Source organism: Canis lupus, chromosome 1, assembly GCF_003254725.2.
Source record: "Canis lupus dingo isolate Sandy chromosome 1, ASM325472v2, whole genome shotgun sequence".
In the NCBI taxonomy this organism is placed as follows: Eukaryota; Metazoa; Chordata; class Mammalia; order Carnivora; family Canidae; genus Canis; species Canis lupus.
In genome coordinates this window covers 32,527,961-32,672,139 of record NC_064243.1, presented here as the reverse complement: position 1 = coordinate 32,672,139, position 144,179 = coordinate 32,527,961, and the positions used below count along the sequence as shown (strand labels likewise).

Sequence of the window (144,179 nt, the reverse complement as noted above, 5' to 3'; positions counted from 1 at the left end):
TAAGTAGAAAGATATATCATGATTCTATCTAAAAAGCTAAAATACTGTGATATTCAATAATTGAATTCATAGATTAATTCAATCCTAATTATTAGCCTATTGAGGCTCCCTTGGTACTCAGTAATATGATTTTTTAAAAATTTTTATTTATTTATTTATTCATGAGAGACACATGCAGAGAGAGAGAGAGGTAGAGACACAGGCGGAGGGGGAAGCAGGCTCCACAGGGGGCCAGATGTGGGACTCGGATCCTGCTACTCCAGGATCATGCCTTGGGCCAAAGGCAGGCGCTAAACCGCTGAGCCACCCAGGGATCCCAATAATATGATTCTTAACAGATTTTTGAATTTCCTTTTTTTTTTTTTTTTTTTAGATTGTATTTATTTATTCGAGAGACAGCACAAGAAAGAGAAAGGACAATCAGGGGAAGGGGCAGAGGGAGAAAGAGAAGCAGACTCCCCGCTGAGCAGGGAGCCTGAAGTGGGGCCTGATCCCAAGACCCTGAAATCAAGATCTGAGCCATAGGCAGACGCTTAACTAAGCTACCTAGGCATCCCTGATTCTTAACATTTAATTGTTATTCTTGATAGAAGCAACAGAGAGAGATAGTGAAAAATAACGATATATTTTAATAGAATATTATAAGATATATCTCATTTGCATCCTCACTATACTGAAGGATATAATTCAGGGCACTCTTCCCATTTTGGTTAGAAAACTCAACTATTAAGCTTTCTAACAGCTGGATGCTTGGCAAGCTACATGTTATGGACTAAATGTTGGAATCCCTCCAAAATTAATATGTTGACACTAACCTTCACTGTGATGGTATTTGTAGGTGGACCCTCTGAGAGATAGTTAAGTGTAGATGAAGTCTTGAGGGCGGAGCCCTCAGGTTGGGAGTAGTGCCCTTAATATAAGAAGAGAACTAGACATGAGAGCTCTCTGTCTCTCCAAGCACACAACAAGGAAAGTCCGTATGAGTATACAGTGAGAAGTATACAAGTCAGGACATAGCCTGTCACTAGGCACTAAATCTGTCAATACCTGGGTCTTAACCTTTCTAGTCTCCAGGACCGTGAGAAATAAAATTTCTGTTGTTTAAGGCACTCATTCTCTGGTATTTTGTTGCAGAAAGCTGGGCTGTCTAAGACACTATAGTTTGTAAAATTTCTCAGAACCTCATTTGAAAGCTATGTTCCTAGCCTCTGTAGGTCAGCTCTTTTAGTTACAATGTTTAACCAGTGTGTCTAAATTTTCTTAAATGATAGAATATAGGAAGCATAGGACCTCTGCAGGACACTTCCTACAGATACCAGGACTCTTCTCATCTTTTCATTATGTTTCATTTTGGATGCTTGATTGCTCTACCATGAGGGCCTCTTAGGTCATTTTGATAGATCATAGGATTGTAGCTGTGCAAAGCATCAAGAGAAGAATGGAAGAATGCTTTGCCGTCTCAAAAGAGCACATTCACCTAAAGCAGTATGAGCAGCCCAGGTTTCCCAAGTAGGAGAGACCCAAAGTTCCTGAGTTAGTGAGAATTAGGAGAGTAAATAGCTTCTCCTTAACATCTCTTAAATTATGAGACAACATCATGGACCATGATCCAGACCCCAAATCTACTAGAAATCATATTTGCATTTTAGCCAGATCTCTCTAATGGGAGGGTGCAAACAACTCAGCAAGTTTAAACTAATAAAATGTTCCTGCTTTCAATAATAATTACATCATAACTGAAACTCATTTAAAGCTAAAAAAAAAAAATCATAGTAAATGATTTAAAGTAAACATTAACAAAGGTTTGTTTGTAGAGGTTTTCATGTCGAGAACATTCTTTAAGCCAGGGTGGCAAACTAGCACCCTCAGGCCAAATCTACTCCACTTGTTTTTGTAAATAAAGATTTATTGGAATACAACCTCACAAATTGTGCTATGTACTGTTGTCTATGGCAGCTTTAATGCTGCAACAAAGGAGTTACTCAATTGCTACGGGGACCACATGGCTGGCAACACCAAAAATACATGCTATTAGACCCTTTGTAGAAAAAAAGAAAAGCACGCTGATTCCTGATCTAAATAATATCTGATATTGAATTCAATGATTTTTAGAGGAGATGATATAACAGCATCCATATATTTATTTAGAATAAAATACAATGGAGCAGATGAACACTCCATATGTTTGTCAAATTGTATTTGTTAAAACAATCTTATGTTTCTACTGTTTTTGGTAAAAAGCAGAGTTGTCATTAAACATGCAGCATGGAAATACCGTATCGACAGCCTGTTGCCATTTTGTTAATGTATTTCAGACATATATTAGGCGACAAAATAACTTTACATAATTATCTCTTATTTCATTTTTAAATTGTTTGGAAAGAAAAATTCTTTAATGTTCAAGCAATCTTCAAATACCAAAAATATTGATGTTTAAAAACCCCAAATCTTTTAAATTTCCTTAAAATTTTAAATAAGATGAATGAAGCCAAATGTTGGTATAAAAAAGAATACTGTTGGGTGCATAGATGAGACTGAGTTTCAATAAAACATTTATAAGGCAGAGATAGTTCTAGAAGATTTTAGTTGAAACATCCAAAATAGTGAGTTATCATTATGTATTTAATGTTCTTTTAGTTTATTGCTTGTAATGGTTTGCAGAAAAATAAGTTTTTTTATTTCTTAGTTCATCTGTTTCTACTAAAGTCCTATTTGTATGATTATGATACCCCAACTGGTTACTGTGGAAATTATAATGATATTAGAAACTGATTATGACTTCCGAGTGAGACAAGCTGCAGGACTAGGCTAAATATATAAGCAATGAAAAGAATGTGTTTTCATGTGAAGTCTTGAGTATTATTAAAAAAAAAAAAAACAAAGGAAAGAGAAACAAGGAAATGGGAAGATACAAATAAAAATAATAAGCAATTATATTCTGCCTACCAAAGTTCCCCTGCAGTTTCAATCAGCGCTCTGCTTCTGCTTTCTGTTCTCAATAATTGTGCTAGTTCTGGTAAATATAACCAGCATGATCCGAAACAGCTGTGACTGCTGCCCTGTGATTAATTAATTAAGTCATACTCTTTTTTAGTTTACTACTTTATGTATTTTTTAAGCACTCTACATTAGCATTTACTTCTGATCTAGTCTTGCAATAGATGAGAAGTCCCATTTCTTAACACTCCAAAGAGGAGGGTCTATACACTTTGTTACACTTGCATGATCTTAAGGAGGTCTCTAAAACTCATTCTACTCTCTGTGAAATGGGCATACAAATATCATCCACTCCATGAGTCCTGGGAGATTGTATGAGATAGCATATGTGTATAAGGTGGTTATGACAGGGTCACCTGGGCAGCTCAGTGCTTGAGCGTTTGCCTTCTGCTCAGGTTGTGATCCGGAGTCTTGGAATCGAGTCCCCGCCATCAGGCTCCGTGCAAGGAGCCTGATTCTCCCTCTGCCTATGTCTCTGCCTCTCTCTCTGTGTTTCTCCTGAATAAATAAATTAAAAATCTTAAAAAAAATACTAAAGTGGTTAGGGCAGTGTACAGCGTTGTGAGCAGTGCTCAGCAAATGTTAGCTATTATCGTAGTGGACTTGGAAGCTGCCTGATTATTCAATGAGCAACCACAAAAGCATTTGGGTAACTTCTTGCCTAGATTATTTATAGAAGTAGGAACAACTGTTCACTCACAAGTTGTTGCTTAAAAGTACCATCGACTATTATGTTCTTTTAATCCCCCCTTTTCTCTACATGGTTGATGCTGAGTTGCTATTGGCTATTGGCAGAAATAAAATCCCTATTGGAAGAGAGTTGCTTGCCACAAACACCAGAATCCTCAAGGTGGGCCCCTGTTGTGGCAGTGGTAAGGCCAGATCTTCAAAGAAATCAGATTTAGCGGGTGGCCTGGAGAGGAGTTGAGACAAGAACTGGCCCTCAGTTGATGGCAGGTACAAAGAAACCTCCCTGTCATAAATGGGTGAGTCAAGACCTTGTGTTATATGGATCTTCATTGAAAGGAGCCATTGGAATGAAGTCTCCTAAAGATAATCTCACCTTATTTGAACACCCAAGTTTTATGAATCCCAGCAAATGTGAGGTACACGGGTGAAATATTCCTAACTAAAACTGATTTGCCTTCAATTTGCTCACCTATGAATGAGCTACAAGCATGACCCTGGATTAGTATGGCAGCTTTAGAGGTTGCTAACCACAGACCCATGCAGCTATCCTCTCTCTTCTAAATACAAAATCTAGCTAAGCCACCTCCATACTCAAAACCTGTTGGTGTTTTTCACATGCAACATAAAAAGCTCAATTTATAAGGCTGAATCATCATAGCATCCATACAAGGTTATATTCATCCTTGGCCTTGCCATCCTCCTAGCCTCATTTCTCACGCCTCCCTTGAACCTCCCGTTCTAAAAGGCTTTTCCTCTAAGAATCCTGTAACATGGAACAGGGAGCCAAAGTTATCTGATATGTCCCCAGTTATATCAGATTTATTTTCGTTTCAAGGCAGACAGTTGGTCTCCTTATTAAGTTACATTCAATAAACATTTATTCTATAAATGCATTTCCGTTTTCTTATTATTCCCATAGTCAGGCAGTATTTTCTAAAGATTTGTCTAAATCTTTCTTTAAAAATTCAAATGCTTTTCCTGCAACCTTAAGGAAATGTAGAATTAAATCAAGAGACATTGCACATGTCCCTCATACATTGAGAATTGCTGCAGAGCAAGAATTTATTTTTCTTTCTTTTTTTCTTTTCTGAAACAGTCATAGCATCAATCATGGAAATTTGCATATTAGTAAGTGTTTAATAAGTTTTTGAATAGTAAGGGTAGATGTAGACTCCCTTTGGACAGTTTTTCTAGACTGATATAAGAAAGCCTTTACTGCCCTCTATTAAAATGGGCAGTAATCATCACTTTGTAAGAAGCAAGCAAAAACTACAAAGTATTTGAAAGAGTATTCACATATATTTCTGCGTGTCAAAACAAGACTCCTAAAAACAAGTATAGAAAGCTTAATAAATATTTCAATTTATACTCTTAAGAGTTTGGGCATCCTTGAGCTATTATGTCTCAATAGAGCAATAGTAAAAAGGGCATCTGCTGCTCACATAGGATACATATAACAGCTTTCCTACAACTATGATGCAAGTTCCTACATAATTGGATTTTTGGATGAGGTGACAATTACTTCCAAGTTTTCTGTCAGTTATTCTCTAAAGTGTTATTCAAAACACTGTGTATAATAACTGGTACAATCATGCCAACCAATCAGAGTACACATGTACCCATTTAGAACAGACACCGCTCATAAACAACCAGCACAGCAATGTGGATTGAATCAGCCCTGCCTATGCTGGAATTCTCATTAGAGGGAGAAACCAGTTACTTTTAGAGCACTAGGCCATGGCTTCAAAAAATACCTTTTTAAACATCAAGGGAAAAAAATCAACCCTAGACTTTCTTTTTTTAAATTATCTTGTTTCTTCGAGCATGATAATCTGTGAAAAACCATTCTCAACTGGGGAGATTATAAGACAAAGTTGAAATGAGACTGGAAAAGTAGTTGGACATGCTCCTTTTTGAGCCCGTAAAATTTTAATAGTGTATGTAAAAATAGTGCATGTAAAATGTTTAATGCTGCTGGCCTTCTAAGGAATATGATCATTTGGCTAGTAAACTTCTATTTAAAAAAAATAATGCCTTCTTTGGGAAAATGTAGGCTCATTCTCTCGATTCTGTGAGGTTCCTCTTATATGCCCACCTGTTTCTGTAAGTTGAAATAACACATGAGATTTCCATGCACTTTCAAAAATACATAGTAAATACTCTAAAAATTCTATTAGTGCTATTATTGTTGTTTTTTGTGTTTTTGTTATTGACACCAGAGTGTCAGGGACAGGGTGAGCTCAAGAGGGGGTCACACAGGAAGGGAATGGCATTTCAGGAGCTAAGCATTCCCTTTCTGCCCTAGGTACTTCCAGCCCTTGCCCCTCCCCCATGACAGCCAGCATCTGGGTAATAATTTACACTCCTGGTGTTGCCCTTTCTTCTCTTCTCTATGCGCTAATAATATGTATCCATCTCTTTTTCAAGACTCTGCTCATGACTGAGAAGAAAATCATTTGAAGTTCTTTTAAAGGACAATGATGATTTGCAGTGTTCCTATTTCCTTTCCCCCCAGATGTGATGGGATTTTCAGGAGCATCTCATGAAGTCATATTGGGAACCTTATTTCAAAGAAACCCTGACAATCTTAGGTCTGGTGGCAAGGTATAAAAAAAGGCAGATATTCAGACATCCACTCCCCCTCATGTTTCAGAAGGCCCACTTAAGCCTTTGTTTTTTTGTAAAGAGGAAACAGACTTATAGCTTATTATATATTCTTATGCATATGATACTTACTCAATTATAGCTCCTATTAATGGGGACACGAAACTTTGGGTCAGGGACAGGTCAGTTTCTTTTGAATCTTTCCATTGTGCTTTCATAGGAGGTTTCTAAGAATAACTGAAGATTATAATCTATGGAAACAGCTCTACACAATTTAGTTGAACATTTCCAGTTTTATTCATAAAGTTTTTTTTTCTTTTTTTGGTTCAGAATAGCAACTGTAAGGTTGGACCCATTAAGTTTATTTTATCACTTTTAATGCAAAGATTATTACTGTAATTTACATTTCTTAGTAAGAGCCAAAAGCTTCCTGCTGTGGCTTTTTCCACCAATGTGCTACAAATTAACAACCTAGCTACATTAAAGCAAATGAAAAAAAAAGAAGTTAATTCTTTTCCATATAAGGAAAATTATCTGTACATGAGACTATATAATTCTCTCAATAAGATTTCCAGAAATAAGAAAACAAAAATTTTGTATAAGCTACATTAATATTTTAGTCTCATGTGATACGGTAGCAAAAATCTTAAGAAAATTTAATAAAATCAAAATTGATGAAGCATTACATTTGAAGCTGAGAACCATGCTAAAGTCATAAGAAAAAGAAAAGTGCATCAACAATATTTTTGAGAATCACTGAGGCCTTGATCACGTGGAATTACTGAAATCAGTATGAATTTTCTTCCTTATTTCCCATTGTTATAAAAGCATCAGCTTTTGGTCAACAGCTAGTCTGAAGGTTTAAGGAGTTCCAATAAGGAAATAGTACATCTGGAAATTAGGCTAAGATGTCATTACACAAAGTATACATGTGAAATAATGAACACTTTCTATGCCTTATATCTATCTTGTTGGGGTTCCCTAAGTGACCCTTCTGCCAACACCACTCGTAGACTTTACCATGATGCTGGAAAAATAACTTTAAGAGGCTATCAACATTGACCAGTTTCCCAATGATCTTCATTTACTTCAGATACTGTTTATACCCATCAACTTTTTTCTTATAGCTTCACTATTTGTCTAAAGTCAGTGCACACCGTCCCACAAATTTCACTTTCATCTTCATCCTTTTGAAGCCAAAGTCACTTAGATAATTTTAGGACATAAGATATGAGGCAGTCAATAAGTTGACTAGTGACTAGTGACATAAATGAGAGAATGTGCAGTGATTGAAAAAATATAATGTTCCCACCAACAGTGTAAGAGGGTTCCCTTTTCTCCACATCCTCTCCAACATTTGTTGTTTCCTGTCTTGTTAACTTTCCCGATTCTCACTGGTGTGAGGTGGTATCTCATTGTGGTTTTGATGTGTATTTCCCTGATGGTCAGTGATGCAGAGCATTTTCTCATGTGCATGTTAGCCATATCTGTCTTCCTCTGTGAGATTTCTCTTCATGTCTTTTGCCCATTTCATGATTGGATTGATTGTTTCTTTGGTGTTGAGTTTAATAAGTTCTTTATAGATCTTGGAAACTAGCCTTTTATCTGATAGGTCATTTGCAAATATTTTCTCCCATTCTGTAGGTTGTCTTTGAGTTTTGTTGAATGTATCCTTTGCTGTGCAAAAGCTTCTTATCTTGATGAAGTCCCAATAGGTCATTTTTGCTTTTGTTTCTTTTGCCTTCGTGGATGTATCTTGCAAGAGGTTACTGTAGCTGAGGTCAAAAAGGGTGTTGCCTGTGTACTCCTATAGGATTTTGATGGAATCTTGTCTCACATTTAGATCTTTCATCCATTTTGAGTTTATCTTTGTGTCTGGTGAAAGAGAGTGGTCTAGTTTCATTCTTCTGCATGTGGATGTCCAATTTTCCCAGCACCATTTATTGAAGAGACTGTCTTTCTTCCAATGGATAGTCTTTCCTCCTTTATCGAATATTAGTTGACCATAAAGTTGAGGGTCCACTTCTGGGTTCTCTATTCTGTTCCATTGATCTATGTGCCTGTTTTTGTGCCAGACCCACACTGTCTTGATGACCACAGCTTGGTAGTACAACCTGAAATCTGACATTTTGATGCCCCCAGCTATGGTTTTCTTTTTTAAAATTCCCCTGGCTATTCGGGGTCTTTTCTGATTCCACACAAATCTTAAAATAATTTGTTCTAACTCTCTGAAGAAAGTCCATGGTATTTTGATAGGGATTGCGTTAAACGTGTAAATTGCCCTGGGTAACATTGATATTTTCACAATATTAATTCTGCCAATCCATGAGCATGGAATATTTTTCCATCTCTTTGTGTCTTCCTCAATTTCTTTCAGAAGTGTTCTATAGTTTTTAGGGTATAGGTCCTTTACCTCTTTGGTTAGTTTTATTCCTAGGTATCTTATGCTTTTGGGTGCGATTGTAAATGGGATTGACTCCTTAATTTCTCTTTCTTCAGTCTCATTGCTAGTGTATAGAAATGCCACTGATTTCTGGGCATTGATTTTGTATCCTGCCACGCTACCAAATTGCTGTATGAGTTCTAGCAATCTTGGGGTGGAGACTTTTGGTTTTTCTATGTAGAGTGTCATGTCATCGGCAAAGAGGGAGAGTTTGACTTCTTCTTTGCCAATTTGAAATGGTGCAGCCACTCTGGAAAACTGTGTGGAGGTTCCTCAAAGAGTTAAAAATAGCCCTGCCCTACGACCCAGCAATTGCACTGTTGGGGATTTACCCCAAAGATTCAGATGCAATGAAACGCCAGGACACCTGCACCCCGATGTTTAGAGCAGCAATGTCCACAATAGCCAAATGTGGAAGGAGCCTCAGTGTCCATCGAAATATGAGTGGAGAAAGAAGATGTGGTTTATGTATACAATGGAATATTACTCAGCCATTAGAAATGACAAATACCCACCATTTGCTTCAACGTGGATGGAACTGGAGGGTATTATGCTGAGTGAAATAAGTCAATCGGAGAAGGACAAACATTATTTGTTCTCATTCATTTGGGGAATATAAATAATAGTGAAAGGGAATATAAGGGAAGGGAGAAGAAATGTGTGGGAAATATCAGAAAGGGAGACAGAACATAAAGACTCCTAACTCTGGGAAACAAACTCGGGGTGGCGGAAGGGGAGGAGGTGGGGGGTGGGGTGAATGGGTGACGGGCTGAGGGGGGCACTTGACGGGATGAGCACTGGGTGTTATTCTGTATGTTGGCAAATTGAACACCAATAAAAAATAAGTTTATTATTTAAAAAAGAGAGAAGTTGCAATAAATTTAAAAAAAGAAAAAATATAATGTAACTAATATTTGAACGACTTTTATCTTCAAATATTCTCTAAGAGTCATTTGTTAGGAAACCATACTTTTAATTCTTCTGTTTTTAAAAAATTGTAGGAACATAATATTTAAAGTTGGATATAAATTCACAGATATTCAGGTGCTCTACATAGATAAATAGGCTATCCAAAAAATATAAGATATATTGCCTCCAGATAGAGATCAACAATTATTTTTAGAGTGCCTACTGTTGTTCAGGTACTAAGCTAGGCCTTGGGGAATAAAGACAAAATATATCTTTCCCTTAAGGATTTCAGTTACCCTCATGAGAAACCATTTTAGTGCATTCATATTCCTTTTATATAAAGAGATATTAATTACATATTTGTAGGACGTGCTTTAAGAATATCTGTATTGTGATTACAGTTGACCCTTGAACAGCAACAGGATTGAACTGCATGGGTCTACTTACATGAAGATTTTTTGAAAAATCTAGTACAATACTGTAAATGTATTGTCTTTGTGATTTTTTTTTAACTTTTTTTTTTTAATTTTTATTTATTTATGATAGTCACAGAGAGAGAGAGGCGCAGAGACACAGGCAGAGAGAGAAGCAGGCTCCATGCAGGGAGACATAAAGGACTGGATCCTGGGACTCCAGGATTATGCCCTGGGCCGAAGGCAGATGCTCAACCGCTGAGCCACTCAGGTGTCCCACTCTTTGTGATTTTCTTAATAGCATTTTCTTTTCTCTAGCTTATTTTATTTCAAGGATACAGCATATAATATATATGACATGTAAAATATGTGTTAAACAACTGTTCAATTATGAGGCTTTTGGTCCACAGTAGAGTGTTAGTAGTTTTATTTGGGGGGAATCAAAAGTTATATATGGTTTTCTGACTGTGCAGGGGGTCAGTGTGCTTAACTCCCACATTGTTCAAGGGTCAACTATACTATTTATAAAAACAGATCAGAGTGTAAAATCTCAAACAACATAGAAGTGTGTAAAACAAAGAGTAAAACGACCCAATTTCCTATAGTCTTTCCCTTGGACTTTCTTAAGGTAAGTATGATTTTTCCCTCTATGTATCCCTCTTCTTAAGACTATGGAATCAAATTATATAAACTTGCTAAAATTTCCTAGTATTTTGTTGTACAGATAAATCACAGTGCATTTAACCTATATTATTTAAACTTTGTATATGTAATTCAATATACTTAAATAAAAACACATAGAAAAAGTCAACAAAATTAATTAAATTAACTGATTGAAAGTTACTAGGGCCAGTTAAATTTATAATTAAATTAAAAACCATCAACTGCACACATTATATACTTGATATTTATTATATACATACTACATAATATACCTCATAAATATCATAGTACATTAATTAAGTGTAATTTATTTTATTATTTTTTTAAGTAGGCTCCATGCTTAGCATAGAGCCCAATGTGGGACTGACTCACAACCCTGAGATCAAGACCTGAGCTGAAATCAAGAGTTGGATGCTTAACTGACTAAACACCCAGACATCCCCTAAGTTAAATGTAATTTAAACATGAGAAAAACTATTCTTCTAAAATAGATTTTGGAGAATAATGTAGAAATTGGAGAAGCATTTATGTAGAGAAAATAAAGCATAGGAACATGATGTCTAATTCTTTACTGATCATAACTGATCATAAAAAAAAGAATATATGCCAAAATGATTGGGGATATATCATTATATATATATATATATATATATATATATATATATATATATATACACACACATATATCATACCTGGGGAATGATTTTTAAAGAATATATTATTAAATTCTCTTCAGCAACTTTAAAAGCTTTATTTTATGTCTTTTATTATATTTATTCCCAGCAGTTTGTGTATGTGTGTGTGAATCCACCAGCTCATTCTAAAATTCATATGGGGATGCAAAGTACCTACATTATTTGAGGTGATCTGAATAAGAGTAAAGCTTAGGAATCAAATTGCCCAGCTATTAGTAATTATTATAAAGTTTCAGTAATTAAGCCATTGTACTATTGCACACAGCAAATTGACCTATAGAAGGGATTACATAATCTGGAAAAAAACACTCATATATGGACATATAATTTATTTATATAGGGCCAGTGGAATTCAGAGAGCATAAGGATGGACTTTTCAATGAATAATGCTGGGTCAGTTAGAAAGCCACATAGGAAAAAAACACCAAACTTGACATTTCACACATTTACAAGAATCAATTCAAGGTGGAGTCATAGCCTCTCATGAAAATAAAACAATGAAGTTTCTAGAAGAAACATAGAAAAATATCTTCCTAACCTTGAAGTAGGCAATGATTAGTATCTAGGGCACACAAACACACAGTAACGGCTGATCAATTAGATCTCATAATTTAACTTAGTACTTTTGTTCATCAAAGCAAATCCTTGAAAGAGTGAGAGGCAAGCAAGACTGACAGGGAATATTTGCAATACTATAGCAAAAAAAACCCAAAAGTCTTCTATCCAAAAGTCAGCAATACACAAACAATATAAAAGTAGGGAACCATTTTTAAAGTTAGCAAAGGACCTGAACAGGTGCTTATCAGCAGAGGATATATTTATGGCTGATAAACATGTAAAAGTTTTCATCATTATTAGTCATCTGAGAAATGCGAATTTAAACCACTATATGCTATTAATATGTAATCACAATACTGGCTAAATTTATAATTGCAAGTGTGGTTAAAGATGTTGCGCAATCTGGAACTCTGATACATGGATGGTGGGAATGCTCGTTGGTATACCACTTTAGAAAACTATTTGGTAGTAGTTCCTAAAGCTAAACAAATGCCTGCTTTATGATCTTGGAATTAGAATCCTCGGGAGAAGGACAACTTGGGGGGCTCAGCAGTTAAGCGCCTGCCTTTCACCCAAGGAGTGATCCTGGAGTTCTGGGATCTAGTCCCACATCGGGCTCCCTGTGTCAAGCCTGCTTCTCCCTCTGCCTATGTCTCTGCCTCTCTCTGTGTGGTCTCTCAGGAATAAATAAATAAAACCTTAAAAAAAAAAAAAAAGCCTAGGGAGAAACAGAGAAAAAGTATTGAATGTGTACAAAAACAAAATGACTACGTACAGATATATTCCTAGTTATTATTTCTAATAGCCCAAACTAAAATAATAAATAAATAAATGAATAATAAATAAATATCTCACAATATAAGATAAATATATAAGTTGTGGTATATTGATGCACTGAAATACAGGTATTTCCTGCTTTTGAAAGTGGGGGAACATTTCACTGCTTCACTTTTCTGAAAGATGTACAACGGACCTGTTTTCAGTAACTTGAAGAAATCTGAAGAGGATTTTCACTTTTATGAGAAAAGGTGGAAAGTGAAAATAGCTTTTAGTGTTTTATAGCAGGTTGCAGAGTATAAGTCCACACTGAACAGGGAGATCCGCCCCACCCAGCTCCTTTGTCCTGGAGCTATGCTCAGCATCTCAGTATCAGAGTGCCATAGCTTTGCACTGTGTCTGTGAGCCTCTGTACTTTATCTAGATCTACTCTGTGCATCTGTTAACCGATCAGAAAAGCTTAAGAGAGGAGGCTTTTGGGGAGAGGAAGGTAGTCAGCGATAGCTTAAAATTTTTTCCGTATTAAATTAATGGTAATTGCTTCTTTGCTTTATGCCATTTCAGCTTACAGATTTTCATAGGATCACTTTACTTGTGGATAGCAGGAGAATCCTGTGTTAGACAGCAGTACAAATTAAAAAAAGTAATTCTATTTACAACACGGATTCATCTAAGAGACACAATTTTGAATGAAAGCAGCTAGACGTGAAATAATACAAATTGTGTGATTCCAGTCATATGAGTTTAAAAGCAGGCAAAACCAATATATGGTAATAGATAACAGAATATTGGTTACTTTTGGGAATTGGGGGTGGGGCTTCTGGGGTTTTGGAAGCTATTTACTATATTGTAAATTCCAGGTGCCAATCAGATGTGTACTTTACTCAATTTAAGTTATTCATTATTATGAACATTTTAAACAAGGCAATGCTTACTCTTCTAAGGGATGAATTTCTTGACTTTTACTCTTAATCTTTAAACAATGTACAATTAAGGTATCAGTTTATATCCAAACTATGTATACAATTTTGTACAGAATTGACCTAGAAACATAAGCAAAGGGAGATTTCACTACTTATTGTTGAATTTGTACCATTTCAGGATGGACGTAGAGTGTTTTTTTTTTTTAATCAGGAAAATAGATTTCTTTGATTCTTTATATGTCTCAAATGAACCTCGAGGATCCTCTGAAAATTTGATATATACGTAGTGATAATAATGTTGTTACTAACCAATTTAATTCATACTGTGATGAATCCTTGTTAAGAGTAATGGAGAAAGGGATGCCTGGGTGGCTCGGGGGTTGAGCGTCTGCCTTCAGTTCAGGGCATGATCCTGGAGTCCCGGGATCGAATTCCACATTGGGCTCCTTGCAGGGAGCCTGCTTCTCCCTCTGCCTGTGTCTCTGCCTCTCTCTCTCACTCATGAATAAATACATAAAATATTAAAAAAAAGAGAGAGAGAATAGAACTGAGCCTTTGTTACTCATGGCATAACACTCTACTAGCCAAACACACACAGGTGCATGCACTCATATACATGTCCAGGATCCAGCCCTACGAACCCACCTTAATAAATAACATTTACAAAGAAAGAAAGAAAGAAAGAAAGAAAGAAAGAAAGAAAGAAAGAAAGAAAGAAAGGAAGGAAGGAAGGAAGGAAGGAAGGAAGGAAGGAAGGAAGGAAGGAAGGAAGGAAGGAAAAGTTAGTTGGCCTATTGCACTTTCCTCAGAAATCATCAGTCTTGCAAACAGGATATTATTACAACATTTATGGCAATTTACATTAAGATTTCAAAAGATGTGATTGCATGGAAAACAGCTCCAGATATTAACTGCAAAGCCATAGTTTCACATTTATCTCAAACCCCACCTCATCTGCTCACTCAAGTTTTCACCGGATGAACCAAATGTGGAATTTTATTATATCTTTTTGCATACATGTTCTCTAGCCACAAATACATTACACTGAGTTATATTTGTGCTTAAAATATTGGCCACATACATTAGTTAAAACAATAAAGTACTACTGTGCTAGTTATGGGGGGGGATGGTGGTGGGAAAAGTAAAACAAAAAGAAGTAAAATACACGTTATTTACTGTTGTGGATGAATGTTTGTGTCCTCCCCAGATTCATATGTTGAAGCTCTAACTCAGTGTGCTTGTATTTAAAGGTGGGGCCTTTGTGAGGTAATCAGTTCTAAATGAAGTTACAAGGGTGGACACCATGATTGGATTAGTGACATTGCCTGAAGAGAAAGAAACGAGAGCTCTCTCAATCTCTGTCATGTGAGGATAGGAAGAGAAGGCAGCCATATATGCCAGCCAAGGAAAGGACTCTCACCAGGAACAGAATCGAATCGTCTAGCACGTTGATTTTGGACTCCGCAGCCTCCAGACTGTGAGAAATAAATGTCTGTCATTTAAGCCAACCAGTCTATGGTATTTTGTTCTGGCTGCCTGAGCTGACTAAGATATTTACTAGAAACTTAATCTATGGTAAGCAGACACAAGCCGATGACTTAATTTTTTATAATCTCCTTTAAAGTTTAAAACAAACTGATACAGTCAGTGCTGCTATCATTGCCATTTTACAGATGAAGAAACTGAAACTGAGATTAAATAATTTCCCCAATGTTAGACAGAGAGTCAATGGAAGAAAATCTGTCTGACCTTCAAACTATTCAATCAATCATATAACATGCTACTATCCCATGAATTTGTGTTACGCTGCTTTTCAATTAAGATTAGAAGCCATTTCTGGGATACCTAGGTGGATCAGTGTTGAGCATCTGCCTTCTGCTCAGTGCCTGATCCTGGAGTCCCGGGATGGAGTCCCACATCAGGCTCCTTGCATGAAGCCTGCTTCTCCTCACTCTTCCTGTGTCTCTGGCTTTCTCTATGACTCTCGTGAATAAATAAATAAAATCATTAAAAAAATCAGAAGTTATTTCTTTTCTTTTTTAAGGTTTTATTTATTTATTCACGAGAGACAGAGAGAGAGAGGCAGAGACACAAGCAGAAGGAGAAGCAGGCTCCATGCAGGGAGCCTGATGTGGGACTCGATTCCAGGAACCCAGGATCACGACCTGAGCTGAAGGCAGATGCTCAATCACGGAGCCACCCAGGCGTCCCAAGAAGTCATTTCTAATAAATAACTTCCACAATTCAGAATTATACATCCCCAGCAGCCTGGGTGGCTCAGCAGTTAGCGCTGCCTTCAGCCCAAGGCCTGATCCTGGAGATCTGGGATCTAGTCCCACGTTGGGCTCCCTGCATGGAGCCTGCTTCTCCCTTTGCCTGTGTCTCTGCCTCTCTCTCTCTCTCTCTCCCTCTCTGTGTCTCTCATTAATAAATAAATAAAATCTTAAAAAAAAAGAATTATACATCCCAATGCAGCAGTAAATGAAGAATATATATGGTAGATTTTATTGTTAAATAAATAGCCCTATTTTAGAAAGCAAGAAACAATTTTATGTTATCATGGAATTAAAATCTTTTATGTGATGAATGCCCTGTTATAAATGTGTATAATAAAAACAGGTTTATATTAATGTATTATTTCATTTATTCAAAATAATGTAAATAAAATATGTAAATAAGAGACATATATTCTTATACTTAAGAAGTTCAGTAATTGAACAGGAATGCAGGTTTTTTTTAGACAACATTTATGTGCTGATGGAGATAGAACAAGGCAATGGTGTAGAATAAGAGAAAAAATTGGTAAGTCTGAGAAGTCAATTATTTCCAGGAAGACATGACATTTAAATTGACTTTGAACAATGAGGATCCTTTTGCAATCAGGTGATGTCGTAACTTGAAAATGTAGGAACTATTCAGGTTGCCAGCTGATAGATCGTTAAAAATAATTTTTGCTGACTCTTCACTATATGACTTTTCTAACATAATCCAAAAAGGAAGTTATAGCTGTGACACTGCTAAAGCGCACGCACACACACACACACACACACACATTAGACTTCTCAGTGCTTACACCCATAATATTTAAAAAATAATATTATACATAGTGTGGATTATTCGTTATTTAAAGAATGAGTAAACCTCATCAATGAAAGCATGGATGGATTATAACCAAACACAGTCCCATCTACAATCATCAAAAATTATAATATGCTAATGATGCTTTGATCTATTGTAGACTAATTCTGATTACAATGATAACTAATCAAGAACAAAAATTAGAACCCTTAGAGGCTTACAGTCATAAAAAATTAATATCTTTAAGGCTTATACTTAAACTGCATGCTTGGATAATCAATTATATATTTTAAATGATATGCTATATTATATTTGCATAAAATTAGTGAGAGAATTTGAAATGGAAAAATAAGAAGAAAAGGTACAATGCAAATACCCTAGCTAGCAAAGAGTTCATTTATGTATGTGTGAAAATGGATAATAGTAGCTAACAAAATACTTTGGTATTCAGATTTAATTGGCTCCACTTTAAAAAGTAACATTAATAGTTTCGTTTGAAGATATTTTCAATACGCTGGAAATTGCATTTTTGCATCTGTTGAAACATACAAAGGAAGATTTTAAATGGAAACTAAGTATACTCAAAGGGGTATATAGTTTTAAAAATTTTTTATTAAAAATACAAATAAAATGATTTGTTACTTATCTGAGAACTAAGGGATGATATATGAGATAAAATCAAGCTAAAATATGGCAATTAAGACATAATGAAAGGGGATATATCAAGTTGAGAGTATAAACCAAAAGAGAGCAAGAACAAGTTTTTTGAGTACAATTCTTTAATTATCACTATACGGTGTCCATTTTTCTGAAACGAGATAAAGTGAGGCATAGTTAGATTTGATGCAACTGTTTGAACACTGAGTTGTAATTGTCTTACCTGCATTCATACATTTAATTATGACCATTAGGTATATTTTTTTAAGCTTTTTCTCCATTATAGCTTACCTTGGTAAATGTCAGTAAGATCTAGATTTCAATACATGTGGATATAGAGAACATGAATGCTAAAGTTGTCTTCTGAGCATACATTGTGTATCATTCAGGCTAATAGACTGCAGAAATTCTGTGTCACTGTAGGTTGGAGTTGATGCATGAACTGTGTTAGACAGCAAGACAGAATTGTTTTCAATGTAATCCTCAGGGAGTCCTTCAGAAAAGGGAAAACAATGATTTTGAAGGTTCATTTCAGTGCCAGCTGGCAGAGATCTTAAAGGTTATTCTGTTTTACCCATACTACATAGTTATTTAAATGTCTCTGTGTACAACATATGAAGGGAGTGTGGATTTAGAAACACTGGAATTTTAAAAATGTGTTTACAATGGCAAAAGAAGTGAAAAGCAGGAAACTATGTGCTAAATACCTCTTCTGGTTCTATTACGTTAGTATTCTGGTTTTATAAATATTTCTTCTATTTTCATTAAAAGACTTCGTATCACTCCTGAGACATTTAGCTCTATCCTAACTGGATGCCAAAGACCTACCTGGGCATCTTCTATTTGTTTCCATTTTCTGTCAAATTAAATATTTATTATTGGAGCAGTATTCTACAAACCTAGATTTATTTGGTTAGTATGGTTTGGAGGTCAGTAAAATGAGGTTGAAAAGATGGGGAATTCACTTAAAAATAAGCAATCAGTTGAAGAAATCAATTGTCATAAGTGAATTTATTCAAAAGTATTTCAAAATACTCGACTTTATTCTCTAAAATTAATACAACATCAGGATGACATTATATAACTGCAGACTTACTTTTGTTTAATATTTTCAAATTTCAAATAACCATAAAAAAGCATATAAGTTCATTCTTTTTTTTTCTTTTTTAAATTTTTTTTAAATAGTTCATTCTTAAATGAGAAGTCTTCATTTTCTTTTTTTTTTAAATTTTGTCAAACAATATTTTGGCTATTTACTAAGTAAAATTCATATGAATATTCCCTTGGCAGAGACAATTTTATGGACATGCAACTTAGTGAGAGCTCATAGAGTTCCATGTTTGGTTTAATGCTTTGTTACCATCACTTATAAAATAAATAAATAAATAAATAAATAAATAAATAAATAAATAAATAAATAAATAAATAAAAGATGAGCCTGCATGGCTCAGTGGTTACGTGTCTGACTCTTGATTTGGCTTAGGTCATGCTTTCAGGGTCTGTGCTGGGGTTCTGTGCTGGGCGTGGAGCCTGCTTGAATTTTCTCTTTCCCTCTTTTTCTGCCTTCACATGCTTTTTCTCTCCCTTTCTTTAAAAAATAAAAATAAAAATAAAAAAAAAAGAATATATTTAAGAAAACTCTTGCTTTTATGAATCAAGTCTTGAAAGTTAGAATGCAGTGAAAATAGAGCACTGCCCTTTAAGAATGCTTAAAAATAGAGAAAATAATTCAACAGAATATTTGAGAGATATTCCAATAATAAGCTACAAACAAATATAATTGAGAATATTGTAATGAAATGGGATGAGTGCAAGAAATTGAGCATTGGATGTACGGGATCTTGGGGAGGTAATGAAATGCAGCACAACTAGCCTTCTGTGGAGCTTTCTTAAAGAAGAATATTGTCAAATCAATTTCAAATGCCTACCAAAGAGAACTGACTTAGATACAGAACATCCAGAATCTGGCTTGTCTTCTAACTCCATGATTCTCATGTTTTCATGCATACAACAGTGTTCTTGGTAGCTGTTTTAAATGTAGCCACTCTGATTTATGAGATCTAGGAAAAGGCCACAGAACAATCATTTTTAACAAACACCCTCAGGTGGTTCTGAATGAAGTTCATCCATGGATCAAACTTTGAAAAATACAGATCTATCATAGTATCCAATTGGTTTGAAGTTGACAGTTTCTTTTCCACCCATTAAATAGCCCAGTCATTAGGGGTTTTGTTTGTGTTTGTTTATTTATTTTATTAAAGACCTGGCTGCACTATCTACACAATAAAGGTTTTTAAAGAAATCAATATTTTTTTTAGCTGTGAGCTATACATTAGGTTTTATTAAAAACTTCCCTTCCATGAGTGGGAAACACAAAAAGCTTAAGTGAAAGAACTAGGTAGGTAATGTAATGGGAGAGATATAGTTAAGTCTAACAGAAATACCCAGAGAATGGATATCTCTTGGACAAAATTAGCCCCTGAATTTACAAATGACATCTTTTAAGACAAACAGTATATGGACTAAAATAAGAAAATGAATACTATTGTAGTGGGAAGAAAGCTCAGTCATACTGCTAAGTAATTTTTTCCATTGTCTAAAAATAAGGCTGGCTTAATTTAATATGCAATATCAAAAAGTGTGCTTAATACTTTGCATTTGTGAAGAAAGTCACATTACTCAGATCATCATGAATATGAAGACTCATTTGGCTTTTTATTTGTTAAGTGATTAACAGTTTTATTTTGCAATCAACCAAAACTGCTATAGAACCAGAAAATATTCACATGTGTGTGTGTCTTTTTCCTTCCTCAGCATCTAATTTTAACCAACTGGGTTATTTTAAGTTATTCAACATTTGAAATGAAAAATTTGCTTTTTAATGGAGAATCTGCATTCATCATAAAGATAAAACAAAAAGTCCTTGGCAGAGGTTTTCTCCACAGAAGCAGGCTATTTTTGTACTGTATATATAGCAAATTGTAAAAATACAAATTCCAGAAATTGTATCTCAAAAATTTAAAAACGAAAAGAGCATACATATAAGAATCTATCTTTAGTTCTTTTTATTACCATTAAGTAATAAAAGTTTCAGGGATGACATTGTAATTGTTGAAGTCAACAATTTGTGAAGATTTATTTTAAAGAGAAGTTAGGAAGATAGTAAACAACAAATGGTATCAATGAAATGAGACAGACGTTCACTATTTGTTTATTTGGGAAAAATAAATAAAGGAGATTGTGACCTGTATCAGGTAGATCTTCAGATAATGTAGTAAGGGAAAGAGAATATTTGACTTGTAATTTTAAAGTTGATATCAATGTTATTGATAATATTATTTCCTAAACACATAAGTAGCCATGTTGATGAGGTAATGGAACAGAGAGTTTATATTGAATTATATTAGTCAGAACTTGAGTATAGTTTGTTGGCTCAGTAACATTAGCATTTTGCACTTCATATAAGGAAATGTCTTTTCAATAATAAAGCAATAAACTGTGAAAAACACACATTTTAATGAAAAATTATACGTACATTCAATTGACAACAAATTGAATGTGAATAAAAAATTTTTGGTATTTTATTATTCTGATTTAAAGTGGAATCAAACCAAGTATGAATGTGATTACATGTTTTGATTCTGGTTGTGGAATTGGTGACATTAGAAATAATACTTCTCTAGTAAAATTATTAGCTTGAGCTCCATCATTACAAGTCAGAAATGTATATTCAGTGTCACTGCAATTACAAAATATAAAATAAATACTTATAAACTGACTACTTCATTCTACAGAGGTCTATCAAAAATTTTAACTAGGCTCTATGAAATAAATATTTAGCTTTGATTCTTCAAAGCTGATGTAATTTCAATTCTTCCTTCGCTACATCTCACATTTCCACCTAATGAGAATAGAACATATAAGAACTCAAATAAAAAGCTATGTCTTTAATTTGTTAACACCAAGTAGTTCATTGGCACATCAGTACTGCTTTGGTTCTACTTATGTTTTTGTTCTCCATAGCAGACAAGTAGTTATCTACTAGACAGACAGAGGAATGCCTTTGTTAATATTAATATTCGTATTAATTATCAACTAAACTCCAGGTATGAATAGGATTTCATCAGTTTTGCCACTAAAGGGATCCCCTTCCTATGTTCCAATCCAAGGTAACAATAGATTGTTTCTAAAACTGCATAAATCCTAAAAACGGTGTCCTTTCTTTTGTACTCTTTTCTCCCACTTCATTTATCCAAGTGTTTTTCTTGGATTCAACTGTAGTCAACATGTTCTGAAGTGTTATCCTCCCAAGAAACCATCACACCTTTGATAGAGCACAGCAAATTATCCACAATTTCTATCTTCAGACTCTATTTCCACCTTCAAAACTGTGCTTTTATGTGTGTTACAAGGTCCTTCTTTATAAATATCATGTCTCTTTTTCAGTAATGTTCTTTTCTCACAGCTTGGAATCTTACACATCCATTTATTTGCAAATCTTTTTTTAGGAAACTGTAACCTCTAAACTGAATTTTAAGCTGCATATTTCCAACGTCTGGCCTGAAAATTTCATCTTGCATTTTCCATCAGTATTTAAACTCAAATTCTTCAATCAGTTTTCCTTCTGTTAATACTAACCTCTTATTTATGTCAATGGATTAATTTCTCCAAATTCAAACTTAAAAACTACAGATTTTAGCTTTTAATCTTCCTCTTATTCACTCACCTCAAACTTCCATTAAAAATGTGTCTTGTAAATCTTTATATTTCTATTGACCCCATTAACTCATGAGTTATCATTTTATTGCCAGATACTTTTAAAAACCTCCCAACCTGCCTCTCTTCACCAAAGCATTCTTCCATGGCTCTACAGTCACTAGAATACTTTTCCACAAATCTTATTTTTCAGATTGTTCCTCTATTCAAAATATTGAAGGATTTTCCCTTATTTTTGGGGAACAAAATCTCAACCTTTAATACTGGCACCTAACTGCTCCCTGTCCCTAGACTCCGACTTCAATTTGTTGTATCAGTACTGTCCAGCTGCATTCATTATTCTACTCCATTTTGTGTATGCATATATATATATATATATACACACACATATATATGTATATGTATATGTATATGTATATGTATATATGCACATACACACACACACACACACGGCATCAAGATCTATGCTTGTGAGAGATTATTTTCTGAATTGAGGGGTTAAGGACATCAGTGAAACTGTTTTCCCAAAAAAGCAATGAAACTACTGAGAAAACAATTTTTAAAAAGTATTTTGGAATTCTGGAAATTAACCAAATTCATGGAATAAATGGAAAGCATCTCTCATGAAACACTGGTGGACATTAGTAAAAACAGCATGACTATCATTTTGACTTACAGCTATTCCTATTCTCCCTCACTCTCCAGCTCACTAGCATGGTAGGCATGAAAGCCAGTAGACTTACAGTCAATAGAGATGACTGATGTCTTTTGAAGCTCTTTTGAAACTCCATCACAGAACATAGTCTATAGTCTGAAAAAAAAAAAAAACTTTCTGGAAAATCTCTATTTCCTGAGCTATCTGAAATCTTTATAGCTGTCTGATTCAACTTGGGACTCAGCTCTCAAAACAAACAAAACTTGAAAACAAAAACAAAAACCCTATTCCTAGAAAATACTGCAAACAATAGGATTTTACTGATAACATCACCACAGTTGGGATTGACAAAAGCCTGACCAAAGATGTAAAAGAAACCATTAAATTGTTTATCTTCTCTACAGTTTTGCCTTCTCCAAAATGTGATATGAGTTGAATCCTATACCACATAGCCTTTTCAAAAGATCTTCTTTCATTTGGAAGTTATAAGCATTTAAGATTTATCCATGTTTTTACATGTCTTGATAACTCTTTCCTTACTATCACTGGATAGTATTTCAGTATTTCATCATTTGTCATTTTGCTTGTTTTAATTTAACTATTGAAGGATGCCTTGGTTATTTCCAGGCTGGGCAATTATGAAAAAGCTGGTATAAAAACCCACATGTAGGTTTTTGTATGCACATACATTTTCAAATAAGTTGAGTAAATATCTGAGTGTAACTGCTATGATAAGACTATATTTAGCTTGAGATTGTCCTCAAAATAGCTCTACTATTTTGCAGCCCACCAGCAGTACATCAGAGTTCCTGTCACTATACATCGTCACCAGCAATTGGTATTGTCAGTTTTTTGTTTTTTTTTTTTAATTTCAGCCATTCAAACAGGTGGGAAGTAGTATCTTATTGTTGCTTTTATTTGCACTTCTTTAATACAAATAATGTTGAGGATATTCTCATATGTTTATGATATATGTTACATATACTATATATATATATATATATATATATATATATATATATGTTTATATCTGGATATCTTTCTTTTAGTAAAGTGTCTAACCAAATCCTTTGCCCTTTTCTAACTGGATTTTGTGATAAAAAGAATAAGGCCTCCCCAACCCTGAAATATGTCAACATCCGAATCCCTGGAACAATATTACACTCAATGGAAAAAAGGATTTTATAGATGTGATTAAAGTAAGAATCTTGAGATGGAAAGATTAACCTGGGTTATCTGGATATGCTCATTGTAATGCTCACTGTAATTTTGCTCACAAAGGGGAAACAGGAGATTCAGAGTCAGAGAAAGAGTTGTGATGGTGGAAGAAAAGGTTGGAGTGTTTGGGACCAGTATCAGCCTTTAGAAAGTGGACAAGGCAAGAGAGAGTTTCCACCACACATCTTCCCAAGGAGTGAATACTTGCAATTTTTTTTAAACTTTTGACTTGCAGAATTTAAGATAATAAATTTGTGTAGTTTTAAGCCATGAAATTTGTGGCAATTTGTTACAATAAAAACAAGAAACCAATGCAGGTTCTTTATTTTCTCACTGTTGGATTATGATTTCTTTGTATCTTCATTAAGCATGGATTTTGTAAATATTTTTCCTAATCAGTGCTTTTTTTTCTATTCATTTCATTAAAGTGAATTTTTATTTTTATTTATTTTTAAAGATTTTATTTATTTATTCATGAGAGACACAGAGAGTGAGAGAAAGACAGAGACACAGGCAGAGAGAGAAGCAGGCTCCATGCAGGAAGCCTGATGTGGGACTTCATCCTGGGACTCCAGGATCATGCCCTGGGTTGGAGGCAGGTGCTAAACTGCTGAGCCATCCAGGGATTCCCCAAAGTGATTTTTTTTAATTTTAATGAAGTATAGCCTGATTATTTTTTTTGTGGATCCTGATATTGGTGTCATGTCTAAAAACTCATTACCAAACCAAATCACATGGGTTTTTTTTCCAATTCTTTTTCTTCTACAAAGTCTATATTTTTCCATTTATTCTAGTTCTGTAATAAATTTTGACATAATATTTGTGTAATATGCAGGGTATAAGCCTAAAATCAATTTTTGCATGTGGAAATCCAATTGTTTTCCATCATTTGGTGAAAAGATTTTCCTTTCTCCTTTATTGATTTTGTGCTTTCATCAAAAATCAGTTAACTGTATTTCTGGGCCCTCTATTCTGTTCCATTGATCTATGTATCTGTTCTTTCACCAACATGATGCTGTCTTACCATTACCATAACTTTATAATAAATATTGAAATATGGTCATGTGAGTCCTCCAGCTTTGGTCTTCTCAGGACTGAGTTGGCTATGCAAAGTCCTTTACTGTGTAGCTTTGAGAATTTGTCAGTATCAACAAAATAGCTGAGATTGTAATAAGAATTGTGGTGAATTTGTATATCAAGTTGAGAAAAATTGACATATTAACAATATTGATTATGAACACAGAATATCTTTCCATATGTTTAGGTCTTTGATTTCTTTAATCTATTCTTTAGTTTAGTGCACATAGACCTTGGTTGGTATTTTGCTAAATTTTTACTGAAATATATTCATTTGGTAGATGTTATTATAAATGGTTCTTTTTTTTTTTTTTTTAATGGTTCTTTTTAATTAAAAATTCAGTAGTTTTTTTTTACTGATATGTAAGAAAGCTATTTATCTTTTAATATTTGTATTTATCTTGTATCTTTCAATCTTGTGATGTTTGTTTATTAATTCTAGGAGGTTTTATGTAGATTCTTTGGTGTTATCTACATAATCATGTCATCTGCATATAAAGAGTTTTATTTTTTCTTTGCAATTCATATATACTTTGTTTTTCTTATTCTTTCTAGATTTCTAGTATAATGTTAAATTGGAATGGTGACAGAGGACATCCTTCCCTTGTTCCTGATCTCAGGAGGAAAAATGTCTAGTTTCTCACCATTATGTATAATATAAGCTTTAGATTGTTTGTGGATGTTCATTATTAAGTCAGGAAAGTTCCCCTCTATTATTAGTTAGCTAGAATTTTTATCCTGAAAGGAAGTTGGATTTTGTCAAATCTTTTGTGAGTCAATTGAAATGATCATATAGATATGATTTATTACACTTACTGATTTTTTAAATGTGATTTGGGCTTGCATACTTGGCATAAATGTCAGTTGGTCATGTAATACATCGTGGAATAAAACCTAAAAATATGAGATTAGTCAGAATTACTCCTCTTTCTTTATAATATTTGTAGTTTATGTCTTTTTCTTGCTTGCTTAACATGTCTGAATGTTTTCCAATTTTACTGATTTTTTTCAAATAACCAGCTTTTAGTTTGTTAGTGTTCTCTATTATTTTCTTCTTTTGGCTCTAATTTTTATTATTTCCTTCTTTCTTCATGTTTGAATTAATCTTCTTTTCTTTCTGTATATTTCTAAGTTGGAAGTTTAGGTTACTGATTTTAGATCTTTCTATCTAAGATACTCATTAATACTATTCATTTCCCTCTGAGCATTTCTTTTGCTGCATCCCACAATTTTTGATAGCATGTCTTTTTATTTTATTAAAATCAAAACATCTAAAAAATTTCTCTTGAGATTTCTTTTTGGTCCTTGTGCTACTGAGAAGTGTATTTTTTTTAATTTCCAAATATTTAGGGATATTTCAGCTGTCTTTATGCTATTAATCTCTACCTTAATTCCATTGTGATCTGAGAATATAATTTGTGGGATTTCAACTTTTTAAAAATTTGTTAAAGTGGATCATCCATCCCAAAATGTGGCCTACATTGCCAAATGTTCCAAGTGACCTTGAGAAAAATGTGTTTTCTTCTGTTGCTGGATGGAGTATCCATAAATGTCAATTGCATAAAGTTGATTGATTTGTGCAGTTCAGTTCATTTTCATCTTTATTGATTTCCTGCCTGCTTTACCTATCAATTACTGACAGAGAAGTGTTAATGTTTCTAATTATTATAGCAGATTAGTTTATTTCTCCTTGCAGTTCTATCAGTTTTCTTCTCGTGTATTTTGTTGTTAACTGCATAGCCATTAAGATTTGTTATGATTTCTTGGGTAATAGATTTTTTTATCAACATATAGTGCCCCTTTATCCATGAAAATGTTCCTTATTTTTAAGTCTGTTTTCCATAAAATTAAGATATGTTACTCCAGCTTTCTTTTGATTGGTGCTGTCTCTCAAATTTTAACCATCTGTGCCTTAATATTTAAAGTGAATTACACAAAGACTACGTATAGCTGTGTTTTGATCTCAAAATGCTCAGTAAAATAAAATTATACACACAAAACTTACAGAAAGTATGGCAACTATGTGTCACCAAAGAAAGAATGTCACAAAAAGATAGAAATAATAAGAATAACAATAATTATTCAGATCATAACAATTTCATTATAATAAAAATAAAGCAAAAAATAGAATTTCTGAACCTGAATAGTATTATAGCTGAGATGAAAAATTTACTAGAGGGATATGCCAATTGATTTGAGCTGGAAGAAAAACATAACTAATGAACTTGAACATAGATTGAGGGATATAATCCAAATTGAGTTCAACAACAAAAAGACAAAAGAAAAAAGAATAGAAAATAAAGATTAGAGGGACAACATCAAGCATGCATGTATGAATAAAGGAGGAACCAAAAATGTATAGTGGCAAATCAACAGGAAACGATATTTGAAGAAATAATGGATGAAATATTCCCAAATTTAATAAAAAATATTTTAGCTAATATATGAGGGGCTCAACAAACTCCAAGTAGAATAACCTCAAAGAGATCCTCACCTAGATACTTCTTAGTCAACCTAATGAAACTCCCTAAAGATGAAGAGAAAAGATTGAAGGTATAAAGAGAAAAAATTATCATGTAGAAGGATTTTTTTATATGATTTGCAGCTGATCCATGTGAAATCATGAAATCATGGAGGCCACAGGGCAGTAGGAATTTATATTCTAGTTTTAATAGAAAAAGACTGTCAACCAAGAATTCTATATCTTATAAAACTATCCTTCATAAATAAAGGAGTAATTAAGACATCCTTGATTGAGTAGAGACTGGTAGAAGTGACTTCATACATATTCTCTCATTCTATTTTTATATATCTATAAGTATTCTATTATAGATATGATAATAGTCCAAATGTAAAAAATAAAATACTATTCAGAAAAGAAAGGGACAAACTAGGGATATATGCTATCCCATGAATGAATCTCAAAAATATTTTAGTGAAAAAAAGCCCAAACATGTTCAGTGAAAAAGTGCAAACACAAGGGTCCACATACTTTATTATTTAATTTATATGAAATCCACAGAAAAAAATGAAGTTATAAAGACAGCAGATAGATTATTGGTTACCCAGAGAGTGGGGAGGGAGGAAGAAGGATAAACAATGCATAATCATAAACAGTACATGTTCATTTTGGGGGGGATAAAATGTTCTACAATGGATTTATTGTGATGGTTCACAATAATTAATGCATTTACAAAAAAAAATCACTGAATTGTACATTTAAAAGAGTGAATTATATGGTAGGCAAATATGCCTCAGAAGGCTTATTAAAATAAGCGAAGGGGGAGGAAGAAGGAACTATGAAAAAAGTGATCAGGGAATCCCTGGGTGGCTCAGAGTTAGCCCCTGCCTTTGGCTCAGGCCATGATCCTGGAGACCCAGGAGTCCCACATCAGGCTCCGTGCATGGAGTCTGCTTCTCCCTCTGCCTGTGTCTCTGCCTCTCTCTCTCCCTCTCTGTGTCTCTCATGAATAAATAAATAAAATATTTTTTAAAAGTGATCATACAAAGATGAGTAGAGCAGGATCACCACCTTTATTAGCTCCCAGCTTAGAGAATCTAGTGAGAGAGACAAGATAGCCACAAAACACTGCCCACTACCACTAAAAACAGAAAAGAAAAAAAAAAATCCACCAATGGATTCCGGTACAATTTTCTGTTTCAGAAATATAGTTAGTATTAGGGTTGCAGATAGTCATGTTTGAGGAACTGAAAGTTCCTCTTTTTTTCCTGTTGAAAATGATAGTATGATGAGGGGGTAGTGAGAAGTGAAAGTCAGTTGACAACTTTGAAACAGAAATCTTTTCTGCAATGTGTACAGATCAAGACTGAAAACTTGCATTAATGTATATAAGAAATGACAATTGATTGAACTAAAATAATGGCAGGGATGATCTTAAACAGCAGTAAGAAACCAGTGATATTTAAGAGATATACTTGCTAAGATTTAGCATAATGCAATTTGATAATTTCCTAAGAGTGCATTTAAGAAATTCTATCATGTTCAAACATCTAAAGCAAAATGATTCTGGACAAAACTACATTTGCAATTCTTTTTATTTTCAGATTATTATTCAAGGATGAAAGATTATACAAAAAAAATGAAAGTATGTTATTTAGATTCAACTTTGCAGTGGAGACTACAGTACCTTCTAAGTTACAGCAATGATTGATACTGCTTAAAAGTGGAGCAGTGTGTATGGACACTGCATCTTCCACAGAAAAACTTCTACCAATCATCACTTAACTATGAGGGACATGAAGTTAGAGACTTTCATCTATTTTATTTACTTTTGTATCTGCAACACTGAGAACATTGCCCATACATAGTAGACACAAATTATATTTTTGTTGAGTAAGTGGATATGCGCAGTGAATAAGGGGAAAACTTCTTAAGAAGGATTTTTGTAACCAAAGATACCAAGGTTGAAAGGAATTGTTTAAACTGAGATATCACAAAATGAAAATACATTTCCCAGAATTTGTAATAGAGCTAACCAGAAGGGGTCAGTACCATTCTACCTTGGACCCAAGCATAATAAACTAGAACTCAACAAATAGCACTTTACACTCCCTTCAAGAAGAAACAAAGAGGAATTTAAGCATCCAATTAGATGAAATTTCTCATATCATTTACAGAAACTCAGTGACTCCTATGATTGTAGTAGTGGTGAATGCAATAAATTTAGTGAGACTTTGTGAAATAATGCATAGGGCCTATGAATAAAGCACTTGGGGCAGCAACCTTGTCATTGCCTGAAGGCAACCAACTCATTTGAAATTGTAGGAGAGGGTGTGTGAAGGTTTTAAAAATCTAACCTTTCTATGCTTATCAACATGTTTTATTATCACAGTTCTATGCTTATCAACATATTTTATTATCACATGATGATTTGTTGAGATTTGCTATGGGCCAGGAACTATCTTAATTGCTCTCCACCATTATCTAGCATAATGCCAGTGACAAGCTGTAAGGTTTTTATATAAATGAGGAAATTGAGGATTTAACAGATATTAAGTAGAAAGATGTAAGTTCCCGGATGGCAGAGATTTTCTGTATTTCATTCAGTATTGTATTCTCAGTGTTACATTAAGGTTAATGTTATAGTCTGACTTATGCTACCCACCAACTTGTATGTTGAAGCTCTAACCCCTAGTATCTCAGAATGTAACTCTACTCGGAGATAGAGCCCTTAAACCAGTGATAGGTTAAAAATGAGGCCATTAGGGTGGGCCCTAGTCCAATTTGATTGGTGTAGTTCCAAAAGAAAAAATGTGGACACATAGAGAGACACATTTCCGCACAGAGGAAGACACCAGAATGCATACATACATCCAGAGCAAAGACCATGTGGGGATTACAACAGCAAGATGGCCATCTGAAAGTCAAGGAGAGACCTCAGAAGAAACTAACCCTGTTAATACTTTGATATTGGACTTCTGGTCTCCAGAACTGTGAGAAATACATTTCAGTTGCTTATGCCGTCCACTGTGTGGTACTTTGTCATGGCAGCCCTAATAAAATAAGACAGTACTCACAAATATCTGCTGTATAAATGTAATAGTTTCTCCAATTTCACAAAATCTATAGTGTGTCTATAATAGTCTGCAGTTAGATTCCAAGTTGTTATACTTACCACTAGACCCTTCTGCCGTTTATGTTACTGCAGCAGACAGATTCTTTAAGAGAATTAAAAATTAGGCACCTTCAATTTCAAATTTCTTTCACCATAGAGATTTTTCAACAGTTTTTAAAAAGCTCATATTTTTTTTTTTGTAGTCTAGATGTTTGAAAGCACCTTTTCATGATGCTAAGAACTTGATCATAGGGCCAATTGCAAGACATATGTTCAAGCACATGTAGCATTGATTCTTCAGGGTTCCCCAAAACTATGGAATATTCCCTATAATCTAAGAATTCAGCTGGCAAAGTATAGATAAAATTAAACTAAGTTCAATATAGATAAATCCATTGAAACTAAAAGATAAATTTCTATATGGCAGCAATACAAATGAAATGTTGAGACACTTTCTAAACCACAAAAACATATGCATTTTAAAATACTCAGGGATATAAAATGTTAGAATCCTTCTCACTTTCTTCATGAATGCAACTCTGAAAGACCAAAAGGTTTGGTGGGTCAGACCTCAAATCTGACTCTGCAGAGATCTTATGGTTTAACTGCAGATCTGCTTCATCTATGTCACAAAATTACCTTGATTCCCTGGGAATATGGAAATTTATTGGATAACCCAACTAAAGAATGCAAGGAAAAAAAAACAGCTAAATTTATATGGGCAGAGACCCAGCATAGTTGAACAAGCTACACAGGTAGGCTGGGTGGCAGAAACAATCAAAATAAATGAAATAAAATAACTGAAATAAAGTACACAGTGACATTGCCTGAATTTATTCCTAAAGTAGCAGACTTTATTTTTTTCCACATGAAGAATTAAAGCTCAACTCATATATTCTTTAGGAGATGGCTGCAGGCCATAGTCATTATTTATTTCCAGTTGTGAACAGCAATCTTACTTTTGATACTGCATTCAGTTCACATTAGGGATTTCTTAATGGGGAAGTATTTAATAATAATGGGTAGGTCCTTGTAAATATAAATATCTTCTTAAATGTTACCACTGAATAGTACTTAAGTTGAAGTAGGTAACAAAGGTCTCTTCCTAAACATTGTGCTCTCTTGCTTTAGGAGCTTATAATGCAGTATACTCAAGAAGTTTATGAAAGTAAAATACTTCACACATGAAAGAATCTGTGTGTATGGGGGGATTGCGTGTGTAGCGTATGCGCAGATGCATGTATGTATGTGTGTGTCTTAGATTCTGTTAGCAGACTACTTGTTCTGAGAGGCTGGAACAGCCTTGTGATTCCTATAAATAGCCAGCTTGCCAAAACTTCAGTTTCTATTATTAGCAATTAGATAGATAAGAACTAATCAGGATTCACTATTCTAATTGCACTGCATCTGTGTTCTTCAAAGTCCCCTGCAATTTTGTCTTTTAAGAGTGAAAAATGGGAAACACAAAATCTACCACTCTTATTTTGTACAATTTTGTCAAAATTATGATTTAATAGCAATAGAATTTTCAACAGCTAGGCAATTTCCCCTGTTTTTATCCCAAAGTCACATCAAGTGAACCTGAGTCCATGATGAATGTCTACATTAAAGCTATCATTGCTAATAGTATTCCATATCATTTGTCTTTGGTTCCGTGGGACCAAATTACAATCACCACATGACTGTAGCTTATCTTGTGATTAATGATGGTTTTACTAAGTCACTGACAGTGAAGCTTCTGGGAGGAAAATGGTAATATGGTTTGAAATTTTAAATTGCACATTTAAAAAATCATTACCTGGTTTTCAAAGAGATGGTTAATTTGTGCATGATAGGGGGTAAAAATCTAGTCCTTTTAGCCACTGGAAAGAATGTCTCAAGACAATTATTCCAATGTTTAAAGGCCATAAAATGCTATAAATAACAAAATGTTCCAAAGGAAATACAAACATCTCTTATAAAGGATGCTGAATTTTTCAGATGGATAAAATTTTAATATCCAAAAATGTGCAAAGACTAAAACACACCCCAATAGGAAATAAGATTGGGTGATATATTGAGGAGCATTCTGTATGATATATTGTAAGTTCAGAAAACTGCTCTGCACCATTTCCCTGAGAGTCATCAGTGCACATCTAAGTCATTAGTGAAGGAATATTATCAGCATCCATTGGACTTTTGATATTTTCTTTTAAATTACCTCAGTCTCGAAACTCATATGAACTTACATTATTACTACTGGGACTAATTGGCATTGATTCAGTTTAGCAAAGAGAGATTTTTAAATTCATTTTGCTTCAGGAAATAGATAACCAATATCAAGAAAAGTTGTTTTGATTGCAACTTTATTTCTTTTTCTACATGAAATTCAAAACCTTTTTTGCAATTGTAACCTCAGTTAAGTTCCATGATAATAGACAATTTGCAACTCAAATGCCCATAAAATAACCTCAAAACACTGAAGATAAGTCATAAATGGTTTTGTCCTTCTTTAGTTTGGTAAAAATAGAACAGAGGAATCTGAAACTCCATTTCTAGCCTTTCTACAAGTCAATTGACCGTATCTTCTATGATTGAAATAGTCAAAATATGTCCATCTTTCAAAACTCCATAATCATCCAAGTGACTGCAACCCTAACAATGGCAGCACAGATTGTTATTTTATTTCTCTGTTTTTCATGCTATGTTAGCTCCAGAAAAATACTTTTTTCTAGTAGCGTGTTGATCTTCCATGTGTACTTGGGCTGAAATATTTCATCTATTGCTTGATATGATACTGTCTGAAAGAATGAGTGTCCAAGGATTGATATTCTCTTGACATTATTGTTTTCTATATAAAAGGGCATATGATGATGGCTTCTGTTTTTAGTGAGAGTCATCAAATGTTGGAGGCTGCATTGTTTAATCTGGGCAAGTGATCAATCCTACTTGTGCTCACTCTGCTATTTAGAAGACTAATTATTGTAGCAATTTTAGATGATTTTAATGTTCTAAGAGAGCTTAATGAAGACCGTTAAACATTTATTAGAAACATATTTGCCTCTATGAACCTCTAAAACAAGAACATTACTGCAGTTTAACCATTTATTTCTTAGTGCTGGTATTAACATTAATTGTTGGTGCTTATAAAACTATTTACTTTTCTTGATTAATATAATAATTTAATGGGTTTTTACAAGTAGAGAATATGGAATTAATGATGTAGTCTGTATGAGTGATGACAAACCAGTCTTATGCTCCATTTTGTAGAATACCAAGTTAAAGAGACATTTGAAGATTGAAGATTACTCACCAAAATAAAGCTATTCAAAACAGGTAAACTAAAAAAAGGAAAAGTGATCTATTAAAGAACAATTACTGGCATAACAGCATGATGAGGTCTGTGGACTCACTTACCAGTGGAATAAGTGAAAAATTACACATACACATATACATACACATAACAAAACAAGACAACAACCATTAAAATATCTGGAAGTGGTGTTTAAGTTATATAGCTAACACAGAAATATTTATTCAAGAAAACAAATGAAAAATTCAGTAATTCAGTAACTTAAACAAAAGGAATTTAGGCAATAGAAATTAGTGCAGCCAAGAACTCAGGACTCCCTCTACACTGATCTTCTAGTTGGAGGTCTACTTTCCCAGATGGTCAGAATGTCAGTATTTTTCATCCTGCCCTACAAATAACTTAGTCAAATATCCAGGCAAGAGGTGATAACTCTCTTTTATTTAGGCCTAGCCCACACTGATGGAAGGAAGTTTTGTCTTGAGCTTGGGGCCCCAGTTACCCTTTTGTAGGTCCATAAAACAATGGTTCCATATTGGAGAGGCAAGCTGAGAACACTTCATGCTACTCTTCCTTCCACCGGGCACTCAGTTCCTAAACCGGGATGTCACTAAGAGAGAAATGCACATTGTTTCTACCCCAAGATCCACAGATGTGGCTTAAATAATTTTTGTGAGGGTGAAGGGAGAGAAAATCATAAAACACCTCTGTGTCTCTTCCAAAAATGACACACTACATTTGCAATAGGGTGTGGTGAAATTGAAGCTAAGTGTGCTGTCACTAACAGAAAAGAATGTAGTGGAAAGAAATAGGGAGGAGATTTATAAATCCATTAAAGATTTAGGCTAAATTTGGCTGGCTCATTTTCCAGAGAGAATTAGGAGAAAAGTGCTAGAAGATGCCTTCCTGGGGTCAGAATAAATCTCAAAAGCTGATATTTGTAACCATGCCTTCAAATAAACTTGAGTTTAAAAGAAAAAGAAAAGATAAAGCAATGAGCTAGCAAGTGGTGGATTTCAACCATGAGAATCTCAATTACTAGATTTCAACAGCAATTAATGGATCTCAACATAGTCCAAAGGAAGATATGGTAAAAGGAAGCTCTGCAAAAACAATTATTATTTACAAGATGACTTAGGGTACTCCTAAGGTATAAAATCAAATGCTTAATACTAAGGGAGTGAAATAGACTTTACTAAAATAATACAACCAGACCCTAAACCAAAAAAAACAAACAAAAATAATAAGCCTGAAGTCAGGGAGTACCTAGAATTGTTACTCTACTATACATTATTTAGAATATCCAATTTCCAACAAATTTCTGAAATCCAAAGAAATAAGAAAGTGACTCATATACCAGAAAAAACAAATAAATGTGCAACAGAAACTATGAGTGTATGCAAATGCAGCATTTAATAACATCAACAAAAATGCTGAAGTATACATTATAAAATATTCAAGGAAATAAAGGAAATATGATTACAGAATAATTGTGATGATAATAAAGAGATTATTATAAAATAATCAAATGGAAATTCTGCAATTGAAAAGTACAATGACTATTATGAAAACTGCATAAGAGGGGCTCAACAGTAGATTTGAACTAGCAGGAGAAAAAAATCAGTGAAATTGAAAATAGGTTAATAGAGATCATGCAAGCTGAAAAAGAGATAGAAAAATAAAAAGATAACTTCATAGAAACATGAGCACCACTAAACACAGCAACAAAAGAAGTAAAAAAAAAAATGTTCAAAGAAATGACTGAAAACTTTCAAAATTTATTGCCATCAATAATCTACACATCTAAGAAGCTTGATGACCTCCAATCAAGATGAATGCAGAAAGATCCACAGACAGATATAAAAATACTAAAAACCAAAGATGAGAAAATATGGAATACAGTAAAAGAAAAAATGACTCCTCACTTACAAGAGAACCCCAACAAAATTAACAAGAGTCCTTATCAGAAAACGTGAAGACTAGAAAACAGTGGGTTAACATATTCAAAGTGCTCATAGAACAACAGCAACAAAAAAACCCAAGATCTGTTACTAGCTGGCGCACTTTAAAATAAATACTAAAGGAAATTCTTCAGGCTAAAGGGGACTGACCCCCAGATAGTATTTTGAATCCACAAAGAAAAACAAATAGCATCGAAAAAGGTAATTATGGAACCATAAAATAGAGTACAAGTGCATATATTTTGCATTTCTTCTCTTAAATTGATTTAGAAAGCAATTAAATAGGACAATATGTGTATAATGTTTTGTTGAGTGTGTATTGGGAAGAAATGTAATATATTTGCCAATAACATCACAAAGATGGTATTTGCAAGTAAGTATTGAGCTAAGGAAATGATTCCAGATAGTAACTTGAATCCACAGGCCAAATGAAGCAAAAAAGAAATGGTAAATAAGAAGGTTACTATAACAAAAGCTACATTTAAAAAAAGAAGAAGCTATTCTTCCTTGAAGTTTTTTGCTGATTTCACATATTCATAGAATATATAATAAAACTTCTTCTTGGTTTCATTTGCAACATAGATATTGCTTTGGTAACAATGTGGGTTAAATTAGCCCAAATTAATGAAACTTAAATACATTATTTATTCTCTTAAATATCAAACAATTCACTAAAAATGCTATTTTGTATGTTGACTAAACAAAATTCTTTTTTTATATTAGAATAATCACTACATTAAAAAAATAAAACAAAGCTTTAGGGGTGTCTGGGTGGCTCAATAGGTTAAAAGTATCTGCTTTGGGCTCAGGTCATAATCCTAGGGTCCTGAGATCTAGCTCTGCATCTGGCTCCATGCTCAGTGGGGAAATCTGCTTCTCCCTTTTCCTTTGCCCCTCCCCCCACTCATGCTCACCTTTTTTCTTTCTCTTTCTCACTCTCCCTCAAATAAATAAATAAAATCTTAAAACAAAAACTTTAAATTGCAAATTTGAAGATCCACAACTGGAATAAGGCCCCCTAGTGATTTTGAGTACCAAAATATATAATATGTAAACTAAGAGTAGTATGTAATTAGTTTATCTTTGCAAATCCTATGGATTTTAGCAGTTTAACTCTGGTTTGAAGCTTATGTAAAACTTTCAGATATATGCCATTATCAGTACTTACTGATTTAAACATTAAATGAATAGTGGCAAGAATTTCTCTTTCACATAGGCAGAACTGACATTGTAACTAAGAGTGAGAAAGTTTGGGTATTATCATGGAGTTATCTATCTCATTGTTCCGCTCCTAACCAGAGTTATTAAAGCATCTCATGAATATGGAAATATGTAATATTTTAAACCACAACCGGGTAAGTAGAGTTCCCAGGAAATACTTCCAAATATGCAACCATTATTAACATGAGAAATAAGTTTAATATGACCTAAATAAGTCTATCATTGACATATTTTTAGTTCATGTAGAAAAGATTTGTCAATGCATCTGTTCATTGCTTTTCAAAGCAATTTCTCCAAGAAAATTCTTTTAAAATATTAAAGAATGAAAGGTCAGAATCTCAAGGTCTCGATTTTATTTGTAGATGTTAAAATTACTGAAATACTTTTGTAGCCTATCAGTATGACATTCAAAGCAAAAAAGCAATAGAAGGTAGAACAGAATCTTGAGAGAGACTGCTCATCATTCAATGTGTCTTCCTAAATCAACAGTGGTAATTTCAAGTTGAACTACATCTCCAATATGGAGTGCCTTACACATTTTGTAGATGTTTAGTATGTAATGAGGAGGAAGATATCTCACTTCCACATGTTGGAAGCAATGAATAAAGCAGAGGATGCAGCATGACCAAAATTGATTTAAAACTCATGCCTACTAATATTTGTGTAGGGAGAACGTCCTTCACCTGCTTTCAATTGAAATGCCAATGAGATTTCATTGTTCCTTTCCTCTGGCTTCATCTAAATGCTATCTTTAAAAGAAGCCACTCATGAGAGTATGAAGAAGCCTGGATCACAAGAAAGAACCAATATGAGGTCATCCCTAAGAGAGAAATAGTTTAACTCTCTTCTCCCTATATTCCCTTAAAACTTTTTTTCTGTTTTTCCTTTCATTATGACTTTGATATATTTTTCTATCACCTGCCTTCTTTTCCTAAATGTTTCACTGATTACACTCCACAGAGAAATGTCCCTGTAACATATAAATATGAAGGAAATAGGTATACATATGTTGGACACTCAATCCAGCTGCCTTCCTTCTGCCAGTATTTTTTTTTTTTTTTTGGTAAAACCTTCAGAATGGGACACTACCTATCTGCTGCCAGCTCTTGAAAGCGGTCTTTTCACAGGAAAGAGACGGCTACCACATTGTAACCATCTTTAACTGCATTATTTATTCATTTTTTTAAAAATCAAGTTCTTATCACTCTGAAACCAGGGATTATGGATATTCACTCCTTTTTAAAGCTCTATTTTTTAATCTAAAATGAGTCATTTTTTTAAAAAAAAAGGAGAGAGAAGCTTTATTATATTGAGATAGAATCAGAGAGAGGCATTATTAACAAAAAAAAGAAATAAAAAAATTTAGATAACACTTTGTTATGGAGACTATTAGTACCAAGTATCATGGGAATTACAAATAAAAGTTATTTCCTTAAAGAAAAAAATGGAAAAAAAATAACTTTCAGTGATATCTGGTGTCATCTTCAACACATAATCAAGTTGAGGAGGAGTTTGTACTAGTCTATTCATGAAGGTGTTTTGATTATATAATAAAATTAGTAATATGGAGATATGAAAAGCTATGTAAAGATTGCATGCTATATGGTCCTCATGGACAGATTAGAACTTGGATAGGTTTGTAATAACTAAGGTGAACTTTAGAGATATTTTTGTCTCATAGGTTTAGAGAAACCAACTGGAAAGTAAAAAAGAGACTGGATAATATGTAAATAATGATCATGCTAACTGAAAAAGCAAAAACTAAAGAGGCAGTAAACTAAATTATGGAAATGGTATGAATTTGCACCTATACACTGAGGTGAGCAAAGGCTAAATCCCAATAGTGGTGAGGTTGGGTACTATCAGCAAGTGAGGAAAGTCAGACATTGAACTTCAGTTTCTCCGAATCACAAATGTGTATCCTTAATTGTGCCCTCAACTACCTCTCTGCTGTCTATCCCATAAAAAATAGCTTTAAAAAACAGATTGTGAAATGTTAGAAATAAGAAGTGGAATATAGGTAACAAAGATTTTTTTTTTAACAAAGATATTTTTTAAAAGAAGAAGGTACTTTTTTGTTTGCTTATAAAATAAGGAAGGCATAAAGAAATAGCTAATTGTCTAGAAGATATAAATTTAAAAAATATTTGTAAAGGAGGAAAATATATCTATTAGAGAAAATTGAAGAATACAAAAAGCCAACTACTTCAACAGGGTTACCTAAACACTATGCTTTCCCCCGTGATTTTTTTCAGACTTTCAAGAAAGAAATCATTTATTATATTCCTTTTATAGCATGAGAAAAGAGAGTCTCCTAATTTATGTATTTTTAACAATTTATTCAAGTATAATTTACCTTCAAGAATGTGACTCATCTGAAGTGTACAGTTTAGTGAATACTGGCAAATAATTGAGCTCAAAGTAATCTCCACCATTAACATATATATTATTTGCATCACCTAAAGTGTTCTCTTATGCCTCTTCACATTTAATTCTTAAGCTCTATATATGGCCCCAAAATTGATCAATAAGTTTTCTGTTACTAGAAGTTAGTTTCTTCCTCTATCAATTTCATATAGATGGAATTATATAGTAGGTGCCATTTTATGTCTTGCATATTTCACTCAATATATAACTTTTGATGTTCATCTATGTTGTATATGTAAGTAATTTGGTTTTTCATGCTAAGGGGTATTACCCTTATTAGACATATAATATTTTTGTGATTCATTCATTAATTACTGAATATTTGGGTAGTTTCTACATTGGGGCTATTATGAATAAAGTTGCCATGAACATTTGTGTGCAAGTCTTTGTGTAGACTTATTTTAAAAAGCCTATTGGGCAAGTATTTAGAGGTGGAAGGATTGAATGTATAGTATATGCATGTGTAATCTTACAAGAAAATGACAATATGTTTTCCAAATGGTCACATAGTCTCATCCTTTTGCCAGCAACTTTCAAAAATTTCAGTTGCTCCATATACTTGTTAAGTCTGTTAAATTTTATTTTGTTTAAAAGTGGTGTGTTATACCTCATTTAGTTTTACTTTATACATCCCAATTACATATGCAGATTGACTATTCATTATCTTTCTTCATAAGCTGTTCACTATTTTGCTTATTTTTAAAATAAATGGTTTGTTTTTGTAATATTAAGTTCTAAATATTCTTTATATATATTTCAATATAAGACTTGTTAGATATATATTTATATGAAATAATAGTCTCTGACTTGCCATTTTATTATGTTCTCCAGAGAACAGAAATATTTAATTTTAGTTAAATCCAATTTATCAATTTATTCTTTATGGTTTGTACTCTCAAAGTCCCCTTTAAGAAAGAGACCTCAAGGAAGTTTACCTCAAAATTTACTTCTGTTCTATTTAGAATCTTTAATTTTTATATTTTGAGTTAATTTGGGGGTATGTTATCTTTTAACGATCAAGTTTCATTCTTTCACCAAATAACATTCCAATAACAAATAGAAATCCAGTTCTTCTCTCACTATTTGTTGAAAAGCCAGCCAGCCCTTCTCCAATGACTCATTTCAGCACTTGCTTTTAAAAATCAATTGACCATTATGAGTGGGCATATTTCTGAATTCTTTACTCTATTGCATTGATCTATTTATCTATCCTCATGTCCTACTGTATTGACTAATACCAACTTTATAATAAATATTACAATCATTATTAAAATTTCACTAAATTTGTACATCTTTTTTTTTTTTTTTCAAAATTGAATCATTTAAAGTCCTAGACTGCTAATCCCATTGTCTCTCACATTTCTGAGATTTATTTTCTCCTGTTTATTGGTCATATTTTCCTGCTCCTTTGGATGTTTAGTTATTTTTTGGTTAGATACTAAACCAAACAATCCTGATGCTTACATTGTTTACTATCTGGATTCTGAGGTTTATTTAGGCAAGTGGCAGTTGAATTACTTAAGAATCAGCTTGGTCCTTTCAAGGTTTGTTTTTTGAGTTTTGTAATGGTGAGTCTAGAGTAACCATTACTTGATAGATTTAACCCTGTTAGGTTTTTCCTTCTAGGTCCTTTACTGGAAGCCGTGAATGTTCAACAAGATATTTCCCCATTGGCGGTGGTATCTCAAATATCTCTCAGCCATATTATCTTTAGGAACTGCTCAGTTTACAGATCCCTAATAGTTTGTTGCTCAGCCTGGTGCACCCTGCCTCCGCATGTGGAGCCAAACCCGTGTGCAGATTTCTAGAACTTTTTCCTTGTATAGGGTCACGCTCTGGTCCATAAATTCCAGCTGTAACAGCGTTTTAAGACGTTGATTATTGTCTTCTCTACTCAATGAAATCACTGTGCTTTGCTTGAGTTTCCCTTCCTGTCTTAAGTCCCAGAAAGTTCCTCCATGTAGAATGTGAGGCTTTTCCTTTTCTCTCAGGAGTTACAGCACTTCAATGCCACAATCTCCTCATGTTTATTGCATAGGAATGCTTTAGTCATCAATTGATTATCTCTTTTAAGTCATGAACAGACATTAGTTCTTTTTCTGTTTTTAATAAAAATGAATTTCTTTTTTTAATTATTCTGAGTCTTCATAGCAGTTTTGCTGTGTTAAAATTATTTAGGGATATTCAACCAGATAGAGTTATAAACATTAGACAACATGATACAGAAGAAGAGTTTTCCAAGAATTTCCCATAAGCGGCACCTGCATGGTTCAGTGGTTGAGCATCTGCCTTTGGCTCAGGTCGTGATCCCAGAGTCCTGGGATTGAGTCCCCATATCAGGCTCCCCAGGGGGGATCTGCTTCCCCCTCTGCCTATGTCTCTGCCTCTCTCTCTGTGTCTCTCATGAATAAATAAATAAAATCTTAAAAAAAAAAAGAAAAAAATTCCCCATGAAAGCCCAGTTCCACTGAAATTCTTCAGGTAGCCATGGTGGGAAGAAACGCAACATGAGCAGCAGCAAAATTAGGCAAACTCTTCCTCTTCTTCCCTTCAACGAGATCAGCTGTACATCTATGGTTGTATCTATTAAGAGTTTGCCTTCAGATTTCTTTGAACAAAGAATTTTACCACTAAAATATGAAATCTACTCATTTAGAAACATACTGACACAGAAAATGTACTTGACATATTGTTAATTTTTTAAAGATCATGTTATAAAAACATTATGAAACGTGTTTGATTTAGAAAATAGATACTCTGATTGGTTATTGAACTTGTGGCCATTATAGTTTTCTCTTTTTGGGCACTGTGTTTCCATGATGAGTATATTATTACATAAATAAGATATGCTAAAATTGTCAAATAATAAGGAAACATTCTTCAGAAACTATCAGGAAACCAATTTCATGTTTCTTTTGCAAAATATGGGAAAATTACTCAATATCACTATCAGAGATTTATGAAACTTTATAACTTGTTTTTGATCAATTATGGACAAAAGCAAACAAAGTAACTTACATTCCCTGAGTGAAAACAACAATACATATTGAAATTAAGATATATTTTATTGTTGAAAATATTATGTTCTAATTCTGTGTATTTTATTTTTTAACATGGTTTGAGGTAGAATCTTCTTGAGCCTCAGGTTATTCCATTGCCAAATGCTAAAATAACTGATTTATGGGAAAAATAATTGATTTATGGAGGTAGGAGGACTAAAGATGATACAGATAAATGGCCTAGCTCATAATAGGTACAGAAGAGAGACTAGCTTTTACTTCATACATCATCTTATACATCATATGCCTTAAGGGAAAAAAAAAAAACCTTGAAAATACTCAAAATCAGGGACGTCTGGCTAGCACAGTTGGTTAGGCATCGGACTCTTGATTTCAGCTCAGATCATGGTCTCAGTTCCTGAGATGGAGCTCCACATCAGGCTCTGTGTTGAGCTCAGAGTCTGCTTGAGATTCTCTCTCCCTTTCTTTCTCCCTCTGCCCCTCCTGCTTATGCTCTCTCTCTAAAGTAAATAAATAAATCTTTTAAAAATTATCAAAATCCAATATTTACTTGTCTTCAAAAGTAAGTAAAATAACATCTTCATAAGATACTTGGCAGTCATCTTATTGTGAAACTGCGTATATGAACTCAATATCACATGAATTTACAATTCGGAAAAGTGGATTTCTGTCAATTTACAATATGTTGGTATAAAGGATCTCAGAAGTACATATTGTTGCTTTTCATGAATTTTCCTTTTCTGCTTGACTTCCCTTTTCATGAAAAGCTGCCTATATTCCTAAAAGATTGCTGTTTGTGTTTAGTGCAGATTTGTTCTTGTTAATATTTTATTAGTTACTATTTTTAGTTTTAATAAAAGGCTACTTCTAATCCTTTTCTCCCCAGGCTTTGGTAAGTGGATTGTGTGCACACTGAAATGGTTGGGGAATGTACATTCTAAAAACTCTTTGTGAAATCAAGTGTTGGACTCAGACTTCCAAGTGGATGCCAGTCTGGAGCAAAGTCCATTGACAGGATTCTTCACACCTGTTTGGCTTACTTGCTTTAGTCTCTAGGTCTATCTTTCTGTCTCTCTCTCTTCCTTTTGGATTGGCTATCCCAGCGGAGTGGTGACATTTACTTTTTAAAGTTTTAAAATAAACAAATCTTATATTCAAGATAGCCCCTTTGACAATTTTGAAATGTACATTAAATGGAACTTGCATTTGTAATGCCTACAGTTTACCTAGCATGGAATAGATGCTAGCCACTCTTTTAACATTTTCTTATGTAGTTGCATTTTATCTTCACAACACCTTTGTGAGGGAAGAAGTATTTTGAGCCCTAAGATACAGATCACAAAGCTGAAACTCCAGACATAAATTAACCATAAGTTACCTAGTCGGTTAAGCAACAAAAGCTACATTTTATTCAATAATTTATTAGAAATTTAAAGCAATTTGAACATTGATTGAACTTTTCAAAGTATAAGATACTTTAAGTTAAAATTATCAAGTCAACAGAACAGTCAACCTTTGACCTCAAGTTTGAGAAGGAACATACTCCATATTTTCCTTTGTTGATAAACTTCTGATGATAAAAATTTGTTCCTACTGATTTTCATACAATTGTTCTCCAAAGAGATTCCATTTTGGAAATTAATTTCAATGATTGTAGTAAAAAGATTCATCGTTCTAAAAGGACAAGGGAAACATATTAAAATGGAATCTTTTTAGTTTTTTTTTTATTTTTCATTTTTAACAAAGAAGTAAAATGGTTTGCTTCTTCAACTGCTCATCATCTTTCAGCATTGCTTACCAGGGAGGAAGCCAATACCCCAAGACCTGGTGTTGGAGACCGCAGCAGCTGGAGCTCACCTGCATCCTGGACTCACAAAGTACCTAGAGTGGCTGAGTTCAATAAGCACTAAAATGTTATGTATGTATATTATTTAATTTTTTTTCAGAAAGTATCTCATGCTTCAGATGTAGGCAAGATAATGTAGACTGCTAAAGAGTTAACTAAATGAAATAAGAGGCAATTATGTTTTTTTAGAGAGAACATTAGAAGATAGACTTTTAGCTCTACAACTGGCATCATTTATCCTTCAAACTATAATATGATTAGTTACTACCAAATTTAGGAGGTGGTGTAAGCATTGCTGAAACTATCTAAATTTTTATCTTCAAAAAATCCTTTGATCTCTTGAAAACAATGATCTGTACAAAAATAAGGTAATTTGGGTAATACATATGCAAAATTCATCATTGGAAAAATAAGGAGACAGAAAGAGAATTAGCTTATATCAACATCTTGGTTTGCAGTGAGTGAACCTGTTTTGGGTAAAAGAGGACATAATCAACTGTAATGATTTTCAGTTTTAATAGCTTATGTAAGTCTGTTTAATTATTAATAGTAAAATTAACTCCTGAGGACAGATCTTGCTGCTCTTGAACTAGGTAGGTAGATAAAAATTCTTATAATATGGGGATCCCTGGGTGGCTCATCAGTTTGGCGCCTGCCTTTGGCCCAGGGCGGCATCCTAGAGTCCCGGGATCGAGTCCCGCATCGGGCTCCCGGCATGGAGCCTGCTTCTCCCTCTGCCTGTGTCTCTGCCTCTCTCTCTCTCTCTCTGTGTCTATCATAAATAAATAAATAAATAAATCTTTAAAAAAATTATTATAATACATATAAGTTTGTCAATAATATATTTATGCCCTGAATGCTGACTGATTACAAGACAGCAAACCTTATTTCCACCTTATTGTGTTGATTCATTTTATTTGGACTATGGTTTTTACAGTATGAAAAAGTAGAAGAGGATATTGCTATCTGTTTAATTTTTCCAAGGCCTATGGGCAAACAAGATAATTTAAAATAAATCAGATATTGGCATGAATTATAAAGTTTCATTTCAGTACTTGATCAAATTAATTGGGAAATTGCTAAATCCTCCTTTTTAATAACAATAAGTTTATCTCTCTACATTATGTCCTAGAGGCACGAGTACAGTCAGTTTAAGGGGAAGGAAATATTACTGACTATGTTGAACAGTGTGCAAAGTTGACAAACGTCTTTAAATCAAGTTGTTTACTTAAAGTAATATTGCCTTGGATCAAAGGGGAGAGAATAGATCCCATTTTCATAACAATGGATTGAATAGTTTACTCATTTTTTTCTTAACGTTTCATGTAATCTATGAAAAGTGTCTTTTACATCTAACTTCATATATGCCATATGCCTGTGAATTTGCATATGCCATAGATTTTACAGGCCATATTTAATTCTGAGATACTTTCAGTAAGCCTATAAAATCAAGAAAAATGGATAACTGAGGAAGAATGACAAGCAACTTTTAAAATAATAGCCTAAATCTTTAAAAGGCTGTATTGAAGGTAGCAGGGTATAAAATGATGGTCATGAAGAGAGCATCAGCAATCAAATTCAGTCTGGAGAATGAAACTTTGGTGCAATAGGTGGATTTCTTATTACTCAGATCTATCCTTTCACTCACTCCCCTCATCAATGATAGACTTGCAAAATAATCTAAAAACAAGAGCTTGCTTTTAAGAAGCCATTTGCTAAAGAAATTAATCTATACCATAAGATCAGCCATGTGTTAAACAGAGTTTGTAAATACTGTTAAGTAACAAAAATTCAACTGAGTAAATTGTAAAGATCTAATTGACTTTATTAATTGATTCATGAATCTGACAGTACCCTGTCTAGCAGGTAGAGGGGAGCTTCAAAGGGCTACAGCAAATGAAAGATTTTTAAAAGTATGGAGGGAGTAGAAAAAAATATTAGCAAACAATCCATTGCTTTAGTCAAGATCATCTTCCTAAGGGGAACAGAGGGAATTTCTCAGCAAATTTACTGACTGGGGCCTTAACACAAGGGGTGCCTTATTGGGCCTGTGGTTTTCTTTTTAACAACACCAAATATGGTTTTCTTTCTCATACTATTTTACCAGGACCAAACCAAAACGAAACAGTTAAATATGTAGTAAACTAAATTGTCTGGTCTCCAAGATTAAATTTGTTCTTATTGTTTAAAAATTGATTATATTTCAGAACTGAATGAGTATCTTGCTTCTGTGTTTTCATTAGATATTAACAAATTCTTCTCCTTTTAATGCTTTTTGCTTTATGAGTATAGAGTTACACTGAAGATACAGTTAATACTATTTTTGCCCAAATTATTAAATCAGAAGCTCATTTTCTTGAAATGAAAGAGCTCCAAGAGCCTGAATTGAACATGTTTCAGAGAGAATAATATGAATTCGGGCCATCCTTTTCCACTGCTAATTGAAAAAAAATTTCTTGCAGAAGTAATCTGATAGAAATAATAATAATAGTTTACTCTCCCTTCAACTTTATCACATTTCTATTCTTTTACCTGCCTATGACTTTTGAGATTCTTTCTCTGTGCCTTATTTCACACAATCTTCATCCGTAGCCTCAGAACTTGAGAATTTCTACTATATGTAATAATGCGTTACATCTTATTTTTGTCTAGAAAATGTGTAAAATATACTACAGTACTGAATTTCATATATTGGCAACAATGGTAGAATCATAGATACATACACACATACATCCCTATATATTTAAAGACTGAAGTTTATTGAAAAGAGAGGAAAACAATGCAAATAGAACATAAATAGAATTACAGAACATAGAGCCCTATTTGCTTACTTTTTGTGGTAACATTTCCAGGGAATGGAAATCAAAGGATATAAAGCTATCTGATGATGAAATTACTCCAAAATTGTCATATGATAGATATTCTAGCAACCTTTACTGGATGGATTGTTTGTTAATTAATTAACAGATAAATCTTGCTCTTCCACAAGTCTCATTCTTCATTTTTCTTACCTAAATCCGTCTTTCCTTCAAATATCTAAGATATATTTAGTTTATTTTGGATTGGGCAACTGTCAGGAAATGACCTAAGTAGATATTTCCTGTGTAAAACAAAAAAGCTTTCATTTTAATTTGGATCTACCTTGTGCTGTAAATAACATTCAGATCTGGAGAAGTCTTAAATGATATATATTTAAATATATATATATATTTATCTTCATAGGACTAAGAAAATGAGGAAGTCCCAAGGAGTGATTATAAAATAAGAGATTGCTACACTTATTTCTAAAGATTTACTTGCTGGTTTTAAAAACATTATTGAATTTTCTGCATTTGTTTTAGTAATCTTAAAATATACATAGGCATATCACAAATTGTGTGTATGATCAACTTATGACCATGTTCTGCTACTTTATTGCAATTCTGGAGTTTGCATTTTCATTGGCCCCATGTAAAGGACAAATTACCTCATGGCAAGCTGTATAAATAAAAGCTTTTACAATCATTTACATGAGGAAGAGTAGTGGGGAAATTAAGTCATCAAATGGCACATAGTCTTTGAACTCTGCAGAACTCAACAGAACCCGTCCTATAGCAGTCAATAGCATAATCATTTCATGACCAGATGTGTTGTTAGATTTAATTTTTATACAAGTAATTATGATCCTAAATATGTAATAAAGGACTTCACACTTCAAATTATTTTTATTATATTTTATGAGCATGATTAAATTAACCAAATCTTCAAAATAATTCCCTGATAGTTAAAATTATTAGTTTTTTTTTTTTTTTGAGGCAAAAAAATATGGCAATCATACAATTGTAACTCAAATAATGGTGCAGTATGTTCTAAATAAAAATGAGAAAACTGAAAAAGCACCATTTTATACTTTTAAATTCATTACTAATTATGTTTTTTTAATATCTTGAAATATATGTCATATTAAATCAATGTTGTTAATTTGAATTTTATTGGTTTGGTGGGAAGTTTTAGTGTTTGAAAGTGTGGTTTAATAGTGTTTCAGAGCTACAAGTAAAATAAGTTTTGTTTATATATATTTAAGTAATATTATAAAAATTAATAACACTTGGAATTAAAGAGCATTTAGTTTTGTATTTTATTTCAATCTGAAAAAACACATAAATTAATAAGTCAAAAACCCCTGGGGAAAGAGATTCATAATTATTCTTGTCTTTCAATGCAGACCAATATTTGACATTTTTTAGTTACCTGTTGTCTTTTTCTTTTCATAATTAGTAGCATTAAAAATTTCCATAAATATTTTTAACATTTGCTCATTTCTCGGATAAAGGGAAAAGTGGAGTAAACAATAGTTTCTGATCTCTCCAAGAGGTTTAAAGGAACTCAGTAGATAGGTTGGGTAATATCTGTGAAGTGAAATAAGCAAGTCAAATGACTTAGTGCTATTGACTGGAACCTCTCATCCTGGATCATGTCCTTCAAAATAATATCTGTTGCTATAATTTTACTTCTTTTTACTGATACAAACAGATGAACTATTAATGCACCTTTCTCTCAGGATTGTGCTATAGATGTAATATTGGGCATTATATCTAAGAACAATAAAAATCTACATAAATATGTATCAGGGGAGAGAATTTTCTTTTAAATCAAGAAATATTGAAATTTTGGAGGAGGAAAGATTTAAAGAAACTTAATCACAGACTAAAGGAGAGTGTCACTAACTGATCAGTGAGTGGCCTCACTGATACTATCAACATAAAAAAAATGCAAAATAGCTTATGTATACCTATAACATCTAAGACTTTCTGCTGAGATAATACACATAATACTGATGCATATTTGCCTGTAGGGCTGTCTTATTTGTCTTTCCAGCTTCTCCATTTCATTTTGTGCATGGTATGTGTAGGTTGTGTAGTGAATTTTATGGTATTAATGACAAAGTGTCTGAGCCTGCGGAGCTTAAAATTTTGAACAAGAAGAAGGTAAGTGCTCTTATGGGAAGGCCATGAATAGCTAAGTGGCAAACAAGAGTTTTAAGATTTAAAGAAATACAGAATTTCTAGGGGCACCTGGGTGGCTCAGTGGTTAAGTGTTGCCTTTGGCTCAGGTTGTGATCCTGGGATCCTGGGATCAAGTTCTACATCAGGCTCCCCACAGGGAGTCTGCTTATCCTTCTGCGTCTGTTTCTCTGTCTGTGTCTCTCATGAATAAATAAATAAAATATTTTAAAAATAAAAAATAAAAGCCCTTTCTATCTGGTAGACTTGAGGCTTGATACAACTTTGATAGATAAATATAGAGTGAGGGAATTCCATATAGAAGGAACATGGACAGAATCAGAAGAGACAAATATAGACCATTTTGTGCACTATCAAACTGACTAGTTGGATTAGAGAATAGAAAACCTGACAAGAGGAAATTTAGAGTGGGCCATATTTAGATGGCCTTGAGGAATAACAGAGTCTTCACTTGAGAGCAAAAGACTGCTATTAAAGGATTTTCTACATGAGTAAAATACAGTTGGATTTACTTTTTAGACAAAATATTTGAGGGATTATGAAGGAGATTGGATGGGATGAGAGAGGGTATAGAAAAACGGGAAACTGTACATACATTGAGAAAAATCATGAGTACATAAATCGGTGCAATGTCAATGAAAATGCCAAGGATGAGATATTTGAAGAAGACTTTATAGAGACAAACCAAGTAATTTAGCAACTGGCCGCAAGTGGTAAATGAAAAGTAATCACTGCAGATGTCTCTATAGGTTTGAAGAATTGAGAAAATGACATGAACATTAATTTTAAAAAAAGATGAGGGAGAACTTAATAGAAGGACAGATAAAGAATTTCTTTTTTAAAACAGATTTCATTTATTTATTCATGAGACATGGAGAGAGAGGCAGAGACATAAGCTGAGGGAGAAGCAGGCTCCTTACAGGGAACCTGATGCAGGAATCAATCCCAGGACCTTGGGATCACTACCTGAGCCAAAGGCAGATGCTCAACCACTAAGGCACACAGGCATCCTCAGATGAAAAATTTCTGTTTGAACATATCAAGTTTGAAATATTTATTGGTAAAATCATGTGCAAATGTCTAACAAGAAATTTGAACTGATCTAAAGATCAGGCAAATATTTAAGATATGAAGTCTACATCAAGAAATCAGTTATTTAAGCATGATTCTTAAGATAGGGTAATGCTTGACTTCCCCAAAGGAAAGACTGGACCAAGAATATATTGTTTAGCCTAGTGTACTGAATACTCCTTGCTGCATTTTTATTTACTCACTGTGAAGGGATCCCATCCCATACTCATACATACTTCCATACCTTTACTCACCCACACAAACACACACACGTGCACATACATGCACAACTTTGCCTAATCCCTGTAGATACAGCATACAGCATGCTGTGTGCCTGAACTTACAGTACACCACAGAAGCTTGCATAGTGAGATAGGGTCAGAATGTCAATTTAAATTTAACTCACAGATGAGATGATGGTCACCACTCCATCAGTCTCAGGCAGCATTTTGCTTCATCAGAGAGAATCTGACAGCTGTTGTTTAAAGGAAGTCTGACTTCCACTCACTTCCTTATTATGACCTTACAATTTCCTTCCTGAGACTTTCTTCCAAGTTCTTGATCCCAGCCTTAGAGATTTGCATATGAAGTTCCCCGGGCATCTATAGTATTGAAACAGCTGCATGATTACCCTAGCAATCATTCTTCCACCTTTCAATTCTTGTAGCACCTGCATTTTTGCTCCTCGGGCAGTGCTTCTCCCTTACTGCTTTGCAAAAGAGCTGTCTTTGGACTAGTCTTATCTCTGCCGCTAAAATTGTAAACAGTGAGAGGGCAATAGCCTTCCTCATGCTCAACATACAGAAGAGACTTAAAAATAGTACATACTTGACAGATGAATAAATTACTAAATAAAAGAACAACACTATCTGTGAAATTTTTTTTAATTGTTTGACACTGTTAAAATAAACACAATGCCTTAGATATGCTCTGAGCTCCATCAGGGGTATGCGAAAGTCAAATGAGATTCACACATCCAAGAAACCTGAACAGACAAGGAATTAACAAAAGCTTGCATCTCTATGGCAGCCTATTGAAAGGTATGCTATTTTACTTTAAAGCTTAAAATACATGTTAGGAACATTTCTTTTCCAATTTATGAAATAGGGGTAGATTTAGAGGAATATTTTAAACTATGTGTGCTAAGGTATAAAGAACATTGATGGTATGAACAATTGCTTACATGGTAGTGAAGCGAGGTCAATGTTAAAGAGAAAAAGTGAGACCCTCATCACTGTAGTTCCGTGTATATTACCCAGCTCACCCTTTGCTTCCCAGTAACCCAAATATGTGTTCATAATTTCCTTTTTTTTTTTGCTTACTTAACCACAAAATTTGTATTTCTAAGCAAAATGCTGTTTAGTTTTTTTTAGTTTTTTTTTTTTTTTGCATAGAAGGGAATTGTGCAGTGTGTGCTCTTTCACAGTTGGCTTTTTTCCTTAATCATTATGTTCTGAAAATTCATCTATATAATTGCATGCATGTATATCTATTTTTCTATTCTATGATTTTGTCTTAATATATTTTTAATTCTCATATTTGCCACTATATGTGTTATGGAGGATGTTCTTCCACTATAGGGTCCTGGGGCACATGCAGAATTCTGGGACTCTTAGAGTAGGAACATCTTCAAATGTCCCATATGACAACACATTTTTTCTCGAAGTGTGATCTCCATTTCTAACAGTTGTATCTAAATGCTCCCATTGTTCCATATCCTCACCAGCACTTAATGTTGCCAGACTCTTCATATTTGCCAGTCTAGTAGGCATAAGATGGCAAATGTCATTATTAATTTTCATGTTCCTGATTATAAATCAGATTGGAAATCCTCCCATATGCTTATTGGTCATTTGGGTTTTCTATTGTATGAAGTGCTTGTTTATACATTTTCTCATTTCCATCATAGTGTGTATTTTTTACCTGTTTGATAGGTGGTATTCCTTCATTCTGAATATTTGTACTGATCACTTCTATGTGTCATGTGTATTTTCTTCTGTTTCAGGGCTTCTTTTTTTATGCTACAGTGGTTGATACTGAATGTACTTGAAATCATCAGTGATATTGGGTTTAAAAAATTATATTCTGTTTAATTTCATAAAGATATGATCCTAAATTGTCATAAAACATTATTTTTATCTTTTAGTCATTTATATACAATCAGGGGACCAATTATATATTTCCTTCATATAAATAACCAATTGTGTCAGTAGGATTTGTTGAAAAGTCTATTCTTTTCCACTAATCCTTAGTAAAATACTATTAGAAATCAAGTGTTGACATATGTGTAAGTCTGTTCATTTGTTTGCTTTTTCTATCTGTTTCAATAGTACATGGTGTTATTAATTATAGATTTATATTAATTCTTCAGTTTCACACACAAAAAGAACACAGAAAATGAACAAAATAAAAGTAATCCTGTGGAGACTTTATTTATTTTTTTAAAAGATTTTATTTATTTATTTATGAGAGACACAGAGAAGGGGAGGTGGGCAGAGATACAGGCAAAGGAAGATGCAGGCCCCATGCAGGGAGCCTGACAAGGGACTTGATTCTGGGTCTCCAGGATTTTCAGCCCTGGGCTGAAGGCAGCGCTAAACTGCTGAGCCACGCAGGCTGCCCCCTGTGGAGACTTTAAATAAAATTTATTTGTGTGTGTAAATAATTTAAACTAGAAATTAGAGCTACACTTTTTATCCTATTATATATTACTTTCACAATTTTGTTTTCCATTTGATTAAGACAAGTGTATATGAATGCAGTTGATTTTTGTGCTTTGACTTTATACCTTATGGTTTTGAAAATTTTGTTAAAATTTCCTAATTCTTTACAATAATTTATCAGTAATTTCTTCTGTTTTTTTTCTACATAGATAATTAGATGTTAGCATAATGAATTTGTTCAATTTTAATTTGTTTTTCTTGACATTTGTACCTGCCACTAATATTCTGGCTTTAGGGATCTAGTATAGCTGAATAGGTGATGATATCTGACTGCTTTGTTTACTTCCTGAATACTATCAGTGCTTATATATTGCAAGTGATATGTGCCGAATGCATTTTTGTAAATGACTTTGCAAAGTTAAGGAATTTTCTTCTATTTTTAAGTTGATAACTGATTTATTATGATAAAATTTTTCTGCATCTATTAGGATAATCATTGTGATAATATAGTAATTTATTTTTAAATCGGTAAACTTGTAAGGCTTAAGCATAATATGTTATCTTTTATACAATGCTGGCATTTGGCTTACCAATATTTTGTTAAGAATTTTTCAGGGGCTCCTGGGTGGCAGTTAGTTAGGTGTCTGACTCTTGATTTCAGCTCATGTCTGATCTCAGAGCGGGGACATCAAACCCCATGTCATACTCCCCACTCAGGACAGAGTCTGCTTGAGTTTCTCTTTCCCTCTTCTGTCCCTCCCCTCTTTGCTCTCTCTCTCTCTCTCTCTCTCTTGCACTGAAATAAATAAATAAATCTTAAAAAAAATTTCAATGTATATTCATGGTAATACTATGATAGCCAAGAGGGTTTATTCTGCACTCTAAGATGGCCCACTCTTTATTTCCCACAATTATCTTATTATCTCTATCCTATAATTTTAATGTTTTTCATTGATCTCTACAACTTGCAGTTTACTATCTCTCATAAGTTTGTTATGAACCACAATACAGCTAACTATTATACCAAGTAGCTTACAGAGAAGCATTATCTAATATTTTGTTTTACCAGATGTACACCATATGTTTTTGTTGAGGGGGAAACTGTTAGTTGCCCTTCACTGAAACAAAACAGACAGGGATCATTGGTGTTCTTCCACATGTAAGAGTAAATGTGCTTTTCAGACTCATCTATGAGGCCATGGCAGGAGTGGCTTCTCTTGATGCAATGATTAACACTACCATTTCATTGTTAAATGAAAAACTCATAACAAATTCTAAACTAAGACTACCCTGGACAAACTGGAACATATGATTGCCCTATTTTGATTCACCTTATTATATGCCAAGAACTGTTCTAAGCACTTTGCATTTCATTTCTAACGTTTTTATGTTTCACAGAACTTAAAATTATCGTAGGTGCTATTACTCTGTTTTGCAGATTGGGAAGTGGAAGCATGGAGAGGGTAAGTACCTTGCCTAAGGTCTTGGAAGTTATATGTGACAGGGCTGAAAAAGACCAGAGTCAGGTTTGGACTTTATTCTCTCAGTTCCTATTTTCTTCTGTCTTTTCTTCCTTTTGCTTGGTGTGGGTATATTTCGATCTCTTTTCCCTAGTTTCTTAAAATGGAAACTTAGGTTATTATTTTGAGGCCTTTTTTTCTAACATAAACATTTAATACCTAAATTTTCTCGAACTTAAATAATAAATCACTTTTGAAGGAAAACAAATCTCATAAAAAGCCAAGTAGAAACTGATTATTTTATTAAAGCATTATTGAAAAGTACAAACATGATGCTCTTATTTTTATATAACTTTTATATAACTATGTCAAAAATCAGTGGACAAAAAACTAAAGCAATTCAAAATAAATATATTAATTTAATGTATCAATGAGGATGTTTTTCTTAAATGAATTAGTGCTCATCGTAAACATACAGAGCTAAGATAAGCTGAAAGCAGCAAGGTACTTTTGTTGAGATCTGTATGTCCATATTACATAGCTCATATGCCATATGATGACTCAACCCTCCAAACATACTTCTCTATGTGAGAGTTCCTTTGTTCAACTACACACAATATAATTAGGCTTCATTTGGCAGGAATATCATTTATGTTTTAAGTCCAGTTTAACCTTCTTAATTAAAGGTGTACCACAAAACCAAACAGTTGAACATGAGTCATTGATATTCAATATATGAATGTATAATTGTATAGCTCAGTTATCAATAAACCTTCAAAAGATCTAAACTGTGCATATATTGTGTGTTAGTCCCTTCTAAAGGTAAACACATTTTTTAAAAAAACATCTTCTGTAGGATTCTCATATTTCATATGCTGTGTTCCTCCCCCAAATTCAATGACATGTATCTTTGAACTAGTAGTGGTTACTGACTCCCATTTTGAGAAAAACTCATCTAATCTTTAACTATTTCTTCAGATTCATTAAACTACATTCCAAATTGTCATCGTTCTAGTAATCTAGAATTCTCTGTCTAAACCTGCCAAACTGTATGTGGTACACTAAATAATGACCACCAAGTATGCCTATACCCTAATCCCAGGAAATTGTAAATGTGACCTTATGTATCAATACGGACTTTACAAATGTGATTAATTTAAGGATCTTGAGATGAGGAAATTATCCTGGAATGATGTGAAGCCTAATGTAATTATAATGTTGCAGGAAGCTTCAGATAGAAAGAGAAACAGCTAATAGAGTGACAGGATGGTGGAAGCAGAAGTTGGAGTGATGCATTTTGAAAATCGAGGAAGTGACCACAAGCCAAGGAATGTAAATATCCACTAAAAACTGAAAATGGCAAGGAATTGGATGCTTCCCTCAGAGCCTCCAGGAAGAACCAGCCTTACCAATATCTTGACATTAGCCTGGAGAAAGTAATTTCTGACCTTCTAATTTCTGACTTTTGGATGTATAAGACAATAAATTGGTGTTTTTTTAAGACAATAAAGTATAAGTAGTTGGTTATAACAGTATTAGGAAACTAATATACTATGCCTTTGCTCATGTGGCTCCTAGTGTCTCCAAATAATATCTAATTCTTTGCCTGGTTAACTACCTATTTGCCCACTTTGGCTCTGTCTCCCTACACTTTTTCCTGAGGAAAGCCTTTAGTAGAAGGCCTGGGTAGGAAAAATCATTTTCATTTATTTGTGTGTTTAGCTCCAGGATCATGTCTTTATCATAGCACTTACCCTATTTCATTTAAAGTTGTCCTTTAAGGCTCTGTTAACGTTAAGCATGAACTCTGGTGGGAATGGCACAGTGTTACTCACATTTTTATTTATTAATTTTCATTTATTTATTTATTCATTAATTCATTTATTTAATTTTTAGGCAACAAGAGTAGAATCAGGAATAGTTAATAAATTATTTTTTTTCTACAGGAAAAAACTTGTAAGAGATCTTTAAATTATATGCTACCTTAGAAAACATTTTAATTTAAAATGTAAACTTAGGTAAAAAAATAAAAAAATAAAATTTAATCTTAAAAATATTTAAAACTTAAAAATTTATCTGCTTTAGTAAATCAAGACTAGTTATGAATACATACATGCAAATGTGTATATGTATATATACACATATATTTTATAGCTTTTTTAAAGATTTTATTTATTTATTCATGAGAGACACACACACACACACACACACACACACACACAGAGGCAGAGACACAGGCAGAGGGGGAAGCAGGCTCCATGCAGGGAGCCTGATGTGGGACTCGATCCCGGGACTCCAGGATCATGCCCTAGGTTGAAGGTGGCACTAAACCGCTGAGCCATCCTGGCTGCCCGGGCATCCAACTTTTAAATGAACTGATGATAAATGATCTGTATGCTAGATAGTAAGTGGAACATGTAGTCCATGGTAGGTATTCTCAGTTTAGCTGACCTATAATAACCATTCTAAGAGTTAGGAAGAGCATTGGAATTGACAAGGCCAGATGAATTGAGATTGCTGTATGAAAAATAATTCCTGCATTATTTCCTGCATGAAAATAATGTTCAAAATCGCTGAGCCACCCAGGGATCCCATGTTTATGTTTTTATTTGTTTTTGCTCTGATAAGAATAGGTCACAAGACTTGGTTACTACTGGATGATTTCCCTGAAAATGAATGATGCTCTAATCTTCCCTTTCCTTTGAAAAATATTTGCTTAGGAGTCAGAAAAGCAACAATATGTGGAAAATATAGTTTGCAAAAGATATTTATAGCATCAAGTTAACTTTATGGTTATTGGCACCTAAAATTGTATCGACCATTCCCTTTGTTTTTTTCTTTTGTTGTTGTACTTAGAATTCTTTCTGTTATATACCTGGAAATAGTGTCACAGAACTGAGTATAAATTCTAAGAAACAGAGTGATTGGAATATTCAAAGCTGAACCAGGAAATGTCTTAGCCAGTTTTCATAGTTCAGGGTATCCCTTCTGATTCTGGGACTGCTTTTCATGTCATTTTTGACAACTATGGCCCCATTGTAAAGGGGAATATACAAAAAGGAACAAAGGCTTATCCTGTGATGATGCCTTTATGGAAACACTTTACCCCAGAAACTGCTATATCTTCCCCAAAATCAACAAAATATTTTGATCTATAACTTACATATATATACTACTCAAATGATAACTTTGAAAAAAAAATAAATGATAACTTTGTAGTCCATGTTGTATTTAATAGAGGCTTATATCCATAAGCCTTTATTTGCTTTCTGGATACATGGATATTATATTAAAAATGTTGACGTTGCTAATGGTTAAGAAAGCAAATACTGACTCAATGAAAGTTTTTTCTGTATAACCATCATTTTCAGATTTGCAAGAATGCAGATATTTTAAATATTTACCCGATGATGCATTTGTGAAAACATTCTTATTTGTGTATTTGTAGGAGGAGTTTTGAGAACATGGGAAGAGTGCTAAGGGCATATAGCCTCCCATTTGCTTATCTGTGTTTTATCAATAACATGAAAGTGTTTAGAGCTAAAATTGTCATTTAAATTCCTAATTTTCTGATATGCAAAAATGTTATATTTGTATCCCTGAAGCTATAAAGGCAGGCATCAATCTAGTTGAATATGTTTCAAGTGATCTTATCTTCAGCACTATTTTAAATGCACAACATAGAAATCCTCATCATTTGCCCCCTATTAAGCCATTCTATTAAGACAAATAGTGGGTTATTAAACACAATTATATTAAAAATTGGGATGGTGAGAGTGAAAAACTCTCTCAAGAGCTGCAAAAGTTTCTCTTCTGATGTCTCAAGCCTGTAGCTAATTTAGGAGATATATAAAAAGATCACCTTTATGGTCTTTTTCACATTCTGAGATGCAGAGGAGAAAAGGAAATGCACATTTTTAGTGTAGTTCCCCAGTCTTAAATTTTTCCTAAAAACATTGAGGAAAGTATAATCCATTTGACCTGAATGTGATGGATTGAGGAGTGCAAGATAGAGTAAGTAGTGCATGATTGAGCTCAAAAAGTCCCTGCAGCCACTTTCCTTGACCAACTCTATTGCAAAAGAGGTTACGTTGCAAGCTGGTGTAAAAATTTTGTGAAAATTACAAGTATTTGCTCATCTTTCAGGAGAGAGAGTAAAAAGGTATGATTTTACAACTGTAATTGAATTAGGCTGTTAAGGAGAAGTGATCAGCTCTTCTGCTTCTGAATGCAGGAGGGTATTAAAATTATAGAATGAAAATTAGAGTGATTAAATAGTTTTCCTTATTTCTCTCCCATAGAATTCCCCATCTATATCCCCATGTCTGCCCCACTGAGTTTTCAGAATTTATTGCTTTAGGGTTTCTCTTGAGGGGAAGACACACAGTCTCATATAGAAAAATGAGTTAGGCCTTAGACTTTGTTTCCGAGCAACTGAATGAATCCTATACAAATACAGTTTTAAATGTCATTGTTTTAATATTCAAGAACATAGGTAGTTTGAATATTAAGTTGTTGAATTTGTTCATGGCATTCTCCTCTTAAATACCTTGAATCTCTGTTGGAGTCTGTAATTCTACCTCCTCATTCAGTTCCTTTTATTGATGTCTTCACTCTTTTTCTTTGTTGGAATTGCTAGGAGTACCAATTTTATTGATTGTTTTAGAGAACCTCTTTTTTGATTTCTAAGACCTTCTCTTTTAACCTCCCCCCCACACACACACACTCACACACAGTCCTTCTTCCTTGGTTTTAAATTGCATTGATTTCTACTTTATTATTTTCATCCTTCTGTTTGCTTTGGGTACATTTCGACCTTATTTTCTTAATTTATTAAAATAGAAACAGAGCATTCTTTTGAGATATTTGTTCTTTTATAATATAAGCTATATTAGGCTATAAATTTTCCTTTAAGTACCCATTTACCTGAACCCTATGAACAATATTTCATTTTTATTTCCATTCTACCCAACTAGTTTTTGTTTTTGGTTTTTTTTTTTTTAATTTCCCCTAAGATTTGCTCCTTTAACTCGAATTGTATCAATTTGCTAGGGCTTCCATAACAAAATAGCACAGACTGATGGGACTTAAAAGAGATAAATTTATTTTCTCACTGTTCTGGTGGCTGGAAGTCCAAGATTAAGATTACAAGTAGGGTTGGTTTTCCTGAAGATTCTGTTCTTGGCTCACAGAGGGTCACCCTCTGGCTGCCTCTTCATATGGTTTTTCTTTCTGTGCAAGGGAACCTCTGGTATCTCTCTCTGTATCCAAATATCTTTATAAAAGGTCATCGGTCAAATTGGGTTAGAATCCATTGTAATTGGCATCATTTCAATTTAATTGCCTCTTTAAATATCTCTGAATACCATCACATTCAGAGGCATTCAACATATAAATTTTGAGAAGACACAGTTCACTCCATGATATGGATTATTTAGAATTGTGTTATTTAAGTTCCAATGAAATGAGCATTTTCTTTTTGTTTTGATTTCTGAGTGAATTCAATTAATCCCATTATGGTTATAGAGTACACTGTATAATTTCATTATTTAAAATCTATCGTCTTATAATTCCAGAGAGGGCTTGTATTGGTGAATGTTCCATGTAAACTTGAGGAGAATGTGTGTTCTGCTGTTTTGGAATATGCTATCTATGCCAATCAGATCCCATTGTTTGATGGTGTTATTCTATATTCTCTGCTGATTTTCTGTGTAGTGAGTCTATCAATTAACAAGAGAGAAAGATGTTCATGTTCTCAATAATGATTATGAATTTTTCTTTTCCTCCTTTTATTTCTATCAGTTTCTGGCTCATGTATTTTGAAGTCTTTGGTGAGTATACATTTGGGATTGCTACCTTATTAATCCTTTTATCAAAGGTATCATTAATCTTATAATTAAGTAATGTTTTTCTTTGTTCTTGATAATTTCCTTGTGCCCATAAATCATTTTTCCCTTAATATTAAATATAATCACTCTGTTTTTTTTTTTTTATATTTTATGGTATCTTTTTCTACCTTTTACTTTGAAGCTACCTGTATCAGTATATTTGAAGTAAGTGTATGGTAGATAGTATAGAATTGTTAATTTAAAAAATCCATTTTATGAATCTCTTTCTTTTAATTGGCATGTGCAATTTACATTTAATGCAATATTTGATATGTTTGAATCTAAGTCTACCACTTTACTATTTATTTTCTTCATTGTGTTTGTTTTTCTGTATCCCACTCACTGCCTTCTATGGGCTATGTGAACATTTTTAAATATTTCATTTTTCCTTATCACTTGTGATTTTGATTAACTATGTAAAATCTTTTTAATGATTGTTCTAAAGATGACAAATTTCATGCTTATCTTTTCACATTCTATTTAGAACCAAAATTTACTTTTATTGAAATGTAGAAAAATTTCTAACATACAGATTGCTTTATCCCCGCTTTAACCTATAGTTGTCTTATATGTTACATCTACATACACTGAAAACTCCATAAAACAAAAATATTATTTTTATTATTTTGCTTTAAACTGTCAAACACATTTTAAAGAAGTCAAAAAATATTGCTTACTATATTTAACTTCTATGTTTACTATTTCTTTTCATCTTCACTCATAGCTAACACTTTAAGATTCCATCTCTCATTATTTCATTCTATTTTTAGAACTTTCTTTAGCCATTCTTTAAGATATAGCTATTGACAATAAATTGCCTTAGTTTTCCTTCAACTGAAACGGTCTTGATTTTGCCATCATTCTTGAAAGACATTTTCACTGGATACAGAATTTGGGTGGCAACTCTTAATACTTCCTTTAATTTTGGCAATTATTTTTCTTCTTTTATCAGCGGGTCTTTTTATCTCTGTTCCCATATTGTTCTATGAGGGCAATAGTCTACTCTGAAAGAAAAAAAAATGACAAAGTATATTTATTTTAAACCAGAGTATTTTATATATTTTACCTGAATATTCTTTACATTTTCAGAAAATTTAGTTGCCCAACTAAACTGATGGCAGATAGGAGTTAGTAAACACTGAGTATAGGTTACACCGTGAACCAGTCAGAAGGAGCACAGTGAGCAGGGAAGACAGCCAGCCCCACAAACCAATTCTTGTCACCCAAGAGCTACTGATTTACTGCAGGGTTGGAAATTTCTCTTGGACAAGTCAGAAAGGTTTTAAATAATATTAAGATGAAAGATCATAACAGGTGGATTTAGCTCTCTAAGTTCCAAATAATTTTTAATTCTTGATGTGAGACTATCTGTAGAAAAGAATTTAGCAACACGAATATCTCTGTTGAATCATTGCAATGATCACAGTAACCAGATATAGACTTAAGGTTGTAAATGATCCCAATATCTAAGTTTTACATTTTACAATGTGTACATTTAAAAGTTTATTTCTATAAAATGAGAAAATTATTCGCAGATTTCCATATACACAATGAAGATATGTGAAATACTATAGATTATTTTAATAAAATGACCCCAAATTATCAAAGATGGATGGGTTGGGTAAAAATTAATGTAAAAGAAATATGAACAATCATGTTAACATACAGGTGTTTACCATGACTAATAAGGAAAATCAGAGCAATAGAGTGGTAAGAGCATTAGACTACAAACCACTGGTCATGAGTTCTAGCTTAGGGTACTTGGCTATAACCTAGCTCATGATTTCAGTCAAATCTTTCCCCTCAGCATAGAAGCATGCTTTAGTCTCAAACAAAGCAAAACAAAACAATATGAAAAATGAGAACACAAAATCTACACTTAACACTTGAGCTCTCTCTCTCTAACTCTCTAACTGCTTCCCAAGCTCTTCTCATTCCTTTCACAACCTAGTTTTGCAAAGAATTGACACCCTTCCACTTTCCTCAGACTTCATTGAAATCTGTCTTCCAAGTTAAGTATACAGAGTAATTTAGATTAGTTCTTTCTATAGATCCTCATTCTCTTTTTATGTAATCATGCATTCTTTGTAAATAAAGTTTTTCTTCTCCATTTTCAACCCTTTATCTACTTCTCTGAATCTTACTGAACTAGTCAGGACCTTCACTAGAATACCACTTCAAGATGGTAGTAATGCACACCCTTGTTTGGTTCCTTTTTTTAAAGAGAATATTTCTAATTTTCAACATTAACAATGTTGTGTAGGTTTTGGTAACAACCTTTATAAGGATAAGTCTATAGATCATATAGTTTGTACCATCTATAGATGTAGAATTTTATCAACTGCATTTGTTGCATTTTTGATATCATCTCTTTTTTCTCCTTTAATTAGTAAAAGTTATTAATTATATTTGTGGAATTTCTAAGATTAAGCAATATTTATACGAACCTGAGCAAAGTAATATATATCTATCACGCTTTTTAAATTTACATTGCTGGATTTAGATTGCTAATATTTTGTTTATGATTTAGAATAAATGTATATGAGTAATTTTGAGTTGTGATTTTCCATTCTTACACTGTCCTTGACTGGTTTTTGCTATCTTCATAGAATGATTTGGAGAATATTCTCTCCACAAATGTTTGTATCACTTGGCTATGAGATACCTTTTCAAAATTGTTGGGCTTGGCTGTAAGGCAGTTTTGACTCATTTTCCTTCTGGAAAATAAATGACAGTTTCAATTCAATCTTTCTATTTTTTATTCCACTTTTAATTATATTTCCTAGATTTTGTTTCTTACATCTAAGTTTTCAAGTTTATTGATATAAACTACCTTATTAACTTCTTAGTAGGGGCTATAATTATATCTTCAGTTTAACTTATAATAAAATTTATTAATATCCCCCCAACCCCATACTCCTCCCTTTCTTTTTCTCTGAGTTTTGCCCAAATTTCTAGTTCTATTTTTGCTAAAAACTTTTTGCTTTTTTGTTATATCTGAAAATTTTTATTATTTTTTATTTGTATATGTATCTTCTTTTTTTTCTTTTCTAACTTCTTAAGTTGAAAAATTAGGTCATTCAGTTTCAGAAAATTATTATTATTATTATTATTATTATTATTATTATTTAAAGATTTTATTTATTTATTCATGAGAGACACAGAGATGGAGAGAGAAAAGCAGAGACAGGCAAAGGGAGAAGCAGGTTCCATACAGGGAGCCTGATGTGGGACTCGATCCCGGGTCTCCAGGATCAGGCCCTGGGCTGAAGGCGGCACTAAACCTCTGAGCCACCAGGGCTGCCCAGAAAATTGATTTTTTAACAAACCCATCTAGAGGATTTTCCTCAAAGAACCACCTTCACGGAGTCCAAAGTTTTATAACCTATTTTCATTAAAATTCAAAGTAAGGGGGATCCCTAGGTGGCTCAGCGGTTTAGCGCCTGCCTTTGGCCTGGGGCGCAATCCTGGGGTCTCCGGATCGAGTCCCGCATTGCGCACCCGGCATGGAGCCTGCTTCTTCCTCTGCCTGTGTCTCTGCCTCTCTCTCTCTCTCTCTCTCTATGTCTATTATGAACAAAAAAATAAATAAACCTTTAAAAAAAATTCAAAGTAAGATTTGATTTCCATTATGATTTCTTCTTGATCACATTTACTAATGTGTATTGGTAATCTCCAAACACATGGAGATATTTTTGTATGTTCTTTTTTATTGGCATCCTACTTAATTTTTTTTATTTGTTTCACTTGCTGGTTTGTTGATTTCATAGAGAATATGGCTTTTATGACTATGTTTTCCTTAAAACAATATTTATTTGTTAATTGTTGGTTTCTGGGTTATATATATCTACTGAATGAAGCTAATTCGCCATGTTGTTCAAGTTTCATTTATTTATTTTTTTAAGATTTTATTTACCTATTCATGAAAGACACAAGAGAGGTACAGGCAGAGAGAGAAGCAGGCTCCATGCAGGAGCCCAACGTGGAATTCAATCCCAGGACTCCGGGATCATGCCCTGGGCGGAAGGCAGGCGCTCAACCACTGAGCCACCCAGGCGTCCCCTTGTTCAAGTTTTAAATGTCTTTGATAATTTTTGTCTTAAAGTGATCATAAATAATAAAGCTACATTGAAATCTTTAAGTATGATAATATATTTAAAAAAACTTCTTGCTATTTCTCTGGAATATAGTTCAGTATAATTTGAGGCAATTTTATTATGTGATTACTCATTTAGAGATGTTATATATCCTTACTGATAAGTCAGAAATTTTGTCATTATGTAGTGAAAAGCTCTATGTTTCTCCATTTTCCTTTGGTTAGAATTCTGTTGATGTCTTTTTTGTTTGTTTATTTTTCATATTTTCATGTTTTAGATCTTTAATAAAAAAATTTGAATGTATTTTTTTAAAATATGACATCTCTGGCCTTAAACTGGTGAGTTTAAACCATTTGCATTAATTATTAATGGTCAGTGTATATTTTTCTTATCTTACTTTTTGTTTTCCTATGTGGAACTTTTAGGTCTTTTCCTCCCCTCTTTTATTGCCTTGTTATATTTGATTTGGGGGCATTTCATTTCTCTGTTTTCCTTTTTCTCATTTAAAAAATTTGCAGCCTAATTTTTAAAATTATAATGATAACTTTGAAAAGTATAATGAATCTTTAAAAATGAACAGTATTTTTACGTTATATATCTGTCTTAGCAATCGAGGAATTGAAACATTTTTTACTTCAACTACCCCTCTCCAAATTTACATAGTTTTACGTTCTGTATTTTTGTTCTGTCTTTTCTTAGCTCCTTATTAGCCATTAGTTTGGTTATAACTTATATGGTTTGCTAAGGTCTACTTAAATGTTTACATTTTCATTTTCTGAATGTATGTCCTATATTTCAGTCTTCTTATCTAGGATAACTTATATTTATACTTGAGGAGCATTCTTATGTAATTCTTTTAATAATATCTTAGTAATACCTGTTGTTGATAGTCTTTTCAATTTGTATTTATCTCTATGTCCTTAATATCCTTTTGCTCTTAAAAGATTCTTTGTTGTTATTAAGTGAATTCTAAGTTAACTGCTACCTTCTTTCAACATTTTGAATAAAGTGTAATTGTATTTTAAGGCTCTATTGTGGATATTGTACAGACTGCTAGTGGCATGTTATTCCTTCATAGCTGTTTCATTATTTTCTCTCTCATTATTGTTTTAAATATCTTCTTTTTGATTTAATGTACTTTATTTTTACTAAAATGTGACTGAGTCTAAATGTTTTTTTCTGTTTGGTATATACTCAGTTTTCTATATCTGTAGATAAATGTCTGGAAAAGTCTCAGAAATTAACTTTTCATATATTACTCTCTTCTCTTCACTCTATGTCTTCCTTTGAGGATTCCAATTAAATACATGATAGAAGAATGCCTGGGTGGCTCAGTTGTTGAGTGTCTGCCTTTATTCAGGTAGTGATCCTGGGGTCCTGGGATGGAGTCCTGCATCAGGCTCCCTGCAAGGATCCTGCTTCTCCCTCTGCCTATGTCTCTGCCTCTTTCTCTGAGTCTTTCTTAAAAAATAAAATCTTTAAAATAAATAAATAAATAAATAAATAAATAAATAAATAAATAAATAAAATCTTCTGCTGACCTTTTATGTTTTTACCATTGCTTTCTTTTTTTTTTTTTTTGCTTTCCTATTTTTCAATTCTTTATTGCTCTTCCTGTATTCTGAATATTTCTTATATTCTAGCATCATTCAGCTGGGGCTAATTTGTCTTTATCTCCTTTATTAAGGCTTTATTTTTATTTCAATACTGTATGTTTTTATTGTATCTTTATAGTTTTGTTTTAAATCTGTCTGGTCATTTATTTAATAGTACCTTTTTGCTTGATGACTAAGTAATCCATTTATTTATTTCATTTGACTTTAGTACTTTAAACATTTAATCCATAGTTAGGCCATATTTCTAAACTGGCAACTTCATTTTGTAATATTCTTGAATGTCTAAGTCTGTTTTGTTTTGTTTCTCCCGAATCTCATCCAAGGTGACTTAAATTTCCATGTATTTATTGATTTTTATTTATAAACTTGTTTTTTTGAACTTTGGGAGACTTGAAGGTCTAAATTGAAGCTGTTTGTCTACAGAGAGTAGTTGAGCTAGGGCTGGGAAATCCAATATGGGTAGAGTAGGCTGCCAGTCTCCTTTGAAGTCTCAAGTTTACTGTGAAAATCATTATCAAGTCTTGTTCATCAGGTTGTTGCTGATATTGTTATTTGCTTTGAGAGCAACCAGCATATTGCTTTGTTTAAGGTTCTCAGCTGGTGTCAATTTACAAGTTTTGTTTGTTTTGGGGAGAGTGTATTCCTTACTTCTTATAAACCCAGCAATGCATTAAAAGTATGCTCTATACATTTGTAAATAAAGTAGCCCCCGGGTCACTAACCTGCTATACTGCCAAACCAAAGAGATACACTCACACACACACACTCACACACACCTGTGCACCACACATACATCTGCACACACACATACACACACGGAAAGACAGAGAGAGAATGAGAACATGAGGCTACATCATAGCCTAAGGAGGCTCTTTCTCTTTGCAATGACCTGAGCTTCCAATCTTCTTCCTTCCTCTCCAGTTCCCTGGGCACACACATATACACAGTCACCTCCCTGGACACTGACTAGTCTTTACCCATATTTCAGATCTCTCTCACTCTCTTGCTACCTATGTAAGTCCTACTATTGTTCTCACTGTATCTTTTCCTCATAAGATGCAAAATGACTGTAATTAGATAAATGTTATAAAAATGGGAGTCCTTTTATCTCTTTAACATCATTATCAGTGAGGGTGAGATTTCTACCAGTACCAAATTTGATCTTATCAAATCAGGTATGTATTTTGAATTTGAAAATTCTTCTTGCTATTGAATATATAAAAACATACTTAAGTTCTAAAATACCTGGGGAGCCAATATTACTTAAAACCTAATTTTAGCCAATATTATTTAAAACCTAATTTTTATGTCCAGCTTAACAGTACTTGAAACTGGGAATTCAGATGTAAAAGGCCATATTCAGGCCATTTTGTAAAATATTCAAAAGGTTTATAACCTTTTTCATATATTCCTTGAATATATCTTCTAGGGAAATAGATACCTGATTTGTAGAGATTTAATAAATAACAGACATAAATAGTTACTATAAATAATAACACTGATTATCCTGTGTAATCAAACCCTTCACCTGCTGAGATATGCACTGTGTTTATGCAGATCAGCTGTAGGCCTTTCATCCATGAAATTATAGAATGTATAATGTGATGGGCCATGATATATTCACTGTAATTGCTTATTTATAAAAAGAGCTATCAACAGCCCACTTTAAATAAATTCAAAAATCACCGTAGGGCATTTAGAAATGAATATTTTATATGACATTTTAAAAAGATTACAAGCATTTCTTTGAACAGTAAAATTAATAGCTGTTTGGCTGTTTAAACTCATCCAGTGTAGATTCAGGATAATAGCATATAAACTGTAATTACTGTATTTGTGTTTTAATTAGAAATAACCATCTACTTTTCTAGTAATGCAAATTTTTTACCTAAAATATGAATACAGGGAAAACAAATTAATAAGTGTTAAATTTTCTCATGGGTCTTTTGAAAGTAAAGTATATTCTATTGGTTGCTCTATCTGCATTCTCATCTATTACCTACCTACTACATCTGTACAGTTTATCACAATAAGTAAGTCTATATTACACGGCATAAAATATCAAACTTTTTAAACCTCAAATGTAATTCTTAAAAATCTAGTGCTTTTAATATACTCAGAACAATGCATCTTTTTTGTCTTTAATCTTTAGTATAAATGAATTTTGCAGTAGCTTGAGATACATTATAAAGCTAGTAGTAGTCTTTCGAGCCATAAATTTCTAAAATTAACGTAGAAGAAAGCTCTAAAATAATGATCTTGGTCCTGCATTAGCTAAAGGATACTGTATTACTGAATCTTTCACAATAGCCATTGTGATAGCAAAGAAGAAAGCACACAATTAAAATCTATGAAATCCTGAATAAGGGGGCTAGGTCCTCTTATAATTCATCTGATGCTGTTTGAATAGCTTCAGAAGGCCACAAAGTTATCTTTATTTTCTCCTTCAATCTCTGAACAAAAATTATTTTCCATACATTCTTTTGTACATGATTTTTCCATGTTGACATTAGAAATCATTAAAATAGTGCCAATTTTTCATTTTATAGTTTTAAGAGCTCTGCTCATTTTAGTTCATAATTTCATACATAAACTTGGTTATCACCCTTAACAGTAAACCAAGTGCTATGAAGAATATAAAAGACATAAATAGAGATGTCTAAGGATCTCATTTAGTTTTAAATAACTTTCTACTTCAGGGAAACTTTGGAAGCTTTCTCTTCTGAGAAAATGTTGACAGATTTCCTCTAAAACTAAGGGAAGTTACGATGATGCATCAAGATTGCATTGTCGAAATAGATTAGGTAGAGCAACCTAGAAAGAATGATCAAATCCATACTATTTAATATATTACTGTTTTAAAACTAACACTGCAGATAAATGATGAAGACAAAGTGAATACAAACTCTGAGGAACATGAAACTTACATGAAACATTACTTTTCTGAGAATCCAGGCTAAAGTTTTGGCCATGGGATCTATTTATAGGTGACTTGTTTTGCATAAGAAATCCAACTGTCTGCAGAATTGCAAGCTGCATAGGGCTATAATGTTAAACTTATTGATCTAAGAATTTCATGAGCAATAGTAAGGATCAAGCCAACTAAATGTAACGCATGTACAGAGACAAGGACATTTGAAACATGTATAGGCATTAGCTATTAAGCAATCGGATAAACTAAGCCTCTAGATACCAGTCAGCAGTTAAAGTCTCAAGTCCATTGACTGTGTGAATATTTAAAGACTTTCAGAACTCTAGAGAAACTGGCCAGTGAATGCTTGGGACCTCTGCTGTCTGGGTCCCCTTTGTCCCTATTCCCATATCATTCAGGGTTACTTGGTTAATTTGCGATTTGGCCTATCCATATGGAGGAAGGAAGGAAGGAAAAAGAGATAATATTCTCTCCCCAGATGAATCCCTCAATATGAGTTAGGATATAAAGAAACCAGAATCTATGTCTGAATATGATCAAACACTAGAATAAATCTCCCAAAATACTTGTAAAGAGCATTTAAAAAATATTAATACAGTCATTTAGAAATAGTGAATGTCAAACCAGATTATGACTTTAATGGGTAGAACTTTCTTCAAACAAATTTTAAAAAATCAATAGCATGATTAAGTTATGAATAAACCAATGATTTCAGATTTCTCAAAATGGTTAGATAGAGGAAGTGACTTTTAAAATAACATTAAGATAATGAAATGTATTCATAGGGACAAAAATAGGGAAAATTCTGTATTTACATATAACATTTTGTATAAAATTTTGTGTAAAAAAACACAATTTCATAAAGGGATGTATTTGGAATTATTATTTAAAACTTATTTATTATGCAATAAATATGTATGCAGTTACTAACTGTGGACTTGATTTCCAAAGAAAATTTGTATCTGTCTTTGGTTTGTGAAAGTTCTACCTCTTTAAGCATGGGCATAGGAATTCATAGAAAGTGTTCTCTGCTTGTAATGACAAAACATGAGCTGAAAAAATGAGCTAATAGTTTCATGGAAAGATGCCAGAAAAAAAAATCTATTACAATAATGACTTTTCCAAAATAAAATGCATGTATAATAATGATTTTAGGAACACTGTAATGAAGATCCTAAAAAATTATGAGTTAAAGGTAAGACATCAGTAAACAAAGCAAATACATTTAAAATGTTTTCGTAATAAAATACAAACATAACAATAAAAATAGATTTTAAAGTCAGTTATTATACTATCTCACTACATTCACTATTTTATTATTATTCTATTCCTTATTGCTTCATTATTTTCAAAACCATAATTTCAATGGATGCGTTTTACTCAATTGACTGTTTATACCATAACATGAGTGACATTCTATTTTAAAGTCATTTGATTGTTTCCAAAGTTTTATTATTAAAATATATTAATAAGAAAAGCATTATTAATAAAATATTATTAAATGTATATATCCTTAAATACAGAAAATCCATAATTTTCTACAGAAAATCTATAATTTTCTGTATTTAAGGATATTTCTTTAGGAAATATTTCCAGAAGTGAATTAGTTTGTCAAAAATTTTAAACAAGGGTACCTGGGTGGTTCAGTTGGCTAAGTGTCTGCCTTCGGCTCAAGTCATGATCCCAGGTTCCTGGAGTCCAGCCCCTCATCGGGCTCCCTGCCCAGTGAGGAGTCTGCTTCTATCTGTCCCTTTTGCCCATCTCTCTGCTCTTGCTCTCTCTTTCTCTCTCTCTCTCTCAAATAAATTAATAAATCTTAAAAAAAATTATAAACTTTTTTAACGCATATACCTATAATATTTTCAAAAAGTTTATGCCAATGTAAAATGCTGTGAGCAATGTCTGGCAGTTGTGCCATAATTTAGAATATCATATTTTTTATTAAGCGTTAATAGATGAAAATTGGACTCTTGTTTTGATTTTCAGAGTTTCTAAATTATAAATGAGAGGCGGGTGGGGCGATGGGGTGACTGGGTGATGGGCACTGAGGGGGGCACTTGATGAGATGAACACTGGTTGTTATACTATATGTTGGCAAATCGAACTCCAATAAAAATTAAAAATTAAAAAATGTAAATGTGATTAAAATATATCATCAGTTGATGATTATATAAAAGATACTATCTTCTTTTATTGAGTACATTCCTTCTTAGACTAAGGTACCCCTGGTAAGGTGGTAGAGAGCTACACTCCTGTCATTCTGCCATCTAAATTTGTTTCCATTCTCTTACACAGTTTTTTTTTTTTTTTTTTAATTTAAGACTACTCATATTAAGCTGAATACTTACCATCCAAACATACCCAGTCTCATGTCCTGGAACCTGTAAATGTTACCTTGTAAGGGGGAAAAAAAGGGGGGGGGTCTTTGTGGATGTGATTAAGTTAGGGATATTGACATGGCCAGATTATTCTGGATTATTCTGGTCAGCTCTACATCCAATTTGGCATTCCTTACCAAATTGAGCAGAGGGAGATTTAATACACACAAAAAAGGCAAAGATAACATGACCAGGGTGGCAGAAATTGGCTTGCTGTGACCACAAGTCAAGCAAAGCTGGCAGTCTTCAGAATTCTGGAAGAGACAAAGAACAGATTTCCCTATAAGCCTTCAGAAAGAGCACAGTCCTGTCAACACCTTGATTTTGGCTCAGTAAAAATGATTTTAGATTTCTGGCTTCCAGAGACTGAGAAAAATTTTCTTGGAATTTTAAGTAATCAAGTTTGTGGTGTTAGAGTAGCCACAAGGAGCTAATTTACTAGTTACTGTCACTAATAACCTTTGGAAATATTTATGCTTGTCTGCCATTTATTGTGTTAAAATTTGAACCCAGAAGCTATTGCATTTATTTTTTTAATATATTTGACTCACATTCGACTTTTGATGAAGTATTGAGATTATTTTTGTTCTAAGACCCAGGAAATATCACTCTAAGACTTCAGATCTAAAATTGTACACCAGCCGAGCAAGACAAACACAGAATTTTTCATCTTGCGTTAATGGGCAGAAAGGATATACAATTTTCCAAAGCGATTTCAAGATGAAAAAAATAACACTTAAACATAGATATGTGAACACATTCCTTTTGCTTTTTAATATGAGGAGATTTTTAAATTCCATATCATGCATTTAAAAATATTCATTATATAAAAATATAAATTTGTCATACATATTTTTATACAGTTTATGCATTGTTTTATGTCACATCTTTTTTTTTTAAAGATTTTATTTATTCACGAGAGACACAGAGAGAGAGAGAGGCAGAGACACAGGCAGAGAGAGAAGCAGGCTCCATGCAGCGAACCTGATGTGGGATTCGATCCCGTGACTCCAGGACCATGCCCTGGGCTGAAGGCAGACACTAAGCCACTGAGTCATCCAGAGATCACACTTTTATGTAATCTATTAAAATCATTCCCTTTGCCATAGTACATTGTATATTTTTCTACTTACAGTAATTAAGACATTTCTAATGAAGACAAAGATTTTATTGGAAAAGAAAATGGAAACCTCATAATTTTCACAACTGACAAGAATGTATTCACTTGGATTCATTTTTCTTTTCCTATCAGGAATTTCTGTTGTTGGATGCTCTGAAATATGTCAGCAGCAGGACTTGTAGAAAGAACACTACAAGAGGCATGTGAAAGCTTGTGCTTCTAGCTCTGATTTTGATACTGTTACCTGCAAGCTGAGAAACCTCAATTTTTTTGAATTTCTACTTGAGATGTATAAAGCACAGACACCTTTTTGTCTACTTGCAGCATTAATATAAGGATCAAGAAGGCTAATATATAAGATCATTTTCAAAACTGTAATGGATTCTACAAAATAAATGTTACTATGATAAAATATCAATCTAGTTGTATATTTGGATAATCATCTATCAATTATGTACATCAATGACCTTTTGGCACATAAAAAGAAGTAGCACATTTAGCATATTTTTAAAGAATTTTAAATGGGTCTCTTCATGAACATAGCAACGGAGCTGTTTCTGTGGGAAAATATCTCAGCAGGCCATTCTTGAATAACTTCCTCAGAATTCTGCTGATAGAGTGGTATCCTAAAACTTTGCTTTTTAACATGTCAATATACTATCACTGATGAAATAGAGCACAATGTAATTTTAAATCTAGTAATAAGCTGTTTTTAAATGGATTTAAAATCTCTCTAACATAATAAATGGAATCATATTATGCCAAATGATTTTCTTAATTCAGTGGACAATTCTAGTTTTTTGTTGTTGTTTCTTTGCTTTTTTTAATCTGATGTGATAATAGACCATTATACAGCAAATGTCACAGGTAAAAGAACTGTTTACTCTTCCAGAAATGATCCTGCTCTAGATCACACCATGGTATGCTCTGACCTCATTTGTTTCATTCCCAGCAAAGACTCACCATGCTCCTATCTAAATTAAATAGTCCATCTCTGATACCCACATCTTCCCTTATTGTTGGATATTTTTTTATTTTTTCTTCACCAACTAATACACTTTATATTTTTACTTAGTCCTCTGCATGTTATGTTGTGTATCTTCTAATTCACTATAACCCATCTTCTCAAAAGACAAAGACTATCCTGACTTCAATAGCCATTTATTTTGTCAGATTTTGAGCTTGATGTACATAGAATCACACAGGAAGTACTGTCTTGTATCTGATATTTCTAGGGTGCAGTGTCTGAGTCATAATAGAATATTCTTTGTTACTATACCAGTTAACTTTTACCACTAGGTAGGAGACCTACTTCGTGATGAACTAGTCCATATGCTTCTGACATTTAGTGAAATCCAAAGAACATGATGGTTGTCTGGCTAACCTACATGGTAATATGAATGACTCTACTCCTTGCTCTTAAACCTCAGCAGATCCAATGTTGCTGGAAGTGCCAGAATGTTGTATGGAGCCCACTGATGTCTCAGTGAGAGGATCATAGCAATGTTGCCAGGGTTTTGATAGAAAATCACATTAGGGCTTATAAATGGGATTACATAACAGAATGGCCATGGTACATAAAAATTATATTTGACCTAGTGTTATAAACCTCTCATCTCTAAGACCAATCAGAATATAGCCACTGCTTGGTCAGAGCTGAACAAAACCTGAGTTTCTAATACAACACCCTACTTCAGGAGCAACCACCCCTCCCCACATGGCATGTTGATTCCATTGGACCCTTATTTTATGGAGGAACTTGTCTTTATTAAAACAAACACTTACAGTGGATGAAGATTCCTTCCTGGCCACAAAGCTAATGACAGCAGCACCAACAGTGCCTTCCTTGAATATCATCTTCACTCTAATAAATCCTGTCAAGATATCTATTACTAAAAAGCAAAGAAAAAAACTAATTTTACCACAAGAGAAGTAAGGCAATGCACTGATATTCATAGAATATTGGAGGTTTTGCATGTGGGAGTATATGAAATTTCCTTGATAGAGAATGCAGAGGGAGATAAAGAATATAAACACAACATCCTAGAAATACAAACCTGCAATGAAGAAAGGGAGAAAAAAGTTAGTGTGAAAGTTGGAAAATACAGAACATCATATCTTGAAGTGAAGGGAATAGAAATACAATGGAATATTACTCACCCATAAAAATGAGTGATAACGTGTCATTTGCAACAGCATGGATAGACCTGGTGGGTATTAGGCTAAATGAAATAAGTCAGACAGAGAAAAGCAAATACAATATGATTTCACTAATTTGTGGAATTTAAGAAATAAAACAAATGAACAAAGAAAGAAAGAGACAAAAAAACCTCAGACTTCTAAAGACAGAGACTAAGCTGGTGGTTGCCAAGGGGAAAAGGAATAGGGGATGGGTGAAATAGATAAAGGGGATTAAGAGGTGCAAACTAGTAACAAAATTAGAAACATAGATGGAAAGTATGGCATAGGGAATATAGTCAATAAGATGGTAATAGCATTGTTTGGTGACAGATGGTGACTACACTTATCATGGTGAGCACTGAGTAATGTAAAGAATTGTTAAATCTTTATATTGTACTCTTGAAACTAATATAGCACTGTATGTTAATTATACTTCAATAAAAACAAACAAAACAAAACAAAAAACTTGGGTTGTCAAAATGACTTTACAGCAATGTAAGTTTTGCATATAAGAACTGTTTTGCCTTGTAATTTTAGATTGAATTCATTAAAAAAAAGTCATCAAGTCTGCAGTAAAAACTAATTTGAAAAGCCATTCAGTGTTGCATAGCAGTGGTTGAAAATAGTTAAAAAAAAAAAATCCACGGGTCAAAAGTAATGCAAAATGAAACAGAAACCAAGGTTGAGGAATGGCTTTTAGATTTATCAATATTGTTGTATGGGCTATGCTACAGTTTAAGGAATATGGTAAATAATTTGAACAACTCATGTAGATGTTAATAAAGAATTCCATGTTTCTGGGATGCCTGGGTGGCTCAGGGGTTCAGCGTCTGCCCTTGGCTCAGGGCGTGATCCTGGGATCCGGGATCAAGTCCCACATGGGGGGCACTGCAGGGAGCCTGCTTCTCCCTCTGCCTATGTTTCTGTCTCTCTCTCTCTTGGTGTCTCTCATGAATAAATAAATAAATCTTAAAAAGATAAAAGAATTCCATGTTTCTGATTATATTAGCTTGGTAAACTGCCATAATAGAGAGGCTTGTTTAAACAACAAAAATTTCTTTCTTATAGTTCTGAAATGTAGATGTGCAAGGTCAAGGTGTCTGCAGGTTTGGTTTCTTTTGAGGCCTCCCTCCTTGGCTTGCAGATGGCCACCCACCCTCTTGCTATCTCCTTAGAGTCATCTCTCTGTGCAACCTACCCTTGGGGTCTCTCTTTGTTTTCTATTCCTCTTTTATAGACACTAGTTGAATTGGATTAGAGCCCACTCTTGCAGCTTCATTTCATTATTATTTTTAAAGATTTTATTTTTTATTTACTTATTTATCTTCAAGATTTTTATTTATTTATTCATAAGAAACACACAGAGAGAGAGAGAGAGAGAGAGAGAGAAAGAGAGAGAGAGACATAGGCAGAGGGAGAAGTAGGCTTCATGTATCAAGCCTGATGTGGGACTTGATCCTGGGACCCCAGTACCTGGCCCTGAGCCAAAGGCAGATGCTCAACCGCTGAACCACCTAGGTGTCCCGATTTTATTTATTTGACAGAGAGAGAGAGAGCAAGACCACAAGCAGGGGGAACAGGAGAGGGAGAAGCAGGCTCTCAGCCAAGCAAGGAGCCCAATACAGGTTCTGTCCCAGGACCTCAGGATCATGATCTGAGCCGAAGGCAGATACTTAACCAACTGAACCACCCAGGTGCACCTACAGCTTCATTTTAACTTACTTACTTGTTTAAAGGCCAAACACCAAATATAGTTACATGCTGAGCTACTGAAGTTTGGAGCTGCAACATATGAATTTTGGAGGAATGCAAGTCAGGCCCTAAGAAGGATTTTATTTTGGATATATCCAGATTTCCTGGAGAGCTTGTAGTCAGCTAGTTATTCATTAATCCTTTCTATCAATTAAAACAAAAATTCTTTCAACTACTGGGCTTAATTTTTATTCTGTTTGTGATGGATTCTAACAGTCATCCAATTCCTATCACTGTAAAAATGTGATTGCTAGAAATTGAAAAACCTCTCAGATGACTTGTAAAGAAGTTTCCTATCTCCAACCCCTATCACCAAATGGCCAAAATATCTTGATGCTTGAAGTGTATACAGCAGTTGTTATATATGTTGCTCTTCTTCCCAAGACATTCTGGAGACTCTTTCCCTGTGCCATGAACAATTTTTTCTGAAGTTTTAATGATACATCTGGTATGTGCACATGCTGGGGATGGGGCATACAGATAAAGCATTTTTAACAAGAACGCTGAGGTATCCACAGGATCACCCTGCAGTGTAGTACATTGAAGCAGAGGAGACACTACCTCATTATGTTAGAACTTCAGAGCCTAAAAGCATATCACAAGTGAATCAAATTAACTTTCCATTGCCATGTAAAGCATGGTATACTGACAGTTGAATAAAACTATTAATGGAAAGAATGCATGATATCAACTTGGTTAGAATTATATAAAAATTTAATTTTAGGTTTAAAGCCCAGATGGGAAAATAAACATATTGAGAGATTAATGTGAATCTGCTGGCAATATTCTCATAGTCACTACTGTCAGAGACTTAAAAAATGTATAATAATCAAATATGTATTTGAATTAGGTTTGAGTCTGAAGAGACCTTTTCTTTTTTCTTTTATTTCTAGTTAGTTTTGATTTCCTGAAGGTCAGAGAATATTTGGGCTAACTTCTGGTATTGGATTCCAAATGAACTCATACACCCGTTTTTTGAAATGAGTCATAAGCACATAGCTGGAGAAGGCCTAGCTAACAATATGAAAAGAAGAAAAATATGAAAAGGAGCATTAGCACAAGATAATGATGAGGAAGAAAACTGGAAACACAAAGTGGTATTTTTAGATACATTACATTGTAAGCTGATTTAATTTGTGGTGAAGCTATGCTCCAGGATTTTATGATTCAGAGAAGAGTAATTTTCCTTCCTCTTTTCTTTTTAAAGATTTATTTTTTATTTATTTATTTATTTATTTATTTATTTATTTATTTATTTATGAGAGAGATAGAGAGGGAGTAGAGGAAGGGGCAGAGGGAAAGAATCTCAAGCAGAATCCACGCTAAGCACAGAGCCTAACATGGTGCTTCATCTCAAGACTGGTAGATCATAACCTGAACTGAAATCAAAAGTTGGACACTCAACCAACTGGGCCACCCAAACACTACTCCTTTCCCCCCTTTTTTTGTGAAAGTATTGGTCAAGCCTCAAAAGTAATACTCATTAGCTGAAAAGGTTCTGAAGCCTCTATTCTGGTCCTCTAATTTTTTTCTGTTATTCTTCTATTTTTCCTCTCTTCCATTATCTTTTAATGTGACTTTAGGCAACCTATCCTGTTTGCCTCAATTTCTCTGCAAAAAAAAATCACTTCAACTGCTTCATCTGCATCCTAATTTTCACTTATAATATTATTAGGCACTTCCTCGTTCTATGATGCATGAAAAATATGGAATAGTCAACCAACGAAAAATACTCCCTAAATAGGGCAGCCAGGTGGCTCAGTGGCTTAGTGCCACCTTCAGCCCAGGGCCAGACCTTGGAGACCTGGAATCGAGGCCCACGTCATGCTCTCTGCATGGAGCCTGCTTCTCCCTCTGCCTGTGTCTCTGCCCCCTCTCTCTCTGTCTCTCATGAATAAATAAATATATCTTTTAAAAAAATACTCCCCAAATAAAATATATCATTCCTGGTTATAAGAAGTTTCATAGTCAAAAAGAGGAGGAAAAATACAGTTCTGTATTTATTATAAAAGAATCTTTCCCCAAATAATACTGAGCAAAAACAGTTTCTTCCCAATTTCAAAGGGAATATGAATTCATTACCGTGTGTCATACGCTGTGCTCTTTATTTTCTCTTTTAATAGTCTGAACACTTTTTAAGCCAGTTATTATTATATTCATTGTATAAATGAGGGACTGAATTCCCAGAAAATTTGGGTAACTTGCCCAAACTGACATGGCCAGAATTGCTCTGAGGGAAACAAAACAAACAAACAGAAACAAAAACCAGTTTTAATAGTGTGCTTCCTATTGTTTTCCTTAGGTTTTATGACTTTAGTTATATATTTGACAAGTACTAAATATGTATTAAATCAAACACTGGAGAGCAGCTCAAATGGTTTAGTGAACGAGGCCCTAGCTTTTCCATCTTTTAAGGTAATTTTGAGGGCATAGAGATGAATTAACCTAAACCAATGTTTTGTTCCCAACTTTCACTCTCCTATCCCTCAAAAATAAGTCCTCTCTCTGTGTCTTTACCCATTATTGGTACAAGGATGAAAAAAGAAAAAAAAAAAAACACACAGTGATTTTAAAATGACATTTGTTACCATGTGTGCCTATCTTACAATCCTGTTTCCAGGAATTAAATAAAAGCATACATAAAGAGTTTCATATTCTCAGTACCTAGTAAGGTGTTGCAGATTCCTCCTAAATGTTTACTGGATTGAACCAACACCCATAAAGGTTGACAGAAGAGCTGAAGAGAAGAAAACGACAAATAAAAAGTAGGGGAAGGGATGCGTGGACATAAGGTGGTAGTTTCAAAGTGCTGTAAATACCTCAAAGAAAGCTGTTGTGCTAAATGCAAAACTATGGTAATCCCACCAGCACCACCACTATTTCTTGTTTTCAACTCACTCCAGCAGCCTTCAAAGGTGAGAAGAGCTTTGCAGCTCCTAAGGATGAGGTGTGGAGTCACACTTTCCTGGCACCGGTGGTCTAATTACTCTGAGCATGTGACAAACTCCAGACCATCCCTGCACTAATGGGCAGCAGGCAGTAACTCAAAAAGGGGAAGGAAAGGGTGCAGAGTGGGAACAAAAAAACGAAAGTAGCCCTGTGCTCTGCATATGCCTCAGCGCTTTGTTGCTGTTGCTCTAGCAGACTGTAGAATTCAGACTGTTCCTTCTTCTCTCCTTATATAGACATGGCACAGTTTCAAAAATAGCCTGTGCTTTTTTAGACCTTTAAAGACATCATCAATCATTGTCTTCTATGGTAATGCTTCAATTACCCAGGAGGAAAAAAAAATACAGTAGCCATGGAAGTGACGTCCTGATGTGCTGAAAATCCCAACTAAGAAAGGGCAGTGTTTGCATATTAGCCATGTAAGCAGTGTAAGAACTGTGATGAACCATTAATAAGCCTCTCTCATGCTTTCTAAGTATTCAGGAAATGTGCTGCCTGACAGGCCAGATCTTTATAGGATTAGCTTAATGGTTTGTCACTTTCTGCATTGCTTGCTGCCCTTCCTCCCTTTTTATGCTGAACAATATTGCACTGAGCTTTCTGTGTGGCCATATAAACCCAGTGCTTCTCCATGATAAGCACCCCCATTTTAGGCACTTACAGTTCATCCATGTTAAATGACATCCAGCAAAAGTGAAGCCCTGCAGCCGTCACCCTCTTCTGCAAACCTAGTTGATTTCTTACCTCCAAGGTGGTTTCAAATTGGCCATCCCCAGGTGATCGCCAGAATAATGAATACCCAAAGGTGATGCTCCCTTCGCTCCATACCATTTGTATCTCTGGAAAATGAACACATGCAACATGCAACGTCGGCCGGGAGAGGCATACAGGTGCAGCTTTTTTGAATGCAGCTTATGTCAGGCTCCCATATGGTAGTCAAGGAGTTCCAACACATGTTAGAAAAAAAAAAGCCATAGGATAAAAAAAATTTTTTAATCACACTGAGGTGCTAGTGTGACCTACTTCTGCAGCAAAGAAATGTGTGAGTGTTTATAATTAAAATAAGGTATTTTTCTATAGCTCCTCATGGCAACAACAAAAAATAATTATCATTTACAGAAAAAGGTGAACTGTGGTTTGGAGTGTCTAATGAATATTAAGAGGACAGGTTCCATCTATTGATATTTTCATTGATATTTACGCATACCAACTAAATGTATACTGTGGCATTATTTTCAATATGAAAGATTTCACACTGCGATAAGCCTGTAATTAGAGTTTTCAGATTATCATCTGTGACTGCTTTATGATAAGTACACCAATTCCCTTGAAACATTTGTGGTGCCTACTGCCTGCACCACTGATTTTATGAAGGTTCACAATCTGTGAACACCACAGAATTTAAACTCTCTTTATATGCCATGCAAACCCCTAATATATACCACCACAAAATCACATTAGATCGCTCCTTACTCCTGAACACATATACACATATTATTTATAGTGCGTTAGGGTTCCTTTTCCAATCGTTTTCATTTGCCTCAAGGGATTGATAATGGGATAAAGAGCTTTTCACTACTCAATCACATATTATGAACCTCATTTGAGTCTGTAATGACCAATAATGCTCAGTTTGAAAATATTGTTGACTGCAATCCATTTTCTCCTTGAATTTCTGCTATGTTTAAATAAACTGTATTTTGAATATTATGAGATATTTTTCATGATAATAATGTTTTGGATTTTAATAATTGGCTGGGAAATTGTGAAGATATAATTCACTTTATTTTAGATCTTGATTATTTATATTCTTTAAATTGTAAAATCAGGGATGCCTGGGTGGTTCAGCAGTTGGGCATCTACCTTCGGCTATGGGCATGATCCTGGGTCCAGGAATGGAGTCCCACATCAGGCTCCCCGCTCGGAGCCTGTTTCTCCCTCTGCCTGTGTCTCTGCCTCCCTCCCTCTCTCCCTCTCTCCCTCTCTCCCTCTCTCTCTCTCTCTTTCTCTCTCTCTCTATGTCTATCATGAATAAATAAAATCTTTTTTAAAAAATAAAAATAAAATAAATAGTATAATTAGAATGAGAAATAATTAACCCACATCATATAAGCATATATATCACCAAGATCTCTTACCTAAACAAAGCTAACCACAGCTCAATATCTATCCCAGCACACATACTATGAACAAACATAATTCCCTACTAAAAATTAAAATACTAAAAGTCTGTCCTAAATGCTAAAAAGCCAAAATATTTTTTGGAATTGTATTCAAAGAAAGTACTAATTCAGTTGGTGGGCTTCTACAGGGATTTGAGATCTAAAAGTCACATAAAATTGATAAGAAAATCAAAATAGATTTCACGTAACAGACTAATACAGATATAGATATATAAAAATAGGAGATGGGAAGCCCGTGTGGCTCAGTAGTTTAGGCTGCCCTCAGCCCAGGGTGTAATCCTGGGGTCGCGGGATCGCGTCCCATGTAGGGTTCCCTGTATGGAGCTTGCTTCTCCTTCTGCCTGTGTCTCTGCCTCTCTCTCTCTCTCTCTCTCTGAATAAGTAAAAAAATATAATAATAATAATCTTTAAAAAAAAAAAAGAACGGAAAGAAGGAAGGAAGAAGATAGATAATCACTCTTTCATGAATTTGGAAAGGATAGAGATGCCTGAGTAGCTCAGCGGTTGAGCATCTGCCTTTGGCTCAGTGTGTGATCTCACGGTTCCAGGATCCAGTCCGGCATCCACTCCCTGCATGGAGCCTGCTTCTCCCTCTGCCTATGTCTCTGCCTTCCTCTTTCTCTCTGTGTCTCTCATGAATAAATAAATAAATAAAATCTTAAAAAAAAAAAGAATTTGGGAAGGATAAACCAGGAGGCCAGTGGAGGAAAGATCCAAGATTCTATAAATACTATGAATTATTGCATAAATAACATCTAAGATTCCATCATTTATTACAGAATGCATCTCAGTGATTTCTATTAGATTCACAAATCTTCCCTGGAGTTGTCAGGAAAGACGTGTCAAGGCCAGATCCATAAGTGAATAGAGAGGAGAAAATTTCCCCACTTATGGTCCCAAAATAGGAAAAGGAGACTTGTTAAAACCAATCTAAAGCTTAAGAAACATAGCCAAACCTTTGTCAAGCTAGAACCATCTCTTTGAAAAGTGACACTTTGTGATTCTCAGGGTTTCACCTCTCCTGGTTCCATCTTGATCAGCACTGACTTGTCAATGACAAGAAAGAATCCAATGGAGGATTAAAGTGAGCCAAATAGGATGAACATTAAAAAAAGAAAAAAGAAAAAAGAAAGAAAGATGCCAGAGACAGGCAAAAGAGGAAGATGGTATACCAACTACAAACAGTCCATGGGATATGTAATTAGATCAGAAACTCAAAAAGAATGTAAAAGGGGCCCAAAGTGGTAAAGAGTTGTGAATCAAGGCTGCTGTTATTTGTCTCTGGGGTCTCTGGCATGGAGACTGGGCCTTCATCAAAACAAGAGCTACTTCACTTTGTTGCAGTATGGGATTACAACTCATCATAAACATTCAATTACTAAATAATAGGGCATTCATTGTAGACAAAGGTTGGCAGGAACATGATTTAGTAGAAATGGCCAAGGCAGAGACATGGGGAAAAGGGCAATCAGAGATGCTGAAGCCCTAGTATAAATGTGTGAGTGGATTTAGTGGCAGCCAATTCACGTATAAAAACGGAATCATGAAAAAAAGATAATTTTTAGATATTTAGATCCTGGTAGGCTTCTCAGTAATGAAATGTATTTTACTTTATTTAGATATCAGAGTCTTTTTGAAATATGTAAAATTTTAGAAGAGATGATTAAAGCAGCATGGCATTATGTTGATAAATACATGCACATGCACACACATGCACACACACACACATTTAATCTCTACTCAAATCCCTGTTCTTCAATTTTGTTTTCCTTCTTACAACCAGAAAAGATTTCTATGATTACTGGTTGATAAAATGGTCAAATTTTTTTTTCTAATTTTTCCCAAGTTGAAAATGAACAGAGTTATGTAAATATGTTTATTTCCTTCTAATGTCTAGCTGGTAGGACAAATTAATGGTTTATTGGTTTAAACAGAAGAAATATGGACTTGATAAATCTTTTACTCAAGATCATTTTCTGGATAATAGTCATAGATTTTTTAAATTGTAGATATCTCTATAAATAAGTTTAAAGTGAAAATGATTTCTTTACAATTAGAAAAAGAAAAAAAGGGCATTTTGCTCCAGTTTTCTGAGGACACTGCTTTTCTACTTAGGTTCTTTGTCTCTGTGCCAGGCACTCAGGAACACTTAAAAAATGTTTAGGGGTGACATATATGTCAGCAGACCCCTCAAAAGTCAAGAAAGTTCTGATGGTGGTTTTCCTAGGGTCAGTTCTTGTACTTAATGTTCATCTGCTGATAGATTATATTTTATTTCTTTGGATTTATTCCTTGTTTTTTGGCAGATTGTTTTCTGAATTATCCTTTGATCATTGAGTAAATTAGATTTGTTTTCTAGTTTCACATATTATCCATCTGTTGCATGAAACAAATTATATTAATTCACATGTATCTCTTATTCAAAAATTTGATTTCCTTTTATAAATTTTGCCATTTACAAATTAGTTGTCTAAGAACACTAATATGAGCTTGACTCTCAGTTTAAAAGTTTCTATTTTGAAAATAGAATGTGATAACTATCTATACCGTTTAGCCAAATATCCTTTCCTGTTTGTTTGTATTAACATTTATGAGGGTAAACAATGCAAAATATCTTGCATATCACAATACTCGAACAGAGGTTTTACTTTTTTTTACAGTATTCACTAGAGAGAGTAAGCACACATACATTTAACAATTTTAAGATTTTTCTTAATTTTGGACTTTACCAACAAAACCCCAAACAAACAAACAAAATGTTAAAAGTGTAGTTGAAAGGAAATCTGGAATATGAAGCATATGAAACAAACATCACTTTATTTTATTTTTAATTTGATATTATTAAGTTTGTTGAGAAGTTAAACCTAAAAGAATAGTGTTTACTTTTCAAAATATTATATTTGTTATAATAAATATTAGACTTAATAATCTAATCCCTGCAACAATCAAAAGCATAATTTTTTTGAGGGAAAGCAAAATAAAATCACTACATTCTAATAAATTCTGAGCTTTCATTGACTCCATTATACAAGTAACGTGATTAAAAGCTACTTGATTAAAAACTCAGAACCACTTGTGTTTTTCATGAACCTAGAATACTCAAAGGAAACACTATATGGTTTTAGACATAGCAAAAAAAATTAATATTTTATTTATTTATTTATTCATGAGAGACAGAGAGAGAGGCAGAGACATAGGCAGAGGGAGAAGCAGGACTGCATTCCAGGACCCAGGGATCATGACCTGAGCCAAAGGCAAATGCTCAACCACTGAGCCACCCCAGGGCTCAACAGAGTACATTTTTAAAATCTGATATTTGACACAATTGTCTATTCATTGTTTTAAATTATGGGTTGTAAGTTGAATAAAGACACCTTCTTATTTTTTACACTATTAGAACCTATGGTTTTTGGAACTCCAGGAAATACACAACAGAATTGATTGAAGCCCAATTTTTTCTTTTTAACTAAGTGTACATATACACACATATACACACAAATCAGTCACCTCTGAAGAGTAGTTAGTAAGAATTCTGCTTTCACTAAGCAACACTATATATTTAATCTGAAGTTTGTTTCCATATTCTTCAATCAGTTGAAAAATTACCAAACTTAAAAGTTTCTTTCCACAGAATCAGAAAATTAACTCCACCTACTATAATGCTTGTCAGGTCAGCTAACACCTCTAGTTCTAATAATAATTTATCTATATAAAGTACTAAGGTGATTGAGAATGTAGATGTATTTATGGTTTTTAATTCTTTAAAAGCATTCACTGAACACAAAATAAAATGAATGCTGATAAGAAACCTGGCTTTTTTTTTCTTTTTTGATTTGTAATCAGAATAAAAAAGAGACAACCAATTAACTAATCAGTTTAAACATGCTGTGCACTAAGGGAAACATGTTTCATTAATTAATTTAATACAAAGTTAGCTCACGTTAAAAATATTTTAACAAAAATATTCTGTACTTTTTTCCTTTGAATTTGACAAGTGTGCAAAATCTCAAAGTTCAGACTTTTTTAGACACTCTTCTCAGGATACTGAAGATTACCTACAGTAGGCTTCCATGATATAATTCATAGGAAAGCTGATTTTATATCTTCACAATGGTACAACTAGACAGATGACCATGCTTAAAAACATGTCGATTAAAACATTGCTACTTGAAGAAATTGGAGACATATTTGTTCCAAACTGGTGCTTCAAAAAATTTGGAATATCCAACATTGAGAATTTCCTTAAAAAATCCATAAATTCTAAAAGTTTTAGTCTAATAGGAAATTTTAAAAATATTTACCTTCAGGAGCACCTGGGTAGCTCAGTTGGTTAAGCATCAGACTCTTGGTTTTTGCTCAAGTCATAATTTCCAGGTCATGAGATCAAGCCCCATGTTGGGCTCCACACTCAGCATGGAGTCTACTTAAGATTTGCTCACTCCTTATCCCTCTACCCACCCTCAATCACTTGCATTCTCTCTCTCTCTCTCTCTCTCTCTCGAGAGAGAGAGAGAGAGAGAGAGAGAAAGAGAGAGATAGCATGAGTAGGGAGGAAAGGGAGAAGCAGATGTGGGGCTTGATCCCAGGATCTGGGATCATGATCTGTGCCAGAGGCAGATACTTAATCAACTGAGCCACCAGGTGCTCCAATAAACAAATCTAAAAATATATGTATTTACTTTGAAATGTGCCTTTAATATAACAATCATGAATATTATTGAAAAAATAGCAGTACTGAAGAGTCATTTTTTTTTAAAGATTTTATTTATTTATTCATGAGAGAAAGAGAGAGGCAGAGGGAGAAGCAGGCTCAATGCAGGCAGCCCGATGCAGGACTTGATCCCTGGACTCCAGGATCACGCCCCAGGCCCAAGGCAGGCGCCAAACCGCTGAGCCACCCAGGGATCCCCGAAGAGTCATTAATTTGAACATTATGCGAATCCATTGTATGATACATTCTTTGATTAAAGTACTTGTTAAACTTTGAATTCTCGGGCTGCCCGGGTGGCTCAGCAGTTTAGTGCCGCCTTCAGTCCAGGGAGTGATCCTGAGACTCCAGATTGAGTCCCATGTCGGGCTCCCTGCATGGAGCCTACTTCTCCCTCTGCCTGTGTCTCTACCTCTCTCTCTCTCTCTCTGTGTCTCTCATGAATAAATAAATAAAATCTTAAAACTACAAAAACAAAACTTTGAATTCTCTGTGAGAAATCAGATAGATGGTGGATGGATGCATAGATAAAGAAACAGAGGTATAGAACAGCCAGTTTGCTATACTGGAAAATATGTATTTCTAAAATTACTCTGTTGTGCAGAAATCACACAATAAAAACCACAAGGCATATGAGAAAAGATAAAGTTAAGACTACAACATTCAGAAACTTTGTTAGTAACAGGCACACAGTCACACATACACAGAATAAAAACGTATTAAAATAATGTACTGTTTTTCACATAAGGAATGATTAACAGATACATAAATATTACAATTATTTTGGCACTTTTTCCTTGAAAGGACCAGAAGTTTGCTTGGGGAAGAGGGTGTGAAAGGGATTGCAGTTTGTGATTAGCATGAATCGGTAGAAGGAGGATTATGTGAAATCTGATGGGAAGTTGTAACACCAGCTGGGGAAGTGTGGCTCACAACACCACAGTAAACAGAAATAGTTGGGAGATGTTTGAGGCATGTGTATATGTATTTCGTGTATTCCTATGCAGGTCAGCTCAGCTGGGTACAGCTTTTTTTTTTTTTTTTTTTTCTTTTTTTCTGTTTTCAAGTAGTGTTTCTTGGAGAATAAATTGTGCAGAAACAAAAGCAAAATTTGCAGTATGCTCAAATTGTCCCCTAATATATCAAATGCGTTGGAACAAGTCCATGTTTTTAGAACAAGTGTTGGAACAGAACTGACCGTGCATTTCTTGAAAATAATTTCTAAGATTCATAGGTAATGGTGTAAAAACCTTAGGATAATTGAATCAACACATTTAAAATCCTCCGATGCCTAAATGAAGAGTTGGCAAACTTTTTCCATAAAGGGCCAGATAGTAAATATGTATTGCTTTGCAGAAGATAGGGTCTCTTTTGCAATTACTTAAATATGAGTAGTGATGCAAAAACAGGCACAGTCAAGGCGAAATGAACAAGTATGACTATGTTAAATAAAACTATTTACAAAAATAAATGCAGACAAAAGTTCATACATGTTTGCTTCTTATTTTTATATGCTATAGAAGGCTATAACTGAGACGTGTGCTAAACTGACATATTTTTTGACACTTTAAGAAGTTATAAAAAGGATGGACGTGACTGACAAAAGTTTCACCTCTATTGTAATATTCTCTAGCCTGCTAAAATCCTACATACGACAGTTTATACCATTTTGTCCCTCAAATAGAAGTTGAAAGTTACTTTATTAAAATTTACAAGTAATAGTGATTGAGGCTATTCTAGAAGCAATGGTGATATCAAAATACAACTATTTATATATGATAACTGAGTTTATTTTTCAAGGAAAAGGAGGGAAAGTTTGTGCCCAAATAGTATCAATTTATCTAAAATATGAGAAAGCATAGCAAAGGACAAAACCTGAATATTTTTTCAAGTTGTACAGGGTTTGGGTAAATGTAATTTCATTTTTCTTATTTGTAATGGGTAAGTCTGTAAAAAAGTTAAGAAATAGGTTTAATTTTTTTAACATGTCCTACTTTGGGGCTTATTGACAAGATAATTGTGTAAAATTGGAGAGAGAAACATGAAATATTTACTGGAAGGCACTATGTTGATATCTACATAGAATTTGTCTTTTTTCTTATTAGAATAGTAAATTGGTCTTAGAAATCTCAACATGGGCTAATGAAAAGTATTCCTTTAAAAAAAGAAAGATTTTACTTATTTATTCCTATGAGACTCAGAGAGAGAGGCAGAGACAAAGGCAGAGAAAGAAGCAGGCTCCAAGCAGTGAGCTCGATGTGGGAATCAATCCTGGGACTCCGGATCATCCCCCGGGCTGAAGGCAGATGCTAAACCACTGAGCCACCCAGGAGTCCCATGAAAAGTATTCCCTAAATCCTAACTAATATATGACTATCAAAGAGATAACAAATCTCACCTGAATGATTTCTTTGTTTTGTGGTGGCTAAATAGCAGTGCTTGATTATTTCAAAATATAACAATAATTTTTTAAAACATTATAAAATAATTTTAAAAAGGCTCCTCACTTGTGTTAATCCTTTTTTCACTTTAAAATATTGTCACTTTGATTAAATTGAAATGCAAGTAACTATTTCTCATGTGTCCATGAGCATATTTTATTTTTTTTAAAGATTATATTTATTTATTCATGACACACACACACACACACACACACAGAGGCAGAGACACAGGAAGAGGGAGAAACAGGCCCTGCAAGGACCCCCATGTGGGACTTGATCCCGGATCCCAGGACACGCCCTGAGCAAAGGCAGACACTCAACGATTGAGCCACCCAGGCTTCCCTCCATGAGCATATTTTAAGCAATCAATCAAATCTCCTGTCAATTCCTCTTTATTTCATAATATATAGTTACTTAAATGTTTCTCTTTTTTTCCTTGTGATAGACTTTTAAGATCTGCTCTCTTACCAACTTTCAAATATGCAATACAGTGTTATTGACTGTAGTCATCATGCTGTGCATTACATCCTCATGATTTACTTATAACTTGAAGTTTATAATTTTTCACCCCTTTCTCCCATTTGCCTTGCCCTGCCTTGGCAACCACCAGTCTGTTTTCTATCTTTGAGCTTGTTTTTTGCTCATAGTTTGTTACATTTTTTTTAGATTCAACATATAAGTGAAATCATACTATATTTGTCTATACCTGATATATTTCACTTAGCATAATTCCTTCAAGTTCCATTAATATTATTGCAAATGGCCAGGTTTCATTCTTTTTTATGGCTGAGTAGTATACCATTATATATATATATGTGTGTATATATACCATTATATATATATAGTATACCATTATATATATGTATATATTATATATATATAATATCCCTCACTTCTTCTTTATCCATTCATCCACTGATGGACACTTAGGTGTTTCCATATTTTGGCTATTGTAAATAATGCTGCAATGAACATAAGAATGTATATATCTTTTCAAATTAGTGTTTTTATTTTCTTTAGATAAATACCCAGAACAACTCCTGGATAATACGGAAATTCTATTTTTAATTTTTTGAGGAAAGCCCATACTGTTTTCCATAGTGGTTGTACCATCTACATGCTCGACAGTGCACAAAGGTATTCTTTTTCAATACATCCTTGCCAACACTTGCGATTTCTTGTCTTTTTGATACTAGCCATACTAAGAGATGTGAGATGATATCTCATTGTGGTTTTGATTAGTGTTTCCCTGATGATTAGTGATGTTCAGCATTTTTTCCTGTACCTATTGGTCATCTCTATGTCTTCTTTGGGAAATTGTCTTTTCAGTTCCTCTGCCCATTTTCTAATCAGATCATTTGTTTTTATGCTATTTTGCTGTATTGATTCTTTATATATTATGGATGGTAAGTGCTTATCAGATACTACCTTATTTGCAGATATAATTTCCCATTCAGTAGGTTGACTTTTCATTTTGTTTATAATATCCTTTGCTGTGCAGAAACTTCTGAGTTTGATGTAGTCCCTCTTTACTTTTGTTGCCTTTGCTTTTGGAGCAAGATCCCACTCTTTTGATTTTACCTTGTCAGTAACAGGATCAAAAAAATAAAATAGAATAAAGAAAACATATTCATGATTTCTTTTACCTCTAAAACTATCTTAGAGATGTAACAAGAGCTCCTAGAAAATAAAAAAAAGTTTTAATATTTCATTTTATAAAAATAAAGATGGTAGAAATAGATTTGTTTTGTATGCTTCATATTTCTAAATTAGCTCAGCACCATGTTAATATTTGTATGGGAAGAGTTGTCAACTCAAAGAGATGCTCAATTTCGGTCTTCCCAAGATTAAGTTTGTACAGGAAAAATAGTGCTAATACCAATATTTCAGAGATTGTGTGTTTTATGAGAAGGACCTCACTGTCCATAATACCCTCAACCTTAGTGTAAAGCTTTACCAAGTCTTTATATAAAAGTTATGTATTATACTTCAACAGGAAATTATATGTTCCTTCATTCTGATATCACCAGTAACTGTAATAAATTAACTATAGCACTGCAATTTCAATATCAAACAGATTTTTACCTCTCTCTGACGCTTGCCAGAAGGCTCTGCTGTAAAATACAGGCTAGAAGTAAGGAGATCCATGAGTAGAATTCAGATTGTGACAAAAGACATCGATCTACCACAAATGTATGAAACAACTTGCTGAGGGGGGCTAGGGGAAAATTCAGTTGACCTAAGTAATTTTGGAAATGATGGGTTAACATAAGATTAAAGATAAAGAGAACTATGAATAAGAACCAGTAATAAAGTTGTGTCTTATAAGGGTATGGGTTGGCAATTTTGAAACCATTGTTTGTTAACTGGAGTTGAACAATACATAAACAGATGGCGGAAGACTGAAACCAGGTTTTTCATTTGGTGTGGAAGATTACCAAGGAAGCAAAGCAGAAGGCTAAAATGATCCCTGTAGTTTAATGGAGAAGAGTGCAGAAATTGGTGGGAGTCTAGTTTATTTTAATATAAATATAGATGAATGAATACAGAAATTTTTAGCTTATGTGTATATACATGGGTAAATATATACATGTATATTTCCTTACTCTGTCAACTGAACAGGCAGAGAGGCAACAAGACCCAGTAGCCATGAGCATACCTAGTAACTTGATATTGATTATTAATACCATTCTCCAGTTGAAGGAACCAAGGATTCTTGGACAGATGGCTGACTGCAGGTCTGGAGCAGGACATGTACAAGATGGCCAGGTGTAGTGTCTAAAAGTAAGAAAATTAGGGGCTCCTGGCTGGCTCAGTGAGAAGACTATGTAACTCTTGAACTCAGGGTCATAAATTTGAGGCCCACCTTGGATGTAGAGATTATTTAAAAAAAAAAGGAAACTTAAAAAAAAAGTAAGGAAGTTTAAATACACATATGCATGTGCAAGCCTGTACACACACACACACACACACACACACATACACACACACACACACACCAAGAGGCTAAATCAAAGGGACAAGGAATCAACCAGAAGAGCCCCCAGTGGCCAAAGGTGGAATTATTTGGGCAATAAAAAAATGCTGATAAAATAAATAGAATATCAAAATAAATAGAGAAACATACCGTGTTTTTGGATCAGGAGCTCAGCATAATAAACATGCCAATTCCTCCCAATTGATGCACAGATTTAATACCATACCCAGGAAAATTCCAACATTTTGTAGTTATAGAGAAGATAATTCAAAACAAAAGTTTTGAAAGATTTTTATTTATTTATGAGAGACACAGAGAGAGAGGGAGGCAGAGGCACAGGCAGAGGGAGAAGCAGGCCCCATGCAGGGAGCCGGACATGGGACTGGATCCAGAGTCTCCAGGATCTCACCCTGGGCTGAAGGCAACACCAAACCGCTGAGCCACCCAGGCTGCCCGATAATTCAAAATTTTTAATTGAAAACTAAAGGAATTCAATTTTTAAGCAATTTTGGAAAAAAAATAAAATGAGAGAAATAAATCTTCCAAGTTTCAACTTTTATTATTCAGTTGCAGTAGGCAGAACTATATGGTACTGGTTCAATGGTAGACACAGATCAGTGGAACATGAGAGAACCCTGAAATAGATTGAAATAAATATGTCTGGCTGATTTTTTCATGAAGGTAATAAAGAAATCCAATGGAAGAATAGGTTTTTCAATAGTGTTGGAAAAATTGGACATTTGTAGGAAAAATAAAATAAATCTCAACCTTATACAAAAATTAACTCAAAATAGATCACACTTAAATGTAAAATGTAAAAATAGAGAACTTTTAGAAAAAAAACTATAGGGGAAAATAATCATGATCTATATCTAGACGAAAATATAAATTGATACCAAAATTGTAACCCATATAAGGAAAAAATGATAAGTTGGATATAATTAAAATTAAATACTTTTTTAAAAAAGATTTATTTATTTATTCATGAGAGACACAGGCAGAGGGAGAAGCGGGCTCCATGCAGGGAGCCGGTCGTGGGACTCGATCCCGAGACTCCAGAATCGAGCCCTGGGCCAAAGACAGGCGCTAAACCCCTGAGCCACCCAGGGATCCTGAAAATTAAATACTTTTAACTGATAAAGATGCTGTTTAGAGGTGAAAAGACAAGTTATGGCCTTAGAGAAAATATTTCCAAGCCATATCTCTGACTCCAGACTACTATCAAGGTATTTAAAGAAAGAACTCCAAAAACTTGACAATAAAAAACAGACAACCAGTTATAGACTAGGCAAAATAAATGACAGAGCCTTTTACTACAGAGGATATATAGATGACAAAGAGCACATAAAAAGATATTCAACATGATCATTCATTAGGCAAATGCATATTTAATTATGCATGAATATGTGTCTACTAGAATTCCTCAAGTAAAATATGACAACACCAAATGCTTGTGAGGATATGGAGAAACTCTTCCACTCATATATTGCCAGTGGAAATATAAAATGGTCTGCTACTCTGAAAACAGTTTGTCAATGTCTTAATAAACCACATATGAAATCACTATGTAACCGGCAATTGCATTGCTGGTCTTTCATCCAGAGAAATGAAAAGTTGTGTTCACACAAAAACCTGTGAAGATTCAGGTGATAGAAAAGTTCTGTGTCTTGCCTTTATCTATGTCAGTATTATCATCTATGGGTTTTCAAAATGCTACCATGGAGGGAATCTGGGAAAAGGATCCATGGGATTTCTCTGTATTGTTTCTTTCAATTGCATGTGGATCTACTGTTATGTATGGGAAAATAATGGGAAAATAAGTGGAAGAAGAGAAAATATAACAGTAGCAATCATGTTATTTCTTACAGCAACACTCAATAAATTCTGTAAAAGTAATTAAAACTTTATTAAGAAAACCATTAAAACAATGAAACTGTTTTGCTAATATTAAAAGGGTCTTTTAAAAATTATATCTCTTGACATAGCTAAAACATTAATTAGCATTAATATTTGCCATTCTAATCCTCTTCAGATTCAGTTTTTTGTTTAATTAAACAAAAATAAATCATATATTTATTAGATAGAATTATAGTATAACTGATACTATTATAAAATCTGTATGCGGGACGCCTGGATGGCTCAGTGGTGGAGTGTCAGCCTTTGGCTCTGGGCGTGATCCTGGAGTCCAGGGATTGAATCCCACATCGGGGTCCCTGTGTAGAGCCTGCTTCTCCCTCTGCCTGTGTCTCTGCTCTTTCTCTGTGTGTCTCTCAAGAATAAGCAATAAAATCTTTAAAAAAAATCTGTATGTATACATAAAGTAAATTTTAGAATGATGTTAATAAAATATAGAACCAGGTTATTTCTAGATGCTTTAATTTTGAATTTTATGTATTTATTTATTCATCTGTTTTCCCTGTTATAGTTTTTTGTAAGTTTGAATTGAAATTTAAATAATAAAATATTTTCTTTAAAACTATGTTTAAAATAGGCAATTTGGGATGCCTGGGTGGCTCAGTGGTTGAGATCTGCCTTCAGCTCAGGACATGATCCCAGAGTTCTGGGATCAAGTCCCAGATCAGGCTCTCTGCATGGAGCCTGCTTCTCCTGCCTCTGCCTTTCTCCGCCTCTCTCTGTGTCTCTCATGAATAAATAAATAAAAATTTAAAAAAATTCCTAGTTCCAAGTTAAAAATTTGGGATGCCTGGGTGGCTCATAGGTTGAGCATCTGCTTTCGGCTCAGGGAATGATTCTGGGACCTGGGATGGAATCCCACTTGGGTTCCTGCATCGAGCCTACTTCTCCCTCTGCCTATGTCTTTGCCTCTCTCTCATTCTGTGTGTGTGTGTCTGTCATGAATAAATAAATAAAATCTTTAAATAAATAAAATAGGCAATTCTGGGACGCCTGGGTGGCTCAATGGTGAGTGTCTGCCTTTGGTTCAGGGCATGGATGTTCTTAAATTTTTCATTGACTTTCAATGAGCTCCACTGAGATATACATACCCCTATGGGGAGTAAAATGTTAAATAATGAAAAATATAATTTTAAAGTTTTTATTTTAATTCCAGTTAGAAAACATATACTGTTACATTAGTTTCACTTTTATACACAAAGAAGCATCGGAAAGAGAAATTAAGAAAACAATCTCATTTATAGTTGCACCAAAATAATAAGATACCTAGGATAAACCTAACCAAATGTCTAAACCAAAGACATTCCGTGCTCATGGTTTAGAAGAACAAATATTGTTAAAATATCCATACTATCCAAAGCAATCTACATATTTAATTTAATATAATCCCTATAAAAAACCAACAACATTTTTTATGGAACTAGACTAAACATCCTAAAATTTGTATAAAACCAGAAAAGACCCTGAATAGCCAAAGCAATCTGAAAAAGAAAACGAAGCTGGACAATTCCAGACTTTAAGTTATATTACAATGGTGTAGTAATCAAAACAGTATGGTACTGGCACAAAAATAGACACAGAACAGAAAATGATGAAACAGGATAGAAAACCTGGAAATAAACCTACAATTATGTGGTCAATTAACCCTCAACAAAGCAAGAAAGAATATCCAATGGGGGGAAAAATAAATGGTGTTGGGAAAACTGGACAGCAACATGCAGAAGAATGAAACTAGACCACTTTCTTACATCATCCACAAAAATAAATTCAAAATTAATTAAAGACCTAAATGTGAGACTTGTAGCCATAAAAATCCTAGAAGAAAACACGGGTAGTAACTTCTTTGACATAAGCCATAACAACTTTTTTTCTAGATATGTTCTAGATATGTTTTCTTCCCGAGCAAGGGAAATAAAAGCAAAAATCATGAAAATATTTTTCTTAGAAGAAATAAGATCTCCCTTAAAGAATGTTTTAAAATTATATTCTAATTGAGATAATTATCTCTTAATGAGTTGCATTGCATTTTTATCATAAAATGTTTTTTATTTGTCTTTTTTTAATCATTTAAGAGAGTATGTATTTTTCTAAAATAAAATTAATATGTGAGATAAAGGATATTTGATGACGTTTTCCTAGTTATTTTAGGGAAAACTATTGGCTCTATCTAGTCCGTAAGTATCCCACTTATTTTTTATACATTTTTTAAGCCCAAGGTTCTTGCCATTTCCTTAATGCCAAAAGTTCATTTTATATAATAGCTTTTAAATGTTGTTTATGTAACAGCCCTAGTTAGCACAGTTGTTATTGTTTATACTTATTTAACATCTTCCGCAATTCTTTTTTCATGGTCTAATGTTAGGTCTTAGTCTCAAATAATTTAATAAGAGTTGTTACAAAAATCTATTACTTTTTTTTATTTTTTTAAGATTTTATTTATTTATTCATGAGACACACAGAGAGGGGCAGAGACATAGGCAGAGGGAGAAGCAGGTTCCATGCAGGGAGCCCGACTCAGGACTTCACCCTGGGTCTCAAAGATCACGCCCTGGGCCAGACAGGCGCCAAACCGCTGAGCCACCCAGGCACCCCAATCTATTACTTTTTAAATAAACTATTGTATCTTCCTAATGTGGGATATATATTTATTTGTTTGTATGTCTGGCAGATTTTAAAGTTTAATTAACATTTCAAATGTCATGCAGATTACAGCAGAGAACAGTGGAGAAAGCAGCAGAAAAAGGGGATTGTATTATCAATTGATATAATAACCCTGGTTCCTTGATTAGCTTGACTCTTGGTGTTTTAATTACCTCATTTCTAACATGGAGGTAATAAACCTTTCTTGCAGATATATGATTTCAGAATCAAAGGAGATGTTTGAAAAAGCACTTTAAATTTTTAATATTAATAGGAATTGTTACGATAATAAATATCTGCTATAGGCAACTGAGATATATTTTATAAATTGAAAACAATATGACTCCACATTTTTTCCTGCTTTGAGGGGGCAATTTTCCTATTTGATACAAAATCAGAAATTTGAATAGATGAATTTGATATTGATATAACTTTACAGGAATAAATAAACTCAGTGTTTTAGAGCCAGAAAATGTAATCTTCAAATACATCATGATTTTTGTCTGGTATTCCCCCCTTTATTTCTTAATTGGCCTAAAGTTTGAACAAATTTTTAAAAACTTGCAGGTGTATCAGGGAAAGATGCCATTTTATCATTTTTGGAATTAAATTGTTATAACAATTAAGAGCAAATGAAGAATGTAGTTAAAATCAAACTCATTCTTAATTACCAAATCTTTTAGAATTTACATAAAATTACACTCATCTAAAGTCATCAGTTTAGTGATCAGTTTTGATATTTTTTTTGTTCAACTTCATCTGGAAGCATGGTAGAGTACAAAATTAGTATGTGTTTAATTTCACAATTGAGTTCAAAAAAGTTAGAAAGTTATTCATAGTGTGAAGGGGATTTTCTGCAAAGAATAATATTACAGTTAAGTTTCCAAATCTCTAATACCTAGAAAGTATATAAATTTTACATACACCTAAGAAGGGCAACTCTACCTAGGAGGTGTCATGGTATCTTCCAGGGTACAGGATATTTGCAGCTCAAGCCATTCCCTTAAGAAGAGGACTTTTCTCAATAAAAGACCTCCTGTTAATGCTTTACAACTTCAGACTCTCACTAAGTGCTGAAATTACACAGGTCCATGTTCTCAAGGAGATCATGGCAAATTGCAAAAGATAAAACTTTTAAAAGATAATCTCAAAACATGAAACAGGCTAAAATGGATAGCCTCAAAGCCCTGTTGGAATACAAAACAAAACAGATTATTAAAGGTTTGTGGTCAATGTTATCTTAACAGTATACAATTTTAAATGCTTAAGAAGTCCAGTCCACTGGATAACTACAATTGTGTGTATGTGTTTATGATACACAGTAAATGTATGCTACTCTGCAAGTAGCATGCTTGCTTGATCACTAATGTTGGCCTGTTTGCTAACCCAGCTGTAAAAGATCTTCAATATCCTTTCCAGAGGCTGCTTTTCTTCCCTTCTCTCCCATGATTGGCTTATGACCTGACAGTACATGCTGACTACACAAATCCCCTCAGAAAAGATGGCGGTGTACTTTTCTACAGTCTTGGAGATGTTGCATAGCTACCAGCCCTGTGTGCATTCTTTGTGCAGAATATGCTTTGGGCTCCAAACTAGATAATGCTATTGTTTCCATGCACTATAGTACCAACTTCATCTTATATGTCAAATTACATTACTTTTTTCCTTGGAGTTTAGATAATTGTCTCTAAAAGTATATGACACCCAAATTGTTTCCCAAGTGACCTGTTTTTACTGCTGGATGAGCTCAGGAGAGGTTATTTTATAGAAAGAACAAGATAATGAAATGAAGTTTATTGTAAAATCATATAAGATGAAAGGAAAAAGGTAGGATGGCTTATTAGCCATCTTCTTACCTGGAGTTCGGGAAGAGTACTTTCATATTAGTTCTGGAAAAGTACTTACATATTAAATGTAACCCTGAATATTTCATGTAACGTTTTGTCAGCAGATAGAGACTAAAATGTAAAAATACGACTAAGATATCCATTCTAAATGAATGCAGAATAAAGAAATAAAATGAGCTATTTGAATATGTCAAGGAAGTTCATGGCGTTTCCATTGTGACATCTCTAGAGGTCTTCATGATAAAACTCATGGTAACTTTAAGAGCACTGATGCATAAAGGAAAAGTAACCTAGAACCAGTCGTAGAAGATAATTTAAGTCATCCCACCACCAACAAAAAACTGAAGCCTAAACTAGTGTTTAAAACGTATACAACCATGAGAGAGACAAGAACTAAGCTCAGGAACACATAGTTAAAAATTGATACTGCAAATTTAGTCAAAATTAGGCAAATAGAAACACATTTCTTCTATTATTCTTTGTGAAATATACTGAAAACAATAATGTAACAGAACCTACATTTTTTAAAAAAATGATAAACATGTACAAGATTTCCTTAAAAAATCAAAACACAAATAACCTTTTTTGGGATATGAAGTTTCAGTGCTGTGAAAATGTTAATGATCTTTAATTTCTTTAATTATTATCAACTGTCTTTAGAAATGATTCTGATAGTTCACCTGGAAAAATAAAGATCTGAGGAAAACCAAAACAAAAAGATATTACTAGTAATAAAATAAAGTATAAAGTTACATTATTATAAAGAGCATGGTATAGGCAGAAAAATAACCAGAAAAGTCAATTAATATTTTTTAAAAAGAAGGGTCTCCAAGTTTATATGGGAATTTAGTGTCTAATAAAGATGAACATTTTTGGATTATTCATTACAGCATTGGTAAAATGGAGTAGCCAGAAAACAATATAGTTTTCCTTATAATAAGTAGTATTTGAAATGGAGCACACATTTTTTGAAGCTTTCTCCATTTCATTCCTTTTTTCCAAACACCCATATTTATGAAATTCAATTTTACTGAAAGATATAGAAAGATCTGAAGATTCTACTCAATATCAATGAACTAAAGAGTATGTGACATTTTTCTCCAATATTCCTATCACTATAGCATATTTAGTGACATTTCATTTTGGTCAGTGTTTCCTAGGAAAACTAAAGACCTAATACAATTATCTGTCTAGTCTGTGTTTTATTCTTGATGACCCACTTATTCTTTTTCATTCGAGTATAGTTGACACACAATGTTGCACTAGTTTCAAGTATACAATATAGTGATTTAACAAGCCTATACATTATGTTGGACTCACCCCAAGTGTATATGCTATCTGTCCCTGGAAACGCTGCTACAGCATCATTGACTATATTCCCTATTCTGTACTTTTTATTCCCATAACTTATTCATTCTGTAATTGGAATCTTGTGTATCCAATTCTCCTTCATCCATTTTGCCCATTCCCCTACCCCTCACCTCTGGCAATCATCAGTTCTCTGAATTCATAAACCTGATTTTGGGTGGTGGTGGTTGTTGTTGTTTGGTTTGGTTACTGTTTGTTTTTAGTTTTTCCACATGTAAGTGAAATCATATGATATTTGTTTTTGTTTGACTTACTTAGCAGGATACCCTCTAGGTCCATCCAAATTGTTGCAAATGGCAAGATGTCACTTTTTTATGGCTGCTTTAATATATATTAACTCCCTAAAAATGAGTACTTATGTATATAAAAGTTTAGAGGTAAAAAATATAAGTGGTCAATAAATTTACAGAAAAAATCCTCCTCAACTTTATTGATATTTAAAGTGGTACAATTCTAAACAGTTAGAGAAGTCTCCTTTGCCCATTAGATTGGTAAATATTAAGTAATACCAACTATTGCTGAGGATTTTTAGTTGACCCTAAATTGCTATAAGCAATTGCTTTTTGAAAGCAATCATTGATTACTATCCACATAAAAAAGAAACACGTGATCTCACCATTAGTGGATAAGATATTTTCCCTTAGAAGCATATTCGACTAGATCTCACCCAGGGCCTGCCTATTTCCTGGTCTGTCAGCAGGCCTAGCTTGGCTTACTCAAATCTCCTCTTTAAATATGGTCATCACCTAGAGCCAGAGTCAAAAGGCAGGTGGGATATGTGCAATCATGCATCTGGCTACTTGTTTGTCCTGGTTGGCAGGGCCAAACTCTCTCATGGAGTGGTATGAAGTCTAGACAGTAATGGGTAGAGAGAGATGACTATTTGGCTTCAGAGTCCAGCTGTGTGTTTCACTATAGCTTCCCAAAGAACCCCTAATGTATGGAATTTGGCACATTTCTCATCATTAATAAATGCTTTCTTTATATTTTCCCTTTCCTCTGTGTTTCTCTTTACCATTTGTTAAAACACATCGAAAGGGCAAATGGTTAATATCCCAAACACTTCCAATTAAATCTCTTTCTATACATTTATCTATAGATACATTTGTATAAATGCCTGAATTTATATATACAGACTCTTGCTTCCAAAATTGTTGAAATAACAAGATAAAAGAAAACAATGCTTATTAGTCAGGGACCAGTTAAATGAATAATGTTATACCCTTAAAAAGGGATACTGTATAATTATTTTAAAAGCATGATGTAAATTTATATCTACTTATATGAAAAATATTCATTAAATAATATTAAAAAGCAGCAAAGTGGAATACAGAAACATAACACAATTCTTTACATAAAACACACACATGCAACACACACACACACACACATTCATACCTGCTCACATTCTAATCTTGCATGTTTGCTTCAAGGATCATAATTCCACAGATATCTTTCAAAGACCAGGCAAGTGTTAGTAATATCTGTAGCTAAGTAAAGAGTAAGAAGTAGTGGTAGGATGTAGGATGAATTTCACACTTAAATGAATTCAAATTTAGTTTTAAAATTTTAAACTACCATATTGCCCATACAAAACCAAGAACAATTTTCCTCAAACTCCTAGTGGTGAATCCTGATACAGGATATCTGTACTTCTAGAAGGCTTCCTGAAAAATTCTTAATAGATATCAATATTTTGATGGTGATAGGTGACCTTAATTTTATACTTCATACTTTTCTTTGTGAAGTTTACATTTTTTACTGTCAGGATGTATATCTCTATGCTTAAAAGGCTTACATAAATGCATGATAAACCAAATAAATTTCTTCGTTAATATTTAAAATATATACAACACATTTGACTAAGTTTTATTGTAATATTTGTGATGCTATTACATATAAAATCTTCATACTATATGGCTTTATACATATGCTATCTATATGATGTTACTTCACCTGCAATTTTTTCCCCTCTTCACACCTTGATAGCCAGTAAACAATATTCATTCCTCTCAAACTTGCTCAAATGACAAATTTGCTCATTATAAGTAGCTTGTTATTACAACTTTGCCCTCCCCCAAAGTGGTGAATCACTCCTTCCCCTATAAACTTCTGTATGCTACATGCTTTTATAAAATACACATCATATTGAGCTATTATCCATTAGAATGTGTTCTTTTTCTTTTATAGTCTGAGATTTCCTTGAAAGTAGAAACAGTTCTTGATTCTCCTTACTATCACCAGTGGCGTGCAGAATGCCCCAAACAAAATTGGTTCACAATAAAACTATTTAAACTAAGTTGAGAGGAGACAATTCATTTTGTAATCTGTAAGTCATTCCTAGAATCTAGAAGAAAAGTAATAATTTCTCATTAGTGAAGGCTTGCTATGCTATTTCTTAAGCACTGGGTACATTTCATGTTATTTAAGACTCACTATGGATAATTAAGTTAATTTTCCAGAAGAAACTTGAGGTTCTGAGTCATTAATTTTCTGGGCCAAACTCAAAGATCTAGAACCTGTTTATGACATCATGGGTAAGGATTTGACCCTAGAATAAAGAGAATCATAAAATTCCTCTAAGATACACGAAAGCATAAATTGGGAATAATGCTTTAAATTCTACTTTGCCTCAGTTGTAGGACAATGAGGATTTGGCAATAATAAAATTTAGAAAGATAAATTTTAAAATAAGCATAAGATAAATTTAGGTATAAAAGAAAAAAAATAGTAACAAAAATCCAGTGATTACAACTGAATTTGTTTGTAAAGCTATATATAAAATATCTTACCATCATAACATATACTGTAATATATAGTATTAATAATTATTTGAGCATGTATAATAAAAATATAGTTTTTCCAAGAAGATGGTACATAAATATAAGAAAAACAGATAACTGACATTAAAGTTTTTAACTAAAAAAGGGTATAAATCTATAAGGACTATAGATATTGCAAAATATACTTTTCAAGAAGGAGCATTATAGGAGCCTCCAAAATAGGAAACATAACATATATAGCTTATGGATATAATTGCAATAAATTATTTAAGGTATTATAAAAAATAAAATGTCCTAAATCAAGAAGAAATCAGCAAGCAAGTCATAGTATCATAATATGATACTATTTTTTCAGGAAAAAGAGGAAAAAGAATTGAAAATTGGTTTTATTAGGGCACTTTTATTTTACCAATGGAAATATATTTTTCAATAGAATGAGAATTTTCAAATAAAAGAATGCATAAAATAAAACACTGTAGTCATAAAACTATTTAAAAAGTAGAAAAGAAATGTAAGAATTGTTTTTAGTCTCTACCCCAGTACTACTATATTTAAAAATCCTGGCAAATGTAATTCCTTTGGGTCCTCAAAGAGTATGATACGTTATCTACAATAGAAATTTATGTTGGTGAACTTGAATTATAAATTTTTTTCCCTACTTCAATGAGGGTTACAACTTTATCCTCTCCTCTGTCCATACTGATCCCAATTGTGATAGAGGTATAGGCAAAAGCCTTATTAATTGCTAATTGCAAGTATAAAGACATAAAGAAATTTGGAAGATCACTAAGACCTCTGTTTCTCAGGATACTTATATAAAAAAGCACCCCCTGAGAAAGGCACTACTCTATACTAAATGACCTGCTTGGCGCCTTAAGGCTCTTGGTCTCCGAGCTGTTTAGTGGCCTGTGTCAAAAAAATTACTTGTTTCAGTCCAATTTCTCTCAATTCAATAACCCCTAAGCCTCTCAAAACAAAGCAAAGTTAAAATGATTTTCAATTGCTTTGGACTGGGATGTGTCAGGCAGTCACCAACATTTCATGGACATCAATAGAACAAAGCACTCACCCTGAAACCTTTCTCCTTTTCTCATTAATCAAAATTCCAATGAGCTGATTTCTGTTTTAGTCTAGTCTAGAAGAGATTTATGAGAAATGGGATTTTTCTGACTCATGACTTTAAGCTAAGTATGCCAGATACATATTCCTGGGAAAAACAGCACAGCTAATCATCCCACTTAAGTCTAAATACTGTATACTTGATTGTGTAGTGTATTCCAAAGGTCCAGCAATCAAGCAGCCTGACCGAACAGAGAACATGGCTTTCTGTTCTGGACTCTAATTTTTAGTGAATGACTTTTCTCAGTGTGGTTTATTTAGTCACATATTCTAATATCAGTTCATTGTGTCAGAAAGGTAAAATCACAAGAATTAACGATAGAGGATTTCACTTACTCAGCCGCCTGTCGTCACCTGTCAACTTTCTACCCATTCATCACCTAGCCTGTCACACTTGACATAAGCTTCTGAAGGGCTGGGCGAAGGGGAGGTAGGAGAGGCTGGATAAATGTCTTCATGATCATCTTTAGCAATGTCAGTAGCTCAGCACTCTCAGTATTTTAGACTTGCCTGTGACAGCTTTTCCACTAGAGCTGAAGCTGCATTCCAAATTGATATTTGTGGCGGCTTGGATTCTGGGCTAGAGCAATGCCTGAGGCAAGCCAAATTCTGCAGTTTGATACCAGTAAACAATATGATCTCTCTTTGTGTTTATGTGGATGAGCTGGGGTGGAATGAGGGAAGGATAACTTCAAATGACAGTTGCCACAGGTGATTAATTTCTTTTGGTCTTTTACAGATTTACGCTGCCTACTCTGATTTAAATTGGTGTTCATAATGATGCTTTCATTTTGCATAAAAGCTGTAGAGATGCTTTCACTCATGAAACAAATACGCAGGCGGGAGGCCATCCACAAAGATGATGCTACTGACTTGCTAAAAAAAATAGTGCTATGAGATATTTCCTCTTTACTTGCCCATGTATCGGCCCATTTGTGCCCGGGACATGTGATCTTGTGCCTAGGAGATGTGATCATGGTCCAGCTGATTGGAGAGAAGCTCAGAAATGGGAACTAGTGATGCTGTGGGGTGAGGGATGGAGAGAGGCAACATAGAGGTATTATTAGGGAAAGAGTGCAGGCACAGCTAGCAGAGAAGAAAACCTGTTCCAGAGAAGGAAACCTGTTGGTTGTTTCTAAGTGTCATCATGGAAAAGTAACTTAATCCCACTGAGGTTCAAGGAACCAAGGGGAAAATGAGCAAAGGATACTGTCTATGAAGGGATATCATGAAAATATTATACTTCATATGAAAACATTTGAAAAGTTACAAAGGATTATTTAAGTCTTAGTTAAATATTTGTTTAAAAGATTTTATTTATTTATTCATGAGAGACACAGAGAGAGAAACAGAGACATAACATGAGGGAAAAGCGGGCTCCTCACAGGAAGCCAGATGGGGGACTCAATCCCCAGACCCTGGATCATACCCTGAGCCAAAGGCAGATGCTCAACCACTGAGCCACCCAATTGTCCCTATTATTAATAATTATTTCATATGAAAGGGAAACCAACTGACTGATAATTGAGCCTTTACACTTGGCCTTGGGAATTAGAAAGAGTACAAAATCTCATGTCTTATAACTTTGCTATGTTTTTTATGGTCTATTATTAGTCATTTTAGGTTTCCATTTTGGGATATATATAAACATGAAAGCAATAGCGTTAGTATATATCAAAATATTTAAGTAATGCATATTTAGAGAAGTTGGCAGCATAGAAATGAGCAATATTAAATAGTAATTTTAGCTACCCATGGGAAAATTGCAATACAGAAATAAAGTAGTGCAATGTTAAATAAAGCCTTTCAGGTATAATGATCATCCAAACCACGATTTATTTATATGAATCATGGATTAACAAGTTGTGTTTTGAACATAAGCAGAAAAACTCACCTTTTTCATTTTATTGCAGAAATATCCTTAGAATTTGTGATTCCAATGGAAAATACCAGAATTTCTCATTTTCTCTTTGCTCAGTCAATAGTCAGGGGCTGTACTATGATTACCTGACATACATTCAAACAAATGTGAGCTCCCACATTGATCTATCACCCTCTGGGGAGTGTAGTTCTCAGAAGCTCTGTTTCTAAATAACAAGGTGAGAGTGAGCCAATACAAACTTCCTTTGAAAGAAAATGTCAGATTTGGAATAGAAAAACAAAAGAAATATCACAGCCTTCTTTAAAAGATACATAGGGCTGCAATTGCTAAAGTATGTCTTATAGACACACACCCTTAGGAAATCTGATGAGCATGCACATCCAAATTATTTATGGCAACTTAACTGCCCAATCAATTCTCAGAGAAAATGAACAAAAGTACTAAAAGCTCTAAACTTTATCTGAGAAATATTTATGATTTGAAAGCCAAAGTTAAGCAATGACTTCTTTGTTCTAACTAAACGGTACCTGTCTGCCCTCAGAAGTAATACATGGCATATATTCAATAGGTGGAAACCTACTGGGTAAAAAGATTTACAGGAAATAAAATGTCAATTGACTATTTTTTTTCTCCAAAACATTATCCTTTTTCTATATTTCATAACCTCTTAGTAAGGCCGATATTTGATATGAATGACTGCCTCCAGAATCTCTGTGGTCCAACTGTCATAATATACAGTAATCAGATTTGGACTTCAAATGACCACCTCTGATCATCACTCCAGCTCTCAAAACTTTTAATGGCTTCCCATTGCCACCACTTACACACACACTCCCAATCTTCACAATGCACTTTTTAAATGGCGGCGACATTTTTATCCTGACCTCCCATTAATGCTCCATATATAGTCTACATTGCAGTCAAACTGAACCATCTATTTTCTTCCTAACACTACTTGTTTTGTGCTCCTCTGCACACTCTGCTTTCTTTACCTCAGATGTCCTCACTCGCATTCCATCTCTGCCTGGTTGAAATTTTAGGTATTCTTCAAGTTCTATGTCAAAAATCACACATTCAGTTTTCTGGCTCAATATCATTTTTAGTATCCCAAAATATCCTTAAAATCCTTAGACTCAAAAACATACGTAACCTTTAACTGACTCTCAATAGTAGAAGCCAAACTGCAACCAGAATCTGGGAAAGGTTTTCATTACTTGTAAGACATATAAGCCTGAATTGCCTTCCATGTTGGTAACTAGTGCTTGGGTTGTTTGCAGTCATTTGAGGAACACCATTCTGCAGAGCCGACTGAAAGCAAATTTGTCCCAACTGCTTTGCCCATCCTCTTAAGACCAAGGCTCTTGACTTAGTGTCTCTCTACCTCATTTATTAATTTTTAATAAGCCAAATCTATTAATTTTTAAATGGCTAGATATTCTTGTTACATGTCATTTTTATAAATGGATTGCCATTCCCATAAAATTTGGGTGTCACAAAGTAGAAGAGATAGGTAGTGAAGCAGCTCGTGCAGCTTGTAGGAGAGGTTAAAGGAATCAGAATCTGGAACAAAATACCTGTAATGAACCATGTTGTGTAATCCCTTGGTCAGAGCACCAGACAAAGAGGCAATCAGGAATAAGAAATATATATATACATCCCTCAATCCAGCATAAATGCACTAAATGAGTATTCATGAAAACAATGTAAATTGGACCAGTAACTTTGTATTAACCTGCCTCTATCAGCTGTAGCTCTGAGAATAGAAGCATATCAAACACCCAAGTGTGTTTCTTTTAACTGTGTGATAAAAATAGTTTAGCTTTGTTTTTGAGAATCAAGGACATTGTGTGAAATGGATTGCATGCAACTATTTTTTGCTTACTCTGTAAGTTTGTACTATGCATTATAAGACAAAATGTATTTGTGTGCTTTGATATTGTGAGACCTACTATATTTCTGCTGAAATTATCTGACAACCCCTCCTCAAGTGGGTTGACTAGTGAATAAGGGGCTAAAGATATGCCAAATAATCGAAGTTTCAGTCCAATAATTCTGGTTGGGGATTTTATACTTTTAGGATACATCAAAAAAGGAAATACCTTGCATGGTACTGATGAAAAATATGGAATAATTCATGAAATAATGTTGTAAATACTTTGGACATGTCTAGCCCTGTCTGAGCTGTAGGGAAATAGCTAAGAAGTTAAAAAAAATCATTATGTCTTACTAAGGTGATGGTCTCTCATTCCTCTGGAATAAGATGTTCCAAAATAAATTAAATAATAGATTCCAATGACATTCCAAGAAAACTAGTAGATTGTCTAGTAAAGAGAGAAAACAAAAAATATTAGTATAATAGTTAATGAGTCCCATAAAAAGGATGTATAAATGAGCTATAAAAGGTAAATCACAAAGGCTTTTAAAGGGAGATAAAAAAAAGTGCAAAAGCATGTCAATAAAAATAATAACCACTGGGACTTTTTAAAAAATTCATTGATAAAATTATGTACCAAAATGTATTAAAAATTTAAAAAACATGGGATCTAGGGAACTGTTTTGTCATGGATACAAAACTAGCTTAGAGACAAGTGGAAAGGTTGGGAATAAGTAGTCACTTTTCTAAATAAAGAAGTGTAAACAGCAATGCTCCTTAGGGAGCAGTGCCAGCATATGCCTTATTTAACATTTTTATAAATGATTTAGAAGAAAAGTGCATAAGGGAATCTCAAAGATTGTGGAAGATTTTCTATGTAGTGCAAACTTGCTGGAGCTAAGTGATCTCAGGAATATTTTGTAATTTGGCTTATAAATGGCAAAATAATTTTATTTTTTTTTTATTTTTTTTTTTATAAGTTTATTTATTTATGATAGCCACACGGAGAGAAAGAGAGAGCCAGAGACACAGGCAGAGGGAGAAACGGGCTCCATGCACCAGGAGCCCAACGTGGGATTCGATCCCAGGTCTCCAGGATCGCGCCCTGGGCCAAAGGCAGGCGCTAAACCGCAGCGCCACCCAGGGATCCCTAAATGGCAAAATAATTTTAAATTGGAGCATTTTACTTAGAAAAAAATTAAAATTATATGCAGAGGATGCTCAGTTTGTAAATATCAGTTTTTACATAGGTCATGGACCTTGGCATTGTTACAAAACATATCCTTCAAGACAGAAAGAAAGAGGAATGATTGTACTTAAATATAGCAAATACTTATCATCATTAAGCAAGCTATTTGGAAAATTACTAACAATACTCTTCTGCGTTTATACTATACTAGAAGGCTACATATATGCGAAATCTCCAAATCTCCAAGCATCTAAAATTTCCCAAGAAAGGAGAGGACTGCAAACTTCAGAGGAAAAAGCTAATTCTGTCTGGTGAAGCTCCACATCATGTAATTTCCTTCCTGATCAAAACACTTCTGTGTTTATCCTTCTCCTGCATCTTCAGTAGCTCACTTACTCTGGACTCAAACTTTCCCACCAGCATCAGTATCTAAACCCACTCTGACAGCCCATGTTGCAATGGACAACTTTTTAGTTCAAAAAATATGGAGCATGTAAATTTATTTCCTGAAAGCTTTGGAATAATAGGTACAAAACACAAAATAAACACATCTTCTGTGTGTATTTGCAGATGGTAGGTATGGATAGAAGCAGAATAAAGATTCTAATTTCTGAAAGACAAAGTCAAGTGAAAGAGAAGTTGAAAAAAATGATAGGAAAAATGAAGGTCAAACCAATATATGTTCTAAAGAAGTATAAAGGATAACAAGATCTTAATGTAGATTGATATAAATTATCGTTTGAAAATGAGGACCAGATGTCATCATGTTTTTGGAAGCAAACAAGCAAAATTACAGGATGATTCCAGTAAATCAGGCCTAGAAATTGTATTCTCAAGAATTCAATAGTTGACAAATAAACATATTAAAATATAACTATTTCTGTAATATGATGAAAAAGATATACTTCTTAAGAAATTTGAATATATTTTAAGCTAATGAATCAAAAACTAAAGGTCTAAACAAATTATTTAGAAGCATGAGTAACCTTCCTAGAAAAATGAGAAATGAAAATGATCAAGAGATGTTTTGTTTTGTTTTGTTTCTGTTTTGTTTTAGAAAATGGACTAGGTTAGGGAGAAATAGTGGGGGAATAAAAATGTGAATGAGGGCAATGGAGGTTATTGTTTTATTTAAAATATCTGGATTTCTCAGTAACATTTGGCACAGTTTATCATTCTATCTGGAAACGTTTTACTTCATCTCAGAGTCACAAAACTCTTCAGGTAGTTTCACCCAACTATCTGGTCTATTAACATCTTTATTGTCAACTTTCCCTCAACTTGAATGCTTCAGGAAATTAGTCAAGTTTCCATCACCTGGGACTCCATATGAGGCCACTTTCTTTCTTACTCTGTATCCTCTCTTTAGGTACTGTCCACTACCATTACTCCATACACCATGAATATGCAGATGACTCACACATTTTATTCTGACTTCCCTTCTAAGCTCTGGAATGCACATCTGTCTATCTGATATCATTATTTCAGTGACTAAGAAATGTCACAAATATATCATGTGTGAAACCAGACCCTTAGCATCATCCCCCAAGCATATTTCTCTCTGTCTTCCTAATGTGAGCAATGAACTCCACTATATATCCAGGGCTCCTGGTTGAAATCTGGAAAGTGTTCTAGAAACCATTGTCTCATCACGCACCTTAATCCATTCCCACTTAAGTGAATTTCTATTGAAATGTCCCCTTCTTTTCTTCTTTTTCTTTTCTCTTATTACAAGCTATTTGAAATATTTTAAAAGCCTTCTAATTGATGTCTGGTTCTATTCCTGTCTCTCTCCAATACTCTGCTAAGACAGCAGTAAAATTAACATTTAAAAAACATAATTGGGGAGCCTTGCTGACTCAGTTGATAGAGCATATGACTCTTTTTTAAAGATTTTATTTATTTATTTATTTATTATTTATTTATTTATTTATTTGAGACACAGAGAGAGAGGCAGAGACACAAGCAGAGGGAGAAGCAGGCTCCATACAAGGAGCCAAATGCAGGACTCAATCCCAGATCCCCAGGGATCACGACCTGAGCAGAAGGCTGGCACTCAACTGCTGAGCCACCCAGGTGTCCCAAGCATATGACTCTTGATCTTGAGGTGGTGAGTTTGAGCCCAACATTGGGTATAGAGATTACTTGAAAAAAAGAATATATTGTCTAATTGAATTTAAATTAAAATAAAGAAAAATAACAAAGCAAGAAAGATTAAGAAAACATAAACAATGAATGTAAATTGACTCCTTAAAAATACAGTGTTCTTCAAGTAGGTGAATATACTAAGCATAATCTGCAAAGTTCAGATTGATCTGATCTATTGTTACAGATACTTTTCTTTTCATTTGCTCTTTCACTGCAAGAATTTTGAGTTCTTTGAGTTTCTGGACAGCACCCAATCCTTTTATAGTCAACCTTCCCCTGTTGTTCCATTCTATCCAAACCTCCTACAGCCTGCATCCAAATCAGTGCCTCTCAACATCTGTTTACCTTTCTTGTCTTAGATTCAATTTCCTTTACTTAGAATTAATTTCTGTGAAACTTATTGATTTACATATTACCACTTTGATAGCATTTTTTACTTGTCTTTCATATCTCTTGTAACAAGTAAATAGCTACTTGTTTAATTATTTGTATTTAGAGACCCTCCCCATCAAAATGAAGCTCAATGTTCTATGAAATAAGAACCCAGCTTATTATTTTTATTGTTGATCCCACATGATTTACTATAGTATGTAATTGGTGCCTAAGGAATTTATAAGTTTGTATATTTATATAAGTATACTTATATAAAAATTTATAAATTCTATTTATTGTGGAACCCTGGTAAAAGGGGTACGGGCTGAGTAGGAAAGCAGTACAAAGGGAGTCATTCCCTTGATAAATTTACACTAAATAAATGCAATTACTGTTTCACACACATACATCCAGGAAAAATAAACTCAACCACTATTTCACACAAAAGGTAACAATACAATGAAGTGTATTACTTCTAAGAGATTGTAGAAGCTAAAATATAGCTACAGTAGACCAGGTATTTTTCATACATACGTTGGTGGTGAGACATAGGTTATTATGGAAAGCTAGAGTGTTTTGAGACTCACTTGGGATTCGATTTGATGGAAATATTTTAATCTTTAAAAGTGAATAAAATTTTAATTAAAAATAATATATGTTCAGGTTTATTTTTACCTGGAACTTCCAATTCTGTCTAATAAATTCAGTTTGGATTGACATTTATAATCTGATTTTTGAAAGGCAGCTTATGATTTGGGTTATTGTTTGATTACAGCACCTCATTTTTACATAACCCTTATTTTTGGTAATGCTTTTTCAAAGTACTGTGCAAAAATGGATTCCAAAACCTTGAAATTTTCTATCATAGCAATTGATAAGATCTGTCTTTCCAATTGATAGAATCTGTGAGGCATGAATTATGTATTTCTTTCTCCTTATTTTATTCCTAATATCTTTAAACACAATAAATATTTCTTGATTTAATGAATATAATCAAGTAAGGATACATGATTCTAGTGTCTTATGAGACACGGTTTAAGACAGATATTCCTATAGGATAACTCAAAATAGGGAAACTTCTCAAGCATATGAAATACAAAAAAAGCATATAATTTGTGCTGCATAATTATCATTGTAGCTGTATTTTAGAAGCAAAGTAAGATCAGATAAAAATATTGCTGTAGGGTTTAACAAATGAAAGGGGGCAAGTAAAACACTTGATTCAGCTCCCCATTAATTTCTTAGAGACTAATTAAATTCTAGGTCAATTTCTATATTGTGATTTCAGTTTGGTTTACAAAATTGAAGAGATGTAGCCATTTTAGACTATCATTTAGATAGATGATTGCAATTCAAGAAAGTCTACTATAAAGTCAGGAAGTTGGGACTCCTAAAAGTCCCATATTCTAGGTCAAGCCTAAGACCTAAACTTTCAGACCAATCCACAATGTATTTTGTATTCTGAAAGACGTTAAAATTGGAAATGACATAGGGCCATCATGTAGCATAAAGGATAAAGCTAAATTATACATACTAAAAGAAGTAAACATAGATGTTTGTCAATTGAAGAAATCCAGAAACCAGGAATCCAAAAAGCCAGACCACAGACTTAGAGATGAAATCTGCTTATTCTCAATCAAAGGCTGTTTGTTCTCTCTCTTGCTTTATATGTAGTATACTGCTGGCTGTGAACCACATGACTCCTCAGGTATTGACCATATCCAGAAGGAATTGAAAATGATGCAAATAAATTTAGTTTTAGTTAGGCGGAAGAAAAGCTCCTAGGAAGTCATCATATTAAGGCTCATAAATTATATTAAGGTGTATAAAATATAATCGTATTAAATTGCAGAGTCAGTAAAACAAAACAAAATAAAACCCAACATGAATGAATAGTTGGAGCACAGATGGTTTTGGGGGCAGTGAAAATACTCTGTATGATGCTATAATGATAGAAACATATCATTACATATTTACTCAAATATATAAAATGTACATCACCAAAAGTGAACCCTAAGGTAAATTATAGACTTTGAGTAATTATAATGTGAAAATGTAGGTTCATTAATTATAACAAATGTACCACTCTTGTGGATGATGTTGATAATACAGAAGGCTGTGCATTTGTGAGACAAAGGATATGTGGGAAATCTGTGTCTTCCTTTCAAATTCGTCATGATTTTAAAACTACTCAAAATGGTCTTTAAAAAAAATCTCAACACTCCAAACCGGTAATAATAATATAATCAGAAGCAAATTAACATTCAAAAGAAATCATTTGGAATTAACACACTGTGCATTGCATTATTTGGTTAAAGATCCATTTTGTTGTATTGCCTGACAATAAACCTAATTACCAGCATGTGCAAAATAACTTCCTTGCTGAATCTGTCAAAATGCGCTCAGCATATAGCAACATAAAGTCTATCACTACAGCTATTAAACAAGACAAGGAGTATCAATTGCAGCAAAGAAATAAAGAAATACTATAAACAAATGATCTGTCCTTACTGTAAAACTCAAAAGAACTATGATATAAGCATATTTTGAAATTTAGCTAATACTAATTCCCTGCTTTCTGTATTTATAAAACTCTACATTTTTAGTCCACACATACACACATGTGCACACATACAAATATATTGAGCACATATGTATATACCACACATATTCGTAATACACATATATGGCTCCCAACATCCACCATCCATTCATTCATTTGATCAATTCCAGTATTTATGCACCGCAGTTTCAAATTTGCTAACTCATACATACCCCCGTGAGAAAGGACTTTATTAACTATGTATAGCTCCTTTTGTCATGAGAATTACAGTTTCTTCTTCCTGTTGCCTTCAGTATAGATGTGTCATATATTTGTAGGACAGTTAGATATTTTGCTAAAGTTTAAAATCCATCCAGAAATCCCCCACCCTTCTAGTAGATTTGTTTTTAAATTACAAATTTTAAGTTTTACTCATGCTATAAAGTGATAATTTTTAGAAACAAATAGTGTCATATATTTACCATTGCAGAATAATTTCACCATCCTCAAAATCCCCTGTGCCTCACCAGAGTAATGCTTCCCCTTTCCAAAACTCCTCGCAACCATTAGTCTGTTCTCTATCTCTTAGTTCTGCATCTTCCAAAATGCCATAAATGGAATTACACAAGATATCACCCTCTCAGATTGGATTCTATACTTAGAAATTTGCCTTTAAAATTCATCCCTATTATTGTGTGAAATAATAGTTTGTTCTTTTTGATTGTTGAACAGCATTCCATAGTATCGATGTACCTTAACTCATTCATTCATTCACCAATTAAAGAGCATCTTGGTGATTCTAGTTTTGGTGATTATAAATAAAGATGACATAAACATTCGCATGCAAGTTTTTGTACGGACATATGTTTTTAAGTCAGTTGGGTAACACCTGGTGTATGACTTCTGTGTCATTTGTTAATTTAGGTTTGGCTTCATATGAGATTGATAAGCCTTCTTCCAAAGCTCTATCATTTGCCTCTTCAGGCACCAAATGAGAGCTCCTGTTGTACCATATTTTTACCAGCACTGAATATGACCAGTTGTTTGGATTTTAGGCATTCTAATAGCTCTGTAGTATTATCTCTGTATTGTTTTAATTTGCATTCCCCTAATGGGAAAAAAAAGAGATGTTGAGCATCTTTTCGTATACTTACATTGCCATATTTGTTTTATCTACTTTGGTGAGTTTCAGCAATTTAGTTCATTTTTATTTATTTTTATTTTTTTTAATTTAGTTCATTTTTAAATATGGTTATTATTGTTGAGTTTCAAGAGTTCTTTGATAGAAAACTTCTATCAGATAAGTATTCTGTAAAATATTTTCTGTATTTGCAAAATATTCAAGCCTGGGTTGCTTTTCTATTCATTCTTAATAGTATCTTTTTAAGCAGAAGTTTTGTTTGTTTGTTTTTAACATTATTTGAAGTCCAATCCAACATATTTTGTTTTCATGGGTTATGTTTTTGGTATTATATCTAAAAACTCAACACAAAACTCAAGGTCAAAAATATTTCCTCCTTTATTTCCATGTAAAGTTTTATTTTTTGAGTTTTATATTTAGGTCCACTCTACATTTTGAGCTAATTTTGTGTAAGGTATAAACTTCATGACTAAGTTCACTTTTTAAATTGTTTTTAAATTAAATTTAATTTTAAAATTTTATTATTATTATTATTATTATTATTTGCATATGGATACCCATTTGTTCCAGAAACACTTTTTGATCCTTTGCAAAAATCAATATACTATATTTGGGTCTATTCTGGGTACTCAATTTTGTTGCATTTATTTATGTCTCTTCTTTCATAATTCTACATTACCTTTATTAATGTTCTTTTATAGTAATTCTTGAAATCAGATACTATGATGCTTACAACTTTGCTCTTCTTTAGTATTATTTGGACTATTTCCATATAAACTTTAGAATCAGTTTGTCAACATCTATTAAAAAATGCAGGTTTCTTAAATGAACTGGGAACTGTTTCCTCCTTCATTGTTTTCTGAAAGACATTACATAAAGTTAATATGATTTCTTCCTTACACCTTTGATACAATTCACTGTTGAAGCCATCTAGGTCTGGTATTTTGAGTTTTGAAAATTTTTTTTGCAATTACTTCAGTTTTATTAATAGTTATCTAATTTGCCTTGAGTGAATTTTTGTAGTTTGTGTCTTTCAATGAAGTAATCCTTATCATCTAAGAGATCCAAATACAAACATAATGATTAAAGTATTACCTTATTATCTCTTAATGTCAATGGAATCAGTAGTGAAGACTCTTAGTCCTTTGTCTTCTATTTTTTTCTTAGTTTACATGGCTAGAATTTTATCAATTTGAGTGATTTTTTTTTCTAGGGACTAAATTTTGGTTTCAAAGGTGTTCCCTATCACTTTTCTAGTTTCAATAACATTGATTTCTACTTAAAATGCATTATGATCTTTGTCTTGTTTTTTTTTTACCTCATTTTCTAAGGTATAATATTATATAATGAATACCTTCATTATATATATAATATAATGAATATTATATAATTGTATCATATATAATATAATGAATATCTTCAATATATGTATATATGTGTGTATACACACATATAAATAATATATAAATTATTTAAAGCTATAAATTCCCATTTAAGCACTATTTTTAATGCATCCCACAAATACTGTAAGTTGTAGCTTTATTTCCATTTAATTCCAATTTTTTTTAACTCCTGAGGCTTCTTTTACCCACATTATTAAGAAATGTATTATTTAATTTCCAAATATTTGGGTATTTTTAAGTTACTTCCTTTTTCCTGATTTCTAGTTTTTAATTGCTCTGTGAGTGTACTTTGTATTATTTTCTGTAGCCTCAGGAGCTTTTTATCCTCACAATAATCCACATTCAGCCTCTAGAAATTTGTCCAAAATATTCTTTAAGTCCTTCTACTGTTTTACAGAGTCTGATGATTTCTGATACAGGAGAGCTGATTTTAGGCACTCTATCTCTGCGAGTGTACCTTCAGATTTCAAGGTAGTTTGCTTTGTGACCCAAATTCTCTGATGAATCTAAGAAAATGCATTGATTTTTAGCTTTTCTTGTCCAGCCTATTCATGTTATAAGGAAAAGAGCAATGATTTCCAATAACTCTACATATAATAATGAAACCAGAAGACTATTTTTCTATACCTTGACCATTTAAATTTCTTTGATAATTCTTATGTTCTTATATGCTTAGTCCATTTTTATAATACTTCATATTCTTAGAAGATGTGTTTATGGAACATTTTAGCATACTAAAATTCTACCTATTTTTGTATCTTACAGTAATCTTCTTATCTATAGTGCAGGTGGAAATATGTTCCGTTTTACATTTGACTACTTTTAATAGTCATATTTTGGTATAATTTACATACAATAACATTTCCTCAGGGTAGGTGTATGGTTATACAAATTTGAGTAATTGTATATAGTCATGTAACCTTCACCACCATCAAGATATAGAAAAATTCAATCACCCTAAACATTCCTCTGACACCTTAGACTTCACCCCTTCTCTGACCTCCAGCCCTAGATAGTTACTGATTAGCTTTCTGTCACTAGAGTTTTGCTTTCTCTATAAATTCATATGAATGGACCATACAGATATGTAGTCCTATGTGTTTGCCTTCTTTCACTTAGTATAATGGTTTTGAGACTCATTTGCCTTTTCTTTCGCCCACCATATCCAATCCATCAGCAACTCTAGTTGGCTCTATATCTCAAAAAAATATATTTACTATCTATCCACATCTCTAATCCACTTCTAGTAGCCTAGTCTTCCTGGAAAATTGTGTAGTCTCTCAACTGGTATCTTTGTGTCAACTTTTATTCTAATCAGCAAAATGGTTATTATCTCTACTTCACCCTAGGCTTCGATCCTCTAAGCAACAGCCAGATTGTTATTTTTTTTTTTTATGGTAAATAAGTTTATGTCACTTTCCCTGCTTAAAACTCTTCTCTCACTTTCTAGTTTACTTGGGAAAAGATTGAAATAACTTATCCTATGGATTCTATTGACTTCTACAAATACATGCCATATTATACTCTTTAAAGTTACCCCTACTCTTCTAATCCACACTTTTGGACACTCCAACACCAGGCTCTTTCTAGCATTCCCTCTGTTGGTATTTTCTTCCTCAGATATTTGAATTGCTGATTTATTGCACCCTCAGGACCCAGTTGTTCTTCTGTAGACAGTCTGGTTGTCCTTAGTAATACAGCACCATCCAGTGCATCTGTTTTGCCACCGTAACCTGTATATATGTTCCGTTATACTTTTTACAATATATAATTCATTTATTCACTTATTGGTTTACATTTTTATTTTAGTGCCCCTCCCTGAGTACAATGTAAGTTTCATAAGAGCATATTGGGTTGCCAGTTGCATGAGGACTAGAACATAATAAACAGTTATAATTGCCGATACACACCCTGGTATCCATGCCCTTAGAGCCCATTCTCATATTGAATGAGGCTAACCTGTTTAATTAAGAAGGATTTAGACTGCATTTTGCACCACAAAATAAATTTCAATAAATCTGAAAGCATTCAAACAATACAAAATATGTTCTCTGATTACAGTGTAATTAATTAGAAGTCAATACCAGAAAGATCTCTGGAAAATGTGCAAATATTAGAAACTAAATAACACACTTCTAAATAATCCATGGATTAAAGAGGTAACCAAAAAGAGAATTATAAGAAATTTGAACTGAATGTAAATGAAAACACAGCATATCAAAAGCAATATTTAGAGGGATAATTTAAAGCACTAACAGCCTATACTAGAAAACAAGATAGGCACTTCAGCATGAATCACAAGGAATGGGAAAAAGAAGTTAAACCCAAGGTAAAAAGAAAATAAATAGAACAAAAATCAGTGATATGGAAAACAGATAAACAATGGGAAAAAATGAAGCCAAATCGATTCCTTGAGATCAATACATTTATAATGCTTGAGTGAGAGGGATCATGAAAAAAGAGAGAAGATTCATATTATCAACAGCAATAATTAGAGAAATAATATAACTACAGACTCTTCAGTTATTAAAAAGTTAATAGATAATATTGTAAAATTATTATCTATTAGCTTTTTAATAATAGATAAGTATTGTAAATAATTTTATGCTAACATATATGACAATGTGGAATAAATGGAAAAATATCTTGAAAGAAGCAAACCACCAATCTCAGAAATATTTTGAATAATTAATATCTGTAATTGAATTTGTTATTAAAGATACTCCAAAAAGAAAAACCCAGATCTGATTGGTTTTAATGGACAATTCAATAAAATTAAAAGAAGAAATAGTAGCAATTCTGAGCAAACTCTTCGAGAAATGTTGAGAAGAAAATACTTCACAACTCATTCTGTGAAGCAACCATCTTACTAAAAGAAGGCAAACATATCAAAAGAAACTATAAATAAAGACTCCTCTTGATACAAAAATTTTAAACTAAATGTTAACAAATTAAATTCAACAATAAGAAAGATGATAATAGATTGTAATCAAGAGAAGAAAAGTAGAATTGGTTTCACAGTTAAAAAGCAATTAATAGCCCCCCATTTTAACAAATTATAATTTCAAAAATAACCATCTCAATAAAAGTAGAGCAAGTATGCCACAAAATTTAACATCCACTCCTTTTAATACTTTCTGGAAGTTAGAAATAGAGTGGAGATCTTTCATCCTGATAAAAAACTTTCACAAAAAAAAAAGACATAATTGTGAGTAATCGAATGCTTTTACTCTAAAACCAGAAATAAGAAGAACATGCCTGATTTCACTGTCTCTTTTCAATATTATACTGAAGATTGTAGCCAGTGAAATAAGGTAAAAAAGAAAAAAATAGAATTTATCCAGGTTTTAAAGGAATTCTCTTTATTTGAAGACTACATGTTCATATATGTAAAAATACAGTGGAACTTAAAGTTACCAAATATAATAAGAAAGTTTAGCAAGTTACAGGATATGATATAAGATCAATATACATAAATAAATTAAACTTCAATTTATTATCAAAGATAATCAAAAATTGATATATAAAATAATATTTCTTCACATAAAAACATGAAATAATTAGGGATATGTCTGGCAAAAGATGTGTCAGACCTATGTACTGCAAACTAAAAATCATTGCCATTAGAATTTTATTTGTTTATTTATTTATTTGAGAGAGAGAGAGAGAGTGCAAGCAGGGGCAAGGGCTGAGGTAGAAGGAGAGAGAATCTCAAGCAGACTCCCCAGTGAGCACAGAGCTCTATGAGGTGGGGCTGGATCCCAGGAGTCCAAGATCATGACCTGAACTGAAATCAAGAGTGGAACTGAACTGACTGAGCCACCAAGGTGCCCCATCACCACTAGAATTTTAAGGAAAGGCTAAATACGGACATTGATCAAATGTTAAGATGACAATTCTTTCAAAATTGATCTGTACTATGGGCAATACTAATAAAAATTTCAGCCGAGTAACTAATGAACTATTAACTATTGATGTAACATGGTGAATCTCAAAATTATTAAATGACCTGGAAGAAGCCAGACAGGAAAGAATATATACTCTATGATTTCATTTACATAAAATACTAGAAAATACAAACTAATAGATGGAGACAGATCAGTAATAACCTTGGAATAGAAGTGGATGGGAGGAAAAGGAGGGAGACATTATAAAGAGGCTGGAGGAAACTGCTAGAAAGAATGGATATGTTCATTATCTTGTTTATGGTGATTGTTTCATGGTTGTACACATGTCAAAACTTACCTAAGCATACAGTTTAAATATGTCCAGTATACTCAATTTCAATGATTTAACAAGTTGTTTAAGAAAAAACTGAAAGTAAATGTTTCCCTTTATTCTCTCCTCACTCATACAAATCTCCCCAAAGATTATCAAAGTTAATTGTTTTTGTCATTTTTTCATATGTTTTAATAAATGTATATAAATAATTTTGTGTACACATATTTGCACATATTTATGTACTTATAAAATGCCTCATATTATTTCCAAATTTTAAGAAAAAATAATTAATGTGAACTAGAAGAAAATTTCCAAGAGCTAGATATATTTCTGAATGTTTGTATGGTAAGAAGCCACCAACTGTAGAGCATTATGTATATACACAGACCCACGCTGAGATCATTCTGAATTTCAGAATAATGAACATAAACATAAGAACCCAAACCTTAGGAAAGTTTTGGGTGAGCAGGAGAAAAGATTACTTCCCATGGAATGAGAATCAGATGGCTGTCAAGCTGAATTAGTACTGACTCTAGATGACAAAAATCAACACCTTTGACGCCCTATGGGATAGGTATTGAATTTGAATATATAATTACAAATTCATTCAAACAAGTTTTCAAGTGTTCCTTCTCTCTTAACATCGACAAGTATTTGGTGACCCTAATGAGAGCATTCTTGATAGTTGGTGAAAGAGACATAAGCATGGAGACAAAAGCAAATTTATTATGAAGCCACTGAAGCTTGAACTTTAAAGCTCTACACTTGCATATAAATTTCAGACCCTGCATTTCAGCATATCAGTCAGAGTTCTCTAGGGAAACAGAAACAATAGTTGTGTGTGTGTATGTATATGTGTGTGTATGTATAAAGATATGTATTGTAAGAAATTGGTTTGGACAATTATAGAGGCTGAAAAGTCCACCATCTGCTGTCTGCGAGCTGAAGGCCCAGGAGATCCCATAAGGTAATTAAGTCCTAGTTCAAAGGACGAAGAACCTGGGGAGCCAATGATATAGATTCCAGCCCAGATAGGAAAGACTGATAACCAGGAGGCTCAAGAACAGTAGAAGACCGATGTCTCAGTTCAAACAACCAGGCAAGAAAGGATGAATTCTTTCTGCCTCTACATTTTTGTTCTATTCAGATCCCCAAAGGATTGGAAGATGCCACAGAGTGTAAACCTCTTTACTGAGTTTACCAATACAAATGCTGATTCTGTCTGGAAACAAAGACACACCCAGCAATCATATTTAGCCAAATATTTGGGCACTCATGATCCAATCAGATTGTCACATTAAATCAAATAACATCCTGCAACACCTGGATACAATGCCTAAAAGCAATGGGTTAGATAGTAAGCATCAAGTTGGGAAAAAGAAACTTTTCAAGAGGCAAGAAAGAGGAAGAGATGATGCTAGCAATAGGCAACCTCAGGTCAAGAAATCTTATTTAGAAGAAATAAGTAAGGGTTTTTATAGGAAATGTTGTATTAGGGAGGGAAAAGGTGAAAATTCAATAGAAAATGGGGATGAATTATGAATTATGGAACAAAGTACCAGAGAAGATAAAAAAGGATTTGGTTAAAGACCGAGAATGAAAACTCTATCTGAAACAAACATGAAGATTTTTCCCCTTACCTTAGTATCATAGGAAAGAGTACTGCTGTTTATTTCCTTGAGGGAGTAGGGTTAAAGCTGGTCATGCCTGACGGCTTCATTTTCCTTATGAAATGGAAGAATGCCATCTGCTAATATAGATGCATTTTTTCTGAAGGCAGTTTCCCCTGGTGTATAATTTATTTGTAACAGCTATAGGAATGAACAATTGTGTTACAGAATCAATATGGCATACATATTGTGATCAGTCCTGAAACACAACATTCTCTAGACAGTCTCTTTTAATGTCCGCTGATTTTACAGATAAAGAGATTGAGATGTTTTTAACATGATCTGTCAATCAGTTCCTAATCATGTACAATCATAGAAAGAGCAGTCACCCAAGTCAAAAGATTTCATTTCTTCCCATGTGTTTCTCTGGGCCTCAGCCTCTTCCTCCACATAATGTGTGTATTGGACTAAGGTCTTGTTTCTAAAATGGCATTAGCCTACTTTTTTTTTTTTTGCATTAGCCTATTTTAAAATCATTGTCTAAAAAAAAGAAAATTGGAGCATGGGAAAGGAAGAAATAATTGTAAAATTGGGTAATCAGAACAACTTCAGAGAGAATAGATGTTTTCAACTTCATCTTAAAGGATAGATAGAATCTACATAATGAAATCTAATAAGATTAGTATTGTTTTATAAATTGAAAGTATTTAAATTAATATACTGCTTCATGTATTCCTTCTGTCATGGCAATGCAATATATTATAATTGTTATTTCAATGCAAAGATTTTGTTGAGGCTCATGTAGAAAATAGAGCTATTATAGCATACCTGCTACGTGCCACTCACTGTAGTGGATGCTGGCAATTCTAACGTAAGTAAGAGGTGGCCCATATTTTAGAGAAGCTGTCCAATTAATACAACATGATGGAGAGATATGAAAATGAAGATAGCATAATAGAGAATTTAAATGTCAATTGGAAACTTGTAAGTAACTTTTCTTTTTTACTCTGATACTTTATCCAAATCAAGTTAAGAAAAAAGTCCCTAATGTGTTCTTCACATCAGTATATCATTCTGCCTCATTAACTCATTGGGAAAAATATACTTATAATACCTTGAAGGTGGTAATCTAAAATAAACTGGAAAGGTATATTTATATTTCTAGTCAATTTATATTGTACATATTTAATTAACTAGGAATCTGTAATATATATGAAATTATTAAATGTCCTTTATGCATAGTCAATGAAAGCCAGTCACACAAAATAATATGAAAAAAAGCTGAAAGAAAATCATTCAGTCCTTTATGATGCATAATGCCACAATAAGAAATAGAATGGTGACCTATTTCTTAAATAATTAAGCTAAATTTCCTGTAACAGAGTGATTTGGTAATTTAAATGACTGTCTTCTAAGTAACTCAAATTCTCATTCATATTTCTTCTCTGCAGTCTACTGCATTTTAAGTGTAAATAATGTGTTGACATTCATAAATTATATTTATTTTGTTTGCATGTTTGCATATTTGCTCACACCTTATGCATAAATGCTAGAAAAATGGATTATTCTCTTACACAAATATGATCTACATGAAATAGTTGTTTTAAAATAATTTTAATTCTGAATTATGACACTATATTATGACAATCCATTATACTGAAAGTTTTATAATTGAAAATCTTGGATGATATTGTCCTAATGGAAAATTTTTTAGCAGCAAACAAACATGCTTGCAAAGATTCCTGGATAATATTCAAATTATTCCAAGGCCCCAGAGCTTATTGGATTCTAACTTACATGTAGTTTAAGCTCATCACTGCCACCTGTACACTCTTACTGCATATGGTGGTGAGTATATCTTTTCAGTGATGTCATTATCAACAACAGCAGTCTTCTAATAACAACCTCAGTCTGAAAAACAAGCATGTATGCGATGTAACTTTGTATGATAATGTATAATTTAACTAATTTTTTTTTTATGTCATTGGGTCTTGGTAACTTTTCATCAGCCAGTTAAGGATTTCCCTGTCTTTACTGAGGATTTCCTATGAAAATAGAGAATGCTTGAATTGGATAGAAGGACATGTGGCCTGAGGTACTCTCTTATCCACTGTCATCTTCCGTAGTTAACATTCTATCATCTGATTCTGGGTGGTCAAGTCACGAAGCATTCTTATTTTTTGACCCAAAAATCTTTTCCCCATTGCCTAAATCTCTAGTGCCCTCATATTTTTGAAAACATTTGTTTCTACCCCAAGGTGCTGAGCAATGGCAAACAGTTTTGACCCTTAGGCCTCGACTTATATTTGAGCAGTCCAGAGGGAAGTAGGTACTTTCACATCCTTCACATCGTCACCCTACTGGCCCCTCCTGCCTGAACAAGAAAAGGAAAAGGAACAATTAGGAAAAGAGTGGGGTGTAAAAGATGGACAAGTGTTTTAAAATGTTATTATTCCTAGAAGCTCAATCCATTATTGTTGTGGTTGGATGCAGCATACAAATATGAACTTTGACCTCGGGGATCCCTGGTGGCTCAGCAGTTGAGTGCTGCCTTTCGCCCAGGGCATGATCCAGGAGCCCTGGGAGCGAGTCCCACATTGGGCTCCCTGCATGGAGCCTGCCTCACCCTCTGCCTGTGTGTGTCTCTGCCTCTCTCTCTCTCTGTCTCTTATGAATAAATAAATAAGATCTTTTAAAAAACTATGACCTATGACCTTACAATTGAATGTTCTTTAGCATCTTGACTAGTTTCTGTTTTGCACCCTTATGTAGGGCTCTGGCAGAAGGTCTACAGTAGTCTGGGGTGCATGTCTCCACTTCGAAGGCACTTAAGAGGATATGAAGACATGGGCTAAGTCCCCACCATCCCATGAGACTGAGTGACCCTAAGGAGGTAAGGGGGACTGAGAGGCCTTCTCTGGAGCCTAAATCAGTTGGCATTAAGGCTTCTTGATGCTCTATAACTAGCCTGGAACAGAATAATTCATTGCACTTCCCACTGCTCCTCATCAAATTATCCAATGAACTAATAAAACATAGCATGTAAGGGAATCAGCAACAGAGCTCACTTGATATCAGAAAAACAGCTGCAAAGATAAAACTGCACTTGCAGCCCATCTAGAAAATAATAAGAATACTAAAAATGATGACAATTTTTGTTGGATACCCAGGGCAGTAGAGCTGGAATTGGGAGCAAGGGAGAGTTGTCCAAGACTCTTCAAATTGGAGTGTCTCAGCTATAGCCACGGCTGTTTTGATATAGCCTTCCAGAATAGAACCCCAGAGTCCCTGTCACCCCTCAAATAGAGAAGCTGGAAGAAGCAGAAGGAGAAGAAAGGGGAGCAGGAGGTGAAGGAAGAGGAGAGAAACAAGGGTAGGGCAAGAATGAGAACTAGATTTCCTACTTCAGGTACCATGTTATTAGAACCATGTAGCTGGCAAGTGTTGTTAGCAAAGGATTATGATGGAAACATTGGGTTTGAAGAGTGAAAGACAAGTTCAATCACTTTGGAGCACAGAGTTTTTCATCTGCACTGAAAAATCTGTCTGAAATGGGTCCTATAGTGCCTCTCCCCTGCTGCACTTGAAATTTATCCAGAGAAACTCTCAAAATTTCCAGCACTGCCTGAAATGGGCTGTACCTGCAGGAGGGAGGCATGTCTAGTACTTGAATTGTAGGATTTGTCACCCAGTTACTCTTTCTTTTGTGAAAAGAAGAAAAGAAAAGAAAGAAAAGAAAAAAGAAAAGAAAAGAAAAGAAAAGAAAAGAAAAAGAAAAGAAAGAAAGAAAGAAAGAAAGAAAGAAAGAAAGTCTTCATTAAATGACACGAGTAAAAATAAATAAATAAATAAATAAATAAATAAATAAATAAATAAATGACACGAGTATTCACCTATGTCTTCACATACCAATAACCCCATGTATGTGAGTCCTCAATCAGAGTGTGTATTTAAGTCATCTGGGAAATTTTTGTGACATACGTGACTGCCACACCAATGACATGAGTCAGGAGATTTTCATTCATATCTGTGAATTTGGAGAGCACTCCCTGGGACTTCTGATATGATACTCAAGCAAATCCCCATGAATAACCACATAGATCAACACAATGACAGACTCTGAGACCAAACCAGCCTGTACTTGACTCCCTGCCTCAGTAGGTATCAGCTAGGAATCTTCTGGAATATTACTTGTGTTCAAATCTCAGTCTCCTCCTGTACTAAAATATATTTTTGCATATGTAATTTAAATATATGTATAATAATTACCTAACAGTTTTGTTTTTGTTGCTATAATGCTTTAATCAGATGATCTAAGACAAGTAGCTCACCCCTTGGACATAGTAAATGCTGAACACATTCAGATTGTTATTTTTGGTTACTATTATCAATTGACCATCTTTCTTGAAGTAGTTCCAAAATAGTTTGTGTAACGCCAAAGAATCTTTCAAAAAATCTCAAATTGTGCTTGATCTTGGCACTAGTTTATCATGTTAATTGACTAAATTACTCCATTACCTAACTGCACTGATTTTGGTAAATAAAGAATGAGGTCCTGGGAAGCCAGATAAAGACATGAGGCCTCTGGATGCCCAGAAAGCAGGGATTTGAGCACAGAAAGGAGAGATGAGATGGTGTATAAGAGCCATTCACCACTTTATCATTTGTCCTAGAGCTAGTCCTTATAAGAGCTGGTGGCTTAGATCAATTAACAGCCCTCTCAGGCTCTAACTCTTCCTCTAATTCACACTTTAAAACCTTCTAAATACGTGGAGTTTTGTGACAGATGAATCCACAGGAAGAGGTGACTCAGAAAACTGGTTAAAGTTGACTTTCTCTTTGCTGTTTCCTGTTTTCCTTACAAGTGATGTATTTTTGGCACAGAGTCTTGTTATAAACCGTCTGGGGCAGTTGTTTCATGATACTGTATTAAGTTGCTAAAAAAGAGAGAATTCTGAGTTAGTGAATGACTAAACTGTGTTTTCATCCTAAATAATGATAGACCAAGTAGATGATTGTAACTGGATTTTCCATTTCTTTCCTGACAACAACAAAGGGCTATGGGGTTGGAAGTCCTTTAAATAGACATATGTATAAACTATAAATGCTTGAATCTAGCTTATTTTCTTCCCGGTGCTAAATTCTAGACAATGGTACCATCTTTAGTCAGCTAGTAGTTTTTGTAGGAAATTTCAGGTATGGAATTCCATTGCTTGGAAGTTTAAATCTCCTGTCTTTATACCCTCTCTCTCTTTTTTTTTTTTTTTTTGAACATTAAAGCTTTTAGTCATAAAAATAATTCTAACATGCTGCTTTGAAGTTTTGCTCTACTTAAGATGCTTTCTCGAAAGAGAAACACATTTTGTCTTAGTTTGAAGCAAAATATTTTTGCTGACAAGGAGGCTTCTAAATAAGTTCATATGACACAGCAAAATGAATCTTAAAACAATATAGAATCTCCTTGCTTCTCTCTGTGTAAAATAAATATTTCTATCTATTGATCTGAGATCTAAAGTGCCTATTGCCATCCTATCAAAGTAGAAAGAAAATACACTTCCAGTAAGTCTAAAAGCTTAATAAAAGTATGTGATTATTACAGTGTAAAATTCCTTTACTGCAGTTACCACTTGGTGTATGTGAATATACCTGCTTGTAAATTAACTTTTTCTGATAAAATTAAATAGATAAATAAAATAAATGTTTTCACAATATTCTTATCTCTATTAACTGCTTAAAATGGTTTAAGGATATTTCATCAAGTTCTACATGCTCTGGGAAGGTATTTTAAGAATTTGTCATAGAGAGCTGAATGACAACTCAAAGACAAATGGAATTTCACTACATAGACTTAAATAAAATTAGTGACTTTCAGATTGGCATGAGCTGGGTAGCATATGAAATGTGAGCTTAAAAATCTGTAATTATTTACTCTCCTTCTCAAACTATATTTTATTAGTTTCCAAAGACAGCAGAATGGTATGTCAAATACCTCTCTGAACCACAATAAAACAATCATTCTGTATTTATCACTAAAGTTTATGGCTGCATCCTTGGAAGCATTTTATGTCTTACTGATACTAATTGCAAGTGACATTCTACTTGGAAGAGTATGTTTTGTATAAAGTGTATCCCTGAGATTTTATCAAAAAAATTTCTACTATCTGTGTAAAATCTCCATATTGGAAAATAAAGGGTAGGCAAATGTTTTTATGTAATTTGGTCTTGGTTTCCTGAGAGTGGAGCTAATTCTCAATGTTGAGGAGTTTGTTTTCTTGGAAAAAAAATTGATTCAAGTCACCAAAATTATTTTTCCCAAAATGTTTAAAACAAAGCACAATGAAAGAACTCAAACAAGAACAAAAACCCTCCACATGTTGATCCTCTGTAGTAAAATCATGACCTGGTATCAAATCCCAGCTTTGACATAAAAAAGTATGTTAACTTGGGCAAGTTATTTAATCTTTTCTTTTTAAGTTTGTTTCTCCATCTGTAAAATGGATGCAAACATTTTATCTACACACAGGATGGTTGTAAGCATTAACTGAGAAACTGAGCATATGCCAGGACTTTGGTTACATCAAATTCATTTTTCTTTCCTCTGAGATCGCAGGTGGATGGCTTCCCTCAACCTCCTTTGCAACTGGATATGGCCATTAGGGGTGTGAGTGCAGGTTATATGTGTCTTTCCCATAACTGCCCTTTAATATCCCCTGGCATGACCCACAAATACCTCTTTTTCTCCATCTGCTGATGGAAAGAACGTTTAGGATCAGAGGATAGGAGCCATATGGTGGAATTTTCCTGATTTCTTAAATAACCTTGTGGCATAGATCATTTGCTGAAAAAGAAAATCCATGTTAGAATTTGGGCCAATATAAGATATACACTTATTTAAAAGCCGACAAGTTTTGGGGATTTTTTTGGGTACACTTGCTAACATTCCAAACCCTAAATTGCAAAGAATATAAGCTCTCAATTATACTAAGGGCTCTAAGGAAGCGTGATCTCTCCCACTCACCGTGCTGTCAGTTTTGTGAATGAACTCAGTACCTATCACATAGTAAAGTGCTCAAAATATGAATGAAAATATGAACCACTGAAAAAATACTTGCAAAGCAGTCTAGACATGCGTGCTTTATAAATTACCACTGTTTTCATTGTGATATTATTTTATTGTTATTTATTTCACGTTGTATTTATTATATTATTTACAGTTAAAATAATTTAATTTCCTTCTGTGCTCATAATTTTCCTCATTCAGACTCTTATTCTTCTTGAGGACGACTACAACTCCCATCTTACAGATCTGGTCTCTAATTTCCCACACAGCAAAATCACTTCGAATCTTTGGTAGAACATGGCTATTTTTTTTCAAAGTGGATTATATTCTACGACTCTTCATTTTAATGAGTTACTTTTTCAAGTGAATTAATATTCAAATCAGTTAGCATTTACAAAGTTGTTGGAAGCATGCCTGTTAAAATATATCATCTTTATAATTATTTTGCATTTCTCCTTCTAGTCCAAAACAAATTATTTTCTTATTTATTTTTAGTTTCCATATGAGGTCATTTTAAACTCTACTTGATGTTATTGTGTCTTGTAAAAGTTCTGTTTGATTTTTGGCAAGTCACTTCTGTTGGGAGTTCAAGCCTTATCATGAACATAAAAATTGCTCTCTTTCAAATTGCTGCTGAGCATCACTTGCAAGCTTTATATTTAAGGGTATACTGTAGCCATCCCAAAGTGATTTGTAGGATTTCTTCTCAAATCTGTGTTCAGTGACCTTGTTCTGGTAACTTAAAATCAGCTCAGATTTTATACAGGAGGAGTATTTACACCATGGAAACTGGCAGCTTCTATAATTTTGGACTTCTTAACTGCTCTCATACTCACTGTCTTGCTCTCCTTCTCATTTTTTGTTTGTTTGTTTTGTTTTTTGTTTTTGTTTTTGTTTTTGGCTGGGTACAGTATACTTTATTGATGGTACATGACAAAGTAGGGCTCCTCGAGCCCCTCCCCTTCCTCTGGTCTAGGATGTAAATTGGAGGTCAGGAGATTTTCAGTGTGTTGGGGGATTAAGTTGGGGCAGGGACTCCCCAGCGGCTGAGGACCTTTCTCTTCCTCTTGTTCTTGTTGGGGCTGGTGGTCCAGGAGGCTCTTACTCCTTGGAGGCCATGTGGACCATCAGGTCCACCACCCGGTTGCTGTAGCCGAATTCATTGTCATACCAGGAAATGAGCTTGATGAAGTGGTCATTGAGGGCAATGCCAGCCCCAGCGTCAAAGGTGGAAGAGTTGGTGTCACTGTTGAAGTCACAGGAGACAACCTGGTCCTCAGGTCAGATCCACAACTGACAGGTTGGGGGTGGGGACACGGAAGGCCGTGCCAGTGAGCTTCCCGTTCAGCTCAGGGATGACCTTGCCTACAGCCTTGGCAGTGCCAGTAGAAACAGGGATGATGTTCTGGGCAGCCCCTCGGCCATCACACCACAGCTTCCCAGAGGGGCCATCCACTGTCTTCTGGGTGGCAGTGAGGGCAAGGACGGTGGTCATTAGGCCCTCCATGATGCCGAAGTGGTCATGGATGACTTTGGCTAGAGGAGCCAAGCAGTTGGTGGTGCAGGAGGCATTGCTGACAATCTTGAGGGAGTTGTCATACTTCTCATGGTTCACGCCCATCATAAACATGGGGGCATCAGCAGAAAGAGCAAAGATGATGACCCTCTTGGGGTCATCAAGTGAGCCCCAGCCTTCTCCATGGTGGTGAAGACCCCAGTGGACTCCACAACATACACAGCACCAGCATCACCCCATTTGACGTTGGCGGGATCTCGCTCCTGGAAGATGGAGATGGACTTTCTGTTGATGACAAGTTTCCCGTTCTCAGCCTTGACTGTGCCGTGGAATTTGCCATGGGTAGAATCATACTGGAACATGTACATCATGTAGCTGAGATCAATGAAGGGGTCATTGATGGCGACAATATCCACTTTGCCAGAGTTAAAAGCAGCCCTGGTGACCAGGCGCTCAATACGGCCTAATTTATTCACTCCGACCCTCACCATAGTGTCTGGGGGATGCGGCTGGCACTGCACCAGAAGATGTGGCTGTCTGTCCAATGGGGAGGAGCAGAGAGCCTCTCCTTCTCATTTTGGACAGCCAGTTGTTAAACATTTACCAGCGCATCTCTGTGAAACTTCAGTTTGCAGATCCTAAATGAGGTTACTCTATAAGAAAGTTAAGACAAACACAAATCGGGGTCCCAATTGATATGCAGCAACTCAATATCCTTTCTTTCAATAAAGAAAAGAAGCTGGTTCCACAGTTTCTTCTGTTCATCTGGAAATTTTCATAACACCTGAAAAGTAATAGACAGAAAGTACTTCTTGAATAAATTATACATTTTGAACATAATAATACTTTAGTTAGGATAATAATTGCTAACTTTAATGAACACTTACTAGATGCCAAAAACAATTTTTAACTGATTTATATTCACGAAAATGCCATGGGTTAAACATTAATGCCTTCATTCTGCATACGTAAAATTTAAGGAAGGAAAACCTCAGAGCTAAGAGCTAAATGTGTAATTATATTGTTGAATAAATGCTTAATTTCTGATTCTACATATTTCAGATACAACCAACTTATCTGACTTTTCCCGAAAAAAAAATTTTGAATATCAGACTGTACCCCATCAACTGAATGGCAAATCAAATGAAGCATTGATGATTTACAGGAAGCAACCCTATTTTGATGAAGTGTTATTTAGTTCACCACTTTCCTCTACCCCTGAATGTAATTTTACACTTGGTTAGTTTGCCTCAGGTTTGTGAGCTTTCTGGTCTCTAGAATCAGCCTCAACTGATGGATTCCTTTCTGAAGTAATGCTTGAACCCAATTCCAAAGCCTGTGCTCTTCACCAACATGATATAATGATGAAAGATGAATATATAACTTTAGAGATAGCTCAATTCATCTTTGTTGCTATTACTGTTTTAAAAATCAAACTACTATTATATATGGTTCTGTGAAATATGATGATGTATACACATTGTACATATATGTCCATCCATATTAGTAGACAAACATAAAACCCATAACTTTATAACTATCAAAAGAACTAACCAGTAATGTTTTCAAAAACGATTCCAAAGGCATTGATCTAGTTGAATGTATTTCCATCTCAGCACCTGTCTCCTAATTGGGCAACCAGTTCCTATTAAAATTCAGATTCCCAATCTATTCACCCAGTCCAGGCTTCTTATATATGATGTTGCTATTATATTTCCTGATTGAACTTAATGGCCCTGGCATAAATCAAATCCAATCCATACATCTATTATACACATGCATATCAGATAGCAAATACTATTATAATGATATTGATTGTTACTTTAGATGAAGTTTTCCAACTATTTGATCATTATGATGCAAATAATATGGAGCCAGCTGGCTCCTTCCTCTTTTCCAGTGAACACAGGAGGGAAGATAGAATGACATAATCAAGTAGGAAATCCTCAGCAATTATTTCCTGTGGGTGGAGGTGATGTCCGAGGAACAAAAAAGAACTTTTATACAACAGAGCCTTCTTCTCTGTGATGAAATACCTTTCAGTAGCTTCTAACCATTAGATAATTTTGTTTACCTGTCATCCACAAAAATGACTAGCGGGCCAGGTATTTTGGAGAAAAACATACAAAAAAAAAAAAGTTCTACCCAAGATGATTTTCCAAGCACACTTAAAAGCTTAATTTGGTTATGGGTAGAAAGGAGGATCAGAAAATGAGTGAAACAGAGGATTTACTATGTACTTTAATTTCACATAGAAAGACTGATCTATAGCCAGGCCTGGAGAAATTTTCTATATATTTAAGTCTAAGTCTAAAATAACTACAGGGGAAAAAATAAAAATAAAAAAATAAAATAACTACAGGGGGAAGGAACTAAGAGGCTTTAAAAAAAATTCTAAGGTGGGGATCCCTGGGTGGTGCAGCGGTTTAGCGCCTGCCTTTGGCCCAGGGCGCGATCCTGGAGACCCGGGATCGAATCCCACGTCGGGCTCCCGGTGCATGGAGTCTGCTTCTCCCTCTGCCTATGTCTCTGCCTCTCTCTCTCTCTCTCTGACTATCATAAATAAATAAAATTTAAAAAAAAATTAAAAAAAATTCTAAGGCTGTTATATCATTTTAGAATATAGCACACAGACTTCATTGATGCCAAGTATCTCTAAACTATGTCACCACCCATGGCAGTCAATTCCGTGTCCAGGAAGCTAGACATGGACTCCATCAGCACTGGCCAGAAAGGTCCCAGAGGTAAATGTCTACATTTGTGTTTTCTTTTTTTTTTAATATTTTATTTATTTATTCATGAGAGTACATTTGTGTTTTCAAGCACACTTTGCTCAAGTTTGCTGTGGCTTGAAAGACAATGAACTCATCCTCAGAGACCCTGTGGCTGGCTCATGGATCTTAAAGGGAAGTCCTGAAGCTAGGTTGAGAGAGTTTTTTAAACGGAAACATTCCGAAATATGTAAATCGCAGCACCTTTTCTTTTTCCTTCCTTAGTGTTCTCTATATGTTTGGAAGTTTGACTAGGATGCAGTGGTGAGTGTTATTTATAGACATGACTCATCAGCGCCCTGAAATGGTTAACGGGCAAGCAGCTAACTTACCCAAAGAGAGGAAGTCTCTGGGGAGAATCTGGTTTCCAGAGAATAATGACTCATTCTAATACTCTTTTATAAATATATTAGCAAATAACACATTATAACAAATGATGTACTCTCCCTTCACACACACACACACACACACACACACACACACACACACACACATACACCAGCAGCTAGTGATAAAATAATATGTATACCATTTCTTTATCTGCTTATTGGGTTAATATTTACCAGAACCTCCAGATGTTATAAAGGCTGGAGTATATGACTATCTATTTGCTTATGTGGCTGCATTAAAGTTGATAGTTAGAAATACAAGGGAGGTCAAAAAATTGAGCAATATTAGCTTCTAGCAGAAGAGAAACAGTGACTGAAGGGCATGTTCTGTTTTGCTTACAAAGTAACATGATACACTTTACTCCCACCTGCTTCTCTACACTCTGAATTATATGCTCCTTTCACGCCACCCACATGGATTCTGCTTAGTAACTACCGTGACTGTCTTGATGGTCCTTTATTCTATGAAATGTCATTTATATTAATTAATGTTCTTAAATTGATCCTTATACGATATGCTGATTAGTTGTTTGAAGCCCCCACTGATAAGTAAAAGAATAAATATTGAACTTATAGTAACTATTGCTAAAATTCAGTTTTAAAGAATTTTAAGCTTCAATCAGATTCTTATTGGAGAATAAGGTTACAAATGGAACATTGACAATTTTTTAAAAAACAAGAATTTGCATGTTATTGAGGGATTGTTTACTATTAGGCCTTTCACTTTTGAAGTGCTGATGTGACAGTGTTTCTGCTCATAACATTTCATGGTTATTAACGATGGGATCCTGTGGCATAGACAGCTTACTTCTCATTTCTAACATTAACAAGATACGATATAGAATGACAAATAAAACTAAGATCCTAGGTAAATGTTTCTGAGAGGGTCAAGAATAAAATAAAATTGAAAAATTACTCAGCATCATTTTGTCAAAACCACAGGAGAGAAAAGCCTGAATTGAATTGTAGAAAGGAAGAAAACAATACAGTGCATTAAGTTTCACTTTTGCATTTTCTCTCCAGAAGCATAACTAAAAAGGGGTTTTGAATTACAATCAGCTCACTGGGGATGCACTAATTTACCCTCTTAACTTCATTCAGAGAACCCTATGCCCTTTTTTATATTTCTCTGTAACTTCTCTTACATGGCATTTTCATCTCCATGTTGACTCAAATTTTTTAAAGTGGTCACTATGCAAATAAAGCCCATGAATTTATGTATGTTTTATGTTAAGTGTTATCAATGCCTTCAAAAACAGCAGATATTAATTGAGCATATATTATATAACCAGGCAGGGTTCTATAAGACTAACATACATTAATTCAATCCTTACAAAAATTCTGTGTAATAGATACCTATGCTGCCCTTGTTTTACAGATGAGGTTAGAGAAAGATCTACCATGTTCATAGGTATTGAGACAGGGTAACCTAATCTTCTCTATGAGGCAAGAGACTTTGTAACTCTATCTACAACAAATTTAGAACATGTTTTTAATCTATCCATATAGCTATATCAAAAAATCCAAACAATAAATCAACTAACTAAACTTAATGATAAATTTATTTTCCTTGATTTGGATAGTTTTTAACTTGGTAAATGTTTTTCATAGTCTTAGATCAAGTTCTATGTTGTTTTGAAATAAATGAAGATGAAAAGAAATAACCTAAAAATGAAGAATTGTGACATGGACGGAAATTGGTACACATACTTCATTTTTAAAAATTTCTTGAGCACTAGTATGATTTTTCACCATATTGAGTATTTAATATCATTCTAATTAGGAAATAAACAAAAGAATGCTAAATTACTAGCCAGAACCTGACAAGATCACAAGTGCCACCCTTAAATATTTGGGTTAGCCACAAAACATGTGGACTTATCTATTTCTATGATCAGAATATGGTATGCCCCCTCACACTTTCCCAGAATTCTTTAGAATGTTTTAAACTAGAGTCAGAAAGCCCTTAATTGTATTCTCAGTAAGGCAAATCACAACCACTAAGATGAGTGAAATTAATTAGAATGATGAGATTAAAGAGGATAAATAAAAACACACAAAGTCAATACTGCTTGTACAGTATTATATGGGAAAGTTCATATTAAAACTTCAACTATGAAGTTGGAATAGGACTTTGAAAAATAGGAGATAGAGCAGGGAATCAACAGAAGAAAAAAGAGCCTAGAAAAAGTGGAGAATGGGGAAAAATTGTAAACAGCACATTTCTGATTATAAAAAAATCTTTTAGAGAGCAATGCTAATTTTACTGCTTAATCTCATTGGTACTCTCAGTCATTAACTATGAGGTCATAGATTTTTAAGTTTTGGTTTTCATCTTGATTTTACAGCTTTTATTTGGACATTAGGATGAGTTAGTCATGCATAATATGTCAAACAAACTTACATGCATTTTTTTTCTCTACTTTGAAGGTAACTCTGTTAGAATGTAAAGAGACATGTAGAACAATGTGACAATTGAAAAGTTCTTGTTACAATTTATTAATAATTCCCTTTTTAGCTCTAGCTAAAGGCATAAACACAATATTAGTGACAAGAAAACTATAATGTGATATGATGTATCACTAATATGATGGAAAATTATACTGTAAGATTTTTATATATCATTAATAGGATTTCATATAATGGGATTTTCATGCAAGATCAAGCATTGTCCATAATGCCTCTGGATAAAAAGCAGTACTGTGTTTCATGCTTATAAATAGCATCATAGACAGATCACACAAGATCCTTGAATATGAAGGTTTATAGCCTAAATAGAAAATGTTGCAGCTTCATGATATTTAGAGTTTAAAGATTTTGATTAGGAGCTTTATTAATTAAGTTGTGCTTCAGATTAAAAATCCCCTGTAAATTTGGAGTAGAACCATAGGTCTATTGTTAGTCCACATTTATCTATATTTATTTTATGAATAATATTTACATATATTTTATAAATGACACTTTTTGAAGCTTTAATATTTAATATTCAATTGAATTCTTTTTAAACATTAACAGTATTCACTTTAAAAGTAAAATTAAAGTGTTCGATTAACTTAATAGCTTTAAGAAACAATAGGCATTTTATATGAAGAAAAATTAAACACATTAATTTATTACTGGGATGAATTGAAATATTCTTTTTCAATGCAGGTTGATAATGTTGTTTCTTTCAAAAATCACCTTATTCCTCAACTTTATTTCTTTAAGGTCATTGAGTTCTCTTTTTATTCTTCCTCTGTAAAGCCACATAATTTTCCAAGTTACACCTTTGTGTTACGAGTAATCTTTCAGTGTAACCTTCTTCAAAAAGAGCAATATACATAATCAGAGAAAAATCCATTAATTCCTACTGCAAGTGAAACCCCATGTAGCTGGAGCTCGGTATACTGCAAAAGTTCACAGGGAGCCACTCTCACCCTTTAATTTGCAAAGGAGTGATCTATGCAAATCTGAGTTTTATGGATCCTGAGAGATCTCTGACAACTTTTGCAAATATCCCAGATAAACTATCAGACTTACTGGACATCCATAGGAACACCAATAAATTCTTTGTGGGCCTCTTGGGGTTCCTTCTCAATTCTGAATCCTATAAGGATTGCTTGGTTTAGTCATTTAAGAGCTGATGAAGTTTTTGTATGGAAAAATAGCATAGGTTTTATGGCTCCTAGGAGGCTTCACACTAGTTTCTGCAATTAGCACAAATGTTGAATTAACAGAAGAATCAATGGAAAAACTCATCTGGGCTGCTCTAAGTTTATAGTTTATCTCTTCCAGGCTTATTCTGTACCAGTGGTACCTACCCAATTATATAGTGTTGAAGAACTTGCTCTATTTTTCACTAATCTTTATATCCTTAAGGAGAAATGTAACTGTGGAATGGAGGGGATGGGAATAAAAGTTAAAAAAAAAAAAAAAAAAAAAGACTAGCATGGGATTCTATTTGGTAAGGGCATGCAGAGGCCTCTAGTATTTTAAAAACAGAAGTTTCTTTCCTCAGCTTTGCTCTGGTCTTTCCCTGGCCATCCACAGTAGGATGTCTGTGGACCCCTGGGATTTGTGATCCTTTCAGAGGCATAGTCAGAGATTGTGACCATACATACCTGTTTTTCATCCATCATTGAGCTTTAGGGACCCCTAATCCAGATTCACTCCTGCATTTTTCCAATTACACCTTGGAAATATGGTAAGCCTATAAAACTGTTTTTATGTACCTTACTTTTAAGGCTGAACAGTGAGTTCTTGATCTCACAAGAAGTGACATGCTACATGGCGATGGCTGTACAATGAAAGATTATTGGAGATATGTCAAAGATCATTTTTAAAAGTTTTTAAAGATTTATCTATTTAGAGAGAGTGAGAGCATGTGCCACATGCATGCACACGCACACACATGAATAGGGGGAAGGAGATAGAAAATCTCAAGCAGACTCCCTGCTGAGTATGGAGCCCCACTCAGGGCTGATCTCAGAACCCTGAGATCAAAATCAGGATCCAGATGCTTAATCGACTGAGCCACCCAGGTGCCCCTCTCAGAGATCTTTTTGATAACCATTTCACCTAATATTCAAATTTTGTGAATCCTGCTAAAATCCAAAAGGTATTCCAAGTTGGTATAATAATTTATAGTCACATATTTTATGTATTTTATCATTCCATTAGCGTCAGCTAATAATGAAATATGAATAATAGATAATGATGATAAATCATAACATTTATTAAACAATGTATGGCAGGCAACATCCTAGGCACATTATATATTATCACATCTAGACCTCATTACAACTCGTGTCAACTCCATTTCAGGAAAGAAAAGGTCAAGTCTTAGAGACATGTGTGGATAATAACTAAGGTAGAATTTGAACCAGGTAATCTTATTATAAATCGTGGATATTTTAGCCATTCGTTATATCCCACTGATTCTCAGCTCTTTTCTCACACCTGTAATATAATTTATCCAGTTATATTTATTAAGCTTTTAATATTTCTTTTTCTTTCCTTCACTTTTTTCTTTAATAAGACAGAGTGAAAAGTCTTTAGTGGTTTATAACGGCATATTAGCACTTCTATACAAAAGTCACAAGATGTGTGGCCTTTCCAGAATTTCTTTCAAGACAAGGGAGTGATTGACAAAGTTCTTGTAACTCTTTTATACACTGTAACTTAGGACCATTCCTTTTCTTTGATGTCTATAGCTCCCTTATATAAAGAATATCAAGTCTCAGGACCCTTTTGATTCCATCTCTATTAACACAAACATTAATTTGAATATTCCTTTTAAGATTTATTTTTTTTAAAGATTTTATTTATTTATTCATGAGACAGAGAGAGAGAGAGAGAGAGAGAGAGAAAGAGAGGCAGAAACACAGGCAGAGGGAGAAGCAGTCTCCATAGAGAGAGCCCGACTTGGGACTTGATCCAGGGTCTCCAGGATCACACCCTGGGCTGAAGGCGGCGCTAAACCACTGAGCCACCTGGGCTGCCCAGTATCTACTATTTTAAAAATGTTTTTGAATTTATATTCTTTGTCAGGGCAAAAGGAAACTTGTTGTTTTATTTTTATTTTTGAAGATCTTTTTATTATTATTTAAAGAGAGGTACATTTTGTTTCCCCAAAGCCATTAGCCTTACAAATTAATTCTTAGTGAGTTTAGTGTACAACAAAACTCATTTAATTTCTCTGGTTTGAAAGATCAACCATTTTTATGAGAAAATAGGTAAGATTTCAGAAAAAAGGCGGGGGGGTTTACAGAATTCTCTGTAGGAATTCTCTGGATGGCAAGATATCACACATAAATTCCTCTTTAATATGTTTTTCTTCATGCTGGTTCCTAAGAAAACAAAGTAATGCTTCTGATAACCTAAACAAAAAAAAAAAATAGTTTTACCCTTTATACCTGTGTGCTTTTGACTACTCTGAGTAGTGTGGCAGAAGCCAGGAAGCTAAGGTCCTTGACTAATTTGACCATTTCACACTGGTCTAAGTCATGGCTATGAATCTGAACCTGACCCCTGATGCCCTCCATCCCTCACAAACTTCACTTATTCTGAACTATTTTCTGTGATTCTTACATTTATTATTCTCAAATCCCTAGCAACTAATATTTTCTCACCTCTTTCCTGCCCTCCACATTACTCTTTCACATGATTTAAAATCAACTTATTTTACTTTTTTCCTTTTTTTTTTAAATTTTGAAACCCTTCTTATGAAAGCATCACTTAATTGTATCAAAAGAATATTCAGCTATCAGCAGGCAAGGGGATGTTATTAACTCCATATAAACTGTTTGCATTCTGACATGAACACAATCACAAGCACTTATTGAAAATGCTGTTGCTTTGGAGTGAAATGGAAAAATAAAAGTAGGAGGCTGGTAATATAGTTCAAGACTTGCTGGTCCATTTAGAAATCCTGAAGAAATAGAATTTGAAACCAGACTTTACTATTGGAAAAAAGGATTAACTTATCTTTTGCTTCTTTTGAAAAATATCACTATGACAATACCACCTAATTCCTTGTCTGAAGATGAGCAGTCTTCAGCAAGTCTGAAGATGAGCAGCCAAGCTGATATGGGCATCAGTTGTCTTCAGAGAGTTTACCTCCATCTCTGTTCTTTGCCATTCTAACTTGTGGTTGTACCTTCTGGTCACCATAATGGCCAGTCATTACATAAGATACCCAAGCCTAAGAGAGAAAGAAAAGGAAATGATTAAGAAGAGGGACTTTACACCTGAATTATCAATTCTTAGAAAACTGCTTTCCCCAAACACTTGCATTTTCACATATACATCATTGTCCAGAACTTAATCACCTGGTTACATCTAGATAACCATCCATAAAATATGGAGAAAAATCATCCAGGACTTTTTATTAGTACTATTACACAGAACAAACTTATTTTTGAAGATAAATGTTTATAACTAAATCAAATGACTCCAGATGCTGTTTACAATCTAGGAATCAAGACTACATTTAAGATTCTTCTATGAACAACTGGGTGAATTTGACCACGTCAATTCTTTCTTCCAATGATACCTGGAATATCTATTCTTTCCTCAACTCCTATTTGTATTAGCTTGAACACATTTTGTTCACCAGTTTTACAATTTCTCTCTTTGTCCTCTCCCCACTCCTACCTCTTCTCTCTCTCTGTCTCTTGGTCTCTCCATCTTTCTGTTGTCTCTGCTCCCTTTCTCTCAATCTTTTTCAATCTCTCTTAGCAAATTTGAAAATTAATTTTTTTCTTGCCCAGGATCTGAGTCCACCCACTTCATGGGAAGGATTCAGCAAATCTTGCTTGGTTAGTGAATTAATCATTTTAAAGGAAATCTAAATATGCCCATATTCAAACAAGATTATATAGTATGTATTTTCACATACAGAAATTTTGATATTATAAACACAATGACTCTTTCTAATGGCATACTTAATCGATATACTTAGTATCAAATTCCCTAAAATGAAGCTTTCTTTGCTCATTTGACTATAAAACAAAAATAGACTTAATTGCTCCACTCTCAAAGCAGAGCACCATAAATCTTAGTTAGGCAGTCCCTGAAGGATCACACTCAATCTCCTGAAAATGAAAATGGCTACAATTAAGTAGGTACTTCCTTCATCAAAGTTTAAGGTAATTACAAAAGTGAATGTAAAATTTAAAATAGAATAGTACTTTACAAAACACACACATTAAATAAAATTGGAAAAAGGGAAGTTCTCCCCACTTCCTTATGAATTCATCTCAAAGTCTTGTGCAAATGAATTCACAACTCAAAAAAAAATGTTATCAAGCTAGCATACTATCTTTTACACTGATGCAGAAAGTGCAGATAGTTCTAATTATAGTCAGTTTCCCAAACAGAAAATACTTACTCTAGAAATATCAGCTAACATTAGAGCAGAAACAGGTTTTATTGGTAAAACATTCCATTAACTAACATATTGAATAACAGAAATAGAGTCTCCTGGTGAAATTAAAGATACTTGAGGTATGGGGATTGAATAATGTATTTTCAAGGCTCTATTAAAATTTATATAAATAGGGTGTAAATTAAGAATCTATGCAGGCCTAGAATCTTCACTCTTAGGGGTGGTAGCTAATATTTTATTAGTAACAGTCTTCTGTCCAAACATAAGGTTGGAAGATTTCTGGTTGCCTTGTGCTGACTAGAAAGATAATCTAAGCCTGCTTCCAGGATCTTGCCATAGCTGACTCAACTGAATCTTTTATGCAAGGTGTTGTCAGAGCACATGCAATTGTAAAGAATTGGATTGTATCAAGATTAAAGAACAGGCTGTGTGGTAGCAGTTTTTTGTTATTATGTGATTAGTAAATGACTGTATGTGTGAATAGAAATAAATCTGAGATCTCCTTTCACTAGTAGTGAGATGAGTCTTAGGGAGTGTAGAAAACACACATCCACCTTTGTGAATATCATAACTTACTAAAAAACAAACATGTGTTGTGCATAATGAAATTTTCTTGAGTCACTTTGTAGTATCAGTGCCTTTTTCTCTAAATTATATAATCTTAAAATATAGCTTTTATGTGTTTTTGATATGCAGCTCTAAGAAACTTGGATCATATTTAAACATGTCAAAAATCTATAAATACCTTAGGAACATAATTTTTCAATTGTTTATGGTTAATCTTGAGACCAATTATTTTCCTCTAATGCATAAACATGATTTTCACTGAAATCTGATCTTATTTTAAAAAATGAATAGGCCAATACTTCATTTCAACATGATGAGCAGAACCACAAATTAGACTTCTTTTCAACAGGTATACTCCATGGTTGAAGAACAAATTTGGATAGAATTACTCAACCTCATTGGAAGTTGCTGTGGGTTAAGCACATGTACACATACACCCTGCAAATGTGAAATGATGAGTAAGCCTTTTGAAACAAAGCCATCCCTTTGTTCAAATGTGTTCAAATATGAAGTCAACTTGTTCATTTTTATTTCTATAGCACAATTTGATGGAAATGAGTCACTCCATTCACTGAGATATGAGAATAGTTTTAAAGAGATTCAATTCTGATGTCACCCTTTTTTTAAGTCCTAGTTTTTCTTTAAACACATTTGCCCACTAACATTACTCACCAAGCCCTAGAGTAAGGGAAAAATGAGTAAATTTTGAGGGAAAAAAAAAGCTAACAATGGATTTTGAAGAAAAGGATTTCATCTGGAATATCAGAGCAAAGGTAAAATTGTTCAATATTTTATGGCTTAAAAAAAGGCAGCATATGAGCAAATAGGAAGAACATTCACTCATTCACTTTCAGCAAATGCATAGTATATTTCTAGGACTTGTCTACTGTCTGGAAAATTCTAGAATACACTGGAGAGACTTTCCATTGCTTATGATAGTGTAACACAGATAAACAAACAAGCAATAACAACAATAATAACATAAACGGTCATAATAGATGAATTGAAGAATGTTATGGAACCCTATGGTAGAAGATCTCATCCAACTTTTAGATCTTTTAGGGGTTGAGGAAACCTACTTAGAAAAAGTCACTTCTACACTAACTTATAATGGTATAAAAAGAGTTAGTGAGGATTATATGAGGGCTGGAAGAGGATGGATTAATTTAGAGAAAAATGCATCTGTGAAAGTCCAAAGGAAAAAAGGAACAGGTGCATTCTAAAAACTAAAATAAAGTCAATATGACCAGAGTGTGAAATGTGATGAGAAGAATGGAAACAGATTACATCAGAAATATATACAGCCCCTAGGCCTGATAGGGTCTTAAGAGACATGATATAGAGATATGTCTTTGTTCTACGAGCAATGAGGAGCTACTGAAAATTGGAAGCAAGGAGATGACATAATCATATTTTTAATTTGGAAACATCACTCTGGCAGCACATAAGAAAATGGAATAGAATGTGATTAACAGCAATTGTAAGAGTATAGACACAAATCATAATATTGCTGAATTTTTAATTTTTTACGACATAAGCTAAGACAATTTTCTGAAGGTTGTAACTTATTTCTATAGTTTTTTATTTCTTGTCAGTTTTGATGATTGAAGATTTTTCCTTGTTTGAATGTCCTTATCTTATAAATAAAACACTCTTCCAAGTTCAAGTAAGTGGCTTTTTAACTGGCTGGTTAATATTTGATGTGATTTTTTATTGTTTGTACTTCAGGTTATAGTAAATATAAAATAATTAAAAAGTCATTGGACTTCTCCTCTCACTTAGGTTGTAGAAAGACACAAGAGAAAATCTTTACAATGAAATAAATAATTTACAAAAGTGTACTTTCTATTAAAACTTTCAGTAGGTCGAGGTTACAAGACCACCACAATAGCTGAATTCCAAAGACTGACAAGTCTCTCCAAAGATGAATGAGATATATTAATTTTAAAAGTTTTGACAGCTGGGGTGGGGAGTGGGGGGAGAGGCCTTCATAATAATAATTAAATCAGCTAAAATTATAACGAAATCTTAAATACTAAGTAAGAGCTAATATACTAGTTTAAAATAATTAGAAGTCCTGAAGATATTTTGCATGGACATTCAATCTCCCTTCAATGGGCTTCTG

The 144,179-nt window shown here is 33.8% G+C and overlaps 2 long non-coding RNA genes and 1 pseudogene across 3 annotated transcripts; 1 reads left to right on the top strand and 2 right to left on the bottom strand.

Annotated features, from left to right (window-relative positions):
• Positions 1 to 51,400: 51,400 nt before the first annotated feature.
• On the top strand, positions 51,401 to 73,055 carry LOC112644213 (uncharacterized). Of its 2 annotated transcripts, XR_003126221.2 has the most exons (5): positions 51,401 to 51,527; positions 54,589 to 54,613; positions 55,835 to 56,046; positions 60,413 to 60,441; positions 72,774 to 73,055. It is a non-coding gene; the product is annotated as an uncharacterized LOC112644213 (long non-coding RNA). The 2 variants fall into 2 exon arrangements; XR_003126222.2 differs by lacking the exon at positions 55,835 to 56,046.
• On the bottom strand, positions 61,098 to 104,097 carry LOC112644214 (uncharacterized). The gene is made up of 4 exons (XR_003126223.3): positions 103,840 to 104,097; positions 80,268 to 80,362; positions 74,427 to 74,533; positions 61,098 to 61,502 (listed from the first exon to the last, which is right to left on the bottom strand). It is a non-coding gene; the product is annotated as an uncharacterized LOC112644214 (long non-coding RNA).
• Positions 104,098 to 129,995: 25,898 nt separating this feature from the next.
• Positions 129,996 to 130,951, bottom strand: LOC112643779 (glyceraldehyde-3-phosphate dehydrogenase-like; annotated as a pseudogene).
• Positions 130,952 to 144,179: the final 13,228 nt, after the last annotated feature.